This window comes from Salvelinus namaycush, chromosome 11 (assembly GCF_016432855.1).
Source record: "Salvelinus namaycush isolate Seneca chromosome 11, SaNama_1.0, whole genome shotgun sequence".
Lineage (NCBI taxonomy): Eukaryota > Metazoa > Chordata > Actinopteri > Salmoniformes > Salmonidae > Salvelinus > Salvelinus namaycush.
In genome coordinates this window covers 27,827,260-27,963,990 of record NC_052317.1, presented here as the reverse complement: position 1 = coordinate 27,963,990, position 136,731 = coordinate 27,827,260, and the positions used below count along the sequence as shown (strand labels likewise).

General features: G+C 42.0%; 4 protein-coding genes and 1 long non-coding RNA gene across 10 annotated transcripts; 1 reads left to right on the top strand and 4 right to left on the bottom strand.

Annotated features, from left to right (window-relative positions):
* Positions 1–22,242: 22,242 nt before the first annotated feature.
* Positions 22,243–44,882, bottom strand: LOC120055963 (putative uncharacterized protein YHR217C). Of its 3 annotated transcripts, none has more exons than XM_039004049.1 (3): positions 44,419–44,882; positions 27,997–28,100; positions 22,243–23,333 (listed from the first exon to the last, which is right to left on the bottom strand). In XM_039004049.1, the coding sequence occupies exon 3, from the start codon at positions 23,304–23,306 to the stop codon at positions 22,671–22,673; it is 636 nt and encodes a 211-aa protein (XP_038859977.1). In that variant the 5' UTR covers positions 23,307–23,333; positions 27,997–28,100; positions 44,419–44,882; the 3' UTR covers positions 22,243–22,670. The 3 variants fall into 3 exon arrangements, with proteins under 3 accessions (XP_038859977.1, XP_038859976.1, XP_038859975.1); XM_039004048.1 differs by lacking the exon at positions 44,419–44,882 and adding an exon at positions 30,934–31,012; XM_039004047.1 differs by lacking the exon at positions 44,419–44,882 and adding an exon at positions 30,103–31,001.
* A 1,218-nt stretch (positions 44,883–46,100) lies between these two features.
* LOC120055962 (microtubule-associated protein RP/EB family member 2-like) lies at positions 46,101–56,444 on the bottom strand. Of its 4 annotated transcripts, XM_039004044.1 has the most exons (8): positions 56,354–56,444; positions 55,770–56,001; positions 51,381–51,508; positions 50,677–50,822; positions 50,248–50,467; positions 48,575–48,738; positions 47,942–48,100; positions 46,101–47,648 (listed from the first exon to the last, which is right to left on the bottom strand). In XM_039004044.1, the coding sequence occupies exons 2-8, from the start codon at positions 55,781–55,783 to the stop codon at positions 47,562–47,564; spliced, it is 918 nt and encodes a 305-aa protein (XP_038859972.1). In that variant the 5' UTR covers positions 55,784–56,001; positions 56,354–56,444; the 3' UTR covers positions 46,101–47,561. The 4 variants fall into 4 exon arrangements, with proteins under 4 accessions (XP_038859972.1, XP_038859973.1, XP_038859971.1 ...); XM_039004045.1 differs by lacking the exon at positions 55,770–56,001 and having other exon boundaries at positions 56,354–56,441; XM_039004043.1 differs by lacking the exons at positions 55,770–56,001; positions 56,354–56,444 and adding an exon at positions 53,295–53,532.
* Positions 56,445–71,495: 15,051 nt separating this feature from the next.
* Positions 71,496–73,461, bottom strand: LOC120055586. The gene is made up of 3 exons (XR_005477703.1): positions 73,340–73,461; positions 73,186–73,224; positions 71,496–73,008 (listed from the first exon to the last, which is right to left on the bottom strand). It is a non-coding gene; the product is annotated as an uncharacterized LOC120055586 (long non-coding RNA).
* Positions 73,462–73,576: 115 nt separating this feature from the next.
* LOC120055321 (dystrobrevin alpha-like) lies at positions 73,577–96,524 on the bottom strand. Its single transcript, XM_039003197.1, has 19 exons — positions 96,458–96,524; positions 96,051–96,131; positions 94,830–95,043; positions 92,708–92,793; positions 91,954–92,108; positions 91,635–91,740; positions 91,019–91,185; positions 90,518–90,642; positions 89,197–89,280; positions 88,863–88,946; positions 85,889–85,984; positions 82,628–82,715; positions 82,080–82,174; positions 81,646–81,759; positions 79,934–80,030; positions 79,214–79,234; positions 73,974–74,133; positions 73,776–73,865; positions 73,577–73,680 (listed from the first exon to the last, which is right to left on the bottom strand). The coding sequence occupies exons 1-19, from the start codon at positions 96,522–96,524 to the stop codon at positions 73,577–73,579; spliced, it is 2,034 nt and encodes a 677-aa protein (XP_038859125.1).
* An 11,757-nt stretch (positions 96,525–108,281) lies between these two features.
* On the top strand, positions 108,282–136,029 carry LOC120055585 (coiled-coil domain-containing protein 178). The gene is made up of 20 exons (XM_039003466.1): positions 108,282–108,447; positions 108,633–108,716; positions 109,544–109,680; positions 110,285–110,343; positions 111,153–111,238; positions 111,550–111,753; positions 111,874–112,094; positions 112,186–112,328; positions 115,440–115,593; positions 115,912–116,007; positions 116,127–116,263; positions 116,395–116,578; positions 117,282–117,344; positions 117,519–117,680; positions 117,781–117,894; positions 118,154–118,299; positions 118,581–118,740; positions 124,585–124,734; positions 127,383–127,517; positions 134,888–136,029. The coding sequence occupies exons 2-20, from the start codon at positions 108,659–108,661 to the stop codon at positions 135,062–135,064; spliced, it is 2,586 nt and encodes an 861-aa protein (XP_038859394.1). The 5' UTR covers positions 108,282–108,447; positions 108,633–108,658; the 3' UTR covers positions 135,065–136,029.
* Positions 136,030–136,731: the final 702 nt, after the last annotated feature.

Sequence of the window (136,731 nt, the reverse complement as noted above, 5' to 3'; positions counted from 1 at the left end):
TGTGCACAGGGCTTAGGGGTCGATTTGGGATTGGGCCTTTGTTTTTGCTTCTGAAGGTGATATATCCATCATGGCTGACTGTAGACAACACCCTGCGGCATTATGGGATGCACTCTAACCCCTCCTCTAAATGTCCCCACACCAGTTCCTAAACTGTTACTAATCTGAGCTCCTGACTGTGGAAAGTAACTCATAGGTTCAGTGCGTGCACCGATGATGTATCACTTTACATGTAAACATGGGACAGTGACATGGCAGGAGGATCAGTGGGCGGCCATCTTGAACTCAGGATGGAAGGTTCTTATGAGAGGAACATAGGTTAAATGAGTGCAGTGGAAACTGTCCATGGCTTTCATAATGGCGACACATTTGGCAGCTATTGATCATTCACAGTTCACACCTGTTTTTGTAGCTTTAGCTTCAGGCTCGGATATCAGATATCACAAGCCTTAGTCCAGAGCTGGGTTGGCCCTGCTAGGGAGACTCACAAATAATCACCAAAATCTTAATAAATACATGTGTATAGGAAAATACAAACCTTGGACTAACAATAGTCTGTAGCCCTAAGTTGAAGTTCAGGTGAAACGGCCTACATTAGATGGTGTGTATGTGTGTGTCTGTGTGTGTGTGAATCTGTGTCCATAGGTGTGTGTGCGACTCTCTCCGACCTCCTGGTGTAGAGGTGAAGTTGGTCCTGGTAGGGTGTGGAGCTGGACCACACTGAACATCCCCTAGCCGTCCTGGACCAGCTCACACAGCCTGGGATCAATCCACATAGGAACAGGGAGAATGGAGTGAAATAAATTGAGGGTTGCAAGAAAAGGTTGTCGTTTGCCAGTCCATTGACTATCATTTATAATCTGTATTCATATAATAATTTATGTTGGTGATGGCGTAAGAATATAATATTAATTGAACCAACATTCTGAACCAAACCCACTGCTTTGAACCAAACCCAAAACCACTGCTTTGAACCAAACCCAAACCCTCTGCTTTGTGAATAGGGTTTATGTTGAATTGTGTGAGGTTGGTGGCTGGTTTGACAGGCTGGCTGCTGAGAGAGAGGACCTTTGGCCTAGTAAACAAGATGTGCTGCTCTGCTACTGCATACTGCTGCTCCCAGCGACCAAGGAGTAGAAGGACATAGCAGGAGTAGTTACTAGGACTAACAGATGGATATCAAAGGGAGTTAGCAGGAGGAGTTACTAGGACTAACAGATGGATATCAGAGGGAGTCAGCAGGAGGAGTTACTATGACTAACAGAGAGATATCAGAGGGAGTCAGCAGGAGGAGTTACTAGGACTAACAGAGAGATATCAGAGGGAGTTAGCAGGAGTAGTTACTAGGACTAACAGAGAGATATCAGAGGGAGTCAGCAGGAGTAGTTACTAGGACTAACAGAGAGATATCAGAGGGAGTCAGCAGGAGGAGTTACTAGGACTAACAGAGGGATATCAGAGGAAGTTAGCAGGAGTAGTTACTAGGACTAACAGAGAGATATCAGAGGGAGTTAGCAGGAGTAGTTACTAGGACTAACAGAGAGATATCAGAGGGAGTCAGCAGGAGTAGTTACTAGGACTAACAGAGAGATATCAGAGGGAGTCAGCAGGAGGAGTTACTAGGACTAACAGAGAGATATCAGAGGGAGTTAGCAGGAGTAGTTACTAGGACTAACAGAGAGATATCAGAGGGAGTTAGCAGGAGTAGTTACTAGGACTAACAGAGAGATATCAGAGGGAGTTAGCAGGAGGAGTTACTAGGACTAACAGAGAGATATCAGAGGGAGTTAGCAGGAGTAGTTACTAGGACTAACAGAGAGATATCAGAGGGAGTTAGCAGGAGGAGTTACTAGGACTAACAGAGAGATATCAGAGGGAGTTAGCAGGAGTAGTTACTAGGACTAACAGAGGGATATCAGAGGGAGTTAGCAGGAGGAGTTACTAGGACTAACAGAGAGATATCAGAGGGAGTTAGCAGGAGTAGTTACTAGGACTAACAGAGGGATATCAGAGGGAGTTAGCAGGAAGAGTTACTAGGACTAACAGAGGGATATCAGAGGGAGTCAGCAGGAGTAGTTACTAGGACTAACAGAAGGATATCAGAGGGAGTCAGCAGGAGGAGTTACTAGGACTAACAGAGAGATATCAGAGGGAGTTAGCAGGAGTAGTTACTAGGACTAACAGAATGATATCAGAGGGAGTTAGCAGGAGTAGTTACTAGGACTAACAGAGGGATATCAGAGGGAGTTAGCAGGAGTAGTTACTAGGACTAACAGAAGGATATCAAAGGGAGTTAGCAGGAGTAGTTACTAGGACTAACAGAGAGATATCAGAGGGAGTTAGCAGGAGTAGTTACTAGGACTAACAGAGGGATATCAGAGGGAGTCAGCAGGAGTAGTTACTAGGACTAACAGAGAGATATCAGAGGGAGTCAGCAGGAGTAGTTACTAGGACTAACAGAGAGATATCAGAGGGAGTTAGCAGGAGTAGTTACTAGGACTAACAGACAGATATCAGAGGGAGTTAGCAGGAGTAGTTACTAGGACTAACAGAGAGATATCAGAGGGAGTTAGCAGGAGTAGTTACTAGGACTAACAGACAGATATCAGAGGGAGTTAGCAGGAGTAGTTACTAGGACTAACAGAGAGATATCAGAGGGAGTTAGCAGGAGTAGTTACTAGGACTAACAGATAGATATCAGAGGGAGTTAGCAGGAGGAGTTACTAGGACTAACAGAGAGATATCAGAGGGAGTTAGCAGGAGGAGTTACTAGGACTAACAGAGAGATATCAGAGGGAGTCAGCAGGAGGAGTTACTAGGACTAACAGATGGATATCAGAGGGAGTCAGCAGGAGGAGTTAGTAGGAGAAGTTAATATGAGGAGTTAGCAGTAAGTTTTGGCAGAATGAGATGGCAGAAAGAGATAGGAGTCAGCCCTTCAAGTCCAGACACAGCCCCTGTACTTACCAGTCCTAAGAGGGAGGTGAAAGACAGGTTAAAGACAACAGGGAGGGGACTGCTTCTCTTAGTGCTCTATGCCCTCCGTTAGGAGAGAGGGAGGAAAAATAGGGGGAGGAGGAGGAGGGATAGGCTCGTAACAGACAAATGTTCAATTTTTATTTTCCAGACATGGGGAACGTTTTGAGTCTGTTAGTTTCCATTCTAGTCACATGTTTGGATATATAAACGGTGTTGGTAAACATTGTGTTCATTTCAAGGGACCTGAAAATATCTCACTACATTCTTCACATCACATTACTTTCCTAGGGAACGGTATAGTGTTTAATTAAGGTGTTGTTTTAACTTGTTTGGTAATTGACAATTACCAATCTAAATCCTACTCAAGTATAGGAGACAATGGATGAGTCCAATAAACAAAGAAGAAATATCAGTCTACTACACTCTTTGGCAAAGTTTCAATTACTCAATAAGGCAAATAAGGTAATCATCGTCCATGCTTATACTGTCATTATCTATAAGACTATATACTTATCAGAGAATAGTATTGTGACAATTTTCTTTTAATAATATTTTTTCATTTAAACATTTTAAAAAAAACACTGCATATACAAACTTACGCATACGAACAACCATTTAAAGACGCACATAAAAAATAACTACATCTATTCTGCCCAGACCCACATGCTCACACCCCTATCCTTAGTGCCTGCATTATTGTTTGCCACTTGGCCTAACATTGTATCAATTTGTTTTTCCTTGGTCACCCATGCTACAGTTGAAGTCGGAGGTTTACATACACCTTAGCCAAATACATTTAAACTCAGTTTTTCACAATTCCTGACATTTAATCCTAGTAAAAATTCCCTGTCTTATGTCAGTTAGGATCACCACTTTATTTTAAGAATGTGAAATGTCAGAATAATAGTAGAGAGAATTATTTATTTCAGCTTTTATTTATTTCATCATATTCCCAGTGGGTCAGAAGTTTACATACACTCAGTTAGTATTTGGTAGCTTTGCCTTTAATTGTTTAACTTGGGTCAAATGTTTCGGGTAGCCTTCCACAAGCTTCCCACAATAAGATGGGTGAATTTTGGCCCATTCCTCCTGACAGAGCTGGTGTAACTGAGTCAAGTTTGTAGGCCTCCTTGCTCGCACACACCTTTTCAGTTCTGCCCACAAATGTTCTATATGATTGAGGTCAGGGATTTGTGATGGCCACTCCAGTACCTTGACTTTGTTGTCCTTAAGCCATTTTGCCACAACTTTGGAAGTATGCTTGGGGTCATTGTCCATTTGGAAGACTCATTTGCGACCAAGCTTTGACTTCCTGACTGATGTCTTGAGATGTTGCTTCAATATATTCATGATGCCATCTATTTTGTGAAGTGCACCAGTCCCTCCTGCAGCAAAGCACCCCCACAACATGATGCTGCCACCCCCGTGCTTCACGGTTGGGATGGTGTTCTTCGGCTTGCAAGCCTCCCCCTTTTTCCTCCAAACATATTGATGGTCATTATGGCCAAACAGTTCTATTGTTGTTTCATCAGACCAGAGGACATTTCTCCAAAAAGTACAATCTTTGTCCCCATGTGCAGTTGCAAACCATAGTCTGGCTTTTTTATGGCGGTTTTGGAGCAGTGACTTCTTCCTTGCTGAGCGGCCTTTCAGGTTATGTCCATATAGGACTCGTTTTACTGTGGATATAGATACTTTTGTACCTGTTTCCTCCAGCATCTTCACAAGGTCCTTTGCTGTTGTTCTGGGATTGATTTGCACTTTTCGCACCAAAGTACGTTCATCTCTAGGAGACAGAACGCGTCTCCCTCCTGAGCGGTATGACAGCTGCGTGGTCCCATGGTGTTTATACTTGCGTACTATTGTTTGTACAGATGAACGTGGTACCTTCAGGCGTTTGGAAATTGTTCCCAAGGATGAACCAGACTTGTGGAGGTCTACATTTTTTTTTCTTAGGTCTTGGCTGATTTCTTTTGATTTTCCCATGATGTCAAGCACAGAGGCACTGAGTTTGAAGGTAGGCCTTGAAATACATCCACAGGTACTCCTCCAAATGACTCGAATTATGTCAATTACCCTATCAGATGCTTCCAAAGCCATGACATCATTTTCTGGAATTTTCAGGAAGAGTTACTAGGACTAACAGATGGATATCAGAGGGAGTTAGCAGGAGTAGTTACTAGGACTAACAGAGGGATATCAGAGGGAGTCAGCAGGAGTAGTTACTAGGACTAACAGAGAGATATCAGAGGGACTTAGCAGGAGTAGTTACTAGGACTAACAGAGAGATATCAGAGGGAGTTAGCAGGAGGAGTTACTAGGACTAACAGAGAGATATCAGAGGGAGTCAGCAGGAGGAGTTACTAGGACTAACAGAGAGATATCAGAGGGAGTTAGCAGGAGGAGTTACTAGGACTAACAGAGGGATATCAGAGGGAATTAGCAGGAGTAGTTACTAGGACTAACAGAGAGATATCAGAGGGAGTTAGCAATCTTTGTCCCCATGTGCAGTTGCAAACCATAGTCTGGCTTTTTTATGGCGGTTTTGGAGCAGTGACTTCTTCCTTGCTGAGCGGCCTTTCAGGTTATGTCCATATAGGACTCGTTTTACTGTGGATATAGATACTTTTGTACCTGTTTCCTCCAGCATCTTCACAAGGTCCTTTGCTGTTGTTCTGGGATTGATTTGCACTTTTCGCACCAAAGTACGTTCATCTCTAGGAGACAGAACGCGTCTCCCTCCTGAGCGGTATGACAGCTGCGTGGTCCCATGGTGTTTATACTTGCGTACTATTGTTTGTACAGATGAACCTTGAAATACATCCACAGGTACTCCTCCAAATGACTCGAATTATGTCAATTACCCTATCAGATGCTTCCAAAGCCATGACATAATTTTCTGGAATTTTCCAAGCTGTTTAAAGGCACAGTCAACTTAGTGTATGTAAACTTCTGACCCACTGGAATTGTGAATTATAAGTGAAATAATCTGTCTGTAAACAATTGTTGGAAAAATTACTTGTGCCATGCACAAGTAACTGACTTGCCAAAACTATAGTTTGTTAACAAGAAATTTGTGGAGTGGTTGAAGAACGAGTTTTAATGACTCCAACCTAAGTGTATGTAAACTTCCGACTTCAACTGCATATCGATATTTCAATAATAAATAATTAGATATTTCCATTGTGTTAATGACGGCAGATTAATTGATTTCCACGTTTTTAGTCCATGTTTTTTCAAGATGAGTGATGAGACGAGAATCGTCCAGCCCATTAGCTATCTCACTACTCCCCCATGTACCATGCCTTGAAATGAAGCAGACAGACGGATTAAAAGTAAGTTTACATTGTAATACTTTTTAGCTCCGCCCACAACTTCTGGACTTTTGTGATTTATAAACAAACAAACAACGAAGGCAGGGACAGAGAAGCAGTCTAATATTAAATTGTTTACAGTGACACTAAATATAGTGTTGACATGTCTCCTGTTACAGCTAGAATGTCTTTGTGCTGTGGTCAAGACATTTGTGCATTTGTGTATCTTAGTGCATATTAGTTACCAAACACATATTTATAGCTACATTCATTTGGAAGATTGATCATTTTGGGTGGAACTAAATAAAAAGACCCCTTACTCTCTGATTTAAACTGACAATCACTTCTCATTTTTGAATGTTAACAAAATTGACCTGAAATCAGAGTCTGATCCAGAATTTCTCACTTTGTACACAATGGCCAGTCTAAACAGTCACTGTTTTAGAGTTAACTGTGGCACAAAACTTAAGCCAAAACAAGTTTAGAATTTTGTCAACAGCAGAGCATGTTCAAACCTGAAGACCTAAAGTGAGTATATAGAGATAGAGTTGGGGAGAGGGGTGAGAGAGAGAGAGAGAGAGAGAGAGAGGAGTCTCGTGGTATTACCATCTTGACATAAACAACCACCCACCCACCCAGCCTCTAAACTAAAACTATCCCCCATTCAGCCCCTCTTTTTAGCCTTCTCCAGAACCACTTCCTCAAACAGTCACAGGCTGATTTTGGGAATTTGTGAGCAATCACAGGAATTCTCAGCACCTCGAGGGTTCTTCCAGGAATTAAGATCCATTGAGCACACATACCTCCTCACACATTGACTCACCCACACACCACTTGGCAGGCCCCACAGTAAGTAAGCGACCCACACACTAAGAACACAGCCGAGAGGCCTCATTGGCAGGAGGTGTGGAGGCGGGATTCCTTCCTCTGTGCAGTCCACCAATCATGTCACAGAGTGTGATAAACATGCATGTAACTGGATCCCTGCAGCACATTGTGTTCCCTGCTCTACTGCGAAAATACCCACCCTCCTCCTCCTCTCCTTCCTCTCTCTCTCTCCCTCCCTCCTTCTCCTCACTCCCCTCCTCTCCCCCTTCATCCTCTTCTCCCGCCCATCTTGTCCTCCTCTCTCCCTCCTCTCCTCTCTACTCCTCACTCCCTCTCTGCAAACAGTTAATCTTCTTGTTTATTCAATTCCGAATTTACTGGAACTAAACATCTTCTTCTTCGAGCATAAATAAAATCATGGATTCCTCTGTCCCATGTGTATGTGAAAGGAACAGTCTATAAATCCAACAACAACAGGACCAGAGAAAATTAGCTGAACAGAAGAGTGAGTCATATATATTGGGGACTGAGTACAAGGTCTTCAGGTCACCCATCCTACTTCCTTTAGTCAGACCAGGGACAGGCAACTTCCATGGGGGTGGGGGCAACAAAAAAATCTGAACTCATCATGAGGGGCCACAGTGGCTCGCGGGTTTGCAAACCCACATCCATACTCACACATGCAGTCAGGGCCGCACCTAGCCTTTTGGGGGTCCTAAGTGAAATTTTGTTGGGCCCCACCTTGTGAAAAAAACACTTAGCGGCCCCCCTCTTGACAGCGGAGAGAAAAAATTACATTTTTAAGTTCATTTCCTGCAATTCTACACAGTTTGCCATAGGGTGGAGAGAAACATTTGCAGTTTTTTATATAATATCTTAGTGAAAGTGACTAACAAAATCATTGGGGGCCCACCGGTCAGTAATCCGACCATGTTTACTACAAGTTTAGATAGCTTGCCACTAGACTAACTTACTAGTATAAAAAATGTTAGCAGACATGGGCTAATTTGGTGACTGTCAGTGACTGACAGAAAAAAATTGCTTATGCACAACCAAATGTCGAAATTGAAGCTTGTGTATTCTACTATTCTAACTCTCAACAGTAAGTTGAGACCATGACTGAGTTCCAAAATTGTTTGAAAATATATTTTTTTTGGGGGGGGGGGTTTATTGGTGGGCCTACAAAAGGGGGAATGCGGCGGCCGCCAGTTGCCCATCCCTGAGCTAGACGACTTAAGTGGGCCATTGGGCCAGACTAGGCCTACATTGGGTTATAGACTAGGCCAACATTACACTAACATACAGTACCAGTCAAAAGTTTGGACACACTTACTCATTAACTGGCTTTTCTTTATTTTTTATATTTTCTACATTGTAGAATAATAGCTCCGCTCCCAATCCATCAACAATACTCCGCTCCCAATCCATCAATAATGATTTCTTAAAAGAAACACAAAATAAAAAAACAGAACCAAGATTCCTTCAAATATTGCATTACTACACCCAAAAAACACATGACAACATTATCACTTCAGTTGACTAAATGGAAACAATATTTTAAAATTGGGCAAATTCCTATTACTCAACACTGGACACTGAATAACAGGCTCAAGCAGAGAGGCAGGCAGGCAGGGGTTTAATCTGAAATCCCAGACCTCAATGCCATATCCCATATTCTTGACCCCCCCACCTGAGCCAGCTCAATCTGGTTGTGGACTAGTGAGTGCCTGTGCATTGTGTTCCAATGTGTGCGTGCATGTGCCTGTGTGTGTGTGTTTCCTGTGTTTATCTGCGGTAGCAGCATGGCAGGAGCAGAGGTGTCAAATTACTACTGCCGGTCAGGTGACAGCTTAGTCAGCTGACCGGGACTCTCCCCTTCCTTATACCCTAACATAAAACCACAGTCGTACTTTTCAGCAGCAGGATAGAACAAAAACAACAGGCCAGGGGAGGGCCAGGGAAGGGAACAAAAGGTCATATACTACATGCATGCGTAAGGCAGGCAGGCCAGGGTTTGGCTGAAGTGTGCTTGTGTGTTCATTAACCAACACGACAAGACTTTAAAGTCACCGGGAGTACTAAAAGTAATAAAGCATGGTAGCGATTCAACAATATGACTCCTAAACAAACATAATACTGCAAATGGCAGAAGCCATGCTCTCACATCCCAGCACTTTATTCCTTCCAGTGCAATTTGTATATATATATATATATATATATATATATATATATATATATATATATATATATATATATATACTGTAGATGTATGGTTTTTATGTTTGTCTGTTTTAAAACTGCTGCAAGCCATTTCCCATTGTGGGATAATAAAGTGAACTACAACTAGTACTTTTAACGCCCATCCCTTCCATTTTGAGCTCCAGTCCAGGATCCATATTCAGGCAACTGTCAAGCCTGCCTAAAATAAAATAAAATAACAATACTGGGCATCCCCTCCCTCATCTCTGGGATGCTGCAGCCCAGCCAGGCCCCAACAGGACCCTCCCTAAAGCTCCACAACACAGCATGCTGTTTTGAGTTCCAGAGAATTGGCCCGGTGGAACACGACTCACAGCACAGCAGGGCTGGATTAAATTAGAAATGTTTGTGTCCTTTGTCAAGCAATGCCATATGGCTGGAGAGTGGAGACAGAGAGAGCCCTCTGTGGAGGGGGTCTTCTCAGTTAACAAAAGCTAGAAACTTAACTGGGGCACATGTTGCCACCAAGGAGAGCCAAGGCAAATGTCAGAGAAGAGGCAGAGAAACTTGCTGGCGAAAATAATCATTGAGGGTAGGGGTTGCACATTTTGGGGAATATTCAGAGGTGGAAACTTTCCGTAGGAATTAACGGGAATATATGGGAATTAACGGGAATATATGCAAATTAATATTAATACCATTTAAATGTAGATGTTTTTTGCATGGGATATATTTACCATATCATATGGAGACAGAAACATAAACCTTTTACCTTATCATAAGTAGACATAATTGCAAATGATTAAATCCTTCCAATATAAAATTTAAAAACAATTTAGTTACAAATTGAACTTTAATTAAATGAGTTGACTCTTCACATGGGAGGATTTCACTGAACAACAAAAGAAAGGGAATATTGAATGATCCCCAATGATCCATCGCATCTCCCAAAAACGTTATCAACGTACATCTGTAAAATGATAGTCTAGGAACTAAAGCTTTGGTTGTCTTCTTCTCAGGCTCCATGTCTTCTCCCTGGACCTCCTCAATGTCCACCTCTTGAACATCAGAGTCTGAGGCCTCATCTTCACTGTCACTTTCCAACCTTGTTGAGGATGGCTCGTTGTCAGGCTAAAAAAGCCTCAAATTTGCCCGGATGGCCACCAATTTTTCAACCCTTGTATTGGTCAGCCTGTTGCGTGCTTTGGTGTGTGTGTTCCCAAACAAGGACCAGTTGCGCTCTGAAACAGCTGATGTTGGTGGGATTTGGAAAATGATGGAAGCAACAGGGGAAAGAGCCTCAGATCCACAAAGTCCCTTCCACCAGGTGGCTGATGAGATATGTTGGCACGACTACCATATTGCATCTCCATCCCAAAGCCCTTGCTTGGAAGTGTACTTCGCCAAACTTCCAAGAACCTTGGCCTCATCCAGGCCAAGGTGGCAAGACATGGTAATGATGACACCATAGGCCTTGTTGAACCAGACAGGATGCTCTTGCCAGCATACTTGGGGTCCAACATGTACGCTGCGGCATGTATGGGCTTCAGGCAGAAGTCTTCACGCTTTTTGATGTACTTCAGAACTGCAGTTTCCTCTGCTTGGAGCAACAGTGAAGTTGGCAGGGCAGTACGGATTTCTTCTCTTACATCTGCAAGCAGAGTCTGAACATCAGACAGGATGGCATTGTCTCCCTCAATCCGTGCAATGGCTACTGCTATACTGCCCTACCAAGCAAAAAGGCAGTAACTGTTATTTTGGTCGAAAATTAGTTAATGTTTAGTAGGGCAGTATAGGTTTCAGGAGTTTCAGGCTGCTTACCACTCTCTCCCATCCTGGAGGATCCGCTTGATGGGGCTGTCCATATCGGCAGACTGTGATATGGACATTTCTTGAAGAGACTCCTTCTCCTCCAGGAGACTGTCAAACATGATGACAACACCACCCCAACGGGTGTTGCTGGGCAGCTTCAATGTGGTGCTCTTATTCTTCTCACTTTGCTTGGTGAGGTAGATTGCTGCTGTAACTTGATGACACGTCACATCCCTAACCATTTCCTTGGCTCTCTTGTAGAGTGTATCCATTGTTTTCAGTGCCATGATGTCATTGAGGAGCAGATTCAACGCATGAGCAGCACAGCCAATGGGTGTGATGTGAGGGTAGGACTCCTCCACTTTAGACCAAGCAGCCTTCATGTTCACAGCATTGTCTGTCACCAGTGCAAATATCTTCTGTGGTCCAAGGTCATTGATGACTGCCTTCAGCTCATCTGCAATGTAGAGACCGGTGCGTATGTTGTCCCTTGTGTCTGTGCTATTGTAGAATACTGGTTGTGGGGTGGAGATGATGTAGTTAATTATTCCTTGCCCATGAACATTCGACCACCCATCAGAGATGATTGCAATACAGTCTGCTTTCTCTATTTTGCTTGACCTTCACTTGAACTCTGATGAACTCTGCATCCAGCAAATTAGTAGATAAACCATGTCTGGTTGGAGCGGTGTATGCAGGGCAAAGAACATTCAGATATTTCTTCCAATACACATTGCCTGTGAGCATCAAAGGTGAACAAGTTGCATACACAGCTCGAGCAAGACATTCATCAGCATTTCTCTAACTACGTTCCTCCATTGAGTCAAAAAAACTTCTGATTCCAGGAGGACCATGAGCTGTTGCTATCAATAAGGTGTCTGATTCATCATTTTCACCTCGAATAGAAGTAGAGGGACTTTTGTCAGAGGTTGCTTGTTGTGAGTGCTGAGGGAACTTTATGCACTTGGCCAGATGATTCTGCATCTTTGTTGCATTCTTCACATATGATTTGGCACAGTATTTGCAAATGTACACAGCTTTTCCTTCTACATTAGCTGCAGTGAAATGTCTCTACACATCAGATAGTGCCCGTGGTATTTTCCTGTAAAGATGAGAAAAAAATGAGTACAAATACAATTCCATGTACAGATAAATAGTTAAGCAGTTAGATTAAACAACTCCTTTGTAAGATAAATGTTTTAAAATTAAACGTGTCACGTCTACTCCCTCTCCAGCCTCTAGGTCACCAGGTTGCTCGTTATGGCGCACACCTGTCACCATCGTTACGCGCATCTGTGCATAATGACACTCACCTGGACTCCATCGCCTCCTTGATTACCTGCCCTTTATATGTCACTCCCTTTGGTTCCTTCCCCAGGCGTCACTGTTTCTGTTTGTGTTTCTTGTCTGTGCGTTGTTTGTGTTTCTTGTTTTGTATTATGTTTCATTTATTGATTAAATTATTCACTCCCTGAACTTGCTTCCCGACTCCCACGTTACAAAATGTATGGAAACAATTAACACTCCTCAGTTAGCAGGCTCAAGCAAGCTAAAACCCACATGATAGCAAAAACAAACTAGCAGAAATTGTTAACAAGTTAGAAATTATTTAAACACACTTTGCTGTAGGCTACTATTTACTAGTTAACAAAAAATCATGTATGTCATATAAAATATATTCACCCCACCCAGTTTTGTAATCAAAATTTACCAGAAAGCATGTAGTCCTTGGCTCAGACAGTGTAGTAGTGTGGGCTCAATAGCATCTCATTAGTGTGCAAGATCTTGAGAAGCAGCTGTACATGTGATGAAAGAGTGCACTGTACATGTAATGGAACAATGCACTGTGCATGCAGAGGGTTACAATTGCATTGAATTGGGGATAGTTTAACCAAAATATGCCACAAGACCTAGAATTGCCTTGTGTATCCCACAAAAAAGGTTCACTGTTGTAAGCAAAATTTTGATGAATTTAAGCAAAATTCCCGGGCTTAACTTCCGGAAGGTTCCGACCCTTTGTAACCCTAATTGAGGGCATAAACTTTGCATGTAATCAAAAACCAAAACGATATTATACAGTTAAATTCAATCAAATTCAGAGGAGGAAGTACATGGCCTACATGAGTAACACACAGTTTGGGCTTCAGTAACAAGAGCACCAGATCTCAAAAAAAGAAGAAAAGAGCGGATGGGAGATCGTTGGTTCAAATCCGTCTCCAAAGACCATTAAAAAGAGCTGGATGGGTTTTGTACAACAAGATAAGATGTGACGTCTATACTCTACCTGCTTTTGCCTTTATGGAGCGGGATCTGCCAGGGGTAACGTTAACCCTCTGGACTACCATCTGCACCAACCTAGCCTGGCCCCTCTATGGCCTCCAGGAGGGAGTCACACCCCACGCTTTGTAAAGTGCAGGGCAGACCATCAAAATGATATGATAAATCAAACCTAGGTTCACAGCAATAGAATAGAAAATAATAGAACTGAATAGAACTTTATTGTCCATCCAAGGTCAGATATCTGCCAGTAAATGTAATGAAACCCAACCTACCTGGTTGACCGTGCTGTCTCCCTCTGGTGAGTTCTTGTTGATCTCCAGCTTGCCAAACGACCTGGTCAGACAGTATGGGATGCATCTCTCTCTACCAGGACCAAGGCCCTGGTGAGGGACATGCTGGCTTGTTTGGTGTCAGAGTAGACCTTCTGGCTGAAGTGTGTTTTGAGAATAATGGTATTGGGTTCACCCTCGATCATGAGACTTTGACTGCAAAGAGTGGAGGGGGGATCTGTTTGAAATACAGAACATAATTCCAAACTGACATAAAACTACAGAAGGAATTTAAGGTAGATAAGCAATATTGAGGTTTTAAGGGGTGTGGAAAGGGTTGAATAATTGTATAGAGGGGACGAGGGGAGTTCTGTTCTTGCATAAGACTGCAGGCAGAGGCAGGAAGCCTGATGAAGATGTATGATATCAAATGTAGATAGATTGATAAGAAGGCAGCCACCTCCACCTCCATTGGTCTCCTCACTCTCTAAACACCCTCCCCCAGGCACGTAGCAGGTTCAGGTAGGTTAAACGCCCTCATGCTCCATGGAAAAATACAACTGAACTGATAAGTTCGGAATCTTTCACTGTATACAAAGGTGCCTTTTTATTTTCCAGAACAGTGAATTCAGACACGGGCTGCTGAGAATAGTGTGAAAAGCAAAAGCCCGACCAAACGTACTTCACAGTACAATCCAAAACTCTCAGTCAGAGAAAGTCGAGCCCTGGTTCTTTGTTTCGCTGTTCTTTTGATAACACGCTCAATTCAAATTCTGAATAATAGCCTACAGTGCATTCGGAAAGTACTCAGACCCCTTGACTTTTTCCACTTTTTGTTACGTTAGAGCCTTATCCTAAAATTGATTTAAAAAATGTTTTCCCCTTATCAATCTACACACAATACCCCATTTTTAAAAATGTCTTATTTATTTAACCTTTATTTAACCAGGTAGGCCAGTTGAGAACAAGTTCTCATTTACAACTGCGACCTGGGCAAGATAAAGCAAAGCAGTGTGACAAAAACAACAACACAGAGTTACACATGGGATAAACAAACGTACAGTCAATAACACAATAGAAAAATCGATATACAGTGTGTGCAAATGTAGTAAGATTAGGGAGGTAAGGCAATAAATAGTTCGAAATAATGGCGAAATAATTACAATTTACCATTAACACTGGAGTGATAGATGTGCAGATGATGATGTGCAAGTAGAGATAGTGGGGTGCAAAAGAGCAAAACAATTACAATAACAATATGGGGATGAGGTAGTTGGATGTGCTATTTACAGATTTGCTGTGTACAGGTACAGTGATCGGTAAGCTGCTCTGACAGCTGATGCTTAAAGTTAGTGAGGGTGATATAAGTCTCCAGCTTCAGTGATTTTTGCAATTCGTTCCAGTCATTGGCAGCAGAGAACTGTAAGGAAAGGCGAACAAAGGGGGTGTTGGCTTTGGGGATGACCAGTGAAATATACCTGCTGGAGCGTGTGCTGTGGGTGGGTGTTGCTATGGTGACCAGTGAGCTGAGATAAGGCGGGGCTTTACTTAGCAAAGAGTTATAGATGACCTGGAGCCAGTGGGTTTGGCGACGAGTATGAAGCGAGGACCAGCCAACGAGAGCGTACAGGTCGCAGTGGTGGGTAGTATATGGGGCTTTGGTGGCATAACGGATGACACTATGATAGACTGCATCCAATTTGCTGAGTAGAGTGTTGGAGGTTATTTTGTAAATGACATCGCCGAAGTCAAGGATCGGTAGGATAGTCAGTTTTACGAGGGTATCTTTGGCAGCATGAGTGAAGGAGGCTTCGTTGCGAAATAGGAAGTCGATTCTAGATTTAATTTTGGATTGGAGATGTTTAATGTGAGTCTGGAAGGAGAGTTTACAGTCTAACCAGACATTTAGGTATTTGTAGTTGTCCACATATGCTAAGTCAGAACCGTCCAGAGTAGTGATGCTAGTCGGGCGGGCAGGTGCGGACAGCAATCTGTTGAAGAGCATGCATTTATTTTTACTAGCATTTAAGAGCAGTTGGAGGCCACGGAAGGAGTGTTGTATGGCACTGAAGCTCGTTTGGAGGTTTGTTAACACAGTGTCCAAAGAAGGGCCAGATGTATACAGAATGGTGTTGTCTGCGTAGAGGTGGATCAGAGAATCACCCGCAGCAAGAGCGACATCATTGATATATACAGAGAAAAGAGTCGACCCGAGAATTGAACCCTGTGGCACCCCCATAGAGACTGCCAGAGGTCCGGACAACAGGCCCTCCGATTTGACACACTGAACTCTATCTGAGAAGTAGTTAGTGAACCAGGCGCGGCAGTCATTAGAGAAACCAAGGCTATTGAGTCTGCCGATAAGAATGCGGTGATTGACAGAGTCGAAAGCCTTGGCCAGGTCGATGAAGATGTCGATGACCAGCTCGGAAACCAGATTGCATAGTGGAGAAGGTACGGTGAGATTCAAAATGGTTGGTGATCTGTTTGTTCACTTGGCTTTCGAAGATTTTAGAAAGGAAGGGCAGGATGGATATAGGTCGATAACAGTTTGAGTCTAGAGTGTCTCCCCTTTGAAGAGGTGGATGACCGCGGCAGCTTTCCAATCTTTGGGGATCTCAGATGATACAAAATAATAATAATTTTAGAAAGAGAGGGTCCAGATTGTCTAGCCCAGCTGATTTGTAGGGATCCAGATTTTGCAGCTCTTTCAGAACATCAGTTATCTGGATTTGGGTGAAGGAGAAGCGGGGGGTGCAGAGTTGTTGGCTGGGGTACGGGTAGCCAGGTAGAAATCATGGCCAGCTGTAGAAAAATGCTTATTGAAATTCTTGATTATCGTAGATTTATCGGTGGTGACAGTGTTTCCTAGCCTCAGTGCAGTAGACAGCTGAGAGGAGGTGCTCTTATTCTCCATGGACTTTATAGTGTTCCAAAACCTTTTGGAATTAGTGCTACAGGATGCAAATTTCTGTTTGAAAAAGCTACCTTAGCTTTCTTAACTGACTGTGTATATTGGTTCCTGACTTCCCTGAAAAGTTGCATATCGCGGGGGCTATTCGATGCTAATGCAGTACGCCACAGGATGCTTTTGTGCTGGTCAAGGGCAGTCAAGTCTAGGGTGAACCAGGGGCTATATCTGTTCTTAGTTCTACATTTTTTGAATGGGGCATTATTTAAGATGGTGAGGAAAGCACTTTTTAAAGAGCAACCAGGCATCCTCTACGGACGGGATGAGGTCAATATCCTTCCAGGATACCCAGGCCAGGTCGATTAGAAAGGCCTGCTCGCTGAAGTGCTTTAGGGAGCATTTGACAGTGATGAGGGGTGGTCGTTTGACCGCGGACCCATTACGGACGCAGGCAATGAGGCAGTGATCGCTGAGATCCTGGTTGAAGACAGCAGAGGTGTATTTAGAGGGGAAGTTGTTCAGGATGATATCTATGAGGATACCCATGTTCACGGATTTAGGGTTGTACCTGGTTGGTTCTTTGATAATTTGTGTGAGATTGAGGGCATCTAGCTTAGATTGTAGGATGGCCGCGGTGTTAAGCATATCCCAGTTTAGGTCACCTAACAGTACGAACTCTGAAGATAGATGGGGGGCAATCAATTTACATATGGTGTCCAGGGCACAGCTGGGGTCTGAGGGGGGTCTATAACAAGCGGCAATGGTGAGAGACTTATTTCTGGAAAGGTGGATTTTTAAAAGTAGAAGCTCGAACTGTTTGGACACAGACCTGGATAGTATGACAGAAGATCTCCGCCCCCTTTGGCAGTTCTATCTTGTCGGAAAATGTTGTAGTTGGGGATGGAAATGTCAGAATATTTGGTGGCCTTCCTAAGCCAGGATTCAGACACTGCTAGGACATCAGGGTTGGCGGAGTGTGCTAAAGCAGTGAATAAAACAAACTTAGGGAGGAGGCTTCTGATGTTAACATGCATGAAATCAAGGCATTTACAGTTACAGAATTCAACAAATGAGAGCGTCTGGGTAGTGCTGGGGCTACAGGGCCTGGGGTAACCTCTACATCACCAGAGGAACAGAGGAGGAGTAGGATAAGGGTACGGCTAAAGGCTATAAGAACTGGTCGTCTAGTGCGTTGGGAACAGAAAATAAAATAAGCAGATTTCTGGGTGTGGTAGAATAGATTCAGGGCATAATGTACAGACAAGGGTATAGTAGGTAGTGAGTACAGTGGCGGCCTAGGCATTGAGTGACGATGAGAGAGATTGTGTCTCTGGAGGCACCAGTTAAGCCAGGTGTGGTCTCCGCATGTATGTGTGGGGGTGGGACAAAAGAGCTATCTAAGGCATGTTGAGCGGGGCTGGGGGCTCTACAGTGAAATAAAACAATAATAACTAACCGAAACAGCAGTAGACAAGGCATATTGACATTAGGGAGAGACATGTGTAGCCCGAGTGATCATAGGGTCCAATGAGCAGCAATAGGTGAGTCAGGGAGCCGTTCGGTAGTCGCTACTATGCTAGGCGAGCGGGAGACACGGCGATTCAGAAAGCTAGTGGGCCGGGGCTAGCAGATGGGTCTTCGGCGACATCGCAACGGAAAAGCTTGTTGAAACCACCTCGAACGATTTCACTGGCAGACCAGTCATGTTGGATCGGCGGGGCTCCGTGTCAGCAATAAAGGGTCCAGGCCAATTGGCAAAAGAGGTATTGTAGCCCAAGAATTAGCTGGTAAACCTCTTCGGCTAGCCGGGAGATGGGCCTAGCTCGAGGCTAGCTCAAGACTAACTGGTGCTTGCTTCGGGACAGAGGCGTTAGCCAGCAATAGCCACTCGGTTGAGGCTAGCTAGCTGCGATGATCCGGTGGAATGGTCCAGAGCTTGCGGCAGGAATCCGGTGATGTGGTAGAGAAAAGCAGTCCAATATGCTCTGGGTTGATATTGCGCAAAAACAGGTTATTCGAGATTTAGCAAATGTATAAAAATAAACAATTGAAATTTTACATTTACATAAGTATTCAGACCCTTTACTCATACTTTTTTGAAGCACCTTTGGCAGCGATTACAGCCTCGACTCTTCTTGGGTATGACGCTACAAGCTTGGCACACAAGTATTTGGGAAGTTTCTCCCATTCTTCTCTGCAGATCCTCTCAAGCTCTGTCAGGTTGGATGGGGAGCCTCGCTGCACAGCTATTTTCAGGTCTCTCGAGAGATGTTCGATCGGGTTCAAGTCCGGGCTCTGTCTGGGCCACTCAAGGACATTCAGAGACTTGTCCTGAAGCCACTCCTGCGTTGTCTTGGCTGTGTGCTTAGTTGTCCAGTTGGAAGGTGAACCTGAGGTCCTGAGTACTCTGGAGCAGGTTTTCATCAAGGATCGCTCTGTGCTTTGCTCTGTTCATCTTTCCCTCGATCCTGACTAGTCTCCCAGTCCCTGCAGCTGAAAAACATTCCCACGGCATGATGCTGCCACCACCATGCTTCACCATAGGGATGGTGCCAGGTTTCCTCCAGACGTGACACATGGCATTCAGGCCAAAGAGTTCAATCTTGGTTTCATCAGATCAGAGAATATTGTTTCTCATGGTCTGAGAGTCCTTTAGGTGCCGTTTGGCAAACTCCAAGCTGGCTGTCATGTGCCTTTTACTGAAGAGTGGCTTCCATCTGGCCACTCTACCATAAAAGCCTGATTGGTGGAGTTCTGCAGAGATGGTTGTCCGAGAACCTGGAAGGTTCTCCAATCTCCACAGAGGAACACTGGAGCTCTGTCAGTTTGGCCGGGCGGCCAGCTCTAGGAAGAGTCTTGGTGGTTCCAAACGGCTCCCATTTAAAAATGATGGAGGCCACTGTGTTCTTGGGGATCTTCAATGCTGCAGACATTTCTTCGACACAATCCTGTCTCGGAGCTCTACGGACAATTCCTTCGACCTCATGGCTTGGTTTTTGCTCTGACACCTTATATAGACAGGTGTGTGCCTTTCCAAATCATGTCCAATCAATTTAATTTACCACAGGTGGACTCCAATCAAGTTGTAGAAACATCTCAAGGGTGATCAATGGAAACAGGATGCATCTGAGCTCAATTTCGAGTCTCATAGCAAAGGGTCTGAATACTTATGTAAATAAGGTATTTCTGTTTTTATTGTTTAATACATTTGCCAACATTTCTAAAAACCTGTTTTCACTTTGTCGTTATGGGGTTTTGTGTGTAGATTGATGAGGAAAACAACTAATTTAATCAATTTTAGGATAAGGCTATAACGTAACAAAATGTGGAAAAGGTCAAGGGGTCTGTCACGTTCCTGACCTTATTTCCTTTGTTTAGTCTTTGTTTAGTTGGTCAGGACGTGAGCTGGGTGGGTATATTCTATGTTTTGTGTTTCATTGGTTTAGGTGTGTCTGATTGGCCTGATATGGTTCTCAATCAGAGGCAGGTGTTTTACGTTGTCTCTGATTGGGAACCATATTTAGGTAGGTTGTGTTCACTGTTTGTTTGTGGGTGATTGTTCCTGTTCATTGCGTTCTTTGTTTTCACTAGGTTCTCATGTTCAGGTCTGTAGCGTCGTTGGTTTCATTCTGTTTATTGTTTTGTTCGTGTTTATAAGTGTTCCAATAAATATGGAAACGTACCACGCTGCGATTTGGTCCTCCTCTCTTCCACCTAACGACGAGCGTTACAGGGTCTGAATACTTTCCAAATGCACCATAGGTGCAATGATAGCTGCAGTGAAATTAAATTATTATATTTTTTGGGGAGGCTAATCATGGAGAAACATGTGGTCTTGCTTTTTTACCAGGAGGACAAATGCTCATATTAATAAAATACTGAGAGAATAAACTTTTTTTAAATCAACAGTCAAGCATTACAGCTGGTAGAGGAGATTCACTTTAAGCTTTCCTGAATGTCAATATTACCAAGAAATATCCAGCCTTTAAAAACAAGCAATCTTATTTAGATCGCATCCTCTCTATTATGTGGATAAGGCAATGTTCTGACTCAATATTTTTTTTTGATGTGGCACAGGTAATAACAACATGGCTTATAGTTGACTCAGAGACAACCACAGGCTCTGTGGATCCAGCTAGGCCTACATGTTCCAGCCTGCCTCTGACTGGTGATATGATAGAGGAGGCAGGATAATTAATCACTCCTTCATAAAAATGTAGGTTACAGTTGCTGTCAATATAACAAATGAGCAATTTCATGTAATCGAGTTCACTTAAAAAAAAAAAAATGTTATCTGCTATTCAAAAGGTGTACATTTCTGTTGTGTCGAATCATCAGGAAATGATCAAGAATAGACTAATGTTTGAGATGTTGGCCAGAAGTGAACGAGTGCAGCACACACTCTAGCTACACACGTGCAATGTTTTAGTTATAGTTTAGCCTAAGTTTTCTCAATGTTAATAAACCCTCTTAATATAAAGGGTATATAGGGTGCCTCATCACACTCAATCAGTGTCAGTATCAAGGTTTCAAAGACTCCATATTGTAAATTGAATCTGTACCTAAATCTCTCAACTATCAGTGATAAAGGCTTTCTTGGAGGAACAACAGTACAGGAAGTGTTACCCTGCACAGTGCAGGTGACTGTTGGGAACTAGTACATGTGTCATCAGGCAGGTAGTTAGGTTAAGGAGTGGCTGCTGTCGTCAGAGCAAAGGTGAATAATGCTGGCAGGTATTTCCGCTCCACTGTTTCACAAGGAGTGGTAGGCGGCTAGGCGGATGGAGGGGCCCAATCAGTGAAGGAGTATGGGGGTGGGAACCATTCACATGTCACACAGGAAGCTGGTAGATAAGAAAAAGAAATTGAACCAGCATCGAGGATTCTATGAATTACGTGCGTTTTCCCCTTTTGGACGTTCTAAAAATCTCTATATCTTTCTGCAATCAGCCAATAGGATATTTTGAGTAAAGTTGGGGGGGGGGGGGGGGGTGGGGGGGGGTGTATTTAAGGAAAATTTGTAGGCCTATATTTTAATTTACAAAATAGGACAATGGCAAGGACAATGAGTAGAAAGAGCATTCAAATAAATAAATACATTTGTTTATAAATGCTGAAATTATTTTGCTTTCAATAACAGTCAGCGGGAGACTACTGTTCTCTACTGCTGGTGAAAATAAAACTGCTCTAATAATTCTATATCAATGATACATTACACAGTGTGTGTGTGTGTGTGTGTGTGTGTGTGTGTGTGTGTGTGTGTGTGTGTGTGTGTGTGTGTGTGTGTGTGTGTGTGTGTGTGTGTGTGCATGTGCGCACATTCGTGTGTGTGTGTGTGCAGCAGAGCAGCATGTGTTTTTAATCCGGTCCTTTTGGCTTCTTCCACATTGTTCCCAAACGCTCCAGAAAATAATCCCAGTGTGTTTTTTCCCAGGCCGGCTTGCTGGAAATGACCTAACTACTCTACTGCCAGGAAGAGGAATGTGAAGCATCATTCCCTGGAGCAGCTGGTGACGTCAGAGCTTAGAGTAGGCCCCTGGGCTTCCGCCAGGCCAGTCCCCAGCCTGGATATTCCAGACCTGACAGTAGGCCCCTGGGCTTCCGCCAGGCCAGGCCCCAGCCTGGATATTCCAGAGCTGACAGTAGGCCCCTGGGCTTCCGCCAGGCCAGGCCCCAGCCTGGATATTCCAGAGCTGACCGCTGGACTCCCAAAGTAAACCCTCAACAGCTGGAACCAGCCTCTACCTTTCTCCTGTTCCAAAACAACCTCACACCCCCCAATTACTCTGTGTGTATAACACTACTGCACCGCACCAGAGGGTTATTGGGCCTCTCACTAGCCGAATAGTGCTTCCCGTTACAACACATTTTAAAACAGAAAAGTACTGGTAGGCCTATATAAAAACATATAAACCGGGCTTCAACGTGAGATATGACCATAGCTTTACTGCATGAGGAGGATACGTGCTCGATGATAGATGACATAATGACTCTGGCATTTCCCGTGCCATTAAAATTATAACATGACACCATAGCTGTGCATTACCAATACAGTAACTACTGCAAACTGGTGCACTCTCACCATGGTGGGTACACATCGATGATGTCTCTAGGTTCAGGCATGAGCTGGGCAGCTGTCTCCTTAATAAACAGTACCAGGACCCGGGCTCTGCTGCTGGGAGTGGTGAAGGTGGAGGGAGGGAGTCTGTGGTGGTCCGTAGTGGGGGAGTGGTTCTGGTTAGCTCTGGTGATGAGAGGGGGTCTGTTGTGGTCTGTAGTGGGGGAGTGGTTCTGGTTAGCTCTGGTGGTGAGAGGGGGTCTGTTGTGGTCTGTAGTGGGGGAGTGGTTCTGGTTAGCTCTGGTGGTGAGAGGGGGTCTGTGGTGGTCCGTAGTGGGGGAGTGGTTCTGGTTAGCTCTGGTGGTGAGAGGGGGTCTGTTGTGGTTTGTAGTAGGGGAGTGGTTCTGGTTAGCTCTGGTGGTGAGAGGGGGTCTGTGGTGGTCCGTAGTGGGGGAGTGGTTCTGGTTAGCTCTGGTGGTGAGAGGGGGTCTGTGGTGGTCCGTAGTGGGGGAGTGGTTCTGGTTAGCTCTGGTGGTGAGAGGGGGTCTGTGGTGGTCCGTAGTGGGGGAGTGGTTTTGGTTAGCTCTGGTGGTGAGAGGGGGTCTGCGGTGGTCCGTAGCAGGGGGGTAGTGCTGCTCACACAGGGCCAGCTGCATGCAGCTCTCCACCTGGACTGTCAGGACCTCCAGAATCACAGGCAATGGAGAAAGGACAAGAACAGCACAGATGGTGTCAGTGTCTGTGTGGGGCACCTTGTATTGCAGGGTTGGGGTCAATTCAGTTTTCAACTGAGGAAGTTGAATAGCAATTCCAATTTCTGAATCAGAAAAATCAATTCATAACAGTTTCACTGTCAGTGTCACTCGTGATGTAATATCTCTTATGGCGAGAGATGTTGTGAATGAATAAAGTACACTACCATTCAAAAGTTTGGGGTTACTTAGAAATGTCCTTGTAACCTTGTAAATAACATAAAATTGATCATAAATACTGTGTAGACATTGTTAATGTTGTAAATGACTATTGTAGCTGGAAACGGCAGATTTTTTATGGAATATCTACATAGGCGTACAGAGGCCCATTATCAGCAACCATCACTCCTGTGTTCCAATGGCACGTTGTGTTAGCTAATTCAAGTTTATAATTTTAAAAGGCTAATTGATCATCAGAAAACCCTTTTGCAATTATTTTAGCACAGCTGAAACTGTTGTTCTAATTAAAGAAGGAATAAAACTGGCCTTCTTTAGACTGGTTGAGTATCTGGAGCATCAGCATTTGTGGGTTCGATTACAAGCTGAAAACGTCTAGAAAAAATAACTTTCTTCTGAAACTTGTCAGTCTATTCTTGTTCTGAGAAATTAAAGCTATTCCATGTGAGAAATTGCCAAGAAACTGAAGATCTCGTACAATACTACTCCTTTCACAGGACAGCGCAAACTGGCTCTAACCAGAATAGAAAGAGGAGTGGGAGGCCCCGGTGGACAACTGAGTAAGAGGACAAGTACATTAGAGTGTCTAGTTTGAGAAACAGACCCCTCACAAGTCCTCAACTAGCAACTTAATTAAATAGTACCCACAAAACACCTGTCCCAACGTCAACAGTGAAGAGGCGACTCCGGGATGCTGGCCCTCTAGGCAGAGTTCCTCTGTCCAGTGTCTGTGTTCTTTTGCCCATCTTAATATTTTATTATTATTGGCCAGTCTGAGATATGACTTTTTCTTTGCAACTCTGCCGTTCCCCAATGTTGGAAGGTGGGCCCCGAGTGGAAAAGTTTGGGAACCCCTGCTTTATTAGACAGCAGGTGAATACAGAAAAGAGTGAACTGAGTCCTCTTTCTGTAATAAACTAATGAATCAATCTAATTAAGTGTGTGTGAAGAAATAACATAAATGACAGACACACACATACAGTTAATTCCTGTGAGAATGAACGCAAACAGGGGTCTTATAATAGCTCAAGCTAGTCATGTTCTAATAACTGCCGGTATAATTGTTTACGAGAAGTTGCTCGTAATACAAAGCGAGAAAGTCAACAAACAAGTGTCAACAGTAGTATAGCAAGATCCAGGAAAACCAAATACTCACTAGATGTCACATGACTCTAAAAACCAGTGATGGGGGGAAAAAATCAATACAGTTACACATCGCAATATTATTTTTGTACAATATTACATTGATATGACTCCAAGTATCGATTTGTACAAAAAAAGAATAGATAGCGTTAGCTAGCGCAATTCGGCTGTACCTGTGCCAAAACTCTGGTATTTGTCGTCCTATAGCTTGTTCTCCATCTTCTTTTTAAATAGTGAGCTAAAATGTTTTCAGCACTATTATTACCTTGACTGATCGATTTCTCAGGCTCTCTTTTGTCTATCTGCAGCAGATATACAGTGCATTCAGGAAGTATTCAGAACCCTTTTTTTTCTCTCATCAATCTACACAAAATACCCCATAACGACAAAGCAAAAAAAATGGTTTTGTTTTTTGCAAATGTATAAAAAAACAAAAACAGAAATATCACATTTACATAAGTATTCAGACCCTTTACTCTGTACTTTGTTGAAGCACCTTTGGCAGCGATTACAGCCTCGACTCTTCTTGGGTATGACGCTACAAGCTTAGCACACCTGTATTTGGGGAGTTTCCCCCATTCTTCTCTGCAGATCCTCAAGCTCTGTCATGTCACCAGAGGTCTTTTCACAGTCCCCAAATCCAGAACAAATTCAAGAAAGTGTACAGGATTATATAGAACCATTATTGCATGGAACTCCATTCCATCTCATATTGCTCAAATGAACAGAAAACCTGGTTTTAAAAAAACAGATAAAGCAGGACCTCTTCCCTATTTGAACTAGATAGTTTGTGTGTATGTATTGGTATTGATATGTAGGCTATGTGTGCCTTTTGAAAATATTTTTAAATTTATGTAGTTCTGTCCTTGAGTGAGTTGTTCTTGTATATTAATGTCCTGTATTATGTCATGTTTCATGCTTTGTGTGGACCCCAGGAAGAGTAGCTGCTGCTTTTCCAACAGCCAATGGGGATCCTAATAAAATACTAAATACCAAGTTGGATGGGGTGCGTTGCTGCACAGCTATTTTCAGGTCTCTCCAGAGATGTTCGATCGGGTTCAAGTACGGGGTCTGGCTGGGCCATTCAAGTACATTCAGAGACTTGTCCCGAAGCCGCTACTGCGTTGTCTTGGCTGTGTGCTTAGGGTCGTTGTCCTGTTGGAAGGTGAACCTTCGCCCCAGTCTGAGGTCCTGAGCACTCTGAAGCAGGTTTTCATCAACGATCTCTCTGTACTTTGCTCTGTTCATCTTTCCCTCGATCCTGACTAGTCTCCCAGTCCCTGCCGCTGAAAAACATTCCCACAGCATGATGCTGCCACCACCATGCTTCACCGCAGGGATGGTGCCAGTTTTCCTCCAGACGTCACGCTTGGCATTCAGGCCAAAGAGTTCAATCTTGGTTTCATCAGACCAGAGAATCTTGTTTCACATGGTCTGAGCATCTTTAGGTGCCTTTTGGCAAACTCCAAGCGGGCTGTCATGTGCCTTTTACTGAGGAGTGGCTTCCGTCTGGCCACTCTACCGTAAAGGCCCAAGGGAAGCACAATTGGCTCAGCATCGTCCGGGTTAGGGGAGGGTTTGGTAGGCCATCATTGTAAATAAGAATTTGTTCTTAACTGATTTGCCTAGTAAAATAAAGGATTCATTCAAAAAAATTCAAAAAAGTGTGGAGTGCTGCAGAAATGGTTGTCCTTCTGGAAGATTCTTCCATCTCCGCAGAGAAACTCTGGAGCTCTGTCAGAGTGATCATCGGGTTCTTGGTTCCTGACGAAGGCCCTTCTCCCCCGATTGCTCAGTTTGGCCTTGCGGCCAGCTCTAGGAAGAGTCTTGGTGGTTCCAAACTTCTTCCATTTAAGAATGATGGAGGACACTGTGTTAATGGGGACCTTCAATGCTGCAGAAATTTGTTGGTACCCTTCCCCAGATCTGTGCCTCGACACAATCCTGTCTCCGAGCTCTACGGACAATTCCTTCGACCTCATGGCTTGGTTTTTGCTCTGACAACTGTGGGAACCTATATAGATAGTTGTGTGCCTTTCCAAATCATGTCTAGTCAATTGAATTTACCACAGGTGGACTCCAATCAAGTTGTAGAAACATCAAGGATGATCAATGAAAACAGGATGCACCTGAGCTCAATTTCGAGTCTCATAGCAAAGGGTCTGAAAGTAAATAAGGTACTTCTGTCTTAGTTTTTTCTATAAATTTGCAAACATTTCTAAAACCCTCTTTCGCTTTGTCATTATGGGGTATTGTGTGTAGATTGATGGAAAAAATGTATTTAATACATTTTAGAATAAGGCTGTAACGTAACAAAATGTGGTAAAAGTCAAGGGGTCTGAATTCTTTCTGAATGCACTGTATAGTGAGCAATATGTTTGGAACATCAAAACGCAATAAAATCGAAGTCCCAATACATATAGAATCGTGAGAATCGCAATACATATCATATCGGCACCTAAGTATCATGATAATATTGTATCGTGAAATCCCTGGCAACTCCCAGCCCTGCTAAAAACTCGGCGAAATTTGTGCAAACTCTTTACCTGAACATCTATATTCATGTTCTTCTCTCACTCTGTCAAAAGAAAACCAAGTCATCCGTACTGACTGAACGTGAGTTGGAAAAGGTGGCCGTTTTTTGTGTTGTCTTTTTCCACGATCAACTGTCACGTTACAATAGTTGTTCAACCTAATTATCTGAGAGCCAATGACATTGAGTGACAAACTTGTGCTTCGGTTACACCATGGAAAGACAAAAAACAAGTCAGCAAGCAGAACGTTTCCTGTCACCTACATACTGGCCGCAACCAAGTTTACTGTTGCCGCAACCAGCATTTCCTCCATGCGCCCTCAGTCTTCACGAGACCACAGATCAGAGCAGAAAATCATGCCCGCTTGAGAGAGAGCATAAAATCAAAGTTCATTTTGAACCCTAAACAGAGAGTAGCCAGCGTATGTAGGAACGTGTGGTATGAATGAGGACCCTTTCATAAGCACCACTAGGTTTCTTTCCCCACCCTGCACAATTATGTTTTGTAATGGAAATGTTAATGTTTGTGCTTTTCTTATAACCAATTTCTGTGTTCTATTCATGTGCTGCTCTAATATTCAATGTCTGTGATCATGCAAGTGGCTACAACAGTTTCATTTTACTTCTGTATGTTTGTTGTTTCCTTGTTTTTACATGCATACTAAAGGTAAAAGAATATTTTGGGGTTTGTCTATATTACATGTGGTTACAGTTTGTTTGTTCATTTGTTGTCTGTATTACCTGTGGCTGTAGTAGTAATGTCAGAGATGGACTGGTGCCTCCAGAAGCTGATGGCTGACCTCTGTCTGCACTGGAGCCTGTTCAGTCGCTCCGCCAGGCCGCCCCTGCAGGAAACAACACACAGCATCACACACAGACCCCACCTTCAGTATCCTGAACATAAATAGCACTCAATTCAGGTTGAGGTACTTTAAATGGATTTGTGAAAAGTCCACATACATGATTCTGTACATGAAACTGTAGAATTTCAAAAGAAAGTAGTTAGCTAGGCTAGTAGTTATACTCTGTGGAGAAAGGATGTCTTATCTAAGGGTCTTAACTATGATAGTGACATGTGGCACCGACATGTCACCCAGGTAGCCGTTTGATCAGCAGCATTGTCCTGGAAACATCTGCAGACGTTGTGTGTGTTTATGTGCGTGCCATGCAATGATGATTATTTCCCTCGCATTGTTTCTCAATATCCAAGATCTAGCTTATTATGAGAGAGATCATACAGTTGAAGTCGGAGGTTTACACACACCTTAGCCAAATACATTTAAACTCAGTTTTTCACAATTCCTGACATTTTATCATAGTAAAATGCCCTGTCTTATGTCAGTTAGGATCACCACTTTATTTTAAGAATGTGAAATGTCAGAATAATAGTAGAGAGAATTATTTATTTCAGCTTTTATTTATTTCATCACACTCCCAGTTGGTCGGAAGTTTACATACACTCAATTAGTATTTGGTAGCTTTGCCTTTAATTGTTTAACTTGGGTCAAATGTTTCGGGTAGCCTTCATACAGCTTCCCACAATAAGATGGGTGAATTTTGGCCCCTTCCTCCATGACAGAGCTGGTGTAACTGAGTCAGGTTTGTAGGCCTCCTTGCTCGCACATACTTTTTCAGTTCTGCCCACAAATGTTCTATAGGATTGAGGTCAGGGCTTTGTGATGGCCACTCCAGTACCTTGACTTTGTTGTCCTTAAGCCATTTTGCCACAACTTTGGAAGTATGCTTGGGGTCATTGTCCATTTGGAAGACTCATTTGCAACCAAGCTTTGACTTCCTGACTGATGTCTTCAGATGTTGCTTCAATATATCCACATAATGTTCCTACCTCATGATGCCATCTATTTTGTGAAGTGCACCAGTCCCTCCTGCAGCAAAGCACCCCCACAACATGATGGTGCCTCCCCCGTACTTCACGGTTGGGATGGTGTTCTTTGGCTTGCAAGCCTCCCTCTTTTTCCTCCAAACATAACAATGGTCATTATGGCCAAACAGTTCTATTTTTGTTTCATCAGACCAGAGGACATTTCTCCAAAAAGTACGATCTTTGTCCACATGTGCAGTTACAAACCGTAGTCTGGCTTTTTTATGGTGGTTTTGGAGCAGTGGCTTCTTCCTTGCTGAACGGCCTTTCAGGTTATGTCGATATAGGACTCGTTTTACTGGGGATATAGATACTTTTGTACCCGTTTCCTCCAGCATCTTCACAAGGTCCTTTGCTGTTGTTCTGGGATTGATTTGCACTTTTCGCACCAAAGTACGTTCATCTCTAGGAGACAGAACGCGTCTCCTTCCTGAGCAGGAATGACAGCTGCGTGGTCCCATGGCGTTTATACTTGTGTACTATTGTTTGTACAGATGAATGTGGTACCTTCAGGCGTTTGGAAATTGCTCCCAAGGATGAACCAGACTTGTGGAGGTCTACAATTTTTTTTCTGAGATCTTGGCTGATTTCTTTTGTTTTTCCCATGATGTCAAGCACAGAGGCACTGAGTTTGAAGGTAGGCCTTGAAATATATCCACAGGTACACCTCCAATTGATTCAAATGATGTCAATTAGCCTATCAGAATTTTCTAAAGCCATGACATAATTTTCTGGAATTTTCCAAGCTGTTTAAAGGCACAGTCAACTTAGTGTATGTTAACTTCTGACCCACTGGAATTGTGATACAGTGAATTAGAAGGGAAATAATCTGTCTGTAAACAATTGTTGGAAAAATGACTTAGTTTGTTAACAAGAAATTTGTGGAGTGGTTGAAAAACGAGTTTTAATGACTCCAACCTAAGTGTATGTATGTAAAATGTTAATTTTGGCTTTAGTACTCAAACCTTCGAAATGTCCTTTTCTTTTTGTTGGAGTCCTATGGGTCCTTGGAGTTCCTGTTGGTATGTTTCTGGGGCGTCTGCCGCACTGCCTGAGTGGACCTGACCCAGTCAGTGACTGACCATCTGCTGCCCTCTCCCTCCCCAGTCTGCAGAGGACACTCAGCCATAACCTCAGCCTCCGGTCTGCAGAGGACACTCAGCAACAACCCCAGAATCCAGTCTGCATAGGACACTCAGCAACAACCCCAGCCTCCAGTCTGCATAGGACACTCAGGAACAACCCCAGCCTCCAGTCTATAGAACACTCAGCAACAACCCCAGAATCCAGTCTGCATAGGACACTCAGCAACAACCCCAGCCTCCAGTCTGCATAGGACACTCAGCAACAACCCCAGCTTCCAGTCTGCATAGGACACTCAGCAACAACCCCAGCTTCCAGTCTGCTCTGGGTCAGGGTGTCATTGCTCTTTCCTTCTCTCTCCCCATCAGACGGGTAGTTGGAGATGTCAGTGTCTGCCATTAGTCTATTATTAAGAGCTTTACACATCATACCATGATATCAATGTAATATGTTCATTCCAACTGTCATTGTTTTGGCAGGTCTTTTCCTTCATTCAAATATTTGATCCAACACTTGGATGCCTTTATGTGGCATATTATCACGTATAAAGTATTATGTACAATAGGATCAAAAACCTCTCTTAAACTGTCATCAATGAGGATTAAGGAACTCATGTGGAATTATAAAGGATGGGCACAAAGGAACATGCTGTTACACTAACAATAACAGAACACTGTGTTTTACTACTGTTTTGTTGGGCACACACAGCATACCTGGATATAAGTTCCCATGTGGAAAAATCCAAGACACTCTCTCTCCACCCTGTCATGTGCAGACAAGACCAGCATACCAGCCCCCTTCCCTGTCAGCCACCCACCCCACCCCAGCCCAGCCTACCAGCCCCCTTCCCTGTCAGCCACCCACCCCACCCCAGCCCAGCCTACCAGCCCCCTTCCTTGTCAGCCACCCACCCCAGTCCAGCCTACCAGCCCCCTTCCCTGTCAGCCACCCACCCCACCCCAGCCCAGCCTACCAGCCCCCATTCCTTGTCAGCCACCCACCCCAGTCCAGCCTACCAGCCCCCTTCCCTGTCAGCCACCCACCCACCCCAGTGCAGCCTACCAGCCCCCTACCCTGTCAGCCACCCACCCACCCCAGTCCAGCCTACCAGCCCCCTACCCTGTCAGCCACCCACCCACCCCAGTGCAGCCTACCAGCCCCCTACCCTGTCAGCCACCCACCCTAGCCCACGCAGCAGCAGCCCAGCAGCACGCTTTCTTATTTGAATCAACTTGGCCCTGCTAGGCGAAGTGCCAGCAGACGTCACACTCTAACTAGCTACAGAGAGCAGGAACACGATGTTCCTGGCTTGTGCTAAAACATGTGTTCATTTACCCTGTCTGCACTGAATGCATTGGAAGTAAGTACACAGCTCACACAGCTCTCCCTCTCTCTCGACCTATGAGGGCCAGGACCTGCCTCCTAGCTAGCATGTTGTTGCTGAACCAACAGTAGTAAAAGGCTGCTTTACAACCCTGCTGACACCGCCTAGATGTGGTACTGATGAACTTATTAACCCTGTTGGCTGCAGAAAGGCTGCGGCGGACCTGGGTTCAAATGCTATTTGAACTCTCTCTTTCAAATAGTTTGAGTGATTGCTTTAGTGCCTGGAGTGCCAGATGGGCGGTGCTTGTACTTTTGGGACCTTTTTGGTTCCATTGCAACCAGTAAGCTCAATCAAGCACAGTTATTTGAAATTATTTCAAATTGTTTTTGAACCTAGGTCTTGGCTTTGGACGATTAGGCTTGGGTGTGGATTTGCCTTCATCTGGCAAGTGGCTAACTCTCTGGCCTTGAAATACATTGTCACCATGCATGCTCCTCCTCTTATCTACCCACCACAGAGTTCTAGAACAATAATACAAATTAAAGAGCACTACACTGGCATGGCAAACACAGATAAAGTGAGTCAGCCGAGCCGTGTGTTTTGTTTCAGCTTGAAATGAAACAATGAATTTGAGATCTCAAAATCTATATCCTGTTAGATTGAATTTGATTTACTATCGGCAGTAACCATCCCATCCTCCGCAGAGAGTAGAAAACAACTAACTCTTACCCTACTGACCCAAACTGTATTCAAAGGAAAGGGAAACTGATAGCCACTGAGTAGAATAAGATGTGGAAACACTCGCTTTTAGTTTATAAATAATGGCCATCGTTACGTCTGCATCCATTCATATCAAAAGTAGTAGTTTTCACACTAATAGAGTACCTTCAGAAAGTAGTGACACCCCTTGACTTTTTCCACATTTTGTTGTGTTACAGCCTGAATTTAAATTGAGATTTGTGTCACTGGCCAACACACACACAATAACCCATAATGTAAAAGTGGAATTATGTTTTTACATATTTTTACCAATTATTTAAAAATGAAAAGCTGAAATGTCTTGAGTCAATAAGTATTCAACCACTTTGTTATGGGCAAGCCTAAATAAGTTCAGGAATAAACATTTGATTAACAAGTCACATAATAAGTTGCATGGACTCACTCAGTGTGCAACAATAGTGTTTAACATGATTTTTTAATGACTACCTCATCTCTGTACCCGACACATACAATTATCTGTAAGGTCCCTCAGTCGAGCAGTGAATTTCAAACATAGATTCAACCACAAAGACCAGGGAGGTTTTCCAATGCCTCGCAAAGAATGGCACCCATTCGTACCGATTCGTGGGTAAAAATGTAAAAATCTGACATTGAATATCCCTTAGAGCAGCAGTTCCCAAACTTTTCATAGTCCCATATAGTCCCTTCAAACATTCAACCTCCAGCTGCGTACCCCCTCTAGCACCAGGGTCAGTGCACTCTCAAATGTTGTTTTTTTGCCATCATTGTAAGCCTGCCACACACACACTATACAATACATTTATTAAACATAAGAATGAGTGTGAATTTTTGTCACAACCCAGCTCGGGGGAAGTGACAAAGAGCTCTTATAGGACCAGGGCACAAATAATAATATAATAATCAATTATTTTGCTCTTTATTTAACCATCTTACACATAAAACCTTATTTGTTCATCGGAAATTGTGAATAACTCACCACGGGTTAATGAGAAGGGTGTGCTTGAAAGGATGCACATAACTCTGCAATGTTGGGTTGTATTGGAGAGAGTCTCAATCTTAAATCATTTTACACACACAGTCTGTGCCTGTATTTAGCTTTCATGCTAGTGAGGGCCGAGAATCCACTCTCACATAGGTACGTGGTTGCAAATGGATACTCTGAACGCAGCCCAATCCAGAAATCTGGCAGTGGCTTCTGATTAAATTACATTTTCACAGAACCGCTTGTTGCAATTTCGATGAGGCTCTTTTGTTCAGATATCGGTTAAGTGGGCTGGAGGCAGGGCATGAAAGGGACAACGAATCCAGTTGTTTGTGTCATCCGTTTCGGGAAAGTACCTGCATAATTGCGCACCCAACTCACTCGCTATATCACATTTGACATTGTCCGTAAGCTTGAGTTCATTTGCACACAAAAAATCATACAATTATGGAAAGACCTGTGTGTTCTCCTTGTTAATTCAGACAGAGAAGAGCTCCAACTTCTTAATCATAGCCTCAATTCTGTCCCGCACACTGAATATATTTGTGGAGAGTCCCTGTAATCCTTGATTCAGATCATTCAGGCGCGAAAAAACATCACCCAGATAGGCCAGTCGTGTGAGAAACTCGTCATCATGCAAGCGGTCATACAAGTGAAAATGATGGTCGGTAAAGAAAACTTTAAGCTCGTCTCTCAATTTTAAAAAACGTGTCAATACTTTGCCCCTTGATAACCAGCGCACTTCTGTATGTTGTAAAAGCATTACATGGTCGCTGCCCATATCATTGCATAGTGCAGAAAATACACGACAGTTCAGGGGCCTTGCTTTAACAAAGTTAACCATTTTCACTGTAGTGTCCAAAACGTCTTTCAAGTTGTCAGGCATTCCCTTGGCAGCAAGAGCCTCTCAGTGGATGCTGCAGTGTACCCAAGTTGTCACGCCCTGGCCATAGAGAGGCTTTTATTCTCTATTTTGGTTAGGCCAGGGTGTGACTAGGGTGGGCATTCTAGTTTCTTTATTTCTATGTTTTCTATTTCTTTGTATTTGGCCGGGTGTGGTTCTCAATTCTCTGATGGTCTCTGATTGAGAACCATACTTAGGCTGCCCTTTTTCCCACCTGTCTTTGTGGGAAGTTGACTTTGTTTAGGGCACATAGCCTTTAACTTCACGGTTTGTTTTTGTAGTGTTTATTGTTTTGTTTGGCGACATCTACTATTAAAAGAAAATGTACGCTCATCACGCTGCATCTTGGTCCTCTTCTTTAAACAGCCGTGACACAAGTGGCGTCGGGAGCAACTGCCTGTCATGGCTTTTGCGCCATCAGTACAGATACCAACATGAGCTGCAGCTACGTTTGGCTACATACGGACCGTTAGTGGAATTCCCGCGAGAGAGTAACGGTTAATGTGATTGGATGTTAATTATTTGACAAGGCTACCTGTATTTGACATTGTGTTGTTATTTCGCTGAACACTAGATGGTTTAATTTTATTTTTGGCAGTGAAACGAGGCTACTTAGGCGAGAATTTTTTTTATTAATTTGTACTCACCCAAATGTATAGCCCCGTTGGAAAATATAAATTGATTTTTTATTTCATTTTTTAAATGTGAATCACATTTTTATTTGGTTTACCGCCGATGGCATTGCGGGATGGTGGGGGATGGTGTATCAATACACCCAGTCATTACAAAGATACAGGCATCCTTCCTAACTCAGTTGGCCATACAGGCATCCTTCCTAACTCATTGGCCATGAGGCCAATGGTGACTTTAAAACAGTTCCAGAGTTTAATGGCTGTGATAGGAGAAAATTGAGGATGGATCAACAACATTGAAGTTACTCCACAATACTAACCTAAATGACAGAGTGAAAAGAAGGAAGCCTGTACATAATACAAATATTTCAAAACATGCATCCTATTTGCAATAAGGCACAAAAGTAAAACTGCAAAAAATGTGGTAAAGAACTCAACTTAATGTACTGAATACAAAGTATTATGTTTGGGGCAAATCCAACACACATATATTCAAGCATGGTGGTGGCTGCTTCATGTTATGGGTGTGCTTGTCATCGGCAATGATTAGGGAGTTTTTTAGGGTAAAAAGAAACGGAATAGAGCTAAGCACAGGCAAAATCCCAGAGGAAAACCTGGTTCAGTCTGCTATCCAACAGACACTGGGAGACAAATTCACCTTTCAGCAGGACAATAACCTAAAACACAAGGCCAAATATACACTGAATTTGCTTACCAAGACAGTTTTCTGATCCAAGCCCCTACATTTTTATTTAAGGTATCTGTAACCAACAGATGCATATCTGTATTCCCAGTCATGTGAAATCCATAGATTAGGGTTTAATGAATTTATTTAAATTGACTGATTTCCTTAAATTAACTGTAAATCAGTAAAATCTTTGAAATTATTGCATTTACATTTTCTTCAGTATACTTACAGAGAGCCCCTCAAGAGGCTTGGCACATTTTGACTTGTCAACACTGTAACTGAACATACCCAAAGCCAAATAGTAGAATATTCTGGAACTTTAGAAAACAATGAATTAGGGATTAACACCGGTAACCATCATGTCACAGGCCCATTCTTCACATTTTCCCACAAAATTAAATGTCAAGACCCGGGAATTTACAAAGTTAACCCCCCAATGTCACACTAATGCAATTTCACAAAATACACAACATGCATAGCAGCATTTTGGCAAAAAAATAAAACAGTATATTATCCAAACAGGTTGTTGGAAGCCTTTAGCCTATCTTATTTACTTTACACAAAGTCGCCATCAATTCAAACCACACGCATAATTGACACTGCCAGACTGCACATGAGACCCGAATGCAGTTCTTCCCACAGTAGAGGGGGGGTATATGAGGGGTTTATGGAGGGGTGCAGCGACCCCAGGAAGAGTAGCTGCTGCTTTTGCAACAGCCAATGGGGATCCTAATAAAATACCAAATACCAAGTTGGATGGGGTGCGTCGCTGCACAGCTATTTTCCGGTCTCTCCAGAGATGTTCGATCGGGTTCAAGTACGGGGTCTGGCTGGGCCATTCAAGTACATTCAGAGATTTGTCCCGAAGCCGCTACTGTGTTGTCTTGGCTGTGTGCTTAGGGTCGTTGTCCAGTTGGAAGGTGAACCTTCGCCCCAGTCTGAGGTCCTGAGCGCTCTGGAGCAGGTTTTCAGCAAGGATCTCTCTGTACTTTGCTCCGTTCATCTTTTCCTCGATCCTGACTAGTCTCCCAGTCCCTGCTGCTGAAAAACCTCCCCACAGCATGATACTGCCACCATTAGGCTTCACTGTAGGGATGGTGCCAGGTTTCCTCCAGACATGAAGCTTGGCATTCAGGCCAAAGAGTTCAATCTTGGTTTCATTAGACCAAAGAATCTTGTTTCTCATGGTCTGAGAGTCCTTTAGGTGCCGTTTGGCAAACTCCAAGCGGGCTGTCATGTGCCTTTTACTGAGGAGTGGCTTCCGTCTGGCCACTTTACCATAAAGGCCTGATTGGTGGAGTGCTGCAGAGATGGTTGTCCTTCTGGAAGGTTCTCCTATCTCCACAGAGAAACTCTGGAGCTCTGTCAGAATGACCATCGGGTTTTTGGTCACCTTCTCCCCCGATTGCTCAGTTTGGTCAGGCAGCCAGCTCTAGGAAGAGTCTTGGTGGTTCCAAACTTCTTCCATTTAAGAATGATGGAGGCCACTGTGTTCTTGGGGACCTTCAATGCTGCAGAAATGTTTTGGTACCCTTCCCCAGATCTGTGCCTCAACACAATGCTGTCTCGGAGCTCTACGGACAATTCCTTCAACTTCATGGCTTGGTTTTTGTCAACTGTGGGACCTTATACAGACAGTTGTGAGCTTTTCCAAATCATGTCCAATGAATTGAATTTACCTGGGTTGTTCTGAACAGAATTAGCCTATTTTTGTTTATTGTGAAGAAAATTTGTCGGGCCACACACAATGCACAAGACTCCTTTCTATGCGCACCAAAATTACAATGTTTCTCTGAAATGCCTTGTGGAAGCCTAACACTGTAAGATCGTATTTTATAAATTAGCTAGTCATGTTGGCAATAGAACACGCTTTCAAATCATGCCCACCTGAACCAGATAGCGATTTATAATGGACTGTTTTTTGGATTGCGTAAAATGATTTGTCTTGTAATTTAGTACTTTTAAAAAAACATTATTTGTTATGTTGCATCTACCCCACATTTTCCAGGAATAGTCTTATCATGTTACTGAATGTAACCAGAGTATTTTCAGATTTCGTTATCAACAAATGCGACGAAAAGTACAGTAAATGTAAAATGCACATAAAATGTACAATGTAATGTTTGGATTCAGTCTTGTGTCAGGTGAACTTTTGTGTCCTCACCTTTGGTCTAATAATTTTCACATTATCTCCAAACTGTTCCCTTTCAATTGCTACCATGGTTATGCATATGCTTATCTTAATGATTATTTAAGGAACATTTCAATGTAGCCCTATCCATATAGGCCAATTCCCACGAGTGTAAAGGGTTAAGTGGCTGGTTGCTATTTTGGAATGTGCCCTACCCTCTCCCCACATAGACAGTGCTCCATTCAGCAACACCACTGGGACAATATAGAGCATGACCTGAAGATATAATATACAGTATGCCATTTAGCAGATGCTTTTATCCAAAGCTACATATAGTCATGCGTGCATACATTTTACATACAGGTGGTCCGGGGAATTGTACACACTATCCTAGGGTTGCAAGAGCCATGCACTCCCATCTAAGCTACAAAGGAAAGTGCACTATGTTGAACTGTGTTGGTATTGGCCTGCCAGACTTAGACTGTCAGTTTGTTTTTGAATAATCCACCCAATGGTAGAATATCTAAAAAGGTCTAACATAAATATAATTACCTAGACCCTGTTGATGTTAAGATTAAATAATCATGTTGCCTTAAATGTATAAATGCAAAGTCATGTTGCCTTAAAGGTATATAACAGTGTTGTGTTGTTGTGTACATCCCTGTTTACATGTGTCTTGATATGAGCTGCTTAGGGCATATGCCAAAAATGTATCAGTTATAGCCTAATGGGGAATGTGCCTAATGTGGCCCTGATGACATCTAACATGTGTTACGGGAAACCACTATGACACTAATTACATGTTGCTATACACGTGCACATGTTTACCATTATGCTCATACTGAGTGAAGGAAGGATATTTACAAATAGATTCAACTGGATAGATAATGATAAATCTAGCACGTCACACTGTTACATAAACGCAGAAGGAAGAAAACAATGCACTGGAAGGTGCATAGCACCACCTAGTGTCATTGAACATGACTGAAACTTAGAATGCCATGCCTCTTCATTCGCCTCTGTACATTTTTGTAGTCTGTACTGTAAAGTTTGTGTACTGTATTGTTTGTGTATCATTATGGATTTTTTAAAATAGTATATTTGTCTTAAACCACTATGTGAAATGTCTGCGTTTTTATTTATTTAAATAAACATGATTTTAAAAAATCTAGATGTGTTTATATATATTTTGTCTTGCTGTTTTATATAGCATTGGTAAGGTTTTTTGAGTAAAGCTCTAGTTTAGGTTTAGGTGATGATTATTTTGGTTCCTCAGCGTAGGACTCCGACTCACAGTCAGAGATTTTCCCCACACTGTCCTTCTCCTTCTCTCTCATCTTTATCTTCAGCCTCATCACTATCTATGTCTATTGTCGGAAGATCCTCTAAAAATGTAATTTAAAACATTATCATGTGCGGCTGATGAAATGATGAACATACGCAGTATATTCAATTCTTAATTACAAACTTTCTTCACTGCAATACTTGCACTGATGAAGGAGCAGTGATGAATGTTCTCTGAATATCATTCAAAGACAAATACATATTGAAAACAAAATACCAACCACAGATTGTGTCATATGATGGATAAAGCCTTGCAAGTGATGCAAGCAGAATGCAAACAGAGCACTATAAGCATTGCACCCATGTTTTAAGTGCCTGTTCCAGTGCTGAGCATGCATAGGGCTCTACTGTAGAACTAAGTGGGGGCTGCATGTCTCCGGGTCCGGCGGTGTCCTGAGCCACATTGCTGCTGGGGATGGTGAAGGCTGTTGGGCCTGGGCCTCACTGTGAGACAGCTCACTCACTGGAGCTCCAGGCGATGTGCAATGGGTTCTCATCACACAGCACTACATTGGACACACACAGGGGTGGACAAGGTGAAAGACAGTCAGTCTCAAGCGATACAGAGTGATAATGGATGTTCATGAATAATGGATAATAATGATGCATACGAATGGATAGTAAGCAAGTATAAACACCACGGGACCACGCAGCCGTCATACCACTCAGGAAGGAGACGCTTTCTGTCTCCTAGAGATGAACGTACTTTGGTGCGAAAAGTGCAAATCAATCCCAGAACAACAGCAAAGGACCTTGTGAAGATGCTGGAGGAAACAGGTACAAAAGTATCTATATCTACAGTAAAAAGAGTCCTATATCGACAAAACCTGAAAGGCTGCTCAGCAAGGAAGAAGCCACTGGTCCAAAACCGCCATAAAAAAGCCAGACTACGGTTTGCAACTGCACATGGGGACAAAGATCGTACTTTTTGGAGAAATGTCCTCTGGTCTGATGAAACAAAAATAGAACTGTTTGGCCATAATGACCATTGTTATGTTTGGAGGAAAAAGAGGGAGGCTTGCAAGCCAAAGAACACCATCCCAACCGTGAAGCACGGTGGTGGCAGCATCATGTTGTGGGGGTGCTTTGCTGCAGGAGGGACTGGTGCACTTCACAAAATAGATGGCATCATAAGGAATGAACATTATGTGGATATATTGAAGCAACATCTCAAGACATCAGTCAGGAAGTTAAAGCTTGGTTGCAAATGGGTCTTCCAAATGGACAATGACCCCAAGCATACTTCCAAAGTTGTGGCAAAATGGCTTAAGGACAACAAAGTCAAGGTATTGGAGTGGCCATCACAAAGCCCTGACCTCAATCCTATAGAACATTTGTGGGCAGAACTGAAAAAGCGTGTGCGAGCAAGGAGGCCTACAAACCTGACTCAGTTACACTAGCTCTGTCAGGAAGAATGGGCCAAAATTCACCCAACTTATTGTGGGAAGCTTGTAGAAGGCTACCTGAAACGTTTGAACCAAGTTAAACAATTTTAAGGCAATGCTACCAAATACTAACTGAGTGCAAGTAAACTTCTGACCCACTTGGAATATGATAAAATAAATAAAAACTGAAATAAATAATTCTCTCTACTATTATTCAGATATTTCACATTCTTAAAATAAAGTGGTGATCCATACTGACCTTAATCAGGGAATTTTTACTAGGTTTAAATGTCAGGAATTGTGAATAACTGAGTTTAAATGTATTTAGCTAAGGTGTATGTAAACTTCCGACTTCAACCGTACATCACAGGAGTGTCCAAAAAGCTGGCTACACATCTTTCCCAGGACTTGGTAGCAGAAGTGGCAGTGATTGAAGGCTCTCTCCCCACTTTTCTGACACTAACCACAGAACATACAATTGATGTCCTTGTAATATATTTTGCACCTCCATTTTGCTCAGAAAAATAAATGACCACCTTTGTAAAATACTGCAAAGTATATAACTAAACCAACCAACTACACTGAAAAAAATATAAATGCAACATGTAAAGTGTTGGTCCCATGTTTCATGAGCTAAAATAAAAGATAAAAGAAATTGTCCATACAGACAAAAAGCGTATTTCTCTCAAATTTGTTCACATCTCTGTTAGTGAGCATTTCTCCTTTGCCAAGATAATCCATCCTCCTGACAGGCCAGCATCCCAGAGTCGCCTCTTCACTGTTGACGATAAGACTGGTGTTTTGCGGGTACTATTTAATGAAGCTGCCAGTTGAGGACTTGTGAGGCGTCTGCTTCTTAAACTAGACACTCTAATGTACTTATCCTCTTGCTCAGTTGTGCACCGGGGCCTCCCACTCATCTGTCTATTCTGGTTAGAGCCAGTTTGCGTCTTTTCTGTGAAGGGAGTAGTACACAGCGTTGTACCAGATCTTTAGTTTCTTGGCAATTTCTCGCATGGAATTGCCTTCATTTCTCAGAACAAGAATAGACTGACGAGTTTCAGAAGGTTATTTGTTTCTGGCCATTTTGAGCCTGTAATCGAACGCACAAATGCTGATGCTCCAGATACTCAACTAGTCTAAAGAAGGCCAGTTTTATTGCTTCTTTAATCAGAACAACAGTTTTCAGCTGTGCTAACATAATTGCAAAAGGGTTTTCTAATGATCAATTAGCATTTTAAAATTATAAACTTGGATTAGCTAACACAACTTGCCATTGGAACACAGGAATGATGGTTGCTGATAATGGGCCTCTGTACACCTATGTAGATATTCCAGAAAAAATCTGTCGTTTCCAGCTTCAATAGTCATAAACAACATTAACAATGTCAACACTGTATTTCTGATCAATTTGATGTTATTCTTAATGGACAAAATTAGCTATTCTTTCAATAACAAGGACATTTGTAAGTGACCCCAAACTTTTGAACGGTAGGGTATGTGAGAATGCTATTCATTGACTACAGCTCAACACCATAGTGCCCTCAAAGCTCATCAATAAGCTAAGGACCCTGGGACTAAACATCTCCCTCTGCAACTGGATCCTGGACTTCCTGACGGGCCGCCCCAGGTCGTAAGGGTCGGTAACAACACATCCGCCATGCTGATCCTCAACACAGGGGCCCCTCAGCGGTGCGTGCTCAGTCCCCTCCTGTACTACCTGTTCACTCATGACTGCACGGCCAGGCACGACTCCAACACCATCATTAAGTTTGCCGATGACACAACAGTTGTAGGCCTGATCACCGACAACGACGAGACAGCCTATAGGGAGGAGGTCAGAGACCTGGCCATGTGGTGCCAGGACAACAGCCTCTCCTTCAACGTGATCAAGACAAAGGAGATGATTGTGGACTACAGGAAAAAGAGGACCGAGCACGCCCCCATTCTCATCGACAGGGCTGTAGTGGAGCAGGTTGAGAGCTTCATGTTCCTCGGTGTCCACATCCCAAACAAACTAACATGGTCCAAGCACATCGAGACAGTCGTGAAGAGGGCACGACAAAACCTAATCCCCCTCAGGCGACTGATAAGATTTGGCATGGGTCCTCAGATCCTCAAAAGGTTCCACAGCTGCACCATCGAGAGCATCCTGACTGGTTGCATCACTGCCTGGTATGGCAACTGCTCGGCCTCCGACCACAAGGCACTACAGAGAGTAGTGCGTACGGCCCAGTACATCACTGGGGCCAAGCTTCCTGCCATCCAGGACCTCTATACCAGGTGGTGTTTTCAAAAACTTCAGCCACCCTAGTCATAGACTGTTCTCTCTGCTACCGCATGGCAAGAGGTACCGGAGCGCCAAGTCTAATTCCAAAAGGCTTCTTAACAGCTTCTACCCCCAAGCCATAAGACTCCTGAACAGCTAATCAAATGGCTACCCAGACTATTTGCATTGCCCCCTCCCCCCTCTTCAACACTGCTGCTACTCTCTGTTTATAGTCAGTTGAACTCTACCTACATGTACATATTACCTCAACTACCTTGACTAACACTTTAGACACTTCTTCACTTTGGTGATATAATGTCACTAAACAAAATTGATTCTCTATGAAAGAATCAATGGAGCCTTGTTGTCGCAGCGCAATGGAACCAGAGCAAGATAAAGTTAGCTAACAGTTAGCTAGAAAGAAAGCAGAATATTCAGAGAAAATTACCTTTCCTTGAAAAGTAATGTTGGCAAATAGCTACATGCCATTTTGTGTGAGTGGTAACGTAAACTCACGTAAACTCGTACATCGCCTTGGTCCGTACAATTGCCCTTATTTTAGCGCCCCAAAAACGTAATACTTCCAGATCAACTGTAATGTCAATACCATTGTAAAGCACAATTTCTCCCCTTTCCAACATGATCAATTACATGACCTAAACGCTGCCCGTTTCTGCATAATTCAAGCAGGCAATGAGCCCCGTTGGGTCTTTTTAAAAATGGCGGGTGGGGAAGCGAAACTAATGCGTGATAGTGAGAAGGAGAGATGTTGTGTGGGAAAATTGCTTTTTTTCACTCGATCTGTCCAACTTATCACCTTATCGCCTCTAAAATGTAAATAAAACACTATAAAGAGTTTATATAATGTGTCATTACATACCTATTTGAAGGTTTGTGTCGAATTTGAATCGGGTTTTTAGGGCGGTGCTAAAGTGATCTTAGAAGTAATCAGCGGCTTTGAGAATGACCCCCGTCACTGTCAATTTCTTGTTTTTAAACGATGAGAGAAGTGCTACACCTGGTGGAGAGAGATTGTAAGACAGAAATAGTTGCTTTATGCTTGCTGTACGTTACGACATGACACGTCACGATGTAACGGAGGGTCCATTTTTTCAACTTTTCTCCAATACTATAGAGCCATTACCATGTCGATCAACGCTTGAATAGAAACCTAGTTCACACCCCCGATTTTGAAGTCAGCACAGTCGCTACAGTCCCATTAGTCTTCTTTGTAGCCTCGTCTGAATGTTGCGGTTGCGCACATTTGTACGGAATTGGGTGAGTTTATGTTATAGGACATGATAGGTCTAATCATACCTCAATTTTGTGAGATACGACAGTTTAGCCAGTAGGACTATATGAAATAGTGCTGAGCGATTAATGCTTTTTGAGGCCGGTTCGGTTTCGGTTAGTTTATTTATTTACGTATCAATTATTTGAGTTAAATGCTGTAACACAGAATAAAACAATTAATAAAAGTCGCATGATGGTTGTGACTGCCCATTACTGCTTATTACTTATTAACCATTATTTATTCACATTACTTTAATAAAATATTTCTGTCGTTGTGTATATTGCATTTGTTTTATTTGATGATTTCATTATTTCATTCCAAGTCATCTCATATCTACTGAGCTACTGCTTATGCTTTCTGACAAAATCACTATTTTGTAGTTTTTCTAAGTAAATAAGGCATATTTTTATGATTGCTGAATACCAACTATCAATCACTTAGATAATGTATTTTTTCAGGTAGGGACACAACAGAAAAAAACAATGAGATATGTGGGGATACCTCGCAAAGCAGCAGCTGTTCCCTCATGATTGCCCATTCTTCTGGCTCCTCTTTAGCTGGCAAAAAATAAAAACAGAACAAGTAGATGCGCAATGGATTAAGGTCATTGTAGTTAATAACTACGTTTACTGCTCTAAACTATATACAATATTGGTGTGTTGGAAACTACAACTCCCTACTAAATCGCAGAGTTCATGATGGAGTAGATTTTCTCCAGAGAAACCAAACTGTGCAATATGCGCATTAAACTTACATTAAAAAAACGAACGAAACGGAATTCAAATAATTGAACCGACATCGGTCAATCAGTTGTTTAAAAACAAAAAATAACCGACAATTCATTTAATCGCCCAGCACTAATATGAAATGACCAGCTGACTGTCCACAACTTTTCTTATTGGCGCACCGCTTTCAGGAAGTGGTTACATTTTCTAAGGTCCCATCAAATATATTTATAACTAACCCAAGACAGTTCATCTGTGTCGTTTGCAGTGGGAGCAAATGCTGCATAGTGGGCAAAACAAGCGTGGCAAGCTTGCGAGAACCTATTGGCGCGTTGTAGCATGTCTTTGCATATTTCCGTTAGGGAACGCCTCTTTGGTGAAGTGCGCGTGTGCACAAACTCAATTCGACCTTGCTCTCTTTCTTAAATTAAATCGCGCAATTTTTTAAAAACGTTGGCAAAGCCTCAAGTCTATAAAACTTTGTGCACTGTGCTGTAAATAGAAACATTTATTAAGATCAGATGTTTCATCGATGAGAAAAGTCGCAGACTTCCTCTCACTACCACATTTGGTGGTGAGAAAACGTTCTGAACAGATGCGTCAGCTTTATAGCCCCTGTGCCTTGTCTGGGTTACCCCTTCTGTTTGTGGTCCCACAGCCACGAAGTCATAAACCCTGGCAAGTATACAGTTTGTCTTCTTAAAATAAGATTTTAAACCTAACCTTAAACACACTCCTAATCTTATGCCTAACCTTAAATGAAGACCAATAAGCACAATTTTGTTTTCATGAATTTTTACGATATTGACTTTTTGTTGACTTCTGGGAAATGTAGTACTAAACGTTGGTGACGCACCTTGTACTCCAGTCATTTGCTTGTAGTACAGTGCTTACGTTCATTAAATAGAAAATGCTGGAAGCAGTTCGACACTGAAAAACTCCATTATTTGTTGATTTATTTATGTTTAATTACTTAGTAGGTAAATAGCAAGAGGCTATATATCTACCACTTGTCAGGCCTCTGAGTTTGCAGCAGAGAACTTGGTTCTAAGCTGGCAAATGTTAGAGGATTCATTGAGGAAATGTAATTTTAATGACTTCAATCAACTCTACAGTGCCCTACTGTTACTGCAATGCATCATTGTAAATAAGAATGTGTTCTTAACTTAATTGCCTAGTTAAATAAAGGTTAAATAAATAAATAAATAGACTGGAACAGAAACACTAGACAAAGTGTACTATTTTGGTGCAAAGCAAACCCAAATGGAGTCGGTTCCTTCAGTAAACACATCAAATAGACAGAGCCTGTTTTGGGCATCAATACTTCATTGACCACTGCACTGCCAAATCCAAATGAATAGTTTTCGTTCCTTACATTTAAAAAAAAATCAACTGTCGCAATGAATTATATTGAAGGTTGGTATTTTGATGGATGATACAACATAATGAAAAACTCAATTTGACTGAAAAGGTGAAAGGTTTTATTACAGTAAATCCATCCAAATCTCAACAGCTTTCAAAACGCAGGTTAAACATACAAAAACACATCTCACTTCACATAGTTATTTTTTATTATTATTAAATATTTAAAAAGCAGGTCAAGTTATTCACAAATAAAATGCAAACATGCAACACGTTTTGGGGAATGCATAATGAGTGGGACGTCAGAAAAAATATATATAATTATTGACAGCACATGTTTACATTCCTTTTCATTTACACAATATATGACTAAAGCATTATGGTGCACTGCCAAGTTCAATAAGAATAAATGCAACATTAAAAAAAAGTATACAATGTACGTACTTGGAATATAGTATGTCAAATTACTCAGTGAACTGACTCACAACTTTCCCTAAGACATGTGGTTCAAAAGTCTTATGAAAACATCTGAAATATACCTGACTTCCACTGAATACGAAGGTGGTTAGTTGCTGTTAAAACTAAAGTTGAAAATAATGTTCATTGTGGTCATACTAGTCTACACTAAAATGAGCTCCCTTCCCTTATGATGAAGCCATACTGAAACAACCTTGTTTCTGTCACTGAAGCCCCAAATCTGGTGAAAATTAGGCATTTTTGAGTACACCGATCAATTTATCAGAATTCTTAGAATTCATGAAGATAGACAAATTATGACTAGTATGTGACTAACTCACTACTGATTTTCATTTATGATTCTCATGGACCGTAGTGGCTCACTTCATGTAGAGAGGCAATATCGAGTCTTCTAAGCTTTAATTGTTTTTGTAATTAATTTGTAATTGTGTGAATTGTGAGTCTATGGACATACAGTATTATCCATTCCAGAGTCAAATGTCAGTGCAACATATGGAGGAAGGTTAAATAGGAGATACTACGAGCCCTTCAGGGCATTTTCTTATTGCATTCTCATGATTAATATGGTTGATATGTAATAAAAAATAAAATAAACAATAACTTTGAAACAACGTACATAATGGAAGGATCACGGGACCGACCGAAGCTGGCAACATACATAACACTTGCTGACAGATAAAAACACTATCTGTCCACTCCATACTACAACATTTTGTCACATCTAGAATTTTGGATGACTTATTTTTTTCACCCTTTGTCACTGTCCTTGGAAACTTCTGTGATGTTCTGAGCTTGCAACCTGCCCACAGCATTTCACAACAGTCACAATAACACACAGAATGTAGAACAGCAGAGGAATATATATTTTAAAAAACTAGGGTCGTGTTTCTTTGCATGAGGTTGTTTCATGTGCTCAGTCTTCAGGAGAACAAAAAAATAAACAAACCACGAGGGGAAAAAATAAAAATGAGAAACAAATAAAAAATAAAACCTGTAACAAAATTCTCACAAAACAAAAGGGCATGGTGTTGTGGTGGGGCCAGGGCTGTGGCCAGGGGCAAGGACAGGGAGTGATGGCAGTCAGTACTCATCCTGCTGATCATCAGGAACATCCTCTTCATGGACCCCTAGATCCACATCTTCTCCCTCCACCTCTCCTGCACCTTCCTGAAGGGACACAAGCAGTCATAGCAAAATGTCAGGGCCAGAGCCACCATAGATATTTTCAAGTAATTAACAGCACCAGCAACCTAAATCAATTGATCAAACAAACAAAGGCCTGTGATTACAAAGAAAATGAGTTCCTTGAACGATTAGCAAAACATTTGCTATCCAATCCAGTACCAACCTTCTGGAACCTAAAACAAATGTTGCACAACAGCAACCCACACCCAATCGCCTCTGGGAAAATCCTATGAATGATCAATCAATGAAGAGCCAATCAAATACAGCCGACTGACCTGTTCGTCTGCAGAGTACAGAATCTCCATTAGCCGCTCCACGAACTGGGCGCTCTCCTGACCTTGTTCCTGTGCCAACACTTCCACATCCCGCAACTTTCCAAAGTAAAAGTCCCTCTCCTTCTCCACACCCTCAAGTGCAAGTTTTAATGTGTTCACCTGTACACAAAATGAGGCAAAGTAGTATTAGTATTGCACAGATAAGTTGATATTCTTATCATCTATTTGTTTTACTTCACACACCACAATTTTCTTTGTGTGGAAACTGTTTTGTATAATGATGTGCAGTATTAATGATTTTTCCATTGTCAATAAAATACAAAATGGTCAAAGTTGGACAGCGCATCATCTTAAAAATCTAGCTGTAATACACCACTGTTCCTCTGATCCCCAACGGCTTATTACTTGAATCGTTTTCATGTTTAGGGTTTAACAGTAATCTAATCCTATGGAATGATCATTCAATGCAGTTTGTAATTACTTGTCATTTTGGTTTTGCCAAAAACAATACATACACATCCTTCTTACGAATCTAAACAGTGAGTCCAACTTAGATATATTAAATTGTAATGACACTGTTGTAGTAAATTACATATATTAAGTTGTAATTATGCTGTAGTAGTGGCTTTATACCTGGTCGTTGAGCCCTGTGACCTGTGCTTCCAGTTCCCGCTCTCCTTTGGCCGGAGTTGTTGTTGGAGTTGCAACTGGGATTCTTTTCGCTGAAGAGGGTCTGGAGGATGGATGGGGGCTGCAGGGGTTTTGTTTCGGGGTTGTTGCACTTGCCCTGGTGGCTCCTGAACACAAAGATAGGTTAGAAAATGTAAATAATCTGGTCATGCCAGGGTGTTCACACTTGGTCCCTTTCAGCCAATTTGTGTGAACTCAACGCGGTTTGTTAATTTTTTGTTCAGTGTGAACACTGACTTGCCTAGTTGAATAAAGGTACAATTTAAAAAAGGAAGTCAGACCCTCAAAAGAGCCCCCGAAGCGAACCAAACTGAGACCAACAAGAGGTGGTCTGAGTTTGGTTCGCTTGAATTCCGTGGTCCGGTTCCCGTTTTTAGGGCAATGCGAACACAAAGCTTCCCAGGTTCGCTTGTCATTATTACTGCACTACATTAATGCAACACCGTTTCCCCTGCCATAATCCCTCACATTGGTGCTACAAAAGAGAAAAGATGATAAGGTTAGTGGAAGAAAACGTGTGCCGTTTTTGGATATTGATTAGCGATTGTCAAGAACGCACAGAAATTCCAAATTATGTGTGGAGTTTTGTACTGACACGACGTTCAGATTATTTGTTTGCACTATGTGATCTATAGGCTAAGAAAGCTTCATACGCTGTTTATTTTGTTTGTGGGGTTTGAATAATGTGAGAAGACAACATATTTGGCGATAATCACAACATAGGATACAAAATCAAGAGACGTGCTATCCGGGATCGTTGGGACGTCCCAACTCTGACGTTACCCCATGGAAGTTGACATTTAAAATAGTTAAGGGTTAAGTTTAGGATAGGAACGTCCCAAAGAGCCTCGATAGCATTAACCATAAAATCAATGCTAGCTCTTTTTATTTATTTAACTAGGCAAGTCATTCGTAAAGGGCCAGTGGCCTATATTGGGTGTAAAATGTTCAATCACAGCATTATTTAATCTGCAGTATTCTTCTACTATTTATTCTGTTACCAATCATTTTTACATGTTAATATTATCTTCAAATTATAAATCTCATCTTTTAACTAAATGCAATCTATTAGCTTCCAAAAAGTATATCTAGATGTCCAATAACATGATCTGATAGAATGGCTTTGTAAAAACCCAGAGTGCATTGAGTGAATGTTGGAAAAAGTTCTTGGTTCCTTTATAAACATAGCAATGTGAATGCGAAGAGGACTCAGACCAGGTCAAGTGAACTGGCAAAAGAGTTGAGTCCTTATTCAAAGGCAAGGGCAGTGTGAATACAAAGAGAACATAGTTATTTAGCTTTTTATTTTACCCCAGAGTAAAGAGGACTGATATAGGTTAAAGAGGACTATAAGTGAAAACACCCTCAGTCAGTTTCTTAATCTACATAAACAATGTCTGCTGTCCAGAGGGGTGTCCTACAAAACAGGATCAATGAGTTAGCAGGCTAACTTTGATAAACAACCAGAATTAAACAAATGTTCTGGTTCATTAAGAAAGCTAAACTTATGTGTTTTTGGTTGTTGAGTCAGTTAGATCATGCTAATATTTAGGCAAGTTATCTGGCTAACACATTGATCCTGCTTTCTATTAGACCCCTCAGGTAGCTGGTCTTACCTGCAGTGGGGGAGCTGGCTGCGTGGTGTTGGGACTTTTTTGGCAGGTTGAAGATCTGCTCACCGGGGTCAGGTGGGGGGATGGCATCCTGACCCTGTCTGGCCAGAAGTGGGTCATAATCTTTACCGTCATAGTTGGCATCAAAGAACCTCTTAAACCACTGGATGAAGTCAAGGTTGTCCTGAAATCTGGCTTTCACAAGCTTCTCCACAGGAATAATCTTTAAAGAGGAGAAGTGGAAATAAATGATCAAGATAAAATAATTGGGGTAATTGTTTAATAATCTGGACTTCATGTGACATGACAAATTAGAAGAAAAAAAATGAACGTTGTGTGTGTTCTATCTAATATAGCCTTGCCAATGCAACTAACTGTCATTAGCAGCTACGGTAGATCCCATCAGGACACTACTTGACCTCATCCTCTCACCTTGTCCACATTCATTCTCTTGAAAGAGGCCTGCAGCAGCTTGAAGTTATGAATGTACTCATGCTCGAATTTAGCCTGGAACTTAACCTTCTTAAGATGGACGCAGCCAGGGAATAGCAAATCCATGAACTGGCAGTAGGCCGCTCCTAGAAGGGAATGAAGATGTGACAAAAATTACTGCTTGTTTCTCTTCTGATACAAGTGCAAACTAATTCTATTTTTCAGGCATATGCTTGATGGAAGTGTTTCACGGTACTGCCATTAGCAAACCTGTGCACAACACATCCTTTCAATTAAAAGACAGACTAGGTACTAATTCCATGGTCTCATTAGCACACCTTGCGACAGGACTGTGTGTGGTTCAGGAGAGATTGGATTACTTGGGGTAGCCATGGCATGGTAGGCACAGCAAGTGCGCAAACTAATTTTATTAATAGCATAGTCCATCTTCTCTGTCAGAGCAAGATTAGGTTAAGGTTGGGGTTACACCAGGTTTCTTTGATTATACATATTACTATGCCTATTAGAGGGTTATCAGCAGAAGTTGGGCATATAAGAGAGGAAAAGTATGGCCATCTGTTTCTCATCCAATACCTATAGTATCATCCTGGATCTCCCTTCTTATGCTAGGCCTATATCCTGAGGTCCTTGGTTCTGGGAGGAAGCACAGTTTGCAGCAGAGTTAACAGGGTAATTATTCTTACCTGAGGAGAGCTGCTCCACTTTAGTGTAGTTCAGACCGAGAAGATCGTTAACCCAGGCAGTGATATCATGCCTGCTCATAGTCTCCTGGGTTATTGAGGTAGAATATACGTTGACCGCCATCCCCCAACTGCAAAAGACAGGAAGGCATCTCTCAGTCAGTTATAATTCATTTTCTACAAAACATTACCATCTCAAAATAAGGAAAAATTTGTGTCTCTCTTTTACATAATGGTTAGCCAACATTCTTTACACACAATTGTTGACCAACAGATAAAAACCTGCATATAATTTTCAACTACTGCCATTAAACAGAGAGATGCAGTAGCAAAGAGTAAGCAAGGCAGACGACAATACAAACCATCAAAGGGAAACTCACTGATTTGACAGAAAGCAAGTAAACCTAGACATATAACCACAGCTACTAGATACTGTACGAAATTAAGCCACACATATCCCATGTTAGGTCTAGTAATATGATAACATCTTAGTAACGCAAATATAAAGAATGTCCAATTTAACAGCAATGGATACACACTATCAACACTAAACATGCAAATACAATCATAACAGGAGAGGGCTCAAACAAATATGAAAAAAGCATTCAGGAGAGTATTGAATTTGAGAGAAGTTTGAGTATAGTTGTACTACAAAATCTACATGTGATGAGACATTGCATGAGGATAAAAAAAATGTATCTTCATAATGAAGCTGGCTATTGTGAGTGTTAAGAAACATCAATGGAGCAAAGTGAAATGAAAGTGGTGTAAGCTCTCACAGTGCAAAAAAAAGCATGAATAGTATAATGTGTGAAACTGTTGATCACCATAGTGATCACAGTAACTTCAAACATGGTCTTTGACGAGTGTAGCCTACATTATGCAAGAACATTGTAAAGTGCAACAAAATAGGCTTTTCACCACTTTTAGGTATTTGGAATTATTTCATTCTAAATGATGAGGCTGGAGCCCATAATGTCAAAATGTAAGACCCGAGTTGTTATTGCACCATTTCATATTCTCAGATGGGTATCAGAAATAATAAACGGGCCTACTAATGTCTAGTGTTCTATCGCTCCACCATACCAAACACTTAGCTAATAATCTTACATCCCACTGTCACAGATAACAAGGAGGGCAGGCCACTTAGCGGCAGACGGACAATGCATTTCCATTACGGTAACAGCTAACGTTAGGCTACAATTACATCAAGCGCGTAATTTATTCCAATTACCAAATTTGGACTGGAGTTTCGGTTTCGAACTATCCTCTTTCATTGATTGCGCACGGATAAAAAGGACAGCCGTTCGTGTCAACAAAGCGGATGTACTGCTAGCTTTGTTAGCCAGTTAGCTCATTGGCTATACTTGACCTAGACATTAGAGCTTATCATTTGAACAGACTGGTTTTAAAACCATGTCATATAATACAAGGAATAACTAGCACAGAACACACGATTAGGTAGGGTAGGACCAACAAAAATAGTATAGCAGTAGTATATTAACGTTATAGTCAAGACAGTGACTGTGTATGTGATAATGAAGCAAGCTAACGGGGTAGTCTCTTTGACAACGGTCTTATTTCCAACTCGCCACATAATTTGTGCCGTTTTACCACTGTAAATGTCACATATTTCGCTTTGGCAGAATTGTTAACTTGCAGAGGCCTCCTCAAAACGATTTACCCATGGTGAAGAAACAGCACGTACATGTTGGATTTGATAATGACAAGTCAACGAGAAGGCAATACATGCACTATTGCACGAGCCGATTCATTGTAACGGAATCGAAATAGCGCTAGACCGTGGCATGGAAAACATTCAATGCTCGTGAAACAAATGTTCAGGGTTTTGCAGCAACCTTGTGCTCAAAGCCTTGCTATGAAACCACGCCAACTGCGGCATTTGCACTGATTTACCTGTAGGCGCGCTCTCCTCGCACTGTATTTTTTCTGTAAGGAATGCAGTTGGATCCGTCCGTTGGGATGATGTCGTTGTTATTCTCTCCATTTGGGGACAGTGCTTGGGTGGGACCAGGCATTGGGTCTCTAAAATATTGAACAGATTATCTGCTCTCTCTCTATGAAAGGACAATGCAATATAAAGTGACGCACCTCGGGCTCGTTCTCTAGTCTGCTTATTCTTCACAAATCTGTCTCTGGTGACGTCACTGCACCCTAACCAATCACGTGACTGATGGGGTGGCGGTGCGCTTCTTGGAAGGTGGACGGCGAATTCCACTAATAGAAATGAAGGGACATTGGGACCCTTTCTCACTCAAACGCAAAATGTTTGTTTATTTCGTGCCTCGGAGTTGGCCTACTTGTAGACATTTAAATGCCAGGTCTTTATTATAAAATTATGCATCTATTGTGCTTCTTGGTTTTCTATCTTCTCATTATTTGGGCTAGTGAGAATTCTATTGCTTGTTGGATTTAATTTACATAACAATATTAATGGTTATTATATTGTTGAAATGCATGCAGAAGAATAATAGTGGATCTGTGACCGGGACATATGGGACCAATTCTGAACTGGAACTCTAGTTAATTTTTTATTTTGCATACTGGTAAGCAGTTTCATTAATGTTGCACTGAAAACCAACCCTCTTCCAGTGATGGCTAGTGCTGAGCATTAACCAATTTATTTTTATTCTTTTTTTAAACAACTAATTGATTGATGTTGGTTCAATTACTTAAATTCCATTTTGTTCTTTTTTTCCTGTGAGCTCAATGCTTTAGATAACAGGCCAACAGTCTACATAGTTTAGCTCAGAAAATGTGGTAATTAACTACAATGACCATCATCTATTGCACACCTACTTGTCCAGTGTGTTTATTTTATGCCTGCTACATTAAATGGGACAGACACTGAGAAGAGAGAAAAATGCACGATGGAGAGGGATAGTGAGCAGTTGCTTCACGAGGTATCTCTCCCTGAAAATACATTATCCAAGTATTTGATAGTTGGTATTCAGCAGTCATAAAAGTATGCTTTATTTACTTTGAAGAACTACTAAAATAGTGTTGTCAGACAGCATAGGCAGTAGCTCTAGAGATGAGATGACTTGCAATAAAATAAAGTCATTGACAAAACCAAATGCAATATGCAGAACTGAAATATTTTATAAAAGTAATGTGAATAAATGATGGTTAATAAGTGATAAGCAGAAATTGGCAGTCACTACCATCATGGGACTTGTATTAATTGTTTTATTCTGTGTTGTTACAGCATTCAACCACATAATGCATAGCGCATTTCATGTAAAAAAAGCAAAATTGAAACCAAAACCCTGATTTTTTTAGTTTGATAATCGAACCAAAACCGACCTCAAAAGAACTAATCGCTCCGCACTATGGCTTAAAAGGATTGCCTTCTAAAGTGCTGTACTGCAAACACAAGTAGCAGAACAAAAGCCTTTGTTGTTAGCCATACTATAAGGTCACCACTCACCAACCTTGGTCCTGGAGAGCTACTGAGCGTGTGCTGGCTTCCGTTCCAACCCAGCACTAACTCTGATTCAACTACTGGTAATAAATAGATTAGTTGAAACAGAATACCTGTATATAAGCCAGTTTATCAATTAGCTCAACAAACTTGTCATTTATAATATGGACTTGGTCTTTTTACCAAATAGGGCTATATTCTGTATACCACCCCTACCTTGTCACAACCGATTGGCCGATTGGCTCAAATGCATTAAGAAGGAATGAAATTCCACAAATTTAACTTTTAACAAGGCACACCTGTTAATTGAAATGCATTCCAGGTGACTACCTCGTGAAGCTGGTTGAGAGAATGCCAAGAGTGTGCAAAGCTGTCATCAAGGCAAAGGGTGGCTACTTTGAAGAATCTCAAATAACACTTTTTTTGGTTACTACATGATTCCAAATGTGTTATTTAATAGTTTTGATGTCTTCACTATTATTCTACACTGTAGAAAATAGTAAAAATAAAGAAACCTTTGAATGAGTATGTGTCCAAACTTTTGACTGGTACTGTATATGAATGAAATATAAGCCAGCCTGAGTAGTAATCCTCTGACAGTGCACACACTGTTTATTCTTGGTACAACTAGAACACAGTGTACTCCTCTGTGCACTGACTGAATAAATATTCAGTCAGTGCACATATGCCCTCAAGAAAAGCAGGAATGAAAACATTGCCAAAGACACAACATGAAAACGTTCTGATGATTAAACACATAGTTGTTCTCCATCTCAAATCTACACCGGGCAAATATGGATAATGATGACTGCAGAAATCATAACATAAGGAAAAAATGCCAAGTTGAATATGCCATTTCAGATCTCTTTTGCAGCTGCTTAGGGGCATCAGCTGTCTTGGACACCTAGCTGGCTGGTACTGAATTACTGTATTGATTTGCACTGTACCATTGTGGTGTCATGCTGTTGTTGTGTTAAACCCGAGCAGCAGTCAGCACAGTGCACAAATGAAGAAGTTTCTCTCTGGTGGCTGAGACTTGTCAAAGGACTTCATAGCTGAATATCTTTTTTACAAGCATTATCTTGTTTTTTGATATCCACGTTGTTGTAGAGCGTTTTGGTTACCATTTGCAGTCCCCTTTCTCGCGGGAAGTGGTTCAAATGTGCAAAATGTCACATGCTAAAAAGACACACAAACCAAAGTGAAAGTGGAGTAGTGAGTGAAACTTCCAAACTAGTAGGTGGCTAGCTGTCAAACCAAACATTGTTAGCATGCTAGCTAGCTGGCTAATCAATGTATACCGGTAGCTAGCACTACCACGGTAACGTACACTGCTGGACTTAGCAAGCTAGCAATAATTACAAGCCCACTTTGACAGAAACCGGTAGCCAACATATACAGTATTAACCACATTACATCGAGTACAATTCAACAATATACTGAGGTGTACAGCCCGCCATACATGCCCTAAAACATGTTCAATAAGTTTGACAAAAAATTACACATTGCAACCGTAGATTTTTTGACTCACCAGTGAACTCAGATTTCAGGTTATTCGGTGTTCAAAAGCTGCTATTTTCCTGAGTCACCCCACCCTCTTTCCATTCATTGTAGGAGCTGATGACGCCGACAACGTACACATGTTTCATTCGACAAGGAACTAGCGTTGCTGAAGTCGATTGGCTTGATTGTAACATCTGGTGTGATTTCGACCAGTCATAACTTGATGCGTTGCTCATTGAGTACAACTGACACAACTGACAGCTAATGTACGTGGGCATTGAAGTTGCCTCTGCACTCTCCTTTTTAAGTAACATGATAATGTATTCCTGCATTCCTTTTAGTATTACACAATAAGACAATATGCAATGTATACAGAGAAAATGCAGTATGTCATTGAATTTCTTAATTCTTCTTTTTTATATATTACATTTTTTCTTTTAAATTATCCAACTAGTACTTTTGTACTTCAAATGAAGGGTTTCACCTTCAAGGTTCCTATACCACATTGGATATGATAAGACTTATCTTGTTTCCAAATGTGCAAAATCAAGCTCTAAGACAAACAACTTCCATGTGCTTGTTTAAAATGTATAGTGTGAGGCTAGGAAAACCATATATAGATTTTTCTCATCACAAATAAATCTCCTTGGAGAGAGAAGCTGTGGTCCAGAGCAAAGGCTTTCAGACACATTTAGTGGGAATCTATGATTTGAGGCTTGTAAGGAATTTGGTTTCAGGCCAAAAAGTAAACATTCACCAGAGCTGACTTGGTCAACTAATTTAATATCATATCAAAATATGTCAAACAAAACAAATGAGATACTCCCACAAGTGTGTGCAAGACGTAAGGTCCACAGTTCCTTGGTTGAGATCTTATCTACAAACAGTTTCCATTATATGTGTAGGTTAATAAGCAGACTTGCTAGAGATTTGAGTCAAAGAGCATATTTCAGCATTCAGCATTGACTGTGCTTGACTGCAATAAGTGGTCTGCATACTGAGCACCTTGATTTGTTTGTAAGAAGTTAACAGTTTAGCAGTTCAGATTTCCCCTTAGCATTTCCCTTAGCACACAGCAATTATATAAATTATATTGACACCGAGGCCTGTATTCTGGAGCGGAATCGATTTGGAGGTGGAGGGTCCGTCATGGTCTGGGGCGTTTTGTCACAGCATCATCGGACTGAGCTTGTTGTCATTGTAGGCAATCTCAACGCTGTGCGTTACAGGGACGACATCCTCCTCCCTCACGTGGTACCCTTCCTGCAGGCTCATCCTGACATGACCATCCAGCATGACAATGTCTCCAGCCATACTGCTCATTCTGTGCATCATTTCCTGCAAGACAGGAATGTCAGTGTTCTGCCATGGCCAGCGAAGAGCCCAGATCTCAATCCCATTGAGCACGTCTGGGACCTGTTGGATTGGAGGGTGAGGGCTAGGGCCATTCCCCACAGAAATGTCCGGGAACTTGCAGATGCCTCGGTGGAAGAGTGGGGTAACATCTCACAGCAAGAACTAGCAAATCTGGGGCAGTCCATGAGGAGGAGATGCACTGCAGTACTTAATGCATCTGGTGGCCAGACCAGATACTGATTGTTACTTTTGATTTTGACCCCCCCTTTGTTCAGGGACACATTATTCAATTTCTGTTAGTCACATGTTTGTGGAACTTGTTCAGTTTATGTCTCAGTTGTTAAATCTTGTTATGTTCATACAAATATTTACACATGTTAAGTTTGCTGAAAATAAACGCAGTTGACAGTGAGAGAACATTTCTTTTTTTGCTGAGTTTACTTAGCATGTTAGCTAACCCTTTAACCCTTTAACCTAACTCCTAACCCTATAAACTTAAGCCGAACCTAGGCACCTAGCTAACGTTAGCAACAACACATTGGAATTCGTAACATATCATACATTTAGCAAATTCGTAACATATTGTACAAACTGCAATTTGTAATATGTTGTATGAATTACAATTCGTAACATATATCAATTGTAATTTTTGTAAACATATACAAATTGTAATTCATAACATATCATATGAAATGAATGATGGACACCCACAAATGAATACATACCATATGGTGTATCCTGCCTGTTTGGCCCTGTCCGGGGGTATCATCGGATGGGGCCACAGTGTCTCCTGACCCCTCCTGTCTCAGCCTCCAGTATTTATGCTGCAGTAGTTTATGTGTCGGGGGGCTAGGGTCAGTCTTTTTATATCTGGAGTATTTCTCCTGTCTTATCCGGTGTCCTGTGTGAATTTAAGTATGCTCTCTCTAATTCTCTCTTTCTTTCTCTCTTTCTTTCTTTCTCTCTCTCGGAGGACCTGAGCCCTAGGACCATGCCCCAGGACTACCTGGCATGATGACTCCTTGTTGTCCCCAGTCCACCTGGCCGTGCTGCTGCTCCAGTTTCAACTGTTCTGCCTGCGGCTATGGAACCCTGACCTGTTCACTGTGATTACTATTATTTGACCATGCTGGTCATTTATGAACATTTGAACATCTTGGCCATGTTCTGTTATAATCTCCACCCAGCACAGCCAGAAGAGGACTGGCCACCCCTCATAGCCTGCTTCCTCTCTAGGTCTCTTCCTAGGTTTTGGCCTTTCTAGGGAGTTTTCCCTAGCCACCGTGCTTCTACACCTGCATTGCTTGCTGTTTGGGGCTTTAGGCTGGGTTTCTGTACAGCACTTTGATAGACAGTGGGGCAAAAAAGTATTTAGTCAGCCACCAATTGTGCAAGTTCTCCCACTTAAAACTATGAGAGAGATCTGTAATTTTCATCATAGGTACACTTCAACTATGACAGACAAAATGAGAAACAAAATTAAAGAAAATCACATTGTAGGATTTTTAATGAATTTATTTGCAAATTATGGTGGAAAATAAGTATTTGGTCACCTACAAACAAGCAAGATTTCTGGCTCTCACAGACCTGTAACTTCTTCTTTAAGAGGCTCCTCTGTCCTCCACTCGTTACCTGTATTAATGGCACCTGTTTGAACTTGTTATCAGTATAAAAGACACCTGTCCACAACCTCAAACAGTCACACTCCAAACTCCACTATGGCCAAGACCAAAGAGCTGTCAAAGGACACCAGAAACAAAATTGTAGACCTGCACCAGGCTGGGAAGACTGAATCTGCAATAGGTAAGCAGCTTGGTTTGAAGAAATCAACTGTGGGAGCAATTATTAGGAAATGGAAGACATACAAGACCACTGATAATCTCCCTCGATCTGGGGCTCCACGCAAGATCTCACCCCGTGGGGTCAAAATGATCACAAGAACGGTGAGCAAAAATCCCAGAACCACACGGGGGGACCTAGTGAATGACCTGCAGAGAGCTGGGACCAAAGTAACAAAGCCTACCATCAGTAACACACTACGCCGCCAGGGACTCAAATCCTGCAGTGCCAGACGTGTCCCCCTGCTTAAGCCAGTACATGTCCAGGCCCGTCTGAAGTTTGCTAGAGAGCATTTGGATGATCCAGAAGAAGATTGGGAGAATGTCATATGGTCAGATGAAACCAAAATATAACTTTTTGGTAAAAACTCAACTCGTCGTGTTTGGAGGACAAAGAATGCTGAGTTGCATCCAAAGAACACCATACCTACTGTGAAGCATGGGGGTGGAAACATCATGCTTTGGGGATGTTTTTCTGCAAAGGGACCAGGACGACTGATCCGTGTAAAGGAAAGAATGAATGGGGCCATGTATCGTGAGATTTTGAGTGAAAAGCTCCTTCCATCAGCAAGGGCATTGAAGCTGAAACGTGGCTGGGTCTTTCAGCATGACAATGATCCCAAACACACCGCCCGGGCAACGAAGGAGTGACTTCGTAAGAAGCATTTCAAGGTCCTGGAGTGGCCTAGCCAGTCTCCAGATCTCAACCCCATAGAAAATCTTTGGAGGGAGTTGAAAGTCCGTGTTGCCCAGCAACAGCCCCAAAACATCACTGCTCTAGAGGAGATCTGCATGGAGGAATGGGCCAAAATACCAGCAACAGTGTGTGAAAACCTTGTGAAGACTTACAGAAAACGTTTGACATCTGTCATTGCCAACAAAGGGTATATAACAAAGTATTGAGATAAACTTTTGTTATTGACCAAATACTTATTTTCCACCATAATTTGCAAATAAATTCATTAAAAATCCTACAATGTGATTTTCTGGATTTTTTTTCTCATGTTGTCTGTCATAGTTGAAGTGTACCTATGATGAAAATTACAGGCCTCTCTCATCTTTTTAAGTGGAAGAACTTGCACAATTGGTGGCTGACTAAATACTTTTTTGCCCCACTGTATCAGCTGATGTAAGAAGGGCTATATAAATACATTTGATTTGATTTGATATGAAACGTAACACATCATACCAATTGAAGTCCATTTCCCCCTCGTAACTTAGCCTACTGTTCTGACTTGGTGGTGCACCTGTAGTCTATAGCCTGTTCTAGAGAAATGTCATCCTCGAATATTATAAGAGCTTGCATTGTCTTCTTATATGCCCCCTTTATTTATCCTACAGGCCTGACTTGGTGTTCAGGCAGAATACTGTAAGAATAGCCCATGTTCCCATGTTCTGAAATCAGATTTACCAAATTTCTATCAGCATGTTAAATGTGTAACCAGAGGGAAAAAACTCTAGACCACCTTTACTCCACACAGATATGTGTACAAAACTCTCCCTCGCCCTCCATTTGGCAAATCTGACCATAATTCTATCCTCCCAATTCCTGTTTACAAGCAAAAATTAAAGCATGAAGCACCAGTGACTCGGTCAATAAAAAAGTGGTCAGATGAAGCAGATGCTAAGCTACAGGACTGATTTGCTTGCACAGAGTGGAATATGTTCCGGGATTCTTCCGATGGCATTGAGGAGTACACCACATCAGTCACTGGCTTCATCAGTAAGTGCATCGATGACATCGCCCCCAAAGTGAACGTACATACATACCCCAACAAGAAGCCATTGTTATGCTGGTGAATGAGGACCCAAAAGCGACTTAACAGAAACAGAGTCTTTATTCCAGTCTTAAACAAAAACGATACTCCTGGATATTATCTTAGGTAAATACAAAACAGGAAAACTGAAATCCTCTCGTCAGTAGAGAGGAACGACTGGAGACGCGACCACAGACTGCAGGTCGCTTCGGGAAGGCACAGGCCGTAGCTGACATAGACACCTGCTCACACGCAGCATCTGAAGAAGGCAAAAACACGACAGGGCGGAACAAGGACACAGAACAGCAAACATCAAACAAGGATCCGACAAGGACAGAAGCGGAAAACAGAGGGAGAAATAGGGACTCTAATCAGAGGGCAAAATAGGGGACAGGTGTGAAAGAGTAAATGAGGTAGTTAGGAGAATGAGGAACAGCTGGGAGCAGGAACGGAACGATAGAGAGAGAGAGCGAGAGAGGGAGAGAGGGAGGGGGAGAGAGAGGGATAGAAAGAGGGAAAGAACCTAATAAGACCAGCAGAGGGAAACGAATAGAAGGGAAGCACAGGGACAAGACATGATAATCAATGACAAAACATGACAGCCATGGATTACAGGCCATATCTACACTGAGCTAAAGGCTAGAGCTGCCGCTTTCAAGGAGCGGGACTCTAACCCAGAAGCTTATAAATAATCCCGCTATGCCCTCCGACAAATCATCAAACAGGCAAGCATCAATACAGGACTAAGATCGAATCGTACTACACCGGCTTTGACGCTCGTTGGATGTGGCAGGGCTTGCAAACCATTACAGACTACAAAGGGAAGCACAGCAGAGAGCTGCCCAGTGACACGAGCATACCAGACGAGCTAAACTACTTCTATGCTCGCATCGAGGCAAATAACACTGAAACATGCATGAGAGCACCAGCTGTTCCGGAGAGCTGTGTGATCACGCTCTCCACAGTCGATGTGAGTAAGACCCTAAACAGGTCAACATTCACAAGAACGCAGGGCCAGACAGATTACCAGGACGTGTACTGCGAGCATGCGCTGACCAACTGGCAAGTGTCTTTCTTTACTGACATTTTCAACCTCTCCCTGTCCAAGTCTGTAATATTAACATGTTTTAAGCAGACCAACATAGTCCCTATGCCCAAGAACACTAAGGTAACCTGCCTAAATGACTACTGACCCGTAGCACTCACGTCTGTAGCCATGAAGTGCTTTGAAAGGCTGGTCATAGCTCACATCAACACCATTATCCCAGAAACATTAGACCCACTCCAATTTGCAGATCCACAGATGATGCAATCTCTATTGCACTCCACACTGCCCTTTCCCACCTGGACAAAAGGAACACATATGTAAGGATGCTATTCATTACAGCTCAGCGTTCAACACCATAGTGCCCTCAAAGCTCATCAATAAGCTAAGGACCCTGTGACTTAACACCTCCCTCTGCAACTGGATCCTGGACTGCCTGATGGGCCATACCTAGGAGCTAAGGGCAGGTAACAACACATCCGCCACGCTGATCCTCAACACAGGGGCCCCTCCGGGGTGTGTGCTCAGTCCCCTCCTGTACTCCCTGTTCACTCATGACTGCATGGCCAGGCACGACTCCAACACCATCATTAAGTTTGCCAATGATGCAACAGTGGTAGGCCTGATCACCTACAGCGACGAGACAGCCTATAGGGAGGAGGTCAGAGACCTGGCTGTGTGGGGCCAGGACAACAGCCTCTCCCTCAACCTGATCAAGACAAAGGAGATTATTGTGGACTACAAGAAAAAGAGGACCGAGCACGCCCCCATTCTCATCGACAGGGCTGTAGTGGAGCAGGTTGAGAGCTTGGAGTTCCTTGGTGTCCACATCACCAACAAACTAACATGGTCCCAGCACACCAAGACAGTCGTGAAGAGGGCACGACGCAACCTATTCCCCTCAGGAGACTGAAAAGATTTGGCATGGGTCCTCAGATCCTCAAAAGGTTCTACAGCTGCACCATCGAAGGCATCCTGACTGGTTGCATCACTGCCTTGTATGGCAACTGCTCGGCCTCCAACCGCAAGGCACTACAGAGGGTAGTGCGTACGGCCCAGTTCATCACTGAGGTCTATCTTCCTGCCATCCAGGACCTCTATACCCGGCGGTGTCAGAGGAAGGCCCTAAAAATGGTCAAAGACCCCAGTCACCGTAGTCATAGACTGCTCTCTCTGCTACTGCACGGCAAGCAGTGCCGGAGCACCAAGTCTTGGTCCAAGAGGCTTCTAAACAGCTTCTATCCCCAAGCCATAAGACTCATGAACATCTAATCGAATTGCTACCCAGACTACTTGCATTGCCCCCCCCCCCCCCCCCCCCCCCCCCCCTCTTTTACGCCGCTGCTACTCTCTGTTATTATCTATGCATAGTCACTTTAATAACTCTACCTACATGTACATATTACCTCAACTACCTGGACTAACCGGTGCCCCCGCACATTGACTCTGTACCGGTACCCCCTGTATATAGTCTCGCTATTGTTATTTCACTGCTGCTCTTTAATTACCTGTTCCTTTTATTTCTTATTCTTATTCATATTTTTTAAACTGCATTGTTGGTTAACGGCTTGTAAATAAGCATTTCACTGTAAGGTCTACTGTTATATTCAGCGCATGTGACTAATAACATTTTATTTGATTTGAATTCTGTCGCTGTACATTTCAAAAGTGCTGAACGTATAGTTATTGACTATGTCCGTCCTAGCTCGCTCATTAATGTCTTAATGGAAATTACAGATTACCTCTTATTTGCTCGTCATCCCCTTATGCCATAGTTTTTACATCTCAATTGTCAGTAGAAACCACATTTGTTTAAGCAAGTCAGCCATATCAGCTATGTTTTTTTCAAAAGGCAGTAAATTAGGCTGAATTAACTGTTTCGCTGCCAGACAAGGCTCCGCTGATAGTCAAGTGAAGAAGTGGTAAGGATTAATTCAAAGGTGCTGAAAAGAAAGCTTTGCTGTTGGGGCAGCTTTATGTAGGCCCTAACAGTTTGTGGGTATCATTTGTCACCATTATAGTGCAATGAATGTATTGTTCAGTGTTGTGTTGTGTAATGGCTTAGCTGGCATGCATCTAAAAAAAATTGGGGGAGTTTGCCCCACCAAGATTTACATGCTAAAATTGCTACTGGTTAGGGTAAGGGTTAAGGTTAGGGTTAGGATTTAGGGTAGGTACGTCCCAAGGATTGTAGATAACACTAACATGACCTCCGATATAAACAGAGAGGAAGAGGAAGAGGAAGAGAGGCCCAACTCTGGGTAAAATCTGTCTCCCTCCAGCAGGCGACTCGTTGTTTCGGCCAAGCAAGGAGTATGTATGGCTTATTTGCTACATGATATTTATTTGATTGAATAGAAGTTTCGTAATGCTTAAATTGTTGCTAGTGTACTAATATAAGTAGGACACGTGATGTCCCGGAAAGTTTGATTAACATCCCTTTATGTGGGAGTTGTCTAGAGATGGCTATGCATATTCATGGTATGAGGCTAGTAGCATAGCATCTCTCTCCATTGAATACAGGCGGTTGATGTCAACTACTCTCATTGAATATTCAAAAAAGGGAGGTGAGACATGCATCTTGTCAGTATGTCCATAATCTTCAATAGAAAGTGTTTTTTTCTCAAAGTCTCCGGGATGTCACGTGTCCTACTTATATCAGTACACGCATAACAACCTAAGCATTAGAAAAAGTATATTCAAGCAAATAAGCCATTACATTTTTTTTAACCAAATTTGACACCCTCATTGACCTCCATACATAATCTCCTCACTTGGTGAGCTAACCCTAACCCTTTTTATAACCTTAACCTAATTCTCCTAACTTGCTAGGTAAGTAAGTACTTCTAACCTGCTACAAAAAGTCAAATCTGACTAAACCTGTATCCCATCTGGTTAAAATCCTGTTGGTCTCTCGTGGCAGACAATATTTGGTTCTGGGGGCTGAGATACTTGTTAAAAAAAATGTTTGTCCCTCTTTGGGTCTTGTCATTAAACCCACGTAACGGAGAGGCGTGGTTGACATGTCATGCCCTGACCATAGAGAGCACTTGTTTCTCAATGGTGTAGTAGGTCAGGGTGTGACTAGGGGGTATTCTAGTATAATATTGTTGTGTTCTAGTCTATGTTGGTGTTTTGTATTATTCCCAATTAGAGGCAGCTGGTAATCGTTGTAGCTATTTTTCCCACCTGTGTTTGTGGGATATTGTTTTGTGTTTGTGCATGTGCACCACGTAGTCACGTTTAGTTGTTCGTGTATTAATATGTTTTGTTTAAGTTTCTCTTTTTGAATTAAATATGTGGAACTCAACATCCGCTGCGCCTTGGTCCTGTTCTTACGACAGCCGTGACATGACAAGATGGCAGGTACGTCCCCGAATGGTTGTCGGACTTGGGGATGGAGTCAGAGGAACCCATAGAGGTCGGTAAGAAGGCAGGCAGGAAATAATAAAAAAAGACTATGGTCCATATTAAGAATAAATATGGAGTCCTGCAGAAAGAAATTTAACATGACAAGAGTGAGAATGAATTAACTATGGTGCCAGGTGCAGTGAAGACCGCCAAGTTCGAGCCTCGTCCTTATGGTGATAAAGATGTTTTTTGCCCAGTGCGAGTGAGATTTTTGGAGAATATGGATCCTTGCCTTCTGGCTGATCCATATGTGGTGTCAGGTTGGGTGGAGAAGAGGTTGGGCAATGTTGGGTCAGTGAAAGTGACTCGAAGTTGAATCATGTGGAATTTTTGCATTTCTGCCATCCAGAGGGAGCAAAACATTTGGGATTTTCTACACAATGCTTCTTATAAAAAAGAAGTGACGCAGTCAGTCTCTCCTCAACTCTTAGCCAAGACAGACTGGCATGCATCATATTTATATCAGCCCTCTGATTACAATGAAGAGCAAGACATGCTGCTCTGTTCGGGCCAGCTGCAGCTTAACTAGGACAGACCTCTCCCCATCTTTACAACCATTGAATCTATATGTTTGACCATGACAGTTTACAATCTAAGGTAACACCAAGTAATTAAGTCTCTTCAACTTGTTCAACAGCCACACCATTCATTACCAGATTCAGCTGAGGTCTAGAACTTAGGGAATGATTTGTACCAAATACAATTCTCTTAGTTTTAGAGATGTTCAGGACCAGTTTATTACTGGCCACCCATTCCAAAACAGATTGCAACTCTTTGTTAAGGGTTTCGGCGACTTTATTAGTTGTGGTTGCTGATGCGTATTTGGTTAAATCATCAGCATACATGGACACACGTGCTTTGTTCAATGCCAGTGGCAGGTCATTGGTAAAAATAGAAAAGAGTAGAGGGCCTAGAGAGCTGCCCTGCGGTACTCCACACTTTACATGTTTGACATTAGAGAAGCTTCCATTAAAGAAAACCCTTTGAATTCTATTAGATAGATAGCTCTGAATCCACAATATGGCAGAAGTTGAAAAGCCATAACACATACATTTTTTTCAACAACAGGTTATGGTCAATAATATCAAAGGGTGCACTGAAATCTAACAGTACACCTCCCATAATCTTCTTATTATCAATTTATTTCAACCAATTATCAGTCATTTGTGACAGTGCTGTACATGTTGAGTGCCCTTCTCTATAACCATGCTGAAAGTCTGTTGTTAATTTGTTTACAGAGAAAGAAAAATAAATCCAACAGTTTGCTAAGAGCTGGTAGTAAGCTTATAGGTCTGCTGTTAAAACCAGTAAAGGCCTCTTTACCACTCTTGGGTAGGAATTACGTTGGCTCCCTCCAGGCATGAGGACAAAGACTTTCCTCTAGGCTCAGATTAAAGATATGACTGATAGGAGTGGCTATAGAGTCAGCTACCATCCTCAGTAGATTTCCATCTAAATTGTCAATGCCAGGTTTGTCATTATTGTTCGATAACAATAATTTTTCCACCTATCCCACACTAACTTTACAAAAGTCAAACTTGCAATGCTTTTCTTTCTTATTTGTTTTTCTATGCATGAATACGAAGGCTCACTGTTCATTGTTGGAATTTCCTGCCTAAGTTTGCCCACTTGAAGTAATCATTAAAATAATTGGCAACATCAAATGGTTTTGTGATGAATAAGCCATCTGATTCGATGAAAGATGGAGTTGAATTAGTCTTTCTGATCATAATTTAATTGAAATACGCAAAATTTTTCCCAGCATTCCTTATATCATTGATCTTGGCTTCATAATACAGTTTCTTGTTCTTTTTGTTGAGTTTAGTCACATAATTTCTCGATTTGCAGTAAGTCAGCTAGTCAGATGTGCAGCCAGACTTATTAGCCACTCTTCTTACCCCATCTCTTTCCACAATACCGTTTTTTAATTCCTCATCAATCCATGGAGCGTTAACAGTTCTAACAGTCAGTTTCTTAATAGGTGCATGTTTATCAATAATTGGAAGAAGCAAATTCATCAAGTGCAGCGTCTGGATGCTCCTTATTAATCACATTAGACCAACAAATATTTTTAACATCATCCATGTAAGAGTCACAGCAAAATTGACTGGGGACAAGAACTGTGACATGTTTTTCTCTCCTGAGCAGGGCGCCTCTGTTGAAAGGAGTGATAACTGGACTGGCATTAAGTGTTGAGGAGGGTTTGTTGAAGATGAAGTTGAAGATTCCCGGTGTCTGTGACGACCACCGTTTGGTGCGACACAGACCCGGTGGAGAGTGTGGTGAAACAGAGAAGACACTGCCTGTACTACTGAATTTTGATGCAGAGTTTTTACCAGATAAAGTCAAGTTAGGATGTGCGAGTTATCCCGTGAGAGCTTTTGTCCCAAACCCATTAAGGTGTTTTAGATGTCAAGCTTATGGTGTTGGCAGCAGTCTGTAGGAGGGAAATTTCTAGATGTGAGAAGTGTGCAGGAGGACATGAGGCAAAGGAATTTGTAGTAACGGTGGAAAAAGTTGTGTGTAAACTGTAGGGTTACGCATGGTGTTGGAGATCAGAGGTGTCTGGTGAGACAAAGACATGTTGAGGTTACTAGGATCAAAGTAGTGCAGAAGGTGTCGAATGCTGAGGCAGTGATGAGAGTAGTAGAGGAAAATGGGTCCAGGGTGAGAGATCCTAAGAGGATCCCCTGTGAGTAGGCAGAGGTCAATAGAGAGTGATAGGAATAAAATATGCTTCAGTAAGGTTGGTATTTTTGGCGTTCATGGCCATGGTTGTCAACTGTACAGCAGGAATGGAACATAAATCACAGAGGATAGATGTTGTGATGGCCGCTGCGGAGAAGTACTTGGGTGTATGAGATTTTACTGCAGAAGAGTTACAAGGTGTTTTGAATGATAGTGTCCCGTCCTCCCAGGCTGTTGGCCTGATGTAGGATCAGATAGAGCCAAAGTAGTGGAATAGTGATGAGGTTTTAATGGGTGTAGGGTTAGTTGGTAGGGCAACTTTTTCACAAAGTGTAATGAATTCATTCTCCAGAATATTAGTCTGATATACAGCCAAGAAAGCAGGCGGAGTGATGCACCTATAACATTTGTTTGCGGACAGCCATAATACCAAAGAAGAAGATACTTGTTGAACAGCAGGGGGCACTCAAGTCCTACCTAGAGGGAGGAAGACAGAACAATAGAGTGGCATGTCAGGCAATAGCAGGAGAGCAGAAACAGAGGACAGAGCAGGCAAAGTAATGAAACGATGGTGTCAGTTTCATAAATAAGTTAGGAGCAAGAAAGCATGAAATGTCATTAGCATTTAAGATTACCTTGGCTGAAATGCTTCGGCAAAGGCCTTTTCTTTGGCCCAAGGGGTTATTTGACATACTTTCAAACGTTCAGTACCCAGCTGCTGCGTGCAATTTTTCTCTGATATAAATTCTTAGGGAATCATGTCAACTTGAAGGCTACTTCTGAATTCGACAGAGACCCTATCTTACTGACAGTAGCCAAGGGATACACCTACAGTTTGTGTGAGGTTATACACAAGTAGTGATCTTATCTAGCAATGGTTGTCTGCTCTTTTGTTCTAACTGGGAGGGTGTGTGATGAATTAAATGCAGTGAGCTGGGAGCATTGAACTAGTGACAGATAATAAATTGTGGGGCAGTAAAGCAAACCTATTGGAATTCATAGTGCTATCCTGGAATCCAAACGGATTTTCTCAGTTTCATCATTGTTTCAAACAGATATCAGTTTGGACTCCAGGCTATGCAGGTGCCTTTTATAAGTGATGGATAAAAAGAAGAGAAAGAGCTCATAGGCAACAACATTATCATGTTGTGTCAATTCTTTATTATGCATCATCACCACCATGCAAAATCACTTATACGAACTAGCTTGAAAATCATACTAGATATATTTCACACATTTATTGGCTTGCACCACATATTTTAAAGTAACTGGGTAACATTTGCACACAATGAGCTTGGTTACCAAGTGTGTGACTGTGAGTGTCTTTGAGTGTATGTTGCTGAGAGATTTGTGTGTGAGTGAGTATAAGAACGCTAATAATTTGTCAGAACATTTAAATGACAATGCAATTTCAAAATCTATGGTAAAACAGAGGATATTGATTCTAAAACATGGTAAACAAACAATGTCCTCTGTTCTTGCAAGTGTAAACCTTAGAATCTGGAGTGTTATGAACAATGTTGTCCGTTATACAGTGAGGGAAAAAAGTATTTGATCCCCTGCTGATTTTGTAAGTTTGCCCACTGACAAGGAAATTATGAGTCTATAATTTTAATGATAGGTTTATTTGAACAGAGACAGAATGACAACAAAAAAATCCAGAAAAACACATGTCAAAAATGTTATAAATTGATTTGCATTTTAATGAGGGAAATAAGTATTTCACCCCCTCTCAATCAGAAAGATTTCTGGCTCCCATGTGTCTTTTTATACAGGTAACGGGCTGAGATTAGGAGCACACTCTTAAAGGGAGTGCTCCTAATCTCAGTTTGTTACCTGTATAAAAGACACCTGTCCACAGAAGCAATCAATCAATCAGATTCCAAACTCTCCACCATGGCTAAGACCAAAGAGCTCTCCAAGGATGTCAGGGACAAGATTGTAGACCTACACAAGGCTGGAATGGGCTACAAGACCATCGCCAAGCAGCTTGGTGAGAAGGTGACAACAGTTGGTGCGATTATTCGCAAATGGAAGAAACACAAAATAACTGTCAATCTCCCTCGGCCTGGGGGTCCATGCAAGATCTCACCTCGTGGATTTGCAATGATCATGAGAACGGTGAGGAATCAGCCCAGAACTACACGGGAGGATCTTGTCAATGATCTCAAGGCAGCTGGGACCATAGTCACCAAGAAAACAATTGGTAACACATTACGCCGTGAAGGACTGAAATCCTGCAGCGCCCGCAAGGTCCCCCTGCTCAAGAATGCACATATACATGCCCGTCTGACGTTTGCTAATGAGCATCTGAATGATTCAGAGAACAACTGGGTGAAAGTGTTGTGGTCAGATGAGACCAAAATGGAGCTCTTTGGCATCAACTCAACTCACCGTGTTTGGAGGAGGAATGCTGCCTATGACCCCAAGAACACCATCCCCACCGTCAAACATGGAGGTGGAAACATTATGCTTTGGGGGTGTTTTTCTGCTAAGGGGACAGGATAATTTCACTGCATCGAAGGGACGATGGACGGGGCCATGTACCGTCAAATCTTGAGTGAGAACCTCCTTCCCTCATCCAGGGCATTGAAAATGGGTCGTGGATGGGTATTCCAGCATGTCAATGACCCAAAACACACGGAGTGGCTCAAGAAGAAGCACATTAAGGTCCTGGAGTGGCCTAGCCAGTCTCCAGACCTTAATCCCATAGAAAATCTGTGGAGGGAGCTGAAGGTTCGAGTTGCCAAACGTCAGCCTCGAAACCTTAATGACTTGGAGAAGATCTGCAAAGAGGAGTGGGACAAAATCCCTCCTGAGATGTGTGCAAACCTGGTGGCCAACTACAAGAAACGTCTGACCTCTGTGATTGCCAACAAGGGCTTTGCCACCAAGTACTAAGTCATGTTTTGCAGAGGGGTCAAATACTTATTTCCCTCATTAAAATGCAAATCAATTTATAACATTTTTGACATGCGTTTTGGGGATTTTTTTGTTGTTATTCTGTCTCTCACTGTTCAAATAAACCTACCATTAAAATTAGAGACTAATCATTTCTTTGTCAGTGGGCAAACGTACAAAATCAGCAGGGGATCAAATACTTTTTTCCCTCACTGTATGTACTGTACTGTCCATTCTATGTACTGTCTACGTACTGTACTCCCTACTCCAATTTAATTTATGTCGTCACATCTTCAAATCTCAAGCAGCTATTAATAAAATAAACTCAACTATAACTCTTAATCAATGTATAGCTATTAGTTAACAAAATCCTTCAGTAGACAATATCACTTTCCAGCATTAGATGTATCATAGGTTCAGCTTCTTTGTCTTTTACTGTCTCATTCTCTTAGTATCGCCTAACGGCTTAATACTCCAGCAGGAATTAAATAAAATTTGCAATGTGGCAAACACAACATGCAGAAGAAGGCAAATAACATTGTTCCTCTGCTGCAAAGTTGTATTACGTAATACAGTACTATTAACTACTAGGCAATACTTGTGGGTGAAATAAACAAAGTGATTTTGACAGTGAAAGTAAATTTATCAGTGGCTGGAACAATGTTAGCTACAGTACATGCTGCATTGATGGTCTGACTGTACCCCATCCAAAGGTGAGCTAGGCTAACCAGCTAAGGCAAATAAAATAAACTATCTGACAAGCCACTCTTTCAATAGGTCAATCAAAAAGCTAAACGGTCAAACAACAAATACAAAAGCGATACAACACCAGTATCATTCGACTGATGGGCCAACCAGGTCATAGCGTCAGACATACTGTAGCTACCCTCTGGGTTATAGACAGTTGTGCCTCAGTTTACACATATACCAAGTTTACTATTTGGTTTAAAAAGCAATCTCACCAGCAATACAAATACAGCAGGAGTGTCAAACATACGGCCCGCAGGTCGGAGGGTGTCCAATCAGGCCCGTGGGTGGTTTGAGTAAAAATATACTTTAAAATGAAAAAAAGGACTAAAATCTAAGCAAAACTGGGTAGAAATTATATTGGACCTATACTCATACAGTTTCTTGACAGTCCAGCTTGCTAATAAACACTAAACAGTCAGAGAGCATAGAAAATTCCCAAAATGATGGATAGAGGACAATTTTTTGCAAATTTAGACAGCAAGGAAATATTTTAAACAATTCAGTGCGACCCTCGTTGAAGACCGAATGTGGCCCCAGGGAAAATTGAACTACAGCATATACTTGCACAATTCTTCAACAACTCATACCCAAAAATAATATGATTAAAAATCAAATAATTCTCAACAAAGTTATTTGATTTTATGGCACCGGTGGTATAATAGACAGCTGTTTTGTTTAATAATCCCTCCATATCGGTTCACAGTATTCACTTAAAAATGCTGTTGGTTTAAAAAATAGATCTTTACATAATATAACTATGTATTCTATTGTTGGATTTAGCAGTGTCATAACTTTGATCCTTCCTCCTTGTCACTTCTTTTTTAGCTCGTCTTGCATGCATGTGGACCATCATCTCTTCACAGCCTTCTCTATATGCCTTCTCTTCTCATCCATCTTCCAGTGTTTTTCTACTTTTGTGGCTTTTCATATTGCTTACCTGTTGAGAGGACAGGGAGTTAAATACTCTGCCCATTTGTACTGGAATATAGCGTAGTGAGAAAAAATACATTTCAGGCAGTGAATCAAATAGACACAGAAGAGGAATAGTTATTATTTTTGCGCAGTGAACATCAAATGGTAAGAACATGTCAAATAAATGAATTAGTCTTCTTACCAGGAGACTTGTTAAACAAGGTCATTGCTGCAAAGTCACCTGTACCGCACCAAGAAAACAACCAAAATTAAGAGAGAATAATTCAAGGAATTTGTAAGGAATGTGTTTTGAAATGCACTTATTTTCCATAATAATAACTCAAACCATAGGTCACCATATGGGTTTTCTCTTGCTCCCGTCTGTGTTTTAGTAGTTCCCCCATCTTCAGCTCATCCTCCAGCACCTGAACCAAGTCGTTCTCATAGCACTCCTCCTCAACTCCACCAGGGTTCCTGCCACCAACACTATGGAGGTAAATCCAACATTACCATACTGCAATCTTCTGTATATGATTTTGAGCTTTTATAGAGATTCATACAGCATATCTACAAACTGTGCATACTTCATACCATTACCGTGGTTTAGTGGTCATCTGTGCTGGAAGATCGGAAGTGGGAGAGGAGAACAGTTCATCTGTCTGAGAGTCCATGTTGCTCTCTGATTGACTTCCAGCCTCTGGAGAAGACAAAACACACACAGCTTGAAAATGCTCGGAGGATATGAAAGGTATATTTTCATAAGTCAGATACACAGTGAGACTATAGTATCACCTGAATTGAGCTCTTTAACCAATGAAGACATGGTGTTGGTGATGGAGTCAGCAGCAACAAGGAGGTCATTTCTCAAGTTCCTCCTGGGGCCTGGAGATAGAACAGAGGCTGGTACATAAGCCTACACACACTGGCATTCCAGAACCTGAGGAGGCTACTGCACTCCTAACTGTAAAGGTGTGTCAGTGTGTGTATTACCCTGAGCGAAGGCCTCCTGCACGTCCCCTCCCACACCCATGAGTGAGTCCTGAGGGGTGTGAGTGGGTGTGGTGCCGGCAGACTCTGACTGGCTTGGCATGGGGATGGGCCGACTGACTGTGTGGCTGGGAGACAAGCGGGGGGAGCCAGGTCCCTGAGTCTGAAACAGGAAACAGGAAGCATGGGTTTAGTGTGACTCTAGGTGTCACTTCCTGTCACTGTGTCAGTAGTAGCAGTAGTACACCAGTGCAGTAACAACCAGTGATCATCCACATTGATCTATCTAATGTTTGTGGAGCTATTTCTACACTGAATGACTCAGTTATTAGGACTCTCATTAGCTACAGCAGCTACTCTTCCTGGGGTACACATACATGACGAGGTACAGAACAGTAATAGACAAGAACAACATAAGATATTACATTAAATAGGGGCCTCCCGAGTGGTGCAGCGGTCTAAGGCACTACATCACAGTGTTGTGAGTCCTATAGGGCGGCGCACAATTGGCCCAGTGTCGAGCAGTGTTAGAGGAGGGTTTGGCCGGGGGGGCTTTACTTGGCTCATCGTACTCTAGCGACTCCTTGTGGCAGGCCGGGCTACTGCGAGCTGACCTCGGTCATCGGTTGAACGGTGTTTCCTCCAACACATTGGTGCAGCTGGCTTCTGGGTTAAGCGAGCGGGTGTTAAGAAGCGCGGCTTGGCGGGTCATGTTTTGGAGGACGCATGACTCGACCTTCACCTCAGTTAAATTAGATCTATAGAAAGAGGAGAGGCGCTGTGGTACAATATGTTTTGTATCTGTTTTGTAAAGATAAACATCTGGTGGCAGAGCATTATACAATGACATGGCTCTATACAAAACTAAATCTGTTTTTGGTTTGGGTACCGTGAAGAAACCCATAGTGGCATGTCTGGTGAGGTATGTATGTCTGTTCAAAGTGTATGCAAATAGATTATTTAAGTGATTAGCCATTTTCAACACACAAATTATTCTTAATAAGACTAGAAGAGAAGTCGTCAATTTCTCCTCAACCATGAGACTATTATGCATGTTGTTGATGTTAGCTCAGTTTGTGAAGTTAAGGGTAAGGCTTGTTGCTTTGTTTTGAACCAGCTGCAGCTTTGCTAGGTCTTTCTTTGCTGCACCTGACCATACGGACAGTAATCAAGATCGGACAAGATCAAAGCCTGAACAACTAGTACAGTTGATTTTTGTGTCAAACCCAAAACAAAAACAAACCCAAAACAGACATACCTCTACCATCTTCACAATAACTTTGTCAATATGACTTGACCCTGATAACTGACCATCCAATGTTACTCCTAGGAGTTCAGCTGCTTTGAACCAAATACAATGCTTTTGATTTAAGATGTATGTAAGACCAGTTTATTGTTAATTACCCATTCTGACACTGACTATAACTCCTAAGAGTCTCATTGAGCTCACTGGCTGTAGGTGCTGATGTGTAGAGTGTGTAATCATCAGCATATATAGTAATTTTGGCTTCTTGTAAGTCAAGTGGCAAATCATTTGTAAAAAATAGAGTAGGGTAACGCCCCAAGGCAACTGCCCTGAGGGATACCACACTGTACATATCTGATGTTCGAGAAGCTTCCATTGAAGAATACCCTCGGAGTTCTGTTGGATAAGTAACTCTCCAACCATGTGATGGCAGGTGATGTAAAGCCATAACAAGTGAACTTTTTCAATAACAAATTATGATCAATAACATCAAAGGCTGCACTGAAATCTTACACTACAGCTCCAACTATAATCTTACTATCAGAGTCAGTACAGTACAAGTTGAGTGCACTTCCTTATATGCATACTGAAAGTCAGTAGTTAACTTTACTGTGGGAACCACACATGCGGAGATCATCCATTCACCTACTCTGCGTCTCACAAAGACACGGCGGTTGGAACCAAACATCTCAAATTTGGACTCATCAGACCAAAAGGACAGATTTCCACCGGTCTAATGTCCATTGCTTGTGTTTCTTGGCCCAAGCAAGTCTCTTTTTCTTATTGTTGTCCTTTAGTAGTGGTTTCTTTGCAGCAATTCAAACATGAAGGCCTGATTCACGCAGTCTCCTCTGAACAGTTGATATTGAGATGTGTCTATTACTTGAACTCTGTGAAGCATTTATTTGGCCTACAATTTCTGAGGCTGGTAACTCTAATGAACTTATCCTCTGCAGCAGAGGTAACTCCAGAGGTAACTTCCTTTCCTGTGGCAGTCCTCATGAGAGCCAGTTTCATCATAGTGCTGCATTGGTTTTTGCGACTGCACTTTCAAAGTTCTTGAAATGTTCGGCATTGACTGACCTTCATGTCTTAAAGTAATGACTGACTGTCGTTTCCCTATGCTTATTTGAGCTGTTCTTGTGGCCTTGGTCTTTTACAAAATAGGGCTATCTTCTGTATACCACCCCTACCTTGTCACAACACAACTGATTGGCTCAAACACATTAAGGAAATTCCACAAATTAACTTTTAACAAGGCACACTTGTTAATTGAAATGCATTCCAGGTGACTACCTCATGAAGCTGGTTGAGAGAATGCCAAGATTGTGCAAAGCTGCCATCAAGGCAAAGGGTGGCTACTATGAAGAATCTAAAATATATCTTGATTTGTTTAACACTTTTTTGGTTACTACATGATGATATGTGTTATTTCATAGTTTTCATGTCTTCACTATTATTCTACAATGTAGAAATTTTTTTAAAAGCACCTTTCTCCCCAATTTCGTGGTATCCAATTGGTAGTTACAATCTTGTCCCATGGCTGCAACTCCTGTACGGACTCGGCAGAGGCAAAGGTCGAGAGCCGTGCGTCCTCTGAAACACTACCCAGCCAAGCTGCATTCCTTCTTGACACACTTCTCGCTTAACCGGGAAGACAGCCGCACCAATGTGACGGAGGAAACACCGTACACCTGGCGACAGTACATGTCAGCATGCATTGCACCCAGCCCATCACAGGCGCTAGTGCGTGACAAGAACATCCCTGCTGGCCAAACCCTCCCCTAACCCAGACGATGCTGAGCCAATTGTGCGCCGCCCTATGGGCCTCCCGGTCACGACCGGCTGCGACAGAGCCTGGACTCGAACCAGGATCTCTAGTGGCACAGCTAGCACTGCGATGCAGTGCCTTAGACCACTGCGCCACTCGGGAAGTCCGTGTCCAAGCTTTTGACTGGTACTGTATATAGAGTTGAAGTCGTAAATTTACATATCCTTAGGTTGGAGTCATTAAAACTCATTTTTCAACCACTCAACAAATTTCTTGTTAACAAACTATAGTTTTGGCAAGTCGGTTAGAACACCTACTGTGTGCATGACACAAGTCATTTTTCAAACAATTGTTTACTTCCAGATAATTTCACTTATAATTCACTGTATCACAATTCCAGTCGGTCAGAAATTTACATACACTAAGTTGACTGTGCCTTTAAACAGCTTGGAAAATTCCAGAAAATTATGTCATGACTCTAGAAGCTTCTGTTAGGCTAATTGACATCATTTGAGTCAATTGGAGGTGTACCTGTGCATGTATTTCAAGGCCTACCTTCAAACTCACTGCCTCTTTGCTTGACATCATGGGGAATCAAAAGAAATCAGCTAAGACGTCAAAAAAAAAATTGTAGACCTCCACAAGTCTGATTCATCCTTGGGAGCAATTTCAAAACGCCAGAAGGTACCACGTTCATCTGTACAAACAATAGTACGCAAGTATAAACACCATGGGACCACGCAGCCATCATACCGCTCAGGAAGGAGACGTGTTCTGTCTCCTAGAGATGAACGTACTTTGGTGCAAAAAGTGCAAATCAATCCTAGAACAGCAAAGGACCTTGTGAAGATGGAGGAAACAGGTACAGAAGTATCTATATCCACAGTAAAACGAGTCCTCTATCGACATAACCTGAAAGGCCGCTCAGCAAGGAAGAAGCCACTGCTCCAAAACCGCCATTAAAAAAAGCCACACTATATGGTTTGCAACTGCACATGGGGACAAAGATTGTACTTTTTGGAGAAATATCCTCTGGTCTGATGAAACAAAAATAGAACTGTTTGTCCATTATGACCATCGTTATGTTTGGAGGAAAAAGGGGGAGGCTTGCAAGCCAAAGAACACCATCCCAACCGTGAAGCACGGGGGTGGCAGCATCATGTTGTGGGGGTGCTTTGCTGCAGGAGGGACTGGTGCACTTCACAAAATAGATGGCATCATGAGGTAGGAACATTATGTGGATATATTGAAGCAACATCTCAAGCTATCAGTCAGGAAGTTAAAGCTTGGTCGCAAATGGGTCTTCCAAATGGAAAATGACTCCAAGCATACTTCCAAAGTTGTGGCAAAATGGCTTAAGGAAAACAAAGTCAAGGTATTGGAGTGGGCATCACAAAGCCCTGACATCAATCGTATAGAACATTTGTGGGCAGAACTGAACAAGCGTGTGCGAGCAAGGGGGCCAACAAACCTGACTCAGTTACACCAGCTCTGTCAGGAGGAATGGGCCAAAATTCACCCAACTTATTGTGGGAAGCTTGTGGAAGGCTACCTGAAGCGTTTGACCCAAGTTAAACAATTTAAAGGCAATGCTACCAAATACTAATTGAGTGTATATAAACTTCTGACCCACTGGGAATGTGATGAAAGAAATAAACGCTGAAATAAATCATTCTCTCTACTATTATTCTGACATTTCACATTCTTAAAATAAAGTGGTGATCCTGACTGATCTAGACAGGAAATTTTTCCTGGGATTAAATGTCAGGAATTGTGAAAAACTCAGTTTAAATGTAAGGTGTATGTAAACTTCCGACTTCAACTGTACATATTTAGTCACAATATTTCTCAATTGACAGTATATAAACCAATCAGATTTATAATGTTATAAGACCCAGTAATGGAGCAAAAATTGCTAAAGTTCAGGCTAATAGAATTTTCTGCTGAAAAAGCTGTTATGTTAAGCATGTTTATCCAAAAACACATTCATGGTTGGTGAGCAACAAACATTGAGCACGTGCCATAATGCATTTTAGGTCCATTTAGCAGCACTTTACATTAAGTCAATATTATTTAAATATCTAACATGCTGTTAGTTCATCTGACTGCTGCATTTTCAGTTCCCATGAGAACTGATCAAATATTGTCAGCAAAACCACAAACATCACATTCAGAAGTTTCTTTGTAAGAAGCATTAGTTATTTTAGGTTTCACTGACAAACTTACAGCTTGCTTCCTTTCCTCCTCCTGTTGAGAAAAACGTTATTCATGTAATGTCCCAAAAGCACACAATAGTATAATCATTCAATGAAGACAATTTCTTTCATATGTAAAAACTTATTGGGATTTTCCCCCATATAGTAGGCTTTAGCAAGTCTGATGCTAGCATGGTTATGCTAGGTGGGGCTAACTGGATTAGCATTGATCCCTTCATTGGAGTAATTAGATTGATAGCCTTATCACTTAAATCAGTACAGTAAGCAGTTTATGTAAAGCTTCTTAAACCATTTCACCATTGACTGTTGTTGTGTCTGACTGACTGAATTGTATCCTATATCCAGTTTTATTATGTGAGTTATGTTGTTTGTATGTTGTCAGTGGTCATAACATATGATCAAAACACTGTCCTTAGTAGAATGACCAGTAGAAGGTCTGGAAAAGGTTATATCTCAAACATTTTAACATGAAGAAACTGGGGAACACAAACACATTTTTTGTAAAGAGGCGTATGGATTATGGTAAGAAGATGAGAAAGGAAGACTTGTCAAACCAGAGCAACTCAGGATTTACTGAAGATATGGAAAATTCCTTATGATGAAGCCCAGTGAGATTTGAAGAAGTGCTCTCTCTAGTGGTGGGATAATGAAAAGTGTGTTGGATTTTCTACCCTTCTCATTAGCAGGCCTACATTACAGTATAAATGAAACTGTATGGCTTCTCACGCACCTTCAGCAGCAGCATCAGCTGCTCCAGCTGTACCATGAGTTCCCTGCGACTCTCCTGCAGAGCAGACATCCTCTGCTCCAGCTCATCTTTGCGTTGCCTGGTAGAGGAAAAACAACCATAATAAACTCAGCAAAAAAAGAAACGTCCCTTTTTCAGGACCCTGTCTTTCAAAGATATTTCGCAAAAATCCCAAACTTCACAGATCTTCATTGTAAAGGGTTTAAACACCGTTTCCCATGCTTGTTCAAAGAACCATAAACAATTAATGAACATGTACCCGTGGAATGGTCATTAAGACACTAACAGCTTACAGACGGTAGGCAATTAAGGTCACAGTTATGAAAACTTAGGACACTAAAGAGGCCTTTCTACTGACTCTGAAAAACACCAAAAGAAAGATGCCCAGGGTCCCTGCTCATCTGCGTGAACGTGCCTTAGGTCTGCTGGAAGGAGGCATGAGCACTGCAGATGTGGCCAGGGCAATAAATTGCAATGTCCGTACTGTGAGACGCCTAAGACAGTGCTACAGGGAGACAGGACGGACAGCTGATTGTCCTCGCAGTGGCAGAGCACGTGTAACACCTGCACAGGATCGGTACATCCGAACATCACACCTGTGGGACAGGTACAGGATGGCAACAACAACTACCCGAGTTACACCAGGAACGCACAATCCCTCCATCAGTGTTCAGACTGTCTACAAGACTGTCAGATTGTCTACAGGCTGAGAGAGGCTGGACTGAGGGCTTGTAGGCCTGTTGTAAAGGCAGGTCCTCACCAGACATCACCGGCAACAACGTTGCCTATGGGCACAAACCCACCGTCGCTGGACCAGACAGGACTGGCAAAAAGTACTCTTCACTGACAACTCGTGGTTTTGTCTCACCAGGGGTGATGGTCGGATTCGCGTTTATTGTCGAAGGAATGAGCATTACACCGAGGCCTGTAGTCTGGAGCAGGATCGATTTGGAGGTGGAGGGTCCGTCATGGTCTGAGGCGGTGTGTCACAGCATCATCGGACTGAGTTTGTTGTCATTGCAGGCAATCTCAATGCTGTGCGTTACAGGGAAGACATCCTCCCTCATGTGGTACCCTTCCTGCAGGCTCATCCTGACATGACCCCCCCAGCATGACAACGCCTCCAGCCATAATGCTTGTGCGTTCCTGGTGTAACTCGGGTAGTTGTTGTTGCCATCCTGTACCTGTCCTGTACCTGTCCTGCAAGACAGGAATGTCAGTGTTCTGCCATGGCTAGTGAAGAGCCCGGATCTCAATCCCATTGAGCACATCTGGGACCTGTGGGATCGGAGGGTGAGGGCTAGGGCCATTCCCCCCAGAAATGTCCGGGAACTTGCAGATGCCTCGGTGGAAGAGTGAGGTAATATCTCACAGCAAGAACTGGCACATCTGGTGCAGTCCATGAGGAGGAGAGGCACTGCAGTACTTAATGCATCTGGTGGCCACACCAGATACTGACTGTTACTTTTGATTTTGACCCTCCCTTTGTTCAGGGACACATTATTCAATTTCTGTTAATCACATGTCTGTGGAACTTGTTCAGTTTATGTCTCAGTTGTTGAATCTTAAGTTTGCTGAAAATAAACACAGTTGACAGTGAGAGGACGTTTCTTTTTTTGCTGAGTTTATATACGCATTTAATTGTCCATTTAAATGGTCAGATTGTTTTGTAGAAAAATTTGAGATGGGTCTACCTGAGAAGCCGTAGCTCGGCCAGCAGAGTGGGGTTCTGTTGGGACGTGCATGTGGGAGGCTGAGAGGCCTGCTCGTGCTGCACTCTCAGACGCTGGATCTCCTGCAAGATCTCTCTGTGACACACACAAACACAGGCCAGTTGAAGCTAGTATGTCACATATGTAGGCTTTCTGAAGTAGTTTTGTTTGTGTGATTTAGATGGTGTGATGGATTACAGGGGGGTCTACCAGCTAGCTTGACGACATTAAGACTTGAGTTGCTTTTGTATTTTTCTGGTACTACCATGCAAACAGGGCTACAGCCCTTTGGCACATTGAGTACCACATTAAATAACCTATCACATTCCTTTCATGTAATTTGGCACGATGGCAGGGCTGGAAAGAATAGGTGAACAGAGAGAGAAAAGCAAATTCAGATGGAAACCATCCCTGACCTGTTTTTGCTCTCTAGCTCAGCAATAAGCTGCCTCTGCTGCTTGTTGGCATCCAGAGAGAAAAAGATGTCGTTGGGGACCCTCTGCTGCTGTTGCTGTAAGACACATGACATTATCATTACACACAGGGACACATACCATTATCATTACAAATGGGGACATTATGACATCATCGTTACACAGGGACACATGACACCATCATTACCCACAGAGACATGACATTATCATTACACACAGAGATGTATGACACTATCAGTACGCACAGAGACATGACATTATCATTACACACAGAGACACATTACATTATCTACAGTACTGAGGTCATCTGGCTGATGTTATTTCCTTATACACTACTACATAGCAGTGACATAAGCAGCCACAGCGAACACAGATGGGTCAAGATTACAGGCACAAGCTTTTCCTGAATGGATAACCTGACTAAGGAAAACAGGCATTTGGAACAAATGTGTATTCGTGCTGAGCACATGTCAGGATGCTATTCATGGTATTTTCTCCCACTATGACCTCAGATAGCATGTGTGTCTCACCGCGGCGGCTGCGTCAGAGGCCAGTCTAGCAGCGTAGCGGGCGACGAGACTGTGCTCTTCCTCCTGGTGGGAACTGCTCTCCAGCAAACTAATCAACGGGTGGAGAGAGGAGGGGAGACAGTCATCTGTCATCTACATATCTACTGCAGTGAGGTAACTAGACACACAGACACAAAATACTGCTGCCAAATATAAAGAGTAGTTCTGTACTTACTTACATTACTGTACATCAATTTCAAATGATAATTGGAACAGTATCTGTATGATTGGTTAGTTAATTATAATGTATTTACATGCAAACACTGGAGAGTAGTTTGTATTGACTCCCATGTCAATTGTTGATGCTATTTACAGATAAAACTATAAAAAGGGTCTCGGCTGCACATTTTTGGGACAAAATCACAGCCATTTTGCTGAAGCCTTATAGCAGCTACATACCAATGCGCGTGTGCACGCGCACGCGCACACGCACACACACTATAGGCACTAAGGAACAACATTCAGCTTATACAAATGCTAAGGAAAGTTACATGCAGTTGAATCTGTAAGTATTTTCCATCTGCAGAAAGATCTCTAAGATGATGCTACTACAGAGTCCACAGAGGCGGAGCGAAGCAGGAGAGAAGAGCAGGAAGGACCCAAGCAGATGATTCCTACTAATCTTAGCACCCTCACGAAATAGTCCTTTCAGATGGCTACTTCAGTAAATGGTCAGTAGCTTCCATGTGATAATTTTGTAAAGGTCTGAGTTTCCTTATTGAAACTCATAAAGACGCATTAAAGTCCAAGAAACAAAATCCAATCAAAGTATTTACTGTAACAGCCCAAGATGTTATAATAAAGGACAAACATAAACACAGATATTCTCTACAAATAACTGATTACTGCCACAGCAAATAAGGAAACGCAGCAAAGTCTAATCTGTCATCATAAGCACATTAAAATGACAATTCTAGGGCAAGAAACTAGGTTTTTACTATATGAAGAGCAAAACAAATGCAACTTTGTACAGCCCTGTAACAACTTCATGAGCAAAATAGCGTTAATTTAGCCTTCAAAACCTATTGCTTAGTAACAGCTGGTGAAAGCAGTATAGTTTATGAAAAGTGTTTAGCTACATTACTGTATGCCACCTTTTAAAAGACAAGTCAATGGTTTGTGAATGCACATAGTGGCTTGCGAAAGCATTCACCCCCTTGGCATTTTTCCTATTTTGTTGCCTTACAACATGGAATTAAAATGAATATTTTGTGGGTTTGTATCATTTTATTTACACATGTGTCACGCCCTGACCTTAGTATTCTATGTTTTCTGTATTATTTTGGTCAGGTCAGGGTGTGACGAGGGTGGATATGATTGTTTTGTATTGTCTAGGGTTTTTGTTTGTCTAGGTGTGTGTGTGTAGTCTAGGCATATGTAGGTCTATGGTGGCCTAGATTGGTTCCCAATCAGAGGCAGCTGTTTATCGTTGTCTCTGATTGGGGATCCTATTTAGGTTGCCATTTTCCAGTTTGGTTTGTGGGTTATTGTCTATGTGATGTTGCACGTCTGCACTCAGTGTTTATAGCGGTCACGTTCGTTTTCTATTAGTTTGTTCAGTATATTTCTTTATTAAAAGAAGTATGTATTTTAATCACGCTGCGCCTTGGTCTCCTCTCTACGACAGTTGTGACAACAAGCTTACCACTTTGAAGATGCAAAATATTATTTATTGTGAAACAAACAAGAAACAAGACAAAAAAACAGAACTTGAGTGTGCATAACTATTCACCCCCCCCCCCCCCCACCCTTTGCAGCATTTACAGCTGCAAGTATTTTGGGGTATGTCTCTATAAGCTTGGCATATCTAGCCACTGGGATTTTTGCCCATTCTTCAAGGCAAAACTGCTCCAGCTCCTTCAAGTTGGATGGGTTCGGCTGGTGTACAGCAATCTTTAAGTCATACCACAGATTCTCAATTGGATTGGGCTTTGACTTGGCTATTCCAAGACCTTTAAATGTTTCCCCTTAAATCACTCAAGTGTTACTTTCGCATTATGCTTAGGGTCATTTTCCTGCTGGAAGGTGAACCTCTGTCCCAGTCTCAAATCTCTGGAAAACTGAAACAGGTTTCCCTCAAGATGTTCCCTGTATTTAGCTCCATCATTCCTTCATTTCTGACCAATTTCCCAGTCCCTGTCGATGAAAAACATCCCCACAGCAGGACGCTGGCACTACCATGCTTCACTGTCGGGATGGTGTTCTCGGGGTGATGAGAGGTGTTGGGTTTGAGCCAGACATAGCGTTTTCCTTGATGGCCAAAAAGCTACATTTTTGTCTTATCTGACCAGAGTACCTTCTTCTATATGTTTGGGGAGTCTCCCACATGCCTTTTGGTAAACACCAAAAGGTTATTTTTTTCCCAAAAAAGCTATGGATTTTTTCCTGGCCACTTTTCTGTAAAGCCCAGCTCTGTGGTGTGTACAGCTTAAAGTGGTCCTATGGACAGATACTCCAATCTCCACTGTAGAGCTTTGCAGCTCCTTCAGGGTTATCATTGGTCTCTTTTTTGCCTCTCTGATTAATGCCCTCCATGCCTGGTCTGTGAGTTTTGGTGGGCGGCCCTCTCTTGGAAGGTTATAATAATGGATTTAATGGTGCTCCGTGGGATGTTCAAAGTTTCAGATATTTTTTTTATAACCCAACCCTGATCTGTACTTCTCTACAACTTTGTCCCTGATCTGTTTGGAGAGCTCCTTGCTCTTCATGGTGCCGCTTGCTTAGTGGTGCCCCTTGCTTAGTGGTATACTCAGATCATGTGACACAGATTGCACATAGGTTGACTTTATTTAACTAATTATGTGACTTCTGAAGGTAATTGGTTGCACCAGATCTTATTTAGGGGCTTCATAGCAAAGGGGGTGAATACATATGTATGCACAACTTTACTTTTTTGATTTTTTTCAACAAGTTATTTTTTTAATTTCACTTCACCAATTTGGACTATTTTGTGTATGTTCATTACATGAAATCCAAATAAAAACCTATTTAAATTACAGGTTGTAATGCAACAAAATAGGAAAAACGCCAAGGGGATGAATACTTTTGGAAGGCACTGTACTTCCTTTATTCAGTTTGATGTGAGTAGTGTATGGAGTATTAATGCTTGTAGCTAAATAAAAAAAGGGAGAACAGTGCCAGGGGTGGTGTAAATACTGTGTGAATACTCTAGCTAGTAGTTCCCACTGTGTTTACTTTACAGACAGAGGAATCCAGACTAACCATGACGTGGGGTTGTTTTGCATGAGATTCACATACAGCCCAATGAGAACATGTTCATCAGCCAGTCTATCGGCCACATCAAGGCTGTAGTTTAACCTGGAACAGTGTAGGGTTTCAGAACACAAATGACACACATGATGAGAATAGGGAGGGGAAGAGAGTACTGGGCAAGCACAGGTCTGGAGAGAGCAATATGCCTTGTCTGTCATTGAATGAGTCAAAAGATGAAAACAAAGCTGTGTTAAGCTATCCCTTTGGGATACGTCTGTTGAATTCTCCTGTGAAACAAATACTATAGATATGAATGTGATACTGAACCTGTACTGCATTTTCAAATAATCTACAGTACACAGACAAAAAAAATAGGCATTTATATCTTGTATCATAATCTCCTTATGGGAATTTGATCTAAATAGTCAGTGTTTGTGTTTTCAACAGTGAAAGTATTGTAAGTAAATGAATGTCAAAACTTTAATATGTCATTGGTTTGACATTTAGAAAAATTCTCAAGTAACCTATAGCTCCAAGATGCAAAGCCTAGTCATGCACTAACTGCCACTCTGTCTAATAAGGCTAATGATTTCAATAAGCATTTCAAGATTGAATGAGTGATTTTTGCTAAGTACTGTTTGCTTACTACAGACTCCCAAGACCAAAACCCAACGTTAACCACGTTGTCAACAGCCCTGAAATGCCAGAAGAAGAGAACATGCCACCATTCAAACTCTACTAATCATCACATCCACGCAAGGTACTATGGATCAGCATGATTAGTGCTGTGGCGGTCATGACATTTTGTCAGCCGGTGATTGTCAAGCAAATAACTGTCGGTCTCATGGTAATTGACCGTTAATTAAGATGAACACATTTAGCATCTTCTGTCTTCCACGCATAGCCTACAAGCCACTGATGCTGACCTTTGGAACATCTACATTTTTAAAAGTAAAAACAATCCATGTAATATAGCCTACACCATCACAATAAATCTATTATTTATTTTAGAGAGGTCTAAAGAAACATCATATGAAGAAAATGTAGTTTGCCTGTGATAATAAAGTATCACTCTTTGAGAATAACTTTTCCAGACGGGAGATGCGCATCACTTCGCAGTGGCATCTTTTTTCCTTTTGGAAAATATTCTGTTATATTACATTGTTTTTTTTACTATAAAATAGTTGTGTCTTGACTGTGATAAGGGCTGGGGAAATAAGAGTGTCTTGTCTGCTAAATGAAAAAAGCAAGGCTATGCCATTGCACGGTCACAGGCTTCTTCTACAAGCAAGCGCCCCTGCTGAGGTTACTGCCTTTTTGAAGATTGTGTTCAAGATATAATATAACTAGTTGATATCAAGGATTCAATAAATGTATCTTAAATGGCACTTGCTTTTTTATTGACTGAATATATATATGGAGCAATTTAGCAATTAGGATTTGATATTTGTAATGGTCATGATCAATTTGGCATCGTCGAGCACTATTGGCATAGGCCTATATATAGATAAATGCGGACATATTTCTTTCCAGTGCAGGCCTTGAGTTCTAAAAATATATAATTTTTACAATTCAAATACTTGAACAGTCAAACAATGTCAAAGCCCATCCCTAGAAGGTACATATCTTTACAAACCTGGCTCTATGAATGGGGTCCGTGTTTAAACCAATGTAGCATTTGTCTCATCAAGCGCAGGTACAGTTCCTATATGTAGAGATGGAGGACTCACTGATGCCAGAAAACTATGTGTGTAACTTCTCCTGTAACTTTCCTTGGTTCTACCTGGCTCGCTCAGTCAAATCAAATCAAATGTTATTGGTCACATACACATATTTAGCAGATGTTATTGCGGGTGTAGCAAAATGCTTGTGTTCCTAGCTCCAAAAGTGCAGTAATATCTAACAATTCACAACAATACACACAAATCTAAAGTATGTGTGTGCGTGTGTATCTACCGTGTACTTATATTATTCCTGAGTCCAAAGCTGACATTACGAGCAAGCAAAACAGAAAATAAAATAACTTACAAGTATGTAAAAAGGACTGTAGTTGTATGTCAATCATTGTAAAAAATTACAGAGAGTGATTAAGTACATGTTCAGTATACTGAGAACAGAAAAAAGGAACTTGAGAGAGACTCAAAGCTAATATTAGTGACTTGTAACAGTTAGTTTAATTCTCCCAGGTAATGTGGGATGCCTATGAAAAGTATTGTAATAGATACTCTACCCTAATGAACGGTTAATGGTCTTTACTATGCATGCACCATCTAGCATATTTCAGATATATCCTTGAGTATCACTTTGTAAACACATAGGAAATCAGAAGAGTGACTGGTTCCACTGCAGTGTATGCTCTATAATGACTATGTCTGCATTTGAAGAAGCACCATATTCCCTACAATAGAGCACTACTTTAGACCAGTCCTGGCCATGGTCAAAAGTAGTGCACTATATACTGTAGGGAATAGCATGCCATTTCAGCCCCAGCCTCTATCCATTTAAATTAGTTCACGTACGCATGTGAGCTACCTGTCACGCCCTGATCTGTTTCACCTGTCCTTGTGCTTGTCTCCACCCCCTCCAGGTGTCGCCCATCTCTCCCACTTATCTCTGGGTATTTATACCTGTGTTTTCTGTCTGTCTGTGCCAGTTCATCTTGTTTGTCAAGTTTACCAGCATTTGTCCTGTCAGCTTCTGTCTTTCCCAGCCTATATTTTTCTCGTCCTCCTGGTTGTTGAACCTTGCCTGTCCTGACCCTGTACCCGCCCGCCTGACCACTCTGCCTGTCCCTGAGCCTGCCTGCCGTCCTGTACATTTGCTCCTACTCTGGATTATCGACCCTTGCCTGCCTTGACCTGTCGTTTGCCTGCCCCTGTTACAATAAACATTGTTACTTCACACAGTCTGCACTTGGTCTTACCTTGATCCCTGATACCACCAAACCATTCTCCAAGGCAGTACGCCCGCTTGGGTCACTTACCCCCTTCCTTTCAACAGATCTGAAGCAGCCCTAGCCAATGTTTTTTTTCTGCTCAACTTCATTATTCTTGGTACTATAAGGCAGCTATTTACACCAGACAAAAGAGTGATACAACACAAACCTCCACAAATTAGCTGCATACATCCAAAAATGTTTAGAAAAATAAAGATTGGTTAGTAGGATTCATACTGACGTGTGGATTTTAAGGGGGCTTAGAAGTGTTCATTTTCATGACAAATATGTACAGTTAGGTAACCTAACTTGTTTCTGTCTTTGAAAATTCAGCATACCAGGCATTATTGCAGTCTTTCTGACTGATATATCAGATACTCACTTCTTAGTGGAGTAAGGGTTCCCTGACGTGGGCATGGAGTGGGAGAGCATGAAGTCATTGGTGCTATTCATTGGTCTGGGAGGCCTGTAGTGCAGGAGACAAACATGATCATGTTCAAACAGCCATCATCATATGGAAGAGAAGCAACTGTCGCATAACTGTGTGTGTTTGTCTGTGTGTGCGTGCGTGCGTGCGTGCATCGAGATCTCAGAGGGCCGAAAGAGCATTGAATGGGGCTAGGGAGTCGGGACACAATAGCTGCAGTTTCTGATTGTGACACGTCACATAAAGAATGTGTGTTGCGTGTGGATTTCCTCCTCACTCATCCGAAGGTCATTAACTCCTCATAATCTTATTGTTTACATGACCTAAAAAGGTATTCACATGTGGCGCAAAGGAGGGACGGGATAATTGATGCAGAAACCTGTAGTGAACTGCACACAAGTTGGTTGTGCTAAAATGAAGGTGCCACTTTGAGGAACTACAGGGCATAGTATATAAGGATTGACCCTGGAGGATCAACATGATCCGATTAAACAGACAAAAGAACATGGCACTAGCTACTAGTAATATAATACACTACCTTCTATAGAACTTGAGTTGATCTAATTAAAAGGAATAGCAGCATATTCTACATATTCTAGCAAGTATTCAAAGCAAACTTACCAAGTATCTCTATTTTGCAGGAAGAAAAGAACAAAGAGATTTGTTACAATCACCCATGCATGCACTACAACGGCTACAGTGAGTGGTACAACTGAATTCACTTTCACATGAAAATAATCTACGTAGGTGTCAAAATCAACATCAGATTCTCAGCCCTTAGAATGCATTGCCACTCTTTTCCACACTACAGCTTAGACATCTGACTAGGGTTGCAGAATTCTGGGAACTTTCAATAAATTCCCTGGTTTTCCAGAAATCCTGGTTGGAGGCTTACATTTCCTGCTTATTCTCTCCTGATTCCGGGTATCTTCCAACAGGGATTTCGGGAAAACCAGGACATTTATTGAAAGTTCCCGGGATTAGCAACCCTACATATGACTTGGTTTAGCTGTTAAGGGTTGGAAAAGTAATGCATCAAAGAGATACTGTAGCACTACAAGACCGTGGCTTCATATTGTCATTGTTCATTTCCAGAACACAAAGAAAAATGGAGAAAAGATTAAACATCTGTTTTACCAATTGTGGTTATTACTTTGGGGATACGGGGCTGTAGTATGGGTTTATGGGATGGATCTGAAATTGACTGGAATTTAAAAGGATGACTGTGGTCTTGAATACAAGTGATACTGTATGAATAGAATAACCCCATACTTACACAATGTGGGCTAGGTTCAGAGGTTTTTCTGGCATGTCAGGAAACATGGGGTGTAAAGGTTCTCTGCTGGATGCACAGCTCAGTGACTTGCTGAGAGCATTAGATAACTTCTTAGCAGGCGATTTCTGGGAGAAACACAAACATAATCTATGTATGATTTCAGAGGGCAAGAAGAGGTACTTAAAACAGAGTAATTACGTTCAAAATATTATATAGGATTAGATGCCACTGACCAAAATGTCACAGCACATACAGTACAATCCATATCTAAAATGCATTTCTCCACTGCCTATCCATATCATTTAAATGTATCTGGCCACATGTAGAACATCAGAGATCAAGGGAAATACACTGCATGTAATATTCCTTGCCACAGGTGAGGGAATCAAACCACAGTCTCATCATCATCCCCATAGCACTGTATTGTGTTGGGTGAAGCGGAGCAGAAATCGCTGGCTGGCTGGTTTCCCCCTCCTCTCCCCACCTCGTCACCCCCCTTACCCATGATGTGTACTCCTTCATTTGGTGCTGGTTGCTATGGGAACCGCTGGCATGCCCCCTCCAGAAGCAGTCCTGACAGAGCTGGTAATTATGACATTGTTGGCAGCGGTAGCGGAAGCCCATTATACTCTCACTGTGGCAGTAGGAGCACTCGACCGGGTGGAACACTGCAGGGGCGGAGGGAGCAAGGTGGGGGGTAACACACACCAACATGTGCATGCATGTCCACATACACACACACACACACACACGGCGTACATATACACACACACCCCAAAAGTTGTTAATACAAACACAAATTGGTTTGCAACTGATATCTTTATATAAGACAACAGCACTGGGATGTTTTGCAGGTCTCTCAGACAGCATTCTTCAAATAAAGAAGGGTGTTCTGTGAACATCAGTGTGTGTGGTGAGACTAATGACTAATTCTGTACCTTGTCAATCACGAGGGATTGGGCAGGGTGATGTGATGGTGGAAGGGTGTGTATGTGTGTGTGTGTTTGAGCAAGTGTGTCTACTATGTGGTGGCTCAATCTGATGGTGTGAGACAAAATTCATACCCAGTGCTACCCAGGAACGTGTTAAATATGCCGTGGTGGCGGTGATGGCTCACCATTCTCCACATTAGCCAAGCGATGCATGAGTGGTAACCACACCAGACACTGAGGAGGAGCATCTGACATCATCGTGTCCAGGAATGTGTTGAGGGAGACCTTTTTCTGTCGACATGCAGTAGAGGACAGGGTTACACATCACATACAGGTTATGCATATGGGGTAGCTAGTACTACAAAGAAAATATAGTTTTATAAAGGATGTTTTATACACAATTACAACATACATACAGTCTCTATACCTAGAGTGTGTTATTCATTCATTCATTCATTTACTTGAAAATGTATGTTAATTTTCAGTGTAGATGGGGACTCTTACCTGCTGTGTAAAGCAGGTTCTTGTGGCTTGCTCAGTATAGCCAAAGGAAGGCCCCTCAAAAACAGTCATTGGCAATTTGAGAACCTCCCTCAGAAACTGGTCGAATTGGGAATACACCATTATGCCACCAGGGTCTGATATCTGTGAAAAAATATCTGGGAAGAAAATGGGAGGGGAGGCATTACTGCAAAATATATAAATATATATATATAAAAAATGTATCAAATTAATTGTCAGCTGTCACCATTGTTAGCTAATTGCAGCATTAGACAGTGCAATCATGCTGTGTATTGCATTTACAAAGAACAAAAACAAATTAAAGCTGTGTAGCAATACATAGTAATTACCACAAAACATAAGCTAAAATACCCTAACCTTCCATTTACTTTCCCCATGAGTTGCTGCGGCTGTCTGATGCACTAGATTTGGTGGATTATGTAATAAACCCTATCCTTCAAATTATAAATAATGACTTCTCACAGCCGTGGAGGGTTAAGGGCCACTGTTCTCTTTTTCATCTAGGAACAATAGTGCAGGCAGACAGACTTCAAGGAAAAAACCCACTGGAACCAAATTTTGTTGTATCACTAAATTCCTCAATAGAGAGAGACTTCACTGACTAAACACATTTTAAATTGTGCAGGATAACTATTAATAAGTTAACAAAAAGCTAACATTGACAATTCATTCTCTGCAAATGGTTAATTCTCTCTCCAATGTATTATTCTTAACAAAGATGAATGGGTGAGCTTACATCTTAATTTATCCAAAATCTTTCCTCCGCAGATGGTTGCCAGGGCCATCTTCACAACAAAGACAGACATTTTTCCGAGGCCTTCCCTAAAAGAGGAAATGTGTTTAGTACTTGTGCACTTTTATAATTTGAACAGGTCAAGAATATACAGTTTGAGAATAATACGTGCAATGATTTAAACACTTTAACATTAAAAGAATACTTCAGGATTTTATCTACTTCCCCACAGTCAGATGAACTCGTCAATACCATTTTTATGTCTCTGCGTGCAGTTTGTAGGAAGTTGCTAACTAGCGTTAGCATAACTGCTAACTACAATATATATATAAAACTACATAGACAACCCTTCAAATTAGTGGTTTCAGCTATATCAGCCACACCCGTTGCTGACAGGTGTATAAAATCGAGCACACAGCCATGCAATATCTATAGACAAACATACTGAAGAGCGCAGTGACTTTCAACCTGGCACAGTATTAGGATTTTAAAAATATATATATTTAAAAATCGTCTATCCTCGGTTCCAAACTTCCACTGGAAGCAACATCAGCACAAGAACTGTTCGTCGAGAGCTTCATGAAATGGGCTTCCATGGCAGAGCACCCCACACAAGCCTAAGATCACCATGCGCAATGCCAAGTGAAGGGCTGGAGTGGTGTAAAGCTAGCCGCCATTGGACTCTGGAGCAGTGGAAACGCATTCTATGAAGTGATGAATTACGCTTCACAATCTGACAGTCCGATGACAAATCTGGGTTAGGCGGATGCCAGGAGAACGCTACCTGCCCCAATGCATAGTGCCAACTGTAAAGTTTGGTGGGAGGATAATAATAATAATAATAATGGCCTGGGGTTGTTTTTCATGGTTTGGGCTAGGCCCCTTAGTTCCAGTGAAGGGAAATCTTAACGCTACAGCATACAATGATATTCTAGATGATTCTGTGCTTCCAACTTTGTGGCAACAGTTTGGGAAAGGCCCTTTCCTGTTTCAGCATGACAATGCCCCCATGCACAAAGCGAGGTCCATACAGAAATGGTTTGTCGAGATCGGTGTGGAAGAACTTGACTGGTCTGCACAGAGCCCTGACCTCAACCCCATCAAACACCTTTGGGATGAATTAGAACGCTGACTGCGAGCCAGGCCTAATCACCCAACATCAGTGCCTGACCTAACTAATGCTCTTGTGGCTGAATGGAAGCAAGTCTCTACAGCAATGTTCCAACATCTAGTGGAAAGCCTTCCCAGAAGAGTGGAGGCTGTTATAGCAGCAAAGGGGGGGCCAACTCCATATTAATTCCCATCATTTTGGAATGAGATATTTGACGAGCAGGTGTCCACAAACTTTTGGTCATGTAGTGTAGCATTAGAGAAATGACTGGAAGTCTATGGTAACTGCTAGCATGCTAGTAAATACCATAGAATTCCAGTCATTGCACTAACCGTAGTTAGCATTGGTTCACAAAACTATGTTTAACTTCCTTCATACTGGATTCAGAAACCTAAAAATGGTATCCATGAGTTCATCTGACTCTGGGGGAAGTAAATAAAGGACTTCATTGCCAAAATTCTTACTATCCCTTTAAGTTGCTCTGTGCAACCTGTGCAGCCTGCCTGAGGCAGCAGGTAGCCTAGTGGTTAGAGTGTTGGGCCGGTAACCGAAAGGTTGCTACATCAAATCCCCGAGCTGACAAGGTAAAAATCTGTCCTTCTGCCCCTGAACAAGGCAGTTAACCCACTGTTCCTAGGCTGTCCTAGGCTGTAAATAAGACTTTGTTCTTAACTGACTTGCCTAGTTAAAAAAAACAAAAAAACACTTAAAACAAGCAAAAAGGACCCAATTGCACTTCACTTTTTACTGTTTACTTTCTCTTGTCTTTCATCAGAAGTAAAGAAGAATCAATGGCACAAGAACATTGTGAGACCATTGCATCGTTATAACAACAGTCAGTCTGGACTTCCATTCTCCCATGAAAGACTGTGTGTACTGTGGACAGATTTATCACATATCAACACTTCACTTCAATTAAATGACACACGCACACACACTCTCAACTAGAGAAAAACGGCCCATCATCATGCTCAGTGAACGTCCCACAGTAATGAGGTGATGGTGGATACTCACGGGTCATAGGCAGCCAGGAGAAAGTTGAGTAGCAGATTGATGGACTGTTCCACATTGATCTGGTGTGTGGTGGGCATGCGCTTGTTGAGCTGGTAGAAGATGGTCGATAGTATTGCTTCCAGGCGAGCCACAGTGAACTCTGTGTTGAGGTCCATGGTGTTCAGACCGTTCTCTCTGAACGCCTCGATCACGTTCCATATGTCCACCAAATGGACTGTAAAAGAACAGAATGGAGTAGAATCCAATAGAAATGCATGGACACTGTTCTCTTTTAGCGGTCATTTTTTAGAGAGAACTTTACAACTATTACTATCAAACACAGGATATCACACCATAATCACGACTATTACTATCAAACATAGGATATCACACCATACTCACGACTAGTACTATCAAACACAGGATATCACACCATACTCACGACTATTACTATCAAACACAGGATATCACACCATAATCACGACTATTACTATCAAACATAGGATATCACACCATACTCACGACTAGTACTATCAAACACAGGATATCACACCATACTCACGACTATTACTATCAAACACAGGATATCACACCATAATCACGACTATTACTATCAAACATAGGATATCACACCATAATCACGACTATTACTATCAAACATAGGATATCACACCATACTCACGACTATTACTATCAAACATAGGATATCACACCATACTCACGACTATTACTATCAAACATAGGATATCACACCATACTCACGACTATTACTATCAAACATAGGATATCACACCATACTCACGACTATTACTATCAAACATAGGATATCACACCATACTCACGACTATTACTATCAAACATAGGATATCACACCATACTCACGACTATTACTATCAAACATAGGATATCACACCATACTCACGACTATTACTATCAAACACAGGATATCACACCATACTCATGACTATTACTATCAAACATAGGATATCACACCATACTCATGACTATTACTATCAACCACAGGATATCACACCATACTCATGACTATTACTATCAACCACAGGATATCACACCATACTCATGACTATTACTATCAAACATAGGATATCACACCATACTCATGACTATTACTATCAAACACAGGATATCACACCATACTCATGACTATTACTATCAAACATAGGATATCACACCATACTCACGACTATTACTATCAAACATAGGATATCACACCATACTCACGATTGCATTTCTTCTGAACAAATCTGAGTTTGCAAGCAGTTCTATACGTGGACAATCTTATGGAATCCAACTCTTGCGCCCCTGTAGTAAAAATACATTAATTGTGAAAGGCAATATGAAAGACAGTAACACAGGAATGCTGCTGAGGATAGACTGTGCGGGGCTCTTGAGAGAAAAGTGTTGCTCATAGGCTATTCATGTGGACATTAACACTAGATGTCTGTCTAGTTTTCCCAATGAACGCTGTTCTTCTGTGTAGGCCTATACTGGATGTTAATGATATTCATATTTTGTAGAAGTAACCTCGTAAATGACTTGGTAAATGTCATTAATAACATTATTATGTATACTATAGTTATAATACTTTGAATGTGTGTCTCTCTTTAGAGATGGCCCTGGACACTTACGCATCTCTGCGAACAGTTGTCGTCTCTCCGCCATGATGTCGCCACTCCTCCCACAATCTTCAATCATTCTGATCAGAAGGAGAGGAAAACAGAGTGACTATTCATTAGTAATGACTTAGCAGGATTACACCTACTGGGCCATGACAGTTTACTTTTTAATAGTGATACCTTTGTAATGGATGAATGTGTGCAGTAAAATATTGTGTGCAGCAAAATATAGTGCTTCCCAGGTAATAATTTTGTCATTAGAATACATTAATGTAACACTACTAACTCAACAGCTTGTTAGTAGTTGTAGTATTATTCACATAGTAGTGCTACTGCTCAGCTGTAACTTCTATCATGTAATGTACGTCCTACGGTCCTACTGACTGACTCGATGCATTTAGCAAGCCCTCAGTACAGAGTTAAACACACTATTCAACAAGCGCAACACTAACCCCTTGGCTATCACCACCATTACACTCTACATACTGTATCATCATCCACTTGATGTCACTATCCACACACTATTTTCTAAATTCACTTCATTGCCTGAATCCGCACAAGATACTGTGTCAGTAGTTCCAAGAGGCCATCACTAAACATCATCTGTAAAATGATTGACACTTAGGGTCATTTTTTTCATCAATGCTGAGCATTTTTGGCCTCCTCACACTGCCCATCTTCACTTGAATAAATGGTGGCATGCATGACCAGTGTTTCCTCTATATTTACTTAAATTGTGTCCGCCACTGTAACGGTTTCTCTCCTCCTCTTCGTCTGAAGAGGAGGAGTAGGGATCAGACCAAAATGCAGCGGGTTGTGAATACATAATGAATTTATTCAAAGACGAAGACGAACACGAAAAACACTTGGAAAATTACAAAACAACAAAACGACGTAGACTGACCTAAAACATGAGAACTTACAAATACACGAAGAACGCACGAACAGGTACATACTACAAACCAAAGCTACAGTCCCGTGTGGTACGAACATACATACAGACACGGAAGACAATCACCCACAAACAAACAGTGAGAACAGCCTACCTTAATATGGTTCTCAATCAGAGGAAACGTCAAACACCTGCCTCTAATTGAGAACCATATCAGGCAACACATTAAACCCAACATAGAAACACAACACATAGAATGCCCACCCAGCTCACGTCCTGACCAAAAAACAAAGGATTAACACAATAACTAGGGTCAGAACGTGACAGCCACAGCAAAAAATATTATGTAAAATGTTTTCATTGTAAACTTAAACGCCTAAAACCAGATATACTGTAACGTATGTAGAAAAGATAATGGAGCTATGCATTTTAAATAAGGTAATCTTTGAGAACTAACAAAACTGTCCAGTGTTTCCAGATTCCTATGAAATATGACCTATAATTACCTACAATATGAGTGAAATAGTTTTCCTTCCAAAAACTGGTAGCTAAGTATGTTAAAAATTAGATGTTCTATGTCGGAATGGTATGGGTGTCACGCCCTGACTTTAGAGATATTTTTATGTCTCTATTTTGGTTTGGTCAGGGCGTGAGTTGGGGTGGGCATTCTATGTTTTGTTCTATGTTGTCTAGTTCTATGTGTTTGGCCGGGTGTGGTTCTCAATCAGAGGCAGCTGTCTATCGTTGTCTCTGATTGAGAACCATACTTAGGTAGCCTTTTTCCACCTGTGTGTTGTGGGTAGTTGTTTTCTGTTTTGTGTCTGCACCAGCCAGAACTGTTACGGTCGTTCTCGTTGTTATTTTTGTTATTTCAGTGTTCAATAAATAGTATGAACACGTACCACACTGCACCTTGGTCCTCTCCTTCCAACAGCCGTTACAATGGGTGTACACCAACAACAGAATGGTGTGGGCATATACCAGTCATTAAAAATATTAATACAGTAGACCACTGATTGGCCAGCTCATCCTCCCCAAGACCACTGATTGGACAGCTTATCTTCCTCAGGAGTATGACATCATATTCTATAGCCTTGGTCACACTGCAGGACTTAATGCTCAAATCGGTTTTGTTTTTCAAATCGGTTTTGGAATATTGACTGTCCAAATGGCAAATTACAAGTGGCAAATGGGATTTGTGTGTGTTCAGACAGCAGTTATTTGCTAACATGGCTACGCTAGTTGTCAGAGTAATGACGGGTGTGTGCGCAGTGGTGTAGGCTGATTGGTGGTGGTGCTCGTGCTTTCTCAACTCAGAAGTTCTGTAGCAAACTAAGGTGACAACAATGCCTGCCATGGACGAGTCCCAGTTGCTTTGAATTTTCAAAATCAAAGTATAAGAACACTTTTAAAGCCTCGAAGGATAAGATGATCCAACTTTCAAAATGAGTCATTTTTGTCTAGCCACAGCAGTCAACTATCTAGCTAGGTAGCTGTTTAGCTTTCTAGCACATTAACTAATTTGTTTGTAAACAATGAACAAGCTAGTTAGCTACCACATGTTCTTGTCAGACTGTCAACAGAGTAACTAGCAAGCAACAAGATATACCAAATTACAGTCAAAAACCCACTTTAGGGCAAATAAATCAGATTTGACCGTTCAGACACAAGCCGTATGGCCAGGAATCAAATTTGTATCTGATTTCAAAAGAACCTACGAAAGTGGTTTGAAATGTGGCTTGAAATATACAATTCCATGTGCTTTTTGGCGGTTCGGAATGCAGGAAAAGGAACAGATTCAAGTCGGATATGCCAAAAAATAGGATTTGAGTCCCTTCAAACTGCCAATGTGAACAAGGCTTAAGAGAAAATAGCAAGCATTTTTTCTGTTTGAGATTCAAGTTTGAGATGGGGTTCGTCTCCAATTTATGCTTTGGCCACAAATGCGAGTATAGGTTGAGTCAACAACATTATTTGGGTATGAGTTAACAGAATATGAACTTTTAAAAGTTCGATTTTCACTGGACAGTTACTTCAAAAGTCCAAATGTGTAGAATTGCAGGAAATTAGCTTTAACTGAAAATGTTCTTTTTTTGTAGAATTACAGGAAACTAGCTTTAAAACTGTAAAATATTATCTCTGCCCCATGGTAAAATGTGTAGAATTGCAGGAAATGAGCTTTAAAACAGCAAACAGTCTGTGCAGCCAAGAGGGACTCTAAAATCCTAGGGGAAACACTGATGACAGATAAGTTCTTACCGGTTGACCTTCAGGACACACTAAAAAATGTAAGTATGTAAACAAAAGTCAGGGCATTGAAAAACTTGAGTGAGACAAGGAAGAGTGTTTCACAGGGGCAGAGTGGCAGAGCTAGCGAACGCTCACATCATGCCTCGCTGCACTGTCCAAGGCAATCTAATACACATAGTCATGTGCTAAGTTGCCATAGTAGCAAAGAATCTAGTCACTCCATTGTCCATTTAAAAAAAAATAGGCTGCAATGTCTTCGTATCCCCTTAGAGAATGGTCCAAGTTTGTGGAGCAATGTTTTTCATCACCCTCTCGTCATACATCTTCTCTTGAAGATCTAACAGGCACCATTAATGTTTGAATCAGGATTTGAATACATTGTAATTACAAATAGAATAAAACTAGAATAGAACTTGTCTATTATACAATGAGAACAGACATTATAAACAACTGACTCATTACACTCGTTCTACTTAGACTGGCCACTTTTCAACAAATAAGGCTTTAGAATTTATATAATTGAAAGTGATAAATATGCAAATATTATGCAGTGGCCTCAGGTTACATGCAGGAACTTCTAAATATTTCATTACAAATTCTAATTCAAGGTACTGTACACAAACAAAGATGACAACTATTTTTCTGCACACAGGTCCTTTTCTGCAGAGTTACGGCTATGGTAACACTGGGTAAAATTGGTTAAAAAAATACTGAATTCATTAGACACTGTATTTATAGAATAAAGATGACTGTAAACAAAAACTATCTGTCTGTTATGTAAAGTTTAGTTTAAGTAATTTACAACAATGTTAAACACTTTTCAGTTAATAATTAATTAATCATCCAAGAACAATCTACAGTAGATGTCTCATATACAGCAGTGCAGAAACACATAACTAATAATAACATGTTAACATACTCAAACTCCCTTTTCATATCACAAAAGTAACAGAGACAAGTTCTTGTGCTAAGTATTTGACCTTACAAAGGCTATTTTTAAACTGTGAAATAAATAGCTAAGATTGACACAACTACTATTCACCTGGTGAAGATTGAAAACTACAAGCAACACAAATCAGGAGATTACAAACTTCTCAACAACACAAATCAGGAGATTACAAACTTCTCAACAACACAAATCAGGAGATTACAAACTTCTCAACACAAATCTGGAAATGACAAATTTGTTAATGTTGAACGTACCCTTCAGAATGTACCATGTTCCTCTGTTTCCTTCTCCTTGTCTGTCTGTGTGCTACTCCAAAGGCTTGTCTTTCTTAACAACAACTGTACAGAGTATAAAGCCCTCTCTACCAGGCAAGCATGACAACAACAGCAGCCAGCCTCAGTTGGACGGTGGTTAGCTTAGCTACAGTCAGATATCTGAAATTAGAAACTGTCAGGACACAGCTTGTGCTGCTGCCTCTATCTTTAACTTCAAATGAGCAGGCTCCACATTCTTGTACAGATTTGCTGGCTCTCCAGTTGCAGTCCCTTCCAACCTCTAGCTTGGCGCCTGCCCAGCAAGCATTACTCTTGCTCTGTGCCAGTGTCAAATACACTTGCAGTATTAGAAAACAACTGCCCTGAAATGAGCAAATCATCGTACACCATAAACTAAATATTGCAGATGACTTGTAACTCTCCACTTCTGCCAGAATCAAACTGAGGCTATAAAGTCAGTTTCTCTCAGCGTTATTAAAATGATCACATTTATTGCTGCAGTGGATAGATACTCGCTTGCCCAGTTATTAACTGAGTTCCAGGCCCACTGAACCATTCCCTTATAAGTTCCTTATTTATATTATGGCTCTATTTTTACCACAGGCGAAGAAAGAAAAGCACAGGAGACTGTGGTGTTTTTAATTTATATTCTTAAACTACTTGGATCAGGTTGTCATACAGTATTTCCGGGACACGAGCAGTTGCTTGAGTTGTGACCCTGCATATCCCCATAGCAGACTGAGTCATAAGCTACATATTGCAGCTGTTCATGTATTGACTTTCATCCACTGATTGCCCAGGGTTATTTTTACATCATTAGAATATAATTGATGTTGGCATCTGATTTCCAACCACAGTGTATGTAACGGTCGTCTTTCGGTGACAGAGTAGACCAATGCGCAGCGGGTTGTGAATACATAATGAACTTTATTTAACAAGACGAAACTAAACACACGAAGAACACTTGATAATTTTACAAAACAACAAAACGAATTAGACAGACCTGAACGAGAGAACTTACATAAAACATGAAGAACGCACGAACAGGAACAGACTACATATACTAACGACAACGAAACAGTCCCGTGTGGTGCGAACATACACTGACACGGACGACAATCACCCACAAACAAACAGTGAGAACAACCTACCTTAATATGACTCTCAATCAGAGGAAACGTCAAACACCTGCCTCTAATTGAGAGCCATACCAGGCAACCCAAAACCAACATAGAAACAGAAAACATAGACTGCCCACCCAAAACTCACGCCCTGACCAATAAACACATACCAAACAACAGAAAACAGGTCAGGAACGTGACAGTGTAGAGCTGTCTACTTTGTTCAGTTATGAAGTTAACTGTACAGAAATCACCAACAAAAACACCCATCACATATTGAAATGGTGTATTTATAGCAGCCTATATAGTCAGTTAATAAGAAGTATAAACAGTCTTATGTTGTCTGTCTGGGAGTCTATTACACTGGACACTGCACTGTCTCTGAGTTGCACCAGTCAGTTATCTGCTTGTGGGGCCTCTGGCCTGGGCAGACAGCACTGAACTGGTACAACTCAAAGACATTGCAAAGAGGCCATGGGTCATTGCTCCACAAGACAAAAACTCCTGAGTGTTCTTGACGTGTTTATGGTTGTTGCTCCTGAATAGAACTGTGTGGTTCCTGAACTGACACTGTGTTCCGTGTTTATGGTTGTTGTTCCTGAATAGAACTGTGTGGTTCCTGAACTGACACTGTGTTCCAACGTGAACTCCTTGGTGGAGGAAAAAAAAACTCTGATACTGGCAGCTTTACACTGGTGATTAGTGAAGCTGCTTCAGGTAATCTCTGCAACAACAGAAACAACTGGTTCGGTAGGAAATGTATGCGCTATATACCAAACTTTTGGTTAATGATGCTGTTACAGTTTTACAACCAGCCATGACGGCCATGTCAATGACGAGATTATTTTATCTAGAATGGATCATGCTCAGCTCTCGTGTATTTCAGAAAGAATTGAGAAACAGTGTGATATTTCAATGTTTTCTGTCAAACACACATGATGAGTGAAGAAAGGCAACAGGCAGCAGATGACAGATTTATATGCACATCGATTGCAAAATAACCTGTATCCCTGTAACGACAGAAGCATCTCTACAAATGAGCGATATAACGGTGTCATTTTTACAACATCCAAATAGTCAATAGTTTAACCCTATTAATTGGCATGCATTTTGCCTCGTGATAAAAAAAAAATCTCGATCTCACTAGTTCCCACTACACAGTAACTTGGATTTTAAACGAGTGATAATGTCGTTTCACTACCGATGTTGCAGTGCATTTGTGCTGTCTATACTTACCAGAACATCGAGGCATGGTCATAAAACTGCATTGGTTACATCCAGGAATTGAAGTGTCAGCCGTATCCATATATATGATTATGATTCATTTAGATCAATTCACCATTACACCTAGAACGCTGCTAATCCTGTTATTACTAACGCGTTTTGCAGTGGTGCTGTATTCGAAATGTTCGCGTAACGTTAGCACTACCCAACATTTGCTTCGAGTATGTGGCCTCTGCCGATGACGTAATGCGGAATCTCTTAACTTGCGTTAAGAAGTTGACAAAAGAAACATATAAACACATAATGATTCAACCCACCATGACTACAATGCACAGGAAGTATACGTGCCGTGTCTGGAAACAATCCCCATCACATTGTTGTATTATTATCATTATATATACACTACCGTTCAAACGTTTGGGGACACATAGAAATGTCCTTGTTTTTTAAATGAAAGCGCATTTTTTGTCCATTAAAATAACATCAAATTGATCAGAAATACAGACATTGTTAATGTTGTAAATGACTATTGTAGCCCGAAACGGCAGATTTTTTATGGAATATATATGGTTACAGAGGCCCATTATCAGCAACCATCACTCCTGTGTTCCAATGGCACGTTGTGTTAGCTAATTCAAGTTTATAATTTTAAAAGGCTAATTGATCATCAGAAAACCCTTTTGCAATTATTTTAGCACAGCTGAAACTGTTGTTCTAATTAAAGAAGGAATAAAACTGGCCTTCTTTAGACTGGTTGAGTATCTGGAGCATCAGCATTTGTGGGTTCGATTACAGGTTCAAAATGGCCAGGAACAAAGACCTTTCTTCTGAACCTAGTCAGTCTATTCTTGTTCTGAGAAATGAAGGCGAGAAATTACCAAGAAACTGAAGATCTCGAACAATGCTGTGTACTACTCCCTTCACAGAACAGCGCAAACTGGCTCTAACCAGAATAGAAAGAGGAGTGGGAGGCCCCAGTGCACAACTGAGCAAGAAGACAAGTACATTAGAGTGTCTAGTTTGAGAAACAGACGCCTCACAAGTTCTCAACTGGCAGCTTCATTAAATAGTACCTGCAAAACACCAGTCTCAACGTCAACAGGGATGAGGCGACTCTGGGATGCTGGCCTTCTAGGCAGAGTTGCAAAGAAAAATCATTATCTCAGACTGGCCAATAAAAATAAAAGATTAAGATGGGCAAAATAACACAGACTCTGGACAGAGGAACTCTGCCTAGAAGGCCAGCATCCCGGAGTTGCCTCTTCACTGTTGACGTTGAGACTTGTGTTTTGCGGGTACTATTTAATGAAGCTGCCAGTTGAGGACTTGTGAGGCGTCTGTTTCTCAAACTAGACACTCTAATGTACTTGTCCTCTTGCTCAGTTGTGCACTGGGGCAGGTAAAACCAAGTATATGTTATTTTCCAAATCAAGTAAAAATGTATCTGATGATTTATGCATGGGTACTTTGGATGGTGCCCTCATTGATCGCCCTGCTTATAAACATCTGGGTATCTGGATTGACGAAAAGCTATCTTTTAAAAAGCATGTTGATGAGTTAAGAAATTAATAATTAAAATAGGCTTCTTCTATAGGAACAGGTCCTGTCTTTTCTTAAATAGTAGGAAACAAATAATTTAGTCAACATTCATTCTGGTTATTATTATATGGCGATATCGTCTATATGAATGCTGTATCGAAGCCATTATTACGGCCGATAGGTTCAGTACACATAATTATGTTTTGTATCAGAAAGTAGGCTGGTCATCCTTGAAGTCTCGTAGACGGATGCATTGCAGTATTTTTGTCAATAAAGCCCTCTTGCATAAACTTCCACCATATCTTACCTCATTGTTAACCTTCAGACATAAGTTACCAGACTCAGGGATGGAAAACACTGGAGATCCGTCAATCTCTACTGAGTTAGGTATATCTGCTTTTAGTTTTTTTTTGCGCCCCTCATATGGAATGATCTCCAAAAGTCCTTAACGGTGGTGGAGTTGGTGCCTGTAGGTCAATTCCAGCTTGGTCTCATAGACCAGACATAACATAGTAAATGTACACCCGGGATACTCAAAAGAGTATGATATGTTACGTTTGGCATGGTTACATAAGACAGTTGGTTACTTAAGCCAAAAACTAAAGTAGGGTGGTTGGGTGGGTGTATAACACAAATGTCTAGTTACCCAAAGGTTGTGAGTTCAAATCTCATCATGGACAACTGTAGCATTTTAGCTAATTAACAACCCAACGCAAACGTTTAGCAACCCAAAGGTTGTGAGTTCGAATCTCATCATGGACAACTTTTGCATTTGAGCTAATTAACAACTGTCTAGTGACCCAACACAAACGTCTAACAACCCAAAAGTTGTGAGTTTAAATCTCATCATGGACAACTTTTGCATTTTAGCTAATTAGCAACTGGGTGGGCGTATAACACAAACGTCTAACAACCCAAAGGTTGTGAGGTAGAATCTCATCACGGACTTAGCATGTTAGCTAACCCTTCCCCTAACCTTAACCCTGTAACGATCGTCTGTGGTGGTAGAAGGATCGGACAAAAGCGCAGCGTGGTTAGTGTTCATCTTATTTTAATAAATCCAAAACTGAACACTACAAATACAAAAACAACAAACGTGAAAACCGAAACAGTTCTATCTGGTGCAGACACACAAAGACTGAAGACAACCACCCACAAAACACAATAGAACACAGGCTACCTAAATATGGTTCCCAATCAGAGACAATGACTAACACCTGCCTCTGATTGAGAACCATATCAGGCCAAACGAGAAACCCCACATAGAAGCAGAAAACATAGATCATACCCACCCAACTCACGCCCTAACCACACTAAAACAAAGAAAATACAAAAGAACTATGGTCAGAACGTGACAAACCCTTTTAGCTAATCCTCCCCCTAACCCTAACCTTAACCTTTTAGCTAACCCTAACCCTTTAACCTAACTCCTAAACTTAGCCCAAATGTCTCAGATTTACGTACAGAATAACACAAAATTCTCTGAGACCAGGTTTCCAATTTAGGCAGATGTTAGAGGGCCTCTGCTTTGATGTCAGAGGGCCTCTGCTTCAGCACAGCTACCGGTGCATCAAGTCACCAACAGGCTCCTGAACAGCTTCTATCCCCAAGCCATAAGATTGCTAAATAGCTAACAAAATGGCTACACGAACTGAGTTTTTTATTTGATTTATTTCACCTTTATTCAACCAGGTAGGCCAGTTGAGAACAAGTTCTCATTTACAACTGCGACCTGGCCAAGATAAAGCAAAGCAGTGCCACACACAACAGAGTTACACATGGGGTTGTTGACCCTTGTATTTTATATTTTAGTCTCTATGCACACTCACAGGACTTTACACACTCATGCACACTGACACTCCAACACACACACACACACACACACACACACACACACACACACACACACACACACACACACACACACACACACACACACACACACACACACACACACACACACACACACACACACACACACACACACACACACTCACATAAAATCATCATAAACGCTGCTGCTACTTTGTTAATCATGTATCCTGATGTCTATTACTCCAGTATCCCTGCACATTGTAAATATGGGATTGGAACTGACCCTGTATATAGCTTACTTACTTATTGTGTTCTTCTTATTTCTTTGTATGTGTGTGTTTTTGTTCTGCCTTATGTTATTTTTAGTACTACATTGATATTGATTACTGCATTGTTGGGTTTAGAAAGACATTTCACTGTACTTGTGCACGTGACATTACAACTTGAAACTTTACTGAAGAATGTGTTTGTTTCATATGGTTGTTTTACTTTTCATATTTTGTCCCACTGGGCACACACTGGTTGAATCAACGTTGTTTCCACGTCATTTCAAGGAAATTACGTTGAACCAACGTGGAATAGACGTTGAATTGACGTCTGTGCCAGTGGGGTGTAATTGATGTGTTTATAGATATGTATAGTGTAATTGTTGTTTATTGATGTGTTCATGCAGAGCTCATGTGCGAAAGAGACTGCGTTCTCAGCATGACTCCCTGCTTAAATGAAGGTTAAAAAACAACCTAAAGAATAAATGGTGGCTGTGTCGAGTGGAGTGGACTTGAGACAGCTGAGGCAGCAGAGGTATGTATTGTGTTTAATAGCTTACTGTTTTTTGGGGGGGGGGGGAGATTGAGAGAGCGTGCAGTTTTATGCAAGTAACACTTTAGTCTGTTAGACCTTTGCTGTGCTTCCACTTAAAATTTGCTGTGTTTTGTTTCAGGCCTTTGTAAAACTGTAAATTACCTTTGGTGACATCCAAATTACACCTGCCCAGTAAACTGGCGTACTGTACTATATTTGTAATACAATCTATATATTTTGTGATAGTCCTGTCTTGCATGCCTCCATACCAGTATCCAGTTAAGGTCTTATTGACCCTGCCCTATCTTAGAACCTGTCTCACAGATCTAAGAATGGTAGGCATATAATATCTGTTCCTTATTTTGTTTAACTTCTAGAGCATTCAATTGTGCTTTAAGTGGAAATGGCATTGATTGCCAGTAGGAAGTGACATGTATTGTGTTGGTATCTCATCAATTAATGATCAACAAACAGATCATTTTTATGTTGTACTTGTAATGAATACATGTGCAATTGCTGCTTCAGCACAAATGTGATGCCCCATTGTCCTTTCATTCATAGGCTAACTCGCTTCATGACTCATTTCTACAACAAGCCTTACTTACCCTAGTATAATTACATTTGTTAATCTAGTCAGCCAAAACTTCCTGCAATTTATCATCCTAAAATGCTGTTATAGTGTCTCAAAATGTCTAGACTTTAGCCTAACCTTGGTGAAAACGTTCCTCTGAATTAATACAACGCATAATATGTCCCTATAACTTAGATGGCAGACGAACAATGCCTGTGCCATGCAAAGGGCCTCGAGAAGCCGTGAAAAACTACAAAAGGGGTTATTATTTGTCATTTCATAAAGTAGAGTGAACAAACCTCTGCTACTGCTCTTGAATGCAGCCCTTTGCTTGTTGCTTAGCAACCATGTGACACGGGTAGTTTACGCAGCCATTCAAGACGGAATAGAATCATACGGGACATAACAACTCATTTTTTGGAACTTTCTAGTCATAAAATAAAGTTTGTTGAAAATTTCATCGGATATATTGTTTCCAGATAACGTATCGGTGGTAGTTACAGTAGCGCCTGAATCCGGATGTTATAATTTGAAAAGAACGAAGGCCTATCCATTCTGGGAACAAGTAAGTTAAGTTGATAGCCAACTCGCTCACGCTTCGACTTTCTTCCATGCCATAACATAAGACATGACACACAGCTAGCCTGCTTTTTGCCATTAGTTTGCACAGTGGCAAGATGTAAAGGTAGCAAAAAGTGATTTAATTTCACCAACATTGATCTAACTAACAATAATTTGTTTTTTGTACAGTATTGTGGAGATTGCATATTGCGACAATGCCTGAAGTTGAACCACTCAGATTTCCATCAAGGGAGGACGGGCCAAGTTTACAAGGTTTGAATGAAATTTTGCACAAATAATAACCCCCCCACACACCTAAACACTTGAAAGGCAATTGAAACAGAACAGAGATACAGGTGGTAGCATTGTTATACAATGGGGATACTGTCTGTCATCACACATTGTCTTGCTTCTAAAGAGACACTTAATACAGATTGCCACAACAGCAGGTAATGTACTCTCACATTACAGTCCATGACAAAAGGTGAAAGTCGCCCACTTGCTTAATCATATTTCCTATGAGCGCTCCAGCTGCAGCATCATCTTACATAGAGTGGGCTATGTTGTGCCTTGAAAGCACTGGCCTAAAGTGTATGTTAGCCTGAGTAGGATATCTGTTTCAATATTGTGCATTTAGGCCAGGAGCCATACTGCAGCCAGATGGCACCCTTCCACCGCTAAGCTTATATCGCCCTTGAGTCTGCCACAGGAGGCTCAAATTAGGCTTCCCTGGCCCTTGGCCTATTCACTGATGCTTACAATACATTGATTGGTTATATGGACATTTATGGGTGATAGTGAAAATGACATAAGATCATTGTCGTATTGTCATAACACTGTGTACAGTAAGTCTCTTTCACACAAGGTGGAATACGTGTCCGATATACTATATCTTTGTGTCAGATTTTAAGGGATACAAATGTCATATTAATTATTCCTTATGTTATACTGTCATACTGTTGTTTGTATGTATCATATTTATGGAAAGCAGTAATGTGTTTTTGGCTTTTCATCAAGCCAACCCAAAATGATCATGAATCGGGGCATAGGTCTAACTCTTCAATTTGATTTACGGCTGGTCATTTCTGACATCTTTTAAGATCAGGTAGATCTTCAAGCAGTGTGCCCCAGCAGACGTCGCAGTTGTGCCCTGGTTAACACCCCCTCACCGTGCGTCAACAAAGCTGTTTGCCATATTCAGGAGCTGAAGAAGAAAGTGGAGAACTGGTGTCAACAGGTAAGATTCAAAGTGTGATCATGCAAAAAAGCTTTTTGAGTTAATTATTATGGGCCAAAAATATATTTAAAAAACAACAACATGGTGGACCTCCCTGGTGGCGCAGTGGTCTAGGGCACTTCATCGCAGCGCTAGCTGTGCCACCGGAGACTCTGGGTTCGCGCCCAGGCTCTGTCGCAGCCGGCCGCGACCGGGAGGTCCGTGGGGCGACGCACAATTGGCCTAGCGTCGTCCGGGTTAGGGAGGGTTTGGCCGGTAGGGATATCCTTGTCTCATCGCGCACCAGCGACTCCTGTGGCGGGCTGGGCGCAGTGCACGCTAACCAGGGGGGCCAGGTGCACGGTGTTTCCTCCGACACATTGGTGCGGGTGGCTTCCGGGTTGGAGGCGCGCTGTGTTAAGAAGCAGTGCGGCTTGGTTGGGTTGTGCTTCGGAGGACGCATGGCTTTCGACCTTCGTCTCTCCCGAGCCCGTACGGGAGTTGTAGCGATGAGACAAGATAGTAATTACTAGCGATTGGATACCACGAAAATTGGGGAGAAAAGGGGTTAAAATTAAAATTAAATAAACATTTCTGTCATTTGTCTGCCTGTCTCCTCTACCAGTCAGGAAATGTTCAGCATCAGATGTCTCATGAAAAACAGCAAAAAAGCAAAACTTTTAGGTAAGATGTATCTTTTTGGTCCTATGTTATGTCCTATGTGTCACCTCCAACCCTTACACACACACACACACACACACACACACACACACACACACACACACATTCTTGTTTAACCAACCTTATGGGGACACACAATTGTTTCCCATTCAAAGTCCGATTCTCCCTAACCCCAAAATCTAACCTTAACCCTAACTCCTAAACCTAACCTTTAACCCCTAACCCTAATTCTAACCCCAGCACTAATTCTAACTTAAACGCCCTAGAAATAGCCTTTTTCCTAGTGGGGACCAAAAAAATGTCCCCTGTTGGTCAAATTTTTGTTAGTTTACTATTCTTGTGGGGTATAGTTTAACACGTCCACAACCACCCATAAACAAACCCACACAAGCACACACATGCACATTGACTCACACACAAATACACACACACACACACACACAGTCAACGCTGGTGTTCTATTATATACTATTGTCAACTGAGTGACCAAGACAGGATATTTGTAAATACAGTCATACTGGACATAGCACATTCATGATCTATACTGATCTATGCATACTACCTCTTCTATTACTTGTTGTTTTTGACTTGACTCTTATTGATATTTATTATTGATTATTGTACTGTAATGTTGAGGGAGTTAGCACACAAGCATTTCACTGCCCCTTTCAAACCTTCTTTAAACTATGTACCTGATGAATACAATTTGATTCCATTTTTTTTTATTAGTCTTCATTTTAAGCTTTACATTTACAGCATTGAATGTTCCTATTTCTTCAGGTATGTGAAGAAATGTGTTCCATGTTTTCCAGATTGATTTCCAGTGAATCTGTGTCTTCAATGATACCTACAGAGTTATACATCGAGGGCATTGGACTAAGTGCAAGAGGTGAAAGAGGTAAATATTTTTTATTTATTTTCTCAAATGAGAGGGATACAGTACACAGCCTTGTGTCACGTGATGAAGTCCATGAACACAACAGAATGTGTCTAGGAACAAAAATGTACAGTGTAATGGCATCTATAACATGCGCACTATTTTGAATCAACCATATACAGTACAGCCCCTATTGTTTGCAGATGCTTTCTGTACTATGAGTCCTCTTGTAGTTTATTTTATTTTAGCTTAGGTCATGTGACAATTATCAATCTTTTTCAATAGATAAGGCTACTGGTATACTATACGAGCATCTCTCTTCCTTCATACAGAGGGTGACCTGTTGTCTCCGCTGCGTAAGGAAACCACGGACGTCCTGGTAGAAGTAGTGTATCTGATTGAACGTCTGGAAGCTGATCGCCAGGATGCAGAGGAGGCTCTACAGTCAGAGAAGAAGAGAAGGAGAACTTTAGGGGGGAAAATGTATAGTATTTCACTGTGGAAGCAGCAGGAGTTCCCTGTAGCTGTCCAGAAAGGTCAGTCAGTGGCATAAAGACAAAGATAAATAAACTGTAATCTAGTAGTTGGTAAGTTCTTTATATATTGCTTACAGTGCAACTTTACTTGAAACCTGGATATGTGCTGTTTCTCTCCAGAGCATGAGGCCTGTACCAGAGACATCAGTGAATTGAAATGGCATCTGAAATTGAGAAGAGATAAACTTCACCAAGTGACAGATAGAATGATCAAGACAGAGGTTCTGAATCAGCGGTTAAATGAGGACATTGATTTCATCAAGAAAAATGGGCCTCTTGTGAAGGAAAAACTGCAGCTGGAGAGTGATTTCATGATCCAAATTAACACGGCTCAACGTAAGGTACTGTTCACAATGAATTTTGTTCTAGTTTTTTTCTACACTGTTATTGTCATATATATATTGCATATATTTATATATTTTTTTATTTTAGGCCCTTGAGACATTTTCAAAGACCTTCAGTGAACTGAAGAGTTTTCAAGAAGACATGAGAAAGGAAGAACTGAAAGCAGATGAGGATAGAGGATTGATGTTCAATGAACTTAAGGGCATCAGGAATCTGCTAAATGACAGACTGTGAGTACAGTATACAGCATATTAAATAGTATTACAGTGTCACGCCTGCTCCCACTCCCTCTCTCTGGCACTCAAGGGCGCCAGGCTGCCCATCATTATGCACACCTATCACCATCATTATGCACATCAGCGCTTCATTGGACTCACCTGGACTCCTTACTTTGTTGATTGCTTCCTCTATATCTACAGTTGAAGTCGGAAGTTTACATACATCTTAGCCAAATACATTTAAACTCAGTTTTTCACAATTCCTGACATTTAATCCTAGTAAAAATTCCCTGTCTTAGGTCAGTTAGGATCACCACTTTATTTTATGAATGTGAAATGTCAGAATAATAGTAGAGAGAATGATTTATTTCAGCATTTATTTTTTTCATCAGATTCCCAAGTTTACATACACTCAATTAGTATTTGGTAGCATTGCCTTTAAATTGTTTATCTTGGGTCAAACGTTTTGGGTAGCCTTCCACAAGTTTCCCACAATAAGTTGGGTGAATTTTGGCCCATTCTTCCTGACAGAGCTGGTGTAACTGAGTCAGGTTTATAGGCCTCCTTGCTCGTACACGCTTTTTCAGTTCTGCCCACAGATTTTCTATAGAATTGAGGTCAGGGCTTTGTGATGGCCACTCCAATACCTTGACTTTGTTGTCCTTAAGCCATTTTGCCACAACTTTGGAAGTATGCTTGGGGTCATTGTCCAGTTGGAAGACCATTTGCGACCAAGCTTTAACTTCCTGACTGATGTCTTGAGATGTTGCTTCAATATATCCACATAATGTTCCTACCTCATGATGCCATCTATTTTGTGAAGTGCACAAGTCTCTCCTGCAGCAAAACACCCCCACAACATGATGCTGCCACCCCCGTGCATCACGGTTGGGATGGTGTTCTTCGGCTTGCAAGCCTCCCCCTTTTTCCTCCAAACATAATGATGGTCATTATGGCCAAACAGTTCTATTGTTGTTTCATCAGATCTTTGTCCCCATGTGCAGTTGCAAACCGTAGTCTGTTTTTTTTTATGGCGGTTTTGGAGCAGTGGCTTCTTCCTTGCTGAGCGGCCTTTCAGGTTATGTCGATAGAGGACCCGTTTTACTGTGGATATAGATACTTTTGTACCTGTTTCCTCCAGCATCTTCACAAGGTCCTTTGCTGTTGTTCTGGGATTGATTTGCACTTTTCGCACCAAAGTACGTTCATCTCTAGGAGACAGAATGCGTCTCCTACCTGAGCGGTATGACTGCTACGTGGCCCCATGGTGTTTATACTTGCGTACTATTGTTTGTACAGATGAACGTGGTACCTTCAGGCGTTTGGAAATTGCTCCCAAGGATGAACCAGACTTGTGGAGGTCTACAATTTGTTTTCTGAGGTCTTGGCTGATTTCTTTTGATTTCCCATGATGTCAAGCAGAGGCACTGAGTTTGAAGGTAGGCCTTGAAATACATCCACAGGTACACCTCCAATTGACTCAAATTATGTCAATTAGCCTATCAGAAGCTTCTAAAGCCATGACATCATTTTCGGGAATTTTCCAAGCTGTTTATAGGCCCTTTTAGGGCTATGCGTCCAACTAGCGGGACAACTTCCGGTGAAACTGGAGGGCGCGCACTTCAAATAAATAATCCCAAAAATTATGGATATTAAACATTTAGGTACATATAAGTGTCTTATATCGGTTGAAAGCTTAAATTCTTGTTAATCTAACTGCACTGTCCGATTTACAGTAGCTATTACAGCGAAAACATGCCATGCGATTGTTTGTGGACGGCGCCCCATATCAAAATATTTTTCCACCGGCACAGGTTTCATAAATTCACAAATAGCGATTAAATATTTACTTACTTTTTGAAAATCTTCCTCTGATTTGTAATCCAAAGCGTCCTACCTATAACATGTAGTGTCGTTTTGTTAGATAAAATCCTTTATATCACAAAAAGGCAGTTTAGTTGGCGCCATCGATTTGAGTAGTCCACTCGTTCAACATGCGGAGAAAGGAATCTGAAAATCTACCCCAAAACTTTGTTTCAACAAGTCAAAATACGTTTCTATTTACTACTCAGGTACCCTAAAATGTAATCAAACTGTAATATTTCTACGAAAAGAAGTATGTTAAATAGACTATGTCCCTGTCCTAAAACTGATATTTATTTTTAGTTTTTGAAGTTACAAGCCTGAAACCTTGAACATAGACTGCTGACACCCTGTGGAAGCCATAGGAATTGCATCCAGGGAGCTAATTGTCAGTATGACCTTATTCTTGCCATTGTAAGAGGATGGTCTCTCAAAAAACAAAAATTCTGGTTGGTTTTTCTTTGGATTTTCTCCTACCATATCTATTGTGTTATTCTCCTACATTATTTTAAAATTTCTACAAAGTTCAAAGTGTTTTCTTTCCAATGGTACCAATTATATGCATATCCTGGCTTCAGGGCCTGAGCAACAGGCAGTTTACTTTGGGCACGTCATTCAGGCAGAAATTGAGAAAAAAGGGGCCTATCCCTAATTAAAGGCACAGTCAACTTAGTGTATGTAAGCTTCTGACCCACTGAAATTTTTATACAGTGAATTATAAATGAAATAATCTGTCTGTAAACAATTGTTGGAAAAATTACTTGTGTCATGCACAAAGTAGATGTCCTGACCGACTTGCCAAAACTATAGTTTGTTAACAAGACATTTGTGGAGTGGTTGAAAAACAAGTTTTAATGACTCCAACTGCATCTGTTCCTCAGTTTGATCCCTGTGTCAGCATTAATGTCATTATGTTTCACCTATCCAGACGCTGTCCGTGTTTTGTTTCATGTTTGTTATTTATTAAATGTTCACTCCCTGTACCTTCTTCTCATCTCCCAGTGTCTGTCCTCACATACAGTATCTGACAGTTACCCAACCTTACCCAACCTAACCTTTTTTAGGTAAAGGTTAGAAGGAACCAGAAGGAACCAAAGGAATAATTGTCCAAGTAATCTGTCCTGTTAAATCTCAAATATTTCTGTAATCACGCGGTAACTTAACCTGACAGTGTTGCTATAAAGTACTTACAACTGTTGCGCCATGCTTGCAGTTTATTAATAATTTCACTTCAAAAGATGATTGTATTATTTTGTCCAGAACTGAATTCCAGCAGCTGCTAGATTATTGGGATGGCTACTGCATTACATTGAAGGAGACAGAGGAGATGGTGGCTTTGATGGAGGAGGAGTGGGGAGACATGTCACAACGTATCCCTGTGCTAGAGGTGCAGGAGACTGCAGTCAATGAACTGGTGAGTACTGTACTGTGCTAACTGTGTACTGTATGTTACGTCAGCACATGTGAGCCAGTCTGTAACTTAAATTATTTTCATCACTGTGAACAACTGCATTTATCATAATTAATGAATGAACGAATGATTGAGGAATTTTACTTAAGGAATATGCTGAAACATGCACCAATGTTCCTTACACATTGAGAATACAATGTCTAGTTATTTTTTAATGAATGAACGAATGATTGAGGAATTTTACTTAAGGAATATGCTGAAACATGCACCAATGTTCCTTACACATTGAGAATACAATGTCTAGTTATTTTTTGGTCACAGGTTGTGGAGTTGAACATATTTATTGAGGTTGAAGGTAGAAAAATTGCACAATTAAAGGAAGAGATTTCAGAGCTGCAGAAAGAAGTCCATGCAACTGTAAGTGATGTCATGATAGTTATTGTTGACGTTGAATATTTCTCACAATACTTTATTTATTGCATACGACTTATTGCATATTTATTGCTTCCTAACGTTGCATCCGGGGCATATTCCAGAGACTTGCAGGTGAAGCGGCGGTCTCTCACTCCGAGGAGGTGTTCTGTAAGAAACATCAGGACATCTTGGCTCTCCACGAGGAAAACAAAGAGTATGAACTAGAGACTGAGGACTACAGTAACATGATCTATGAGAGGTACTGTATGTAATTTGTGTGTATGTGTGTGTGTGCATACTTACGTAGCTGTGTGTGTGTGCATACTTACGTATGTGTGTGTGTGTGTGTGTGTGTGTGCATACTTACGTACATCTGTGTGTGTCCATCAGTGAACAGGCAGTGAAGCAGCTTCAGAAGGAGAGGAAGCGCATGCTACAGAAGATCAGTGTGAATGAGGAACAGAGAGAAGAGGCCAAGGAGGAGTTGTCCCAGGTGGCAGCAATGCACGCTAACACCAAGGTCAACCTGGAGGAGCTGGAGCAGCAGACCTTCATGGAGGAGCAGAGGATGAGGGTCCGTGTGGAAGAGACATGCACTTAACTCGACATCCATACACTCTTACCTGTAGTATGATCAAGGCTACAGATGTAAGATCTTAATTTGCAATGCAGGACATTTAAAACCTGTGGTGTATTTGAGGTTTAAAAAGGCTTGTGAGGTTTGTAATTTCCACTTTGAGATTTCAGACTTGATTTTCCCTTTTGAAAATTGTATTAACCACTACAAAAATGTCCATGAATTATAATCCACATAATAATTTACATTTCTTGTTGCTGCAGGATTAATTTCCTGCTGTAGCAAACTGGCTCAAATGAAGATCTTACATCTGTAGAGATCCATGCACTCTTACCTGTAGTACCATGCACATAACTAGAGATCCATTTTATCAGAATTTATGAGGGTAAGTTAGAGAGACACTGATTTATAAATGAATCCTACATAAAGAGAAGGTTGGATATCCTCATTGACACAAGTGTCTGATGTTTAGATTCAAATTCCGTTAGATATTGTCAATCACATAAGCTGCATTAGTTGTCGGTGACAGAAGCACATGCTTTTAGAGATTCATCCATGCTTGGAGTCTCTATCAAGGTGGGTTTGTGAAAAGAGCCCTTGCAGATAGACATTCAGATATGCACTAGTAGATTCATGTACCATGATGAAGTGGGCTTCTTTACTAGTGTTACTGATGCAACACATATACATATCTCCTCAGAAAGTGATTGAGAATCTGAAGAAAGACATGATGAGCGAGATGAAAGCCATGGCCATTCTGAAGGTAAATCTCTTCTGTCTGTCTTCTGTAGAGTTTCGACTTACACGGTTGGTTCTGTCAAGCATCTTTTTACAATCAGCTGTGTTCTAAAACCAGTAATCTCGTAAGACTGATCTTGGAAGGTGATATGATTCCTTGAGTACAACAGTTTTGTTATGTTTTTAAACCTTATTTCAGGATACATTAACAACATTTAAAGCAGAATTACATCAGGAGCAAACCAACACAGAAAACACCAGATGGGAACTTCATAAGGAATTTGAAGAGGTGTCATCAGCTACAAAACAACTGGAAATTGAAATGGAAAAACTGAGAAAGATTTACAATGATAAATCTGAGGTAATCTAACATTTTATGTTCAGTTTACTGTATTTCAAATGTTTTAGTGAGATATGTTGAGTGTTTTAAATTCAATTGATTATTCATTTCTCTGTTTCAGAAAGTTGAACGTTTAAGGGAGAAACTCTGTGATGTTCTAACAGAACACAAAAACACTACAAATTGTCTGAAAAAGGAAAGAAACTTGAAACTTGACCATCTAAATACAGTCAAGGTAAGATAAAGCAAGGATTTACACACAGTCACCATATTTAAAAAATGGTGAGAAATGTAATAGGTATTAGCACAACACATTTCATGATATAATGTATTACACCTAATACACACACATGATTTACAAGTGATAGTGTAATGTATTTGAAATCACAAGGTGGGTGGTGGGACTTAATAAAAGTTATTGATGTTGAAATCATGCTGCCAAGTTTCATTGTGGCGCATGGTTCATTCATTTCAATCTTGTTTATTGTTGACAGGAATTACACCAAGATGTTACCAAGAGGTTTGACCACGCCTTGAGCAGAATCACAGTCCTCACTGCTAAGTCCAAAGAGTACAGAACAGAGTCTGACAGGATGGAGGAAACAGCAGCCACAATGCCAGATGTCATTGAAGAACTACAGTAAGAATCTCTCCTCTCCTCACAACCACCCTCTGCTCTGCCAATATAATATAATAGGCCTTCTACCCTATCTAGATTATTTAGAATGTATTATCATTGTAAGCCTGCTGCACCAGAGACCCTGGAAAGCTTGAATGTATTAGTTTGATTCATGCTGTGCTCAGAGCGTGAAGCGTCACCATTAACTTTGAAGCCTTGGCTTTTCCATCATTGATATTAGCACAGGAATCAGCTTGGTATTATTCCAAATCAATTGATTGTCGTTCACCTGTATTTATCAGGTCCGTCTTTAATGCCGAAGAGTTCAAAAACCAAACAGCTACGTTGATCATGAACACCTTAGAACGTGATATCACCAACTGTCAACAACGGATTGAGCAAGCAGTGCAAACTCACACTACTCTATTCACAACCAGACAGCAAAAAATGGAGGAAACCAAGGTAAAACTCTGGGTCATTTGGTTAATACAAGGTGGTTTGGTTTATGTTGTACTCATTGTATTTGATGTTAGTGTTACTGCTATTCCTCATACAGCTAATCTTACTGGAATTGAGACCATGCACAGTAACATTTAGGTAGGCTAAAAGCAGGTAGGCTAAAAATATTTGTTAGTTTCCAAACATGCCCGTTGGCAATTGTCTTCAAAGTGGTATATTGGTAACAAACACAAGAGAAAGTCTGAAAGGGTCCTCAGCTTATTGTGTAGTTATTTGTGGATTAGTGTCACTAGAATTACTCGCTACAATCCGTTGTGAGAAGACCACAACAGCGTCCTAAGCAATTAGAATTACAAGTCAAGGTCAATCGTGTTGTGTTTTTTAAAGGAGTGACAACTAACTGTTGGAAAGTATTTTTCCAAACTGATAACCAACTGAGCACAGACGTCAATTCAACATGTATCCCACGTTGTTTCAATGTAATTGTGAAAACAATGTTGATTCACCCAGTTTGTGCCCGGTGGGAAGGCCTCTCCTGTATTGGTGAATCTTTCTTGGTTGGACATTTGCTGTATTCAGTTACCTGTATGTTTAATCATCATATTAATTTAAATACAAACCTATTCTTCCCAACCTCACACCATTGACAAAACACATTTTTACCAATGTAATATTTTTTGTATTCACCTCGAAAAAGAGTGTAAAAAATGTCTGTGGTGTACATTATTTTATATTTAAGCTTTGTTTTAAAGTGGCAATCAGCAGTTGAAAGAAAAACCAAGGGTGTCCCCGCTCCTGTTTCGGTAAAAAGGTGAGGAATGGGACTGGAGAAATGTTACCACTCTCAAATTCATAGACAGAGCTATGGATGCAAGGAGTGACCATCAATGATATCAACATTATAGTTTTAACCATGTTTAGAGGCTATAGAGTTTGTTTACATTTACTTTGTTTACAAACATTGCAGTAAAACAAGCTTATATTTTGGGTTCTGATGGGGTAAGATAGTTGAATTAAGCTCATGAGGCATTTATCAGAAATATTCTTCAATAAACTTATAGGTATATATCATTAATTTATGAGTCCAAAAATGGATGTAGCAACTGCAGATTGCCCCTTTAATGGGAGAGCCCAATTTATTGTAAGGTTTTCATCTGCAGCATGCAGGATTATCAGCCCAGCCACCGCCTCGTGGCTGATGGGAGTCTCACATGGCTTATCTAATGTGAAATCGCCATGTGGTATAGAGTTTCATTAAACGGTGATCAAGAATGCATTAGTTCAAAACAAGAAAAGGCAATGGAGCTAGGCCGCCATGCATCCGCGAGCGCAGCAACTTTAAAGAAGTTGTTGGCGTGAGACAATTTAAGAATTAGGAAGTCTTCCTCATAGACACAAGTCCCATTAGCCTGATAAAAGGCAATCATGCAAAAATAGCTTTAGCCTTTTTCACTTGAAAAAATGTAATGGAAACAACAATAGGCCTATCGCCCCTCTCACCAAATAAAAAGATCAAGAGTTAGAGCGAGTGTTAAGTTATAAGGAAATTGGTTAATTTGATCATTATGTTCATTAGGTCCTATATAACTACTGCTGTACACAGTTTCTATTCATATACTGTCCATACTTTCTATATGCGTTCTGAAATGTATTAACTTTTTACTTTTTGGATTATGTGCGTAATCGTTTTGTATTGCTAGGTATTATTACTGCGCTGTTGGAGCTAGAAACACAAGCTGCAAATCGCACCTGCAATAACATCTGCAAATCTGTGTACGCGACCAATACACTTCGATTTGATTTGAATATAAAGCACACACATAATGTCCACATTAGCATAACGTAATAAGCACACTAAGCATTTGGAAACTGCCGTGCGTGACTCAGTGAACGAGTAAACACAGTAATGACTGGACACATTGAGATATAAAATTACACAGGAGAAAGATGCTGACCTCATATTATCATTGGAAGGCCCCAGAGGTCACCATGGATGTTGACTGTTGGGATGTTAAATGTCAGGTAGAGCACATTAGTATTGCTAACAGCTCAGAGGAGGCTTGTGTTTGTGTGTGGGGAGACACTAAGGGGACTTTTCTGACCTGCATCCCATTGACAGCCCAACTAGCCAAAATATATAACTAACCCTTACCTTAACACTAACCTTAACAAAACCCTTAACCCTAATCTTAACCTAATTTTCACCAAAATACTGTTGTGTATCTACAAACAGTTCCATTGAACTCATGAAGTCGCCCCATACACTGAGTCAATTGAAATTAAATGAATCAAAATCAGCTGAAGTCCAATTATTCAGCAGGTACAGTGCCTTCAGAAAGTATTCACTTTTCCCACATTTTGTTGTGTGACAGCCTGAATTTAAAATAGATTTAATTTCGATTTTGTGTCACTGGCCTACACACAATACCGCATAATGTCAATGTGGAATTATGGTTTTCAAAATTGTAACAAATTAATTAAAAATGAAAAGTTGAAATGTCTTGAGTCAGTAAGTATTCAACACCTTTCTTATGGCAAGCCTAAAAAAGTTCAGGAGTAAAAATGTGCTTAACAAGTCACATAATAAGTTGCATGGACTCACTCTGTTTACAATAATAGTGTTTAACATTATTTTTTAATTACTACCTCATCTCTGTACCCCACACATACAATTATCTGTAAGTGTAAGGACAAATGCTGGGAGACTAGAGGCAAGTACAGGGAGTGAACATTTAATAAATAACGGACATGAAACAAAACACGGACAGCGTCTGGACAGGGGAAACAAAACAACATTAATGCTGATGGGATCAAACTGAGGAACATACAGATATAGGGGGGGCAATCAACAAAAAGAAGGAGTCCAGGTGAGTCCAATGCAGCGCTGATGTGCGTAATGATGGTGACAGGTGTGCGTAATGATGGGCAGCCTGGCGCCTTCGAGCGCCAGAGAGGGGGAGCGGGAGCAGGCGTGACAGTAAGGTTCCTCAGTCGAGCAGTGAATTTTGAACACAGATTCAACCATAAAGACCAGGGAGGTTTTCCAATGCCTCGCAAAGAAAGGCACCTATTGGTAGATGTGTAAAAATAAAAAAAGCAGACATTGAATATTGCTTTGAGGATGATGAAGTTATTAATTACACTTTAGATGGTGTATCAATACACCCAGTCACTACAAAGATATAGGCGTCCTTCCTAACTTAGTTGCCGGAGAGGAAGGAAACCGCTTAGGGATTTCACCATGAGGCCAATGGTGACTATAAAACAGTTACAGAGTTTAAGGGCTGTGATAGGAGAAAACTGAGAACGGATCAACAACATTGTATTTGCTCCACAGTACTAACCTAATTAACAGAGTGAAAAGAACGAAGCCTGTGCAGAATACCAATATTCCAGAACATGTACTCTGTTTACAACAAGACACTAAAGTAATACTGCAAAAATGTGGCAAAGCAATTCACTTTTTGTCCTAACTAAAAAGTGTTATATTTGGGGCAAATTCAATACAACACATTACTGAGTACCACTCTCCATGTTTTCAAGCATAGTGGTGGCTGCATCATGTCATCGGTATGCTTGTAATCAAGGACTGGGGAGTTTTTCAGGATAAAAAAAAATACAGAATGGAGCTAAGCATTCCAACAGACACAGCAGGACATTAACTTACAACACAAGGCCAAATCTACACTGGAGTTGCTTGCCAAGAAGACAGTAAATAAAAAAATATATACAGTATATATGGGGGATTGGAAATTATGCAAACAATTACAATGATAGAATCCACAATCTATCTGTAATTTTGCAATTTTATAGCCGAGTCAGTTTAGACATAAATCTGCTTTGACATCTATTGTCACACCCTGATCTGTTTCACCTGTCCTTGTGCTTGTCTCCACCCCCCCCCCCCCCCCAGGTGTCGCCCATCTTCCCCATTATCCCCTGTGTATTTATACCTGTGTTTTCTGTCTGTCTGTGCCAGTTCGTCTTGTTTGCCAAGACGTCTTGTTTGCCTCCTGTTTTTTTCCCCAGTCTCTGTTTTTCTCGTCCTCCTGGTTCTGACCTTTGCCTGTCCTGACTCTGAGCCTGTCTGCCTGACCATTCTGCCTGCCCCTGACCTCGAACCTGCCTCCTGCCCTGTACCGTTTTGGACTCTGACCTGGTTATGAACTCTTGCCTGTCCCCGACCTGCCTTTTGCCTACCCCTTGGACTATAATAAATATCAGAACTCAAACCATCTGCCTCTTGTGTCTGCATCTGGGTTTCGCCTTGTGTCGTTATATTTATGCCAAGACTCTAGCAATAATCAACAACCAATTTGACAGAACTTTAAGAATTTTGAAAATAATAATGAGCCAATATTGTACAATCCCGGTGTGCAAAGCTCTTAGAGATTTATCCAGAAAGACTCACAGCTATAATCAGTGCCAAAAGTGATTCTAACATATATTGACTCTGGGGTGAATACTCTAAATTCAACATTTCTGTATTTCATTTTCAATAAATTAGCTAAAATTCTAAAAACATGTTTTCACTTTGTCATTATGGGGTATTGTGTGCAGATGGATGAGAATTTTTTATTTTATTTAATCCATTTTGAATTCAGGCTGCAACACGACAAAATGTGGAATAAGTCAATGGGTATGAATACTTTCGGAAGGCACTGTAAATGTCTGTCATGATCTTCAAACCCAAACGTTTCCAAAGCGTTTCCACCATCAACATAGTGTCTTCCTTCATTAATGTAATCAAACAGCTAGCTGGCGTTCTGTGTAGTTGTCACCGTGGATAAAGTAAACAACGCAACCAAACTACAGACTCCATAAGTTTCTTCTGGGCAATGAAGTGTAATTCGTTCCATTTACACTTCAGATAACAGCAGCCATCAGATGGGCTTAGTCAGTAGTGCTGCATGCCTTGCCTGCTGTAATTAAAACTGGAATCAATAGAAAGCATTTGTCATGTTTATAGCCCCCCCCCCCCCCCCCCCCCCTCTTTCTGCTGGGTTAAACTCATCACCTTAGTGCTGCTGTTGTGTTTTACTGCAGAGACACACATCATTATGTTCCTTCGTTCTGCAGGTACAGCACAGTACAGTCGAGACCAACAGGATACAGCAGCACAATGGATACAGCAGCACAGTGATCAAATACTCTGGGAATGAATGGTGTTGAGACTTGACAAGAGGGCAGGCAGAGAGAGAGACAGTTACTCAGTCATTGTTATTTATTTGATTTCCAGAATAGTGTCCAGTCAGTGTTTGTCTGTATTTGTCCCTGTGTGCCCTAGATTGTAAGACTCACACATCCAGTAGTATGCACACACATATAGTCTCACACAGGTGTACTTGTTCCCCCTACTAAATAACCTATGACAAAATATGTTATTGGAAATTCATTTTAAGCCTGTCATAATTCTGAGTATACAGTATGCCCTAAATACACACTGTACATCTATGGATTCACTTCCAGGCCTATTGGTTCATGAGAATGTTTATCTATAGCCATAGCCTGGGACAGTGATCCATATCTTTGATCGCTCATAACAGTAGCTGACATTCAACATGTACTGTATACAGTGCAGTATAACTGCTACTTCAGCATGTATTGTTCCTTGGTCCTTGGCAGCTCTCCTCCACTAGGGGTTGATGGAACCATCCACCATGATGGCCTCCTCAGTCATACTGTGCTGCAACCTGCCATGTCTCCTCAATATTTTCTGACTGTGGACCACACTCATAAGTCCTGTCAAGTGCTTAAAATTGTCAGGACACCTTGTTATCAATATATGTGAAACCGTGTAACTGAACGTGTGTTTGTATGTGTATGTGGTATGTGTATGTGTTGTAGTCTGACCTAAAGGTAGCCCTAAGAGAGAACGTTGAGTTGGCCCACGAGTACAGAGCCCTTCAGAAAGTCCTGATGATCGCCAAGCAGGGGGCTGTTGGGGTGTTTGACGAGAGGAATCGAGCAGAGGCATCTTTTTATGATCACAAACAGGTAGGCTCTCTACTGAACGTGTCTACTTCCTAATGTTATAAAATTATAGAGCTTTACATATTGAATCATAATCACTATCATTGAATCATACATTTAAATCATTATATGATATGATATTATGTTAAATGATATTATATCCAGTTTGCCGTTTGATTGGAATGTTTCTTAGCATGGTCAGTAATTTTCAGATTGTTTTAGTTGGGTAACCAATGAGATGACTGCAGTAATCTGATCTTGATGAGATAACCTTAGTGTAGGAGGATGATGGATGTGATATAGTAGTATTTCTGCCCAGGGGGAGATTAGAGAGAGGATAGGTGGATGTAATTCATGCAAACACATAAAGACTAAGCTCACTATACAGGTGTTCCAAGGTGACATGTTTCATTATGTTTGCTTCTGTTCACTAGGTTGTCCAATGGGCTGGGTTGGCCAATGGGCTCGGTTGGCCAAAGGGCTAGGTTGGCCAATGGGCTAGGTTGGCCAAAGGGCTAGGTTGGCCAATGGGCTCGGTTGGCCAAAGGGTTAGGTTGGCCAAAGGGCTAGGTTGGCCAATGGGCTAGGTTGGCCAATGGGCTAGGTTGGCCAATGGGCTAGGTTGGCCAATGGGCTAGGTTGGCCAAAGGACTAGGTTGGCCAATGGGCTAGGTTGGCCAATGGGAGGGAGACACATAGCAGGCACAGGTCAATAATAGAAAAAGAGAATACACTCTCAATGCTAATACTCCCAAAGGTCTTAAATGAAAACTACAGAACAACGTCTACTCCTAAAGGTGTTGAATCGTTGTGAGAGAGGCTACAGAAAACAACATTTCAACCGTTTCGGTTTTTATGGTCCGGGACGCAATTTAACTTTGATCTTAAAAGAAATTGCAAGTGAAGACCATATTCTATAGCCTAAACAGGAAATAAAACATGCACTGCTTCAGGCAATAAGCAATAGACATGATTTGTTTCTCCAAAATGACTAATACCTTTACTTGAGCAATTCCTCATCTAACTGAATGAATGTTATCAAGTGAAAAATGCAGAAATAAAATCCTGTGGGCAGGATTCTCCACGCTCATGATCAAAGCCTGATTTAGCCTTCCTTAACCATTTCTGTTTGTTTCAGCTCTAGACATAGACATTTAGTACAGAACCACCTACCAACATCTCTCATTTTCTCATTCTAAATAGAAACAGATTTAATGTAATGTAATTCCTTTTAGTTTTTTTGTTGCTGATTTTCATATCCCTCTGACAATCTAATTTCTAACAGTTGTTATTCTCAATACCCAATGTTACAGGGTTTTATTCATAGTGGCTAACTCACCTGCTTCTGTCCCAGAGAAGAAAGACTAGCTTCAAAGGACCCAGCACACTGGTGGGATCATAACATAACACACATGTTTTGACAGCCCATAGCAATACTGTGTACTGGAATGACTTGATTCACTCCAAACATGGAAGAAGCTCTCAGTTGTTTGAAGAGCCTGTAAAATATTTGATATTCAGCAGAGGGAGCCAATGGAAGCTCCTGCTAAGGCGCTCTACTGGCCTGACTCAGCGAGCCAAGGTTTACAGGCTTTGGCCTGTTATAATACAGACGTAGTTAGCACCATAGTAATAAGACATTGTACACAAAGATACATTCTGAATGTATGGCATTTGTTATTAGTTGACATTATACAGTAAGTTCCTGTTACAATTGGTACATGTTTTAATCACCTGCACATAGCTGAATGCTTCAATGCTCCAACCCAACACTTTCCTCAAATGTTAGGCAATATCAAAATACCTTTTTTTTGTATAATGGTTACCTACCATACCTACCCCCATCTACTAGGATAGCACTAACCTAAAAGTGGTTTTCAATGGCGATGTGTTATTTCTCCTCCAGTAGCATCAGTTACCTTATGGTTCATTTAAGTGGCCTCATCACTGCATGTAAGCATTGTTTTGTTTATGTGGATGGAGCTCTCAGCACAGGTTTTTAACAGGGCATGCTATGAAGAAAATTCCTGTTATTGTCTTTCCTTCAGCAGTAGATGGCTGAGCTAATTCGCTTTAGTTTCTCTATGCACTGGGGAACACATTGCCAAGCAATGATAAGCTTTGCAGGAAGAAAACAGAGAGGGAGGGAGAAAAAGCAATGGCATCTATCAGAATTGAAAGAAACCCCTTTGCTTGAAACTGTGTTCAAATAATAAAGCAAGCGAGCATCATGTCTTTCCAATAGACTAGGAATCATTTCTAGTTTCGGTGGGGGGTTCATGACTCTGTGTGTATGTGTAAAATATGTCTTGAGGGGATTGATATAAAGTTAAACTGGGTGAAGTAGAAATATTTTACTCATCAGCTTTGCAGTCACAGAGTTTGCCTCAGCTAGAACAAAACTGCTGAAGCATTTAGAGAAAATTAACCCCCCATCCTGGCAGCCAGATGTGACTGGATTCTGATGACTGCACACGAGTGGGCAGAGAAACCAAGAGACTGTGAAATTCCTGTCAGGCCTGTGTACTGCAGAATGGGCTATTGACTGCTTTCTCTATTCCCCTCCATCATTCTTCTTGAACACTGCCATTAATTTCCTCTCCTGCCTTACCAATTCCTTTTTCTCTCTTCTCTCTTCCCTTCCTTCTTTCTCCCTGTCTGCCCCCTCCTAGATTTCTTTGTTGCAGAAGAGGATGCACAAAGCTGTGGTGAAATACTTCAGACAACGCAACCTCTATAGCCAGGCTGAACTGGCCCGCTTCCAGACCCTCTCTAACGACAACAAACAGAAAATAAAAACTGTCCAGGTATGTATGTTTCACAGAATTTGTCCTTGTGAATCCACACACATACAACATTACAACCATTCCAGTTCAATGGAGTTTTCTTCAATTCTTCAATCCGCCTGCCTAGTCCTGCAGTATATCACAATCATTTTTTTAAGCGTTGGGAGGATTCATTGGATGAGTAGATTTTATTAATTTAATGGGAGTATAATAATTTATGACAGTATAATGACTTCATGTAATGCCTTCATGTAATGCTGAGCATGTGTGGCATCCCAAAGTTAAAACATGTTGAGCTGAGCGTCATGCCTCCATTGGCAGGGAACTAACCAGTCCACTAACCCACAGTAAAACATTCACCAGTCACCACAGCCGTCTGTAGCGTCATCACACTAGAGTTAAAGACACCACCATCACCCTTCCTCCATATATCCAGTCGTCACAACGCCGGCACAGTGACGTGATTGACGATGTTTCGGTGTGAGTGCCTATGACAAGCTGCGACCCGGCATCTGAAGCTAGCCCTTTCTCCTCTCCAGAGAACTATACATTCACTCTGTTAGGGCGCATATTTATTCACGTTTGGCTGTGTGGCTGCCTTATGTTTATTGTGTTGTTACTACTGGATAACTATCTATGGTACAACTACAAACCCTCCTGTGTTCCTAGGTTGAATAACCCCTAGCTACCTTTCTCATGTTTTGCTGAAAAAGTAGTAGGCACGTATTCTGAATCTGCAGGGGTGCATGGAGAAGTGGAGATCTTCAATTACTGGATAATGGGTGGCTAATATGTAGTGAGATTTGAGAGGAGGTCAAAGCGGACAGAAGGAGAGTGATGAATCTTTATCAAATGTCCTGTCCTGTAGCACCCTCACCGACCATCATAGTGTAGCAGGCAGGTGCCATTCAACCATGGAACCATTCACATTCTCTCACCCATTATATTTTTTATACAGAGGTGTTTACATTCAGCATTGTTTCCTTGCCCCTGCTTTCTATCCAGGTGTGACAGCCAGCCATGTTTATCGGCAGCTTTTCCCAAGCTAGCACTACCATTACCTATGTCACAGTCCCACAGACTTAGACAATACAAGTTTTGTCTAGGTCTTCATTGCGATTCAAATTATAATTCAACTGATTTGATTTGATCAGACTTCTTCCCAGATAGAATTGATTTGACATCATTTCAGACCCTCTGTGTCTAGTCTTCTCTACACAGTGAGCAATAACACATTCAGTCATTATTTCCCTATCCATCCATTCCTTCCCCCTTTGTATTGCCGACATGCTTTTTGATTGGTCTTATCCAGCCAGACATTACAGCCAGTCAGTCAGGGAGGGAGGGAGCAGTCATGTCTCCCAGGTCTAGCCCCGAAGAGAGGAGGGGAGGCCCTAGGCAGCTGAACACAGAGCAGAGGGTAGAGCAGAACAGGGAGGAGTGGAGCATGGAGGAGGAGGAAAAGGAGGAGGAGGAGGGAGGAGCTATCAGGGAGCTCCAGAGTGTGAAGGACAAAAGAGCTGGTGTATTGAAGCGCAGCGCACCGTCACCCGTCACAGCCCAGCACAGGGTCCCTCAGAGCAGAGCAGCTACTCACATTAAAACCCCAACCCGGCTCCTGCTGACTAAAGCAGGCTTTACTACGCACTATGCACAGCTTCCTTACTAAGCTTCCTTACTCAGGGTCCTTACTAAGAGTAGTGCACACCCCTTAGAAAGACCCCTTAGAGTAGTGCACACTTTAAGCACAACGACCCTCAGAGTAGTACACACTTAAAAATCAAAGGCCCTCTAAGTAGTGCACACTTACAAATAATGCAGTGCATACTTTTAACAGAAAGACTGTCACGTTCCTGACCTGTTTTCTGTTGTTTTTGTATGTGTTTGACGGTCAGGGCGTGAGTTTGGGTGGGTAGTCTATGTTATGTGTTTCTATGTTGGTTAAAGGGTGACCTGATATGGCTCTCAATTAGAGGCAGGTGGTTTTCATTTCCTCTGATTGAGAGCCATATTAAGGTAGGTGTTTTCACATTGATTGTTGTGTGTGGTTGTCTCCTGTGTTTGTGTTTGTCGCGCCACACGGGACTGTCTCGGTTTGTTTGTACGTTCGTTCTTTTGTGTAGTCATTTTCCTGTTCGTGAGTTCTTCGTTGTATGTAAGTTCGCATGTCCAGGTCTGTCTACGTCGTTTATTTGTTTTGTAGTTTATCAAGTATAGTTCGTTTTTTGTCTTGTTTAAAATAAATATGTCATTTCACAACGCTGCGTTTTGGTCGAATCCCTGCTCCTCCTCTTCGGATGAAGAGGAGGAGGAAATCCGTTACAGAACCACCCACCAAACCCGGATCAAGCAGCGGGACCACGAACAGTGGTCCACGAAAAAAGGATTGCAGGATTTCTGGAGTTGGGAGGAAATCATAGAGGGAAAAGGACCCTGGGCTAAGGTGGGAGTGAATCGCCGCTTTGAGGAGGAGAAGGAGGCAGCCACAGCCCATCCGTCTGTCCCGAGCCATTAGAGCCGCCCGTCTGTCCCGAGCCATTAGAGCCGCCCGTCTGTCCCGAGCCATTAGAGCCGTCCGTCAGTCAGGAGCCGCTAGAGCCGTCCGTTGAGCCGCCAGCCAGTCAGGAGCTGCCAGAGCCGCCAGCCAGTCAGGAGCTGCCAGAGCCGCCAGCCAGTCAGGAGCTGCCAGAGCCGCCAGCCAGTCAGGAGCTGCCAGAGCCGCCAGCCAGTCAGGAGCTGCCAGAGCCGCCAGCCAGTCAGGAGCTGCCAGAGCCGCCAGCCAGTCAGGAGCTGCCCTACAGTCATGAGCTGCCCTACAGTCATGAGCTGCCCTACAGTCATGAGCTGCCCTCCAGTCATGAGCTGCCCTCCAGTCATGAGCTGCCCTCCAGTCATGAGCTGCCCTCCAGTCCGGAGCTGCCATTAGTACAGAGTTGTCCCTCTGTCCTGAGCTACCTCTCTGTCCTGAGCTACCTCTCTGTCCTGAGCTACCTCTCTGTCCTTAGCTACCTCTCTGTCCTGAGCTACCTCTCTGGCCTGAGCTACCTCTCGTTCCTGAGTTGTCTCCTCTATGTAGGAGGGGCCTTAGTGAAGGTTCCTGGACCATGGTCGGGGGCGAGGGTCGCCACTCAAAGGACGCTAAGGAGGGGGACAAAGACAGTGGTGGAGTGGTGTCCTCGTCCACCGCCGGAGCCGCCACCGCGGACAGATGCCCACCCAGACCCTCCCCTTGAGTTTTAGGGGTGCGCCCGGAGTTCGCACCTTGAGGGGGGGGTTCTGTCACGTTCCTGACCTGTTTTCTGTTGTTTTTGTATGTGTTTGACGGTCAGGGCGTGAGTTTGGGTGGGTAGTCTATGTTATGTGTTTCTATGTTGGTTAAAGGGTGACCTGATATGGCTCTCAATTAGAGGCAGGTGGTTTTCATTTCCTCTGATTGAGAGCCATATTAAGGTAGGTGTTTTCACATTGATTGTTGTGTGTGGTTGTCTCCTGTGTTTGTGTTTGTCGCGCCACACGGGACTGTCTCGGTTTGTTTGTACGTTCGTTCTTTTGTGTAGTCATTTTCCTGTTCGTGAGTTCTTCGTTGTATGTAAGTTCGCATGTCCAGGTCTGTCTACGTCGTTTATTTGTTTTGTAGTTTATCAAGTATAGTTCGTTTTTTGTCTTGTTTAAAATAAATATGTCATTTCACAACGCTGCGTTTTGGTCGAATCCCTGCTCCTCCTCTTCGGATGAAGAGGAGGAGGAAATCCGTTACAGAACCACCCACCAAACCCGGATCAAGCAGCGGGACCACGAACAGTGGTCCACGAAAAAAGGATTGCAGGATTTCTGGAGTTGGGAGGAAATCATATCAAGGTGGGAGTGAATCGCCGCTTTGAGGAGGAGAAGGAGGCAGCCACAGCCCAAAACCGCAGATATGAAGGTACGCGGCTAGCAAGGAAGCCCGAGAAGAAACCCCAAAAATTTATTGGGGGGGGGCTAAGAGGTAGTGGGCCAAGGGCAGGTAGGAGACCTGCGCCCACTTCTCAGGCTAACCGTGGAGAGCGGGAGTACGGGCAGACACCGTGTTACGCAGTAGAGCGCACGGTGTCTCCTGTACGTGTGCATAGCCCGGTGCGGGTTATTCCACCTCCCCGCACTGGTAGGGCTAGATTGAGCGTTGAGCCGGATGTCATGAAGCCGGCCCTACATATCTGGCCACCAGTACGCCTCCTCGGGCCGGCTTACATGGCACCAGCCTTATGCATGGTGTCCCCGGTTCGCCTACATAGCCCGGTGCGGGTTATTCCACCTCCCCGCACTGGTCGGGCGACGGGGAGTATTCAACCAGGTAAGGTTGGGCAGGCTCAATGCTCAAGGGAGCCAGTACGCCTGCACGGTCCGGTATTTCCGGCGCCACCTTCCCGCCCCAGCCTAGTACTACCAGTGCCTACACCACGCACCAGGCTTCCAGTGCGTTTCCAGAGCCCTGTTCCTCCTCCACGCACTCTCCCTATGGTGCGTGTCTCCAGCCCAGTGCCTCCAGTTCCGGCACCACGCACTAAGCCACCTGTGCGTCTCCAGAGCCCTGTACGCACTGTTCCTTCTCCCCGCACTCGCCCTGAGGTGCGTGCCCTCAGCCCGGTACCTCCAGTTCCGGTACCACGCACCAGGCCTATAGTGCGCTTCGAGAGGTCAGTGTGCCCTGTCCCTGCTCCCCGCACTAGCCTTGAAGTGCGTGTCTCCAGTCCGGTGCCTCCAGTTCCGGCACCACGCACCAGGCCTACAGTGCGCCTCATCCGGCCAGAACCATCCGTCTGCCCAGTGCCATCTGAGCCATCCGTCTCCCCAGTGCCGTCTGAGCCATCTGTCTCCCCAGCGCCGTCTGAGCCATCTGTCTCCCCAGCGCCGTCTGAGCCATCTGTCTGCCCAGCGCCGTCTGAGCCATCTGTCTGCCCAGCGCCGTCTGAGCCATCTGTCTGCCCAGCGCCGTCTGAGCCATCCGTCTGCCCAGCGCCGTCTGAGCCATCCGTCTGCCCAGCGCCTTCTGAGCCATCCGTCTGCCCAGCGCCTTCTGAGCCATCCGTCTGCCCAGCGCCTTCTGAGCCATCCGTCTGCCCAGCGCCTTCTGAGCCATCCGTCTGCCCAGCGCCTTCTGAGCCATCCGTCTGTCCCGAGCCATTAGAGCCGCCCGTCTGTCCCGAGCCATTAGAGCCGCCCGTCTGTCCCGAGCCATTAGAGCCGTCCGTCAGTCAGGAGCCGCTAGAGCCGTCCGTCAGTCAGGAGCTGCCAGAGCCGCCAGCCAGTCAGGAGCTGCCAGAGCCGCCAGCCAGTCAGGAGCTGCCAGAGCCGCCAGCCAGTCAGGAGCTGCCAGAGCCGCCAGCCAGTCAGGAGCTGCCAGAGCCGCCAGCCAGTCAGGAGCTGCCAGAGCTGCCCTACAGTCATGAGCTGCCCTCCAGTCATGAGCTGCCCTCCAGTCATGAGCTGCCCTCCAGTCATGAGCTGCCCTCCAGTCATGAGCTGCCCTCCAGTCCGGAGCTGCCATTAGTACAGAGTTGTCCCTCTGTCCTGAGCTACCTCTCTGTCCTGAGCTACCTCTCTGTCCTGAGCTACCTCTCTGTCCTGAGCTACCTCTCTGTCCTTAGCTACCTCTCTGTCCTGAGCTACCTCTCTGGCCTGAGCTACCTCTCGTTCCTGAGTTGTCTCCTCTATGTAGGAGGGGCCTTAGTGAAGGTTCCTGGACCATGGTCGGGGGCGAGGGTCGCCACTCAAAGGACGCTAAGGAGGGGGACAAAGACAGTGGTGGAGTGGTGTCCTCGTCCACCGCCGGAGCCGCCACCGCGGACAGATGCCCACCCAGACCCTCCCCTTGAGTTTTAGGGGTGCGCCCGGAGTTCGCACCTTGAGGGGGGGGTTCTGTCACGTTCCTGACCTGTTTTCTGTTGTTTTTGTATGTGTTTGACGGTCAGGGCGTGAGTTTGGGTGGGTAGTCTATGTTATGTGTTTCTATGTTGGTTAAAGGGTGACCTGATATGGCTCTCAATTAGAGGCAGGTGGTTTTCATTTCCTCTGATTGAGAGCCATATTAAGGTAGGTGTTTTCACATTGATTGTTGTGTGTGGTTGTCTCCTGTGTTTGTGTTTGTCGCGCCACACGGGACTGTCTCGGTTTGTTTGTACGTTCGTTCTTTTGTGTAGTCATTTTCCTGTTCGTGAGTTCTTCGTTGTATGTAAGTTCGCATGTCCAGGTCTGTCTACGTCGTTTATTTGTTTTGTAGTTTATCAAGTATAGTTCGTTTTTTGTCTTGTTTAAAATAAATATGTCATTTCACAACGCTGCGTTTTGGTCGAATCCCTGCTCCTCCTCTTCGGATGAAGAGGAGGAGGAAATCCGTTACAAAGACCCTCCGAGTAACGTTTATGTTAAAACCAAAGCCCCTCAGTGATGCACTGCATATTTTACATACTGATGGTGATGGCCTCATAGCAGTTACCACCAACAGAACAAACCATAATGAAACAAATGTACCAAAATGGAGTCTTCATGGACTGAATCCTGCTGGGTACTATACAAATCCATCATGTCCACTTAACCTATTTGGCAGAAGATCAGAAAGGTCAGGTCTGCACTTCCACCACCAAGGCACACTAGCATTATGAAGCCAAATGTAACTTATTTTCTTGCTTTGCAGTAGCTACAGAGGAGGAGGCAATGGGCGGTGTGGGATGGTGGGTGTGTGTGGTGGTGGGGGCGCTGTCATCCTGTAACACCGCTGCCAGAACTGGCAGTTGAGTTTTTGTGTTCTGCCAGTTTACACCAGGGATGGCATAATTGACAATGGCTAACAGCGGCGAGGCTCACAGTGCAGAGTGCTTGTTGAATGGCCAGTAATGATAGTAGCAGACGCCCACTAGCCCCAGTCTCCAGGGACAGTAATCCAAGATCCTGTTTCTGATATAATTGTTAGTCAGAGAATTTCTGCATGGCTAGGCCGGTTCAGATTCCCAAGTTGGTTGACAGTGCCAGGCAGTTTAATAGAAAAACTGGATGCTGAGATTTTTAAAACACAGGCGCACTGAACCTGCACCATGGTTCAACCAGGAGCCTCTCTCTCTTGTACTTGTTCTCACTCTCTCCTTCCACAAAATAAAGAACAAGACGCTGGGCGTAACTTACTCTCACTATCTCTAGACAGCACGTCGAGCAAGCAGCAAGTAGTGAAACAGACAGAGAACGGAGAAAGCATCACATCAACACTGGAGTTGTCTTTGTCTACTGTATGTCTGTCATCAAAGCTGCTGCTCTCCCTCTCTAATCTCCCCAACTCAACGTCGTCTGACTACTGTCGTCACTCTGTTTTCTTAATTAGAATGTATTCATTGATTCTATTTGCTCCCTTATTCAAACAGGAGGAGTTGTCAGAAGCAATCCGGCGCATTTCTGCCTTTCTGCACTCTCTGGCAGAAGACTCAACAACCAGTGATGATGCTGCGACGATGGAGACAGCAGCAGGGAACAAACAAGCGGGTCTGGATGCCATTGGGTTGAACAAGAAGAAGATGCCTACAGTTCAGATAACAGTGTAATTGGACATTCACCTGGTGCCAGACAACTTACTTACCCCAGCACGCTTCACTCACTCACTATCCCCCTCTCTCTCTCTCTCTCTCTCTCTCTCTCTCTCTCTCTCTCTCTCTCTCTCTCTCTCTCTCTCTCTCTCTTTCTCTCTCTCTCTCTCTCTCTCTCTCTCTCTCTCTCTCTCTTACCAGCAGCAGATCCATAACAATGAAACAGGTGACTTTCATGCTGCTGCCAGGACTGATCTAATTTTAGCAGGGTGAATGATTGCAATTGGCTTTGCCTCATCAGATAATTAATCTATGTCACCATTAATTGGAAAAGAGAATAATTACAGGCAGTGTTGACAGAAATTCTAAGCTTCTCCAGATTTGGAGATCTAATCAGGACTACTAAAACCCACCGTGACCTTAACTACCACTTAGTACACTACCTCGACCACCCGGACCAATGCCTGAGCAAAACACTTCCTCTCAGGAGACAAGCACACTTGTTTTTGTTGTTTCATTTTTTTTCTCCCTCTCTCATTTTCTCTCCCTCTTCTAGAAAGCTGTCTCCCTCAATCACTTTTCAATATTCAATCTTAATTTTGTGGAAGTTTAGCATTTTCAATGAGCTGGAGATGAATGATTAATGAATAAATTTAAATGCTTCATTTTGTCCATGGATCATTAGTTAAGTCCTTTGTGGGAAGGACCTGAGAAAGGAGTGAACATTATTGAGACATTAGCCTGGAGCAATCCAGGGGTAAATAGTGTGCACATTACCAAAGGATGTTGTGTAGCGGGGTGCAGTAGCCCACTGGCTTTCTAACGGAAGAACCCCCAGGTAACGCTGCTTTCAATTTGCCACATCTCACCTGAATCACACGTAGTATTTATTTGGAAGAGAAAAAATATGTTTATTATTTCATCAAGCATGTTCCCATTGTGTCATAGGCCTAACAATGATGTGGCACATTCATATTTATTAAACACACTTCAAAAGTTTTTTTTCCTCTTTCATAAACATTAGTGATACAAGTATTATTACCACAGCATTGTTTATATTTTGATTATTGTGATGGGACAATTTCAGACTATGGCTGAAATGGGCTATTAAGCTATGGAGATGGCCATTGGATTCATGTAAGATCTGTTCTCGCCAAGATGTTCTTGAACTCACCTCTAGTAGTGACAGTGATTTCCTATCAGGTCACTCAGCCAGGTGATAGATATTGTTGGTCCGGGTCTGCAGTCTTCTGGTTGATAGAGACGTTTGTATGTTGATGACACCTATCTCCTCCCTTCCAGCCAGCCAGGGCAGAGGAGGGCAGTATGAAACAACAGGCTGAGAGAGGGAGACAGTAGCTCGGTTTCCATCCAATTGGGGAAAGATTTCCATGCTAATTTTCAAAAATCTGCATAAAGAAAATATGTTCAAAAGTTCAATGTTTCCCTCACATTTTCAACTCTGTTGCGTTAAAATAGAACATTTGCCTGCTCTGGTCTAAGCACTTGCTCTCTAGTCAACAACTCGCAGAAACAGGTGCTCTAGGCCTACATAATGAGATTATTATGGATAATATTTTTATTTGTCAAACGGCAGTCAAGTATCGATCATCATGTCACCAGAATCAGACCATCGATATTTATTGAAAAGGAGCATCAAGATTACCGTGCACTTTCACCACCCT

Excerpts from the sequence above, each read along its gene's own strand:
- LOC120055963 (XM_039004049.1), bottom strand. The coding sequence starts at position 23,306 with ATGCAGCTGGCCCTGTGTGAGCAGCACTACCCCCCTGCTACGGACCAC.
- LOC120055962 (XM_039004043.1), bottom strand. The coding sequence starts at position 53,416 with ATGCCTGGTCCCACCCAAGCACTGTCCCCAAATGGAGAGAATAACAAC. Across the intron at positions 48,101-48,574 it reads TCACAGGGCTCAACGACCAG|GTGAACACATTAAAACTTGC; the intron begins GTATAAAGCCAC and ends TTTTGTGTACAG. Across the intron at positions 47,649-47,941 it reads TGTACTCTGCAGACGAACAG|GAAGGTGCAGGAGAGGTGGA; the intron begins GTCAGTCGGCTG and ends GTGTCCCTTCAG.
- LOC120055321 (XM_039003197.1), bottom strand. The coding sequence starts at position 96,524 with ATGATTGAAGATTGTGGGAGGAGTGGCGACATCATGGCGGAGAGACGA. Across the intron at positions 96,132-96,457 it reads ACAACTGTTCGCAGAGATGC|GGGCGCAAGAGTTGGATTCC; the intron begins GTAAGTGTCCAG and ends TTTTTACTACAG. Across the intron at positions 82,175-82,627 it reads CCTCTGACGCAGCCGCCGCG|CAACAGCAGCAGAGGGTCCC; the intron begins GTGAGACACACA and ends TGTGTCTTACAG.
- LOC120055585 (XM_039003466.1), top strand. The coding sequence starts at position 108,659 with ATGCCTGAAGTTGAACCACTCAGATTTCCATCAAGGGAGGACGGGCCA. Across the intron at positions 117,681-117,780 it reads TTTACAATGATAAATCTGAG|AAAGTTGAACGTTTAAGGGA; the intron begins GTAATCTAACAT and ends TCTCTGTTTCAG. Across the intron at positions 117,895-118,153 it reads ACCATCTAAATACAGTCAAG|GAATTACACCAAGATGTTAC; the intron begins GTAAGATAAAGC and ends TATTGTTGACAG.